At 42.1% G+C, this 144,179-nt stretch overlaps 1 protein-coding gene and 1 long non-coding RNA gene across 2 annotated transcripts; one reads left to right on the top strand and one right to left on the bottom strand.

The window, feature by feature from the left end:
- Nucleotides 1–25,896: 25,896 nt before the first annotated feature.
- On the bottom strand, nt 25,897–85,500 carry KLHL14 (kelch like family member 14). Its single transcript, XM_042029091.1, is given in 9 exon segments — nt 25,897–28,582; nt 29,034–29,191; nt 31,893–32,051; nt 32,216–32,406; nt 38,526–38,604; nt 43,059–43,148; nt 69,747–69,868; nt 84,168–84,430; nt 84,432–85,500. Coding segments are annotated over 9 exon segments (1,878 nt in total). The 5' UTR covers nt 85,107–85,500; the 3' UTR covers nt 25,897–28,441.
- A 607-nt stretch (nt 85,501–86,107) lies between these two features.
- On the top strand, nt 86,108–89,343 carry LOC121665153. Its single transcript, XR_006016254.1, has 3 exons — nt 86,108–87,853; nt 88,751–88,809; nt 88,922–89,343. It is a non-coding gene; the product is annotated as an uncharacterized LOC121665153 (long non-coding RNA).
- The last annotated feature ends 54,836 nt before the right edge of the window (nt 89,344–144,179 follow it).

The raw sequence follows: 144,179 nt of genomic DNA, 5'->3' as shown, positions 1-144,179 counted from the left end.
TAGCGTGGACAGCAGGTTGAAGGAGATGTTTTTTCCCCTCTACTCCACTGTTATGAGACCCCACTTTCAGTACTGCATCCAGGTCTGGGGTCCTCAACACATGAAAGACATGGACCTGTTAAAAGAGGTCCAGAGAAGGGCCACAAAGATGATCAGAGCGATGGAGAACCTCTCCTATGAAGACAGGCTGAGAGAGGTGTCGTTATTTGGCCTGGAGAAGAGAAGGCTTCAGGGAGACCGTCCAGTACCTCAAGGGGCTTTTTGAAAAGGAGAGACAGGGACTTTTTATATGGGCAGATGGTGACAGGACAAGGGGCAATGGTTTTAAACTGCTAGAGAGCTGGTTTAGTATAGACGTTAGGAAGAAAAAGAGAGTAGTGAAGCATTGGAACAGGTTTTCCAGAGAAGTTATGGATGGCCCATGTCTGAAAGTGTTCAAGACCAGGTTGGATTGTTGCCAGGAGCAACCTGGTGTAATGAATGGCATCCCTGCCAGGGAAGGGCTTGGAACAAGATGATCCTTAAGGTCCCTTCCAATCCAAACCATTCTGTGGTTCTGTGACTAACTCTGTTGTCCCAGGTGCGCTACCACCATTGCTGATGGGCTCATCCTTTGCCAGCTGCAGGTCCATTTTGGAGCCAGCTGGCATTGACTCTGTTATACATGAGGGGAAGCTTTTAGCAGCTTCTTACAGAAGCCACCCATGTGGCCCCACTGCCTACAAAAACCTGGGCATACAAAAACAATACAGAAAATATCTTGGTAAACAGCATTCAGAGGAGTTGCCACAGGAATTGCTATTATTTGAAAGAAAACTTGAGGAGCAAAACAAAAGGAACCCTGTAATAGGAAGAGGGGTGAAAAGATATGTTACCATCAAGATACAAGGACTAGGAGGAAGACACTAAGTACATATGCTTATTCTGATTTTTCTTAGCACCTATAATGTCAGGAGCAGTGTGGACTGAGGGAGATGATTGATCTCCATATCAGGGGGATGGAGAGTAGAAAATTAGAGCAGATGTAGAGGTGAAGGACTGAATTCATCCTCGCAGGGGCCTTTAGGTACAATTTACGGGAATGATTTCCTACAGCAGTTTTAGAGGATCTAAATGGAGTATGTAGCTTAGAGAGGTCACAAACTAAAGGCCAAGCAGCCGTGACAGTCAGCTTTGAAGGTAAGCTTTGACATACTCTTCCGATTACTTTTTTACCCAGTAATGGAAACAAATAGGAAACCATGCAAGCAGACTGCTTATGGATGAGCCTGAGAATACACAGGCTACATCTGTATCACCTTCAGTAGAAACATCCATATTTCAGTTCAAGTTCACCAAGTGAGGTTGCTGGAGGAGTAATCCAGTGAAAATGCTCCATCTATCCTGTAGACATTAGCTCATTTTCCCTGGCTGTCACTCACTGGCTTGCTCTTGTGCCACAGCTGGTCCTGATAACTCCCATGCCTCATGCTCCTCTTCTGTGTCCAGACTTGCTACTCCAGCTACGAGGTGGCTGTCAGCCCATCACAGATGGAGTTGAGGCCACAGAGCTGCTGCCTTTGATGGAGCAGTGTTTTTGGAGGAGAGGTGCTGGTAGCTACTGATGGTGGTGTTTAATCCTCTGAAGCTTGCTTAGCAAACTCTAAGGCAGCTGGCAGCTCCCCAGACAAGTCAGCTTTCCAGGGCTGGAGTCTCCATCCATGTCCAAAAGCACCCAGTTATCCCCAAACCCTACAGAAAGAGCAACAGGAACATATATCCTCTCTGTTTTCATCCTGGTGAGGAGCTCTCACATCTGGACTGTACCATTCCCCTGTGAAATTGCCTAATTCCTTTGATCTTCAGATCTGATGGCCCCATCTGCCGTCCTCACTAGTCATGGAGCACAAAACTGGGACTGGGTTGGGTGTACTCAGAGCTGGGGGCTTGCAGAGTCCCTTTTTAAAATGCTTTTAAGATTTGAAGTCACTGTCTCCAATTGGCCTCATGGTTTTGGTTAGTGCTGGTTATCTGAATAACTGTCTGGAGCAGGCAATGGTTTTAAATTTATTTTTCGATGACTGTTTTCTGATTTAAATGGAGGTTGCTGAGTTTATACTTGTTTTCACCAGTTTGACTATGTTTTCCTGTATATCAAAAGCATGTGGAGGTGCAGATAGACCTTTTTATGTATCATATAAATCTATTTAAGTGAATAAATAAATAAACACTTCCAGAATGGGGTAAGAGTGAAAGATTGCATTGATGCTATTAGTTGTAGAAATATTTTGGAAGTACCACTATCAAATCGTCTGTGAAAATGCCACATAGGCATATGCACATACATAACCCACAGAGAGTATGTTTTCCTTGGGATAAATGTGTAAAATTCTGGCATCCATTTTCATTTAAGTATCTGACATATTCTTCAAATGCACTGTGCTTGGCAGATACTAGAGCATCTTCCACCAATTCTAAAAAGATTTAAATTGCACTTTATTTATATTTAGCCTTCTGGAAGCAAAGTAGGGAATAGTAAGATTATATGATGCTTAGATCCTATAGGCTTTTTTTTCTGGAAAAGACTGCTAAAAGAATAAGGCTAAATCAGTAGTACCCCAATCTGTTGTAGATAATCTAATTTATGTTGCTATGTATTATGTTAACGACTCTAAACCAATGTGCACATTATATTTTTTTTTCATTTGCAATTTGGGATTCTCAGAATAGGAGATGCAGAAACAAGTATAACCCATGTTTTCCATGAGAGATTCATGGAAACTGAAAAATAAGGTCTTTTAATATCTTTCATGATAACTGTTTTTCTTGGCTTAAGTGTAGGTTTTAAAAAATGGTGCTCATTGTTTTGCTTGTAGTTCTTTCATGCATGAACAATCATGCTGATGATGCATTTACTTGAAGTGAATTTTCCAATTGAAAAAGTGCTTGTGAGTAGTTTAAGTACTATGAATCACGAAAACCTCATCTAAGTCCCATAAAAGCACTGGCTGCAGAAAGCAGCCTTGGAAAGAAGACATATTGGGATTGTACTGCATGATTCAACTGAATGGAAGTATATTTGGTCACAACAGAAGAAGCTGAGGAACCTGACAGTTCTGTAAAAATGAAATTATAATCTGCTAGACAGACAGAAACTAACTGCTGCAGCCCCCTCTTATATGCCTCACTTGTTCCTCACAGCTTTGAAGCAGTGATTCTAAATGTGAGAACCTCAGCCCTTCAAACACAGGATTTTTGTGGGGCATATTTCATTCCTTATCTCTTTCTTAACTTGTTATCTCACTGTTGTCTTCCTTTCTCCCTAGTTTCCCTTGTGGTCTGACTTGTGGAAGTTCTCTTTTTCCTGGTATCACGGCCTGCAGCATTTGGACGACTAGTGTTTCTGATACAATATTTTCTGAGTATTAACAAATGCAATCTGTTTATTTCTTATATAATAACATTTTGACTGAAACTACTTTGAATCATAAGTATTTGTCAGGGAAACATTAGTGATTTTTCAGTTCTTTTGCAACTTTTATTTAAGGCTACTTTTGAAAGCAGATAAAACTCTTCAGTAAATCACAGTGTTTAAAAACTGTAGACTGTTTAATGATAACTTCAAAATATTCAGCTCTTGCCTTAGAATTTTTTTTTTTAATTTATGATGTAACTTAAGGTTACAAGTTCTTAAGAGTATCTTAAATATGCTGAGAGTTAAAAGAATTTAATGTAGCTTTCTGCATCTTGCATAGTGACGTATTGTCTCAAGTGAGCAACCCAAGTGTGACGATTTCCTTATGCTTGGAATTTCTGTCAGAATCCAAGGCCTTGGGGCCCAGACCTGCTCACAGACTGACGAGCTCTGTGGTGCTGCTATAAAGGCTGAGAGGGTTGCTGTGGTCACAACATCTTTTCTACTTGCTGCTACTTATGCAGATGCAGGTTGCTTGTTGCTGGAGCCTGGGATGGTAGACGGCTTCCATCTTGCCCTGGTGAAAGAAAATATTTTTGCCCACATGAAGCCATGTAAAACATTTACATTTTGATTGTTTTTCTGAGAAAATTTGGATACAGGTTAAGATGCTTAATATGATCTAGGGGAGTTTGCACAGGAAGTCTGGCCAGCAGTGCTGGCAGGCTGACCAACTGATAACCAATGTCAGTTTGTGATTGGCGCTGCTTCTTGGGAATCCAGAACAAGAGTACCTGAAATGCACCTTTAGGGTAGAAGATACCTGAGAAAATTGATGGTTTATCTCATGTTTTATTTTTTGCTGACATCATCAAGTGCACAAGCCTTACTTTGGAGATTAGCATTTTGGTGCTGTTCTTTGAAATAAAACACTTGGTGAAAATGAAATGTAATTAAGTAGCTCACGCCCTCTGATGAGTTATTAGAACAATAACTGTAAAACAAGAAGAATAAATAAATTGCCTTTTGATCTCTACAGCTTCCTAGCAACAAGGATGGTATCTTCCCCTTCCTGTCTAAAAAAGTTAAAAATGCCTTGAGGGAGGTATGGAAGGGAGGGAAGCTATATGAAACATGAATGCTTAATGCCCATTGAAGGGAGAGAAATCAGAAGGTGCAGTTTTGCCACAAAAGGTATGAAATAATCAATTCTCACTTCTAACTCAGCCTAACCTTCTTAAGGGTATGCCTCCCTTAAATAAAAGCTGTGCTTTAAGTCAAGAACATTTTCTTTGATTTACAGTTAAAGCAAACCAAACTTCCATCCAGGTCCCCACACACACACAGAGCTGAAGGAGTGATTGTGCACATCATTTGAAATATTGATCAAGCAGTTGAAAGTTATTTGGAGAGAGAGTAAAAAAAATGTTGATAAAGGCCTGTGTGCCTTGTTTAGCAAAATATACTCCTGCAGTGGGACACACAGATTGTACACCTGGATGACAAGCTCTCTTCCCATTCCAACAGAAAGCAAATTATCAATTTTGCATTTCTGTAATATTTTGTGTTCACGGTTTGCCTGGAAACCTTTAGTATTGCCACAGAACAATTCAACTGTATGAAACTGGTGCTTTCTTGAGAAACACCATTCTGCTCAATTTTATTATTGCTAGCCTTCTCTGGTTATTTGTACACCAGAAATTTTGAAGTCACTGCTAGGATTTCTTTTTAAAGGAGCATGGCTGAGGCAGCTGATGTTGTGCCCAGTGTGCCACACACACACCATTTTCCCCATGTGCTACTCTTGAAAATGAGTAGTTCAGGCCACTAAAAAAAGTCATCACCAAAGGTATTAGCAAAAGCAGGTTTTAATATAAATTTGCAAAAGTGTGGCTTAACAGAGTTCAATGGCAAGGTTCACTCTCTTACTTCACTACATAAACCAAGCATACAAAGGAAAATCAGTTTAGAATCAGTTTAGAATGATTTACACTGAGGCTGAGGATGCAAAAGGGTAAGGGTGCAAAAGGATAAGGGAGACTCTTCTGTTAAGTCACAAAGTTCATAGAGGACTCCCTTGCTTTCTAAGCTCCTGAGAGATCCTAGATGTAGCCGAGTCCAATCTAAGTGCTGTATTTGATCAGTGATTTATGTTTAAAGGGTTTAGCAGCACTTAATCATTGACTAATATTTATAAAGTGATCCAATATGATTTACTACACTCACAACAGCTACTTAATTATAGACGGAGGATGGCAACATTCATATTACACATGTTAGAGGGCATTTGGATCAATTCACAGATGCATACACACAGATGCAGAGGTGTATATATGGGAAAAGGTACCTGTTAAAAATTCCCCTTGAGTTCAGTGAAATACTCCTGTTGAATGTATGAATGCATTTCTCAAAGGATGAGGGCTGAGCATCGGGAGAGTGGAGCATATCAGCCCATGCCCCATCAGCTTTTGGTGATGGTCCTTAACTATCCCAAACTTGAGAGTTTGTGGGCTCTGAGAGGCATCCCACTCAGACAGAGGTACTGGCACAGTCCACTGCAGTCCATCAGAGCTCAAAGGGCCTCACTTAGGTCCCCTGCTTATAGGGTCACAAAATGACTGACTTTAATCATTATGGCCATAATCCTGGCCATAACCCAAGTCGGTAACTACTGAAGTTTTTCAAAAGTCTGATAACAATGGTACCATTCCACTTGGGCTACAGTTCAGCTAAGTAATGTTCCAAGACTGTCAGGGGATAATTGATTATCCCTTGTTCTCCACCTTGGTCAGGAAGTGGATGTCCTGGGTATGAACAGTGCCGCTCCCAGCTTTGCAATTCAAGAGTTCCTGGTATGGACAAGGAGTGCTTCACTGCCCAACTTGTACAGTCAAGGGACGCTTCACTGCCCAGCTGGTATGGTCAAGGCTTAATGGGAATTGCTGAAGTCACAGGGCAGGTCCAAGGGGGCGTAAGGGTGTGGGAAATGCAACACCACAACCCACCCCATGACTTAAAGTCAATTTGTCTTGCTCCACAGAGTGGTCATGCGATCACCTCTTGCCTCAGGGTCTATAAACAGATTAATACCATATTCCAGTTGTAATTTAAAGGGAATTTTTGGTTGTTACATAATTATTTAGGTTTTATTAAACATGATTGAGTAGTATTACATATGTAAGGAGGACCTTGCAACCGTGCTACCCATCTAGCTATTTTCCACACTCTGTTCAATAACAAGCATAATATAACACAAATAAATAAAATTACAATGGGATTCAATTCAGAGCTCCTGTTGATGATGACAGCCACCCAAACAAGGTATCCCAATGGTGATGTTCTCCATCCTCCTTCACTCTTTCTAGGACATTTCTTGTCTGTGTCATAATGAACAGTGCCTAGAGTTCAATGTCCATGGTTTTAGACATGTATGTTCTGGTTCTCGACTCAGGTCATCATTTTGTAGTATTTTCTTCACCAAGGTAAAATTCATGCCAGTGGGGGTAGGGGGTAAATCTTGATATGAGATGCAGTTAGTTTGAAACAATTGGTGGGTTGTGACAGGAGCTGAATGGTTAAAATTGCATCCCAATTTGGCAAAATTACAGACACAGATATTTGACCGATTGCTTGTCTCTACAGTGGTGTTATCTGTAAGTATAGAATCACAAAGAGTTCTCAAAGTACCCCAAATCCATTTCCAACATACACAATTTCAGGGTTTTGTCAGGATGTATTTCAAAATGACAAACATTTTGTTCAGCGTCAAACAAATGTCTTGGGCCATGAGGGTATTACTTTCACAAATAAATCCCTGTTGTTTCTGAACAACACATGCACCAACATCAGCAGGTTTGTGTGCATTTTGTTGGCCCCACAGTCTATGTTCTATCAGATAGAGTATGGTTTCATGCTGATTTAATCCCATCACAATGATTGGCTTTATGGTGTATCCCAAAGTATTGTATTCCACATCATATCAAAATGATGTCTCTTTTAGGTCCATTTAAAGATGGAATTTGTTGGTTTTCCTTTTCATCTGTACTAACCCTTTCCTGCCTACAAAAGGAGATGTTATTGTGTAGTGCTACTGCTGATGTATTTAGCTCAGGCATAGCTACATTTAGAATTACGTATGTATCAACCCATAGACACCCCATTGTACAGAAATTCCACATTTTATGCTTAACAATAATGATATCAAATAATAGTTCTACATCATGTTTACCCAGAGGCAAAATGTGAGTATGGGTTGTGTAAAAGTAAAATTGAACCAGCAATCTGGTTCTGAGAATTTATAGCAAGATTTCTCATTATTTCTTGGTTTGAAACAATCAGTATAGTATATATTCATCTTGATGGGACTTTCTGAGTAGATCCATTGATTGCCCAGCACCCTCTTTTTATTTTTATCTTTTATCTCCTCCCCTAGTATACAATTATTATTATGCTAATTATTTTTCCCTACAGTGTCTCCCATCTTCACTTATCTTCAAGATGTACCTCATTTCACTGTATAAACAAAGTAGCAAGGTTTAAGCTTGCCTTATCTTTTGGCAGGATCTCCAATCTTCCAGTATAATGTAGTGAATGATCCCAAGGCTTTTGTGTTTGATCTGGAGGGATTATATTGTCTCAATCAAGAGGAAAAACAAGACTGTGTTGGGGGTATACAGCTGTTTTCATTGCTATCAATATAGATTCTTTTTCTGCTGTAAAAGAAAAGAAATAAAAGGTTTTGATGGGGAAAGTGGAATGGGTTATCCCTTTTGTGATGCAGGATAAATCCACTGTGCATTGATTCTCTATTTTTCAACACTCCTATCAGTAGCTTCCCAAGCCATAGGGTTTAGTCAGAGTCATAGGCACAGTTCCCATTTGTGGTAAATTTACCATAACGGGTTGTTCTGGCTGTAATGCTATCGATATTTTCTTTCATGGGAAGGTAAAGCATCAAGTTCAGCTTTTGCAAAGAATGCTGCACTCACAGATTGCCAATTACTCAATTGATGAAGCACTTTGGAAAGTCAAGTATCCCACTGAACATTGTGTGTCTTAAGGCTCCTTTTCAATAGTCCCTTAGGTCTTTCTACCATCCCATTTGATTTGGGGTAATTTAGAGTGTGTAATACCCACTGAATTTCTTCTTGCTTGGCCCATCCTTCCACCTCTTAACATGAGAAATATGAGCCAGTATCACTTCAAATGGTATGGGGGGTAAGTAGACTCAAGAACCAAGATTGTAACCCCTGTACTTTCATCCATCAGCCTTTCAGCACTTAGTCACCATAGGTAAGCTAGAAGACTACTGCTACACTCTGTAAGGATAGGTTGGTAACCTACAGCGGATTTGAATGGCCTGATACAGTCAACTTGCCATGTAGCATGTAGACCATAAAGTTTTCCCTTGATTGACGTGTAGGGTGATGCTTTAGCAGGGTGATCTGATTGTAATTTTACGCTGCACTGAGGACATTCTGTAAGAGTAGCTACACAAGTTTTCCAGCCTTTGCTCTGTGCAGCAAAATAATGTGCTGATTTGCCAGTGTGACCTAATTTCTGATGTTGCTATTCTCCCAATTGATACCACTCAGGATTTAAAGAGATCCCTATTTTTATCTCCCTAATTTTAGTCAATTCATCCACCTTTTGATTCCAGTTTGTGGCTGGTTTGTTACCCTTGGCATGAGCCTTCCCCCATGCCATTTTGAATGATGTTTTCCTGTCTATATCAAGAAGTAATTGCCAGTCTTGAGTTCACCAAACTGAAGATCTGCCTACTTCCCAGTTCAGTTATTTCCATTGACTGAACCATTGTGTGATGCCTTTCCACACAGGATAGGACTCCACATAGATCATTTTTCCTCCATTTTGTGCTGTCAAAACAACTGCCCTTAATTTTCCTACTTGTGTACTACCTTCACCTTCTTCTATTATTTGTTTGCCAGTGTTAATGTTTAGTGCAGCAGCCTTACATTGCCATTTACCATTTATCCTTTTTGCTGAAGCATCAGTGAAACAATTTGAAATAGGTTACTGGAAGTACTCTGTTCAGCAAATCCCCATTCTGTTATGACAGGGTCATGGAGGTGTACTGGTCCCAGTGATTGATGGTTTTAATTCCTGTATTAGGGTTTTGACTGCCTCTTCATGTTCCAAATTCCACCTCTGCAGTTTTCCCATTCATGAAAGGGAATATCATGGGCAAGCAGTGGTATAAAATCCAGACACTTGTTTTCTCCTTTATCTTTGAGTTCTCATCAGCTTTTGTAACTCTTCCCAAGACTGGGATGACTGCAGCTATTCTGCTTTTCTTAAGGTGTCTGGAAAAATTACCACACTGCCTGCTATCCACCAAGTACCCAAAATCTTTGCTTCTTCACTTGGCCCTTAACATATTTTTCAGGTGGGATCTCAACTTCTTTATGCAGTGCTTGCACTGTTACTGCTGCTTCCCCATCTTTTCAGGTGAATCTCCTGCAATTAGAATATCATCTATATTAACATAATTTCACATCTTGAGGAAGTGAATCTGTCCGTAAAAGTTCAGCAAGTTCAGCAAGCACAGCATGAGCAATCATGGGTGAATGTTTATACCCCCATGAGAGTCTGCTAAAGGTACATTTTACACCTTCCCAAGTAAAAGCAAATTTCTCTTTATCATCTTCCTGTAAGGGGACCATAAAGATCATATATTTTCTTTCTAGTGCTGCCATCCATGGATGTGTGGCTGCTTGTAGTGTGGCTGCTGGGTTTGCAGCATTGAGTACTGCAGCTGTTGATGGGGCTGTGTTGGCATTTAAGCACCAATACTCCATAGTAAGTCACCATCTCCTGTCTTGTTTTCAAAGTGGCCAAACCAATGAATTACATGAGGAGTGGGTTCTGGAGACAGTCTGTCATTTTTTCAAATCAACTGTAACTTCCTAAATTCTGTTTCATGCTGCAACAGAAATTGGGGGGGGGGTTGGGGGACGTGGGCAGCAGATGAAGGTGGGCTGTGGGTGGAATACACCACCACAGATGTTCCATACAACTCTTCTTCAACCCTGTTTTCACAGCTGCCTCATCCATCATCTTCCACGCCCTCCTGGGTTTTCCACCTTACATATCTCTCCAACCTTGTGCTTCACAAGGCATAGGTAGGACCTGTTGAAGTGGAAAGACCAAAAGGGTGAGAGGAGCCAGGATGGGAGACAAAGGGTCTGGTGAGTTGTTAGAAGATTGAAGCAGACTCTGAAACTTGACTCTTCTGCCCTTTACAAACTACAGTTGTTTGTGCTATACCAGTGGCACGACTTAAATCAGAATCCAAGAAGTGACCTGCCTCAAAGATCACTTTGTTTGAAATTTGGAGTTTGTCATTGTTTAGGCAGAGGAACAAAACTACCTTGGGCTACTGTAGACTGTGGCTAAGCAAAGCAGAGCAGCCAAATTGACTGGTGGTGCTGTGGTTGCGGAGACTAAGGCAACTGTGGCTTTAGTTTATCCACAAGCATGAGCACTGATACCTTCTGTGAAATAAGGATAGTTAGCACTGAGGGAGTGCTCCAAAGCTCTTCTGGAGCCATTGATCATGCACATTACAAAGTGCACAGGAGTGTGTCAGCTTAAAAGAGTGCTGCTTGATGACCGATGAAGTTGACCAAATCTCACCTTCAGAGGAAACTGGAGATGAAAACAAGTAATGAAATGTGTGCCAGATAAGTTACACAGGGTAAGCCTGGAAAATGATAAATGTAAAGCTTATCTTTAGAAAGCAGGGAAAGGAAGAGCCAGAGACTAAAGGAACAAATAATCAAACAAGCTGCAAGGACAAATGGGATTTGTCAAGTACAAATTGTATTAAACCAGCCTAATTTCTTTCTGTGACAGGATAACAGGCCTTGTGGATTAGGGAAGAATGAATAAGAGTCTGTAAATCACAATTTTGGGCAGATTTTTGTCATGGTTACATATATGGAATTCACATGAGCAAGCAAGGAAAATATACTCTGGGTATGTCAGTACTAAACCACTTCAAAAACGAAAGGGAATAATTAGTAGATCCCTGTCACACTGAAGCATGTTTCAAGAGAGAATGTCTCAGAGATCTCTCATGGACCTGGTGTTACTGAGTGTTGAATATTCATTCAGAGTTAAATTTCAGTGAAACACTGCTGATGAAGTAAATAGCATATTGATTAAATTTGCAGAAAACACCAAGCTAAGAGAGCTGCACACCTTCAGAGGAAGCTAAGAGAGCTGCACACAGTTTTCAGGACAGAACTAGGATCTAGACTATTCTTGGTGTCTTGAAAAAGGTGTTAAGAACAAAACACTGGGTGAGTTCATAAGGAAGAACCCTACATTCAGAAAGGAGAACCTGCACTCCAAACCCCACAAACCTGGGAATAGCTGCAACAGCATAAAAGTCATGGAGAAGATCTGGAAGTTACAGTGAATATGAGTTAATGATATGGCAAAAAGGCAAACGTTGTACTGAGATGTATAAAAAAATGCACTTCACCTGCAGTGTAGATGAAGTTTTCTTCCTCTGCTCAGTGCAGGTGTGGTGCTCAGCTGGAGAATGGTGTCTGGTTTTGAACACTTTTGGCGCTTAAAGAAAGATGAAGGTGAAGGAAGTAAGGTGGATCTGGAAATTTTCTTTATTCTCCTCTAAACAAGATTAAAGAGACAAGGCTTTTTTGATCTAAAGGTTGCTTCTTTGAGAGTATTTTGCCAGTTTTGCAGAAGAGTGAGATGCCATTCCTGATAAATGATAAATTCTTTTCTCTCTGTGACTTTCTCAGCAGCCAAAAGTTTAGTGATTCTTTCATTAGTCACCTTTGCCTGAGGAATACAGACATGTCAGAGGACAACCTGAGGATGTATGGAGTCCTTCCCTGTGATCATGTGTTAAAAGCAAACAGGATTGTGAATTGAAGATAGTTCTGTGCACAAATGAGCTAAAGGCCCGTGTGACAATTACTAATTCTACATAAATAAAGGTCCAATTCAGTATTTTTGGTAATGCAACACTAAATGCAATAGAAGAAAAGAATATTTCCTTTCTCAGCTTTTCACAGGTGAGTTAGACTAATCCTGCCTGCGTGCTTAGCTTGACTTCAGCAAGGCTGTTGGCAAGTATGTAAATTAAAGGGGATGGACAAGCATGGGTTTACAAGAGGCACTAAATGGTATCAGTAGAGTAAAACCAATACATTCTTGTGCCATGTGATGTGCTAGCACTCGTTTAACTTCAGTCTCTTTGGATTCCCCCATTTTGGTCAGAGTTGACGATAGGCAGAGGTGCAAGTCTTCATAAGTACAGTATATTTCTTTCTTGAAGACTAAGATCACTGAACATTGAGCACCTCTTGTCATTAAAAGTAGAGGCTTTTCAACTGGGTTCCTTCCTGTCTTCTGGAGCCAGAAACATTGTAGATGTAATGCAATAATATGGAACTCCCTGTGGCAGAAGTACCACAACAAGGAAATGAAAAGCAGATGAACCTTCGTGGTTCCACTGTGTCCCTGGTGGAATCACAAGACAAAAAGTTCAAAACACAAACTGATTTCAGGTTTTTGAAGGACCTATTTGATGATTAGCTGTTTTGGGTCTTCACTGAAGCTTTTGGTAATATTTTTGACATCAAAACTCTCTCAGAAAGATGGATGTATAACATCAGTAAGAGGAATGATGTTTGCATTGCCAACCTGTTGTTTGCAGTCACCTGTTAAAGGTGAAATGCAGATATTTTCTGTCAGTCCATGGCTCTTGAGAAAGTACCTAGCCTCCACTGAGGCACTTGTCTTTGCTGCTGTCCTATCATTAACAGTTATATGCAAACAATATAGGTGCTTCTCTCATGCAAAAAGGAATCCCAGCAGCACATTAAGGCTCTCCAGGCTTCAGTTCCAATCTTCTACCACTTTCTGTGCTGTGTAAATAAATTCTGGTGTCTGTAAATGCCAGGTTGAACATATACAGGTTGCAATTAAAAAATGGTTTGAGGTGCACTTGTGTCTCTTGCACAACATGTCAGCAGGCACGGATCTGCAGCTCACACTGAATGGCACGTGCTAAATTCCATACCATTTTTCCAAACCACAGCTGTGATACCTATCTACAGATTTGACAGACACACTGCACTAAGAAATTACACCTTTTTTTCTTGGAGCAACTGATATAGCTGGGAAAAAATACTCACGTTTTCAGCTACAAATTTCTCTGCAGATAAAAAAAACCTAGGAAGCTTTTCTGTGTTTTTACAACCAAGTAACAGGTCTAACCAAAGATATCATTTCTCCTGACAGATTTGCCCCACTGCAGCCTGGGCAGCAGGACTCATCAGTGCTTGCTGGTGGTCTGTGCTGGGTCTGTGCTGGCAACTGCAGTGGGACCCTCCATGGGGACTGTGGTCCTCCCAGACACAGTGGAAGCAGGACCAGGCAGGGATGTGGCAGCAGCCAGTGAGTGAGGCAATAGAAGGAAAAACCTCACATTTGCCCCCACAAACCCCTTATCTATCCTGCAAACCTCATCAGGCTTTAATTTCCCCTCAGGTGCCCCAGCTTTGTCCCTCGTTTGGACAATGTCCTGCCATCTCTACCCAACCAGGCTTCAGCCCTGTTGCTCTTGTTCCATCTTTCCAGAAAGCCCACTCACCACCCCAGCAGCAGCAGCGGTCACCCAGCAGCCACCTGCTCCATCGTTGCCAACAAGCAGCCATCACTTGCCACAGACACCAAAGATGAGAAAGGAGGAATGCCACAGATCTTCGCTGAGTACAAGTGCAAAGCATTTCTTTCCAGGGAGAGAAGTTATAGCAGAATAAATTATACGACTGCAAGATAGATTCAAAAGTGCTAAGAGAGGCAACACAAAATATGAACATTCCCTCTTAAAGTTAAAATAAGGGATTTAAAATTATGGAAGGGGTCCAAAGAACTGCTTTAAAAAAGGGAAAATATTTTAAGTCACATGCTACTTTTGCAGGCTTGCTGACGTCGCCTTCTGAACACTTTGCTAAAGTCCAGAAGTACTTAATGTTCTGCATTAACTAGACTGTATTTCCACAAAATACAGCCTAAGTACTCTTTTTTTACCTCCTTCATATATTTACTTAGACATGAACTTGTGGTAAATGCAGAAATGGGAAATTTTTGAATGCTGAGTCAAGTTCATAATGAGGAAAACAACAGAAGTGATAAGTGAACTGGTATGTACAGAGAATCTGTTTCACCGTGGAGCTGCTTCCACCTGTCTTTCCCTGTGTACGAGTCTGGGGAAATGGTGTCTGTACAAAAGCATCAATTTCTACAGCAAGCTGGTGTTCAGCGAGTGAGGCATTCCACAGGGTGGTGCTGGAGGCACCAGAGGCTGTACACCCTGGGGGCTGGTTTATGTGGAGCAAGAAGTGTCATCCTGTGCCCAGAGTAAGGGTTTTGCCTTGCAAACAGCAGCTCTGTGCCCTAGCTGGTGCCTCAATCCCTTTGTTCAAGGAAGCCAAAGCAATATTGCCCTCCACTGGTCCTGAAACTAGTTTAACTGCTAATGTGAGTTGGACAAAATCTTTGTTGGTACCATCAGGGGCACTTTGAAACCAAAATTTGACTCAGATTCCTGGGACGTTGGTGTTGTTCCATCTGTGCTAGGAGCTTTTTCTTTTCGGCCGCAGCTGTGGCAGGGACAGTCATTACGAGTGGCACGGCATGGCCGTGCAGCAGAGCTGGGTACAAGCAGCATCACCTCCTGTGAGGGATCTCTGGTCAGGGGATCTGTGGCTCAGCTTTTGCTCAAAACAGATAGAAACTTCACTCGGCATGGCTTCTGGCATTGTCCAGCCTGAGTCTGCCCAAAGATTGGATTTGCTGTTGACAGTGAACAGTGACATTGCCATCAGCTAAAACCTGCAGGTCCACTAAGCATTTCTGATTTCTAAAGTTTGTGATGCTGTGTTGAATACCTGTGTTTTCAATTATTACGTCTGCTGCTTCTCACTGCTGGCTGAGGAGGAGGCGAGGTATGGAGGTTACAAAACCTCAAGGCCTTGCAGGCACCAGAGCTGGCTCCGAGGCACCCAACAAAGCCAGCCTCCCTTCAATAACGCAGCCAAACACCAGCATCCAACAGCTCCACGCTAACAGCAAGGGGGTTTAAATACTTTCACTCGTGATTTGAGGACCATCTGAGCACTGCAAACAGCACAGCAGCCTGCAGGTTTATTCCTTGGGTGTGAAGGTGTGTGGCATTGGTGGGTTTCACCTGCCTGCTGGTGGCACAGAGGAAGTCTGTTAGAGGACAGGGATTTCTGGTGTGGTGAGCAGAAGTGGAAAGATTAACTGTCCTGGCATTTAAGTGACCAAAATTAGGCTTCCCGTGAACAATCCTTTGAAATAAATAATAGAAATTCACACCTATCTGGGTCCTACAGCTTTTCAGACTATTTGGGGCAGGCTGAAATTGGGTGTGTAAATCTCCTTGAGTACCTTGGGCACTCTGCAGTTGTCTTAAGGAGCTCTGGCAGTTGCTGGCTTTGCCTCCCTAGTTCAGTCTTTTAACCCGCTGTTCCTAGCATCACCTCCATGGATAAAAATGTTCCTGGTTTGAAAGGCATGCTTCCCAGAAAATTACTCTTCTAAGCAGCCACAAATCTTACTTCTGTCTTGATATACCTAGAATAGCTGTGGGAAATAAGTCCAAGACTTCTGCGAATGGTCCAAGTATGAAAGATTTTAATATTGATGCATTTACTGTGACTTATCGCACATCAGAAAAACCTATTTAATTTCCACCATTGGTTTCTTTCAATGAAGTTGAAAGAGGTGCATGGGAGCAGCTTGGATGTCAGAGAGGTTTTTTGCAGACTTAAGGACTTAATTTTGGAATAATTTCCAGTAAGTTGCTAGGAAAGATTATGGGCTGAGGGTTTTTGCAGGATATTAAGAATTATATCACCCCTTCCAGAGCTATCTGCAAATCCTGTGCTGGTGTGATAAATAACCCCACACTTGTCAAAAGACAGGGAGCAGCCAATGTCCTTGCAAACTAAAAGAGGTCTGTTTTCCAGACAGTGAGGTAGTGAGAGCTACAGTTGTTGTTCTAATGCTGTTAATGGGTGACTGTATGCTAATTAGTCAGATTAACTAAGCGGGTGAGTCATGCACTAACCCTTCTTGAGAGAAAGTGCCCATTTTGAGATGCTAAATGAGAACATAAATGCAATCAGGTAGAGAATTCTTGAAAGATAAGAAGAAAGCAGACCTGCTTGTTAATGGAGTCAGTGAAATTAATTCTGCTCTGGAAAGGGGTGCACATTTTCATGTTCAGGGTTCATTTTAATGGGGAAGGGTTCAAAACCTTCCGATCTATACAAAGCATTTCACTAAGTAGCTTTAATGACCTAACATAATCAAGGAGATTTCTGATATTCTCTGTTATGTTTGCACCTTCAGAAAGATTTCTTTTTTCTTTTTTTTCTTTTTTTAATTAGAGGCATTCAGATGTTTCAAATGAAGACAAAACTATAATATTGTGAAAAAACACAAAGCCCTCTCATCTGTGATTGATGGGAAAGTATTAAAAATGTTTATTGTGAATGCTCAAGATATTATACAGAAAAACTACAGCTTTGCCACATTTGAGAAGTCGGCATCAATACTGACAGGGACCACAGGTGTGGTTCTGTCGGGCTGTTGGGAGTCACCACTGAGGGTAAGGGAAAGGGGGCTGGGTGCCCTTCTGTAGAGGAGATCTGCATCCTTTTTTTGGTCTGTGTGATCCCTTCCTGTCAGGGTGGCCACCCTGTGTGTTTGTGTTAGCCTATTTTTATGGTTTTTTCTTCATTACTCATAGCAGGCATCAAGGAAGTGTAGCAGTGGTGCTAGCAGCCATCCCACACTGCCTGGGATGCTTTAGGTCCTGAGCTAAACGGGGCTCAGATCGCCAGGAAGCGCCAGTCTCTGCTCTGAAATCCCAGTCAGCTTCCCAAGTGCCTGACACGGCGAGAGGAGGAAGCACCGGACCTGGCTCCCAGCAGCTGTCCAGTGACCAAGCCTGTACGTGGCATTTACTCATGGCAGTCCCCTGTGGGCACCGTGAGGCTTGTGGGGACGTGCTCCACACGGGAGCCAGTGGGGAAGTCAGTCAGTGCTGCAAGGAGGCTGATGCTGGGCAGAAGTTCTGAGGGAATGATGCCCGGGGGGGTTCTGTGGTCCTCCAGACCCCATGAAAAAACACAGGCCCTGTCACACCCCTTGGCTACTGAATTCACCATGAAAATATTTTGCCTGTTGACTCATCATTTGCCAGAAATAGCCTTTTTTCCTAAAGTTTTTTGACGTTTCCAGTCTGATATCAAGGCAGCAGCTTGACAGTAAGACTGCTAGAAGCCCTGGTTCCACAACTCTGCCTTCTTTTCTAATCCAAACTCTTCCTAGTGCCACTGCAAATGGCCACCTGTTTCTAGCCCAGAGGTGGCTGCACTGAGGTGATTGGTGAAGTGATCCTTTTATATATTTTCAATTCTCTGAAGTGCCTTGAGGCTTGCAAAAGGCACTATATAAATCAATTAATAACAGTATCAGAGGTCAGTCAGCCAATAAGAATACAATTTAGTTTAATGAGAGATAAATAAGACAGACAGAGTGAGAGGGAAAGGGAGCTACAAGGCTACAAGCTGGCTCTAAATACTCCAGCTCCCGGCTTTATCACAGTGATCATCAGAAACAGAGGAGATAATTGTGTCATTGCCATTTCTTAGTCCAGTGTAATATCTATTACTGGTTTTGATGTCTCACTCAGCTTTGTACCAGTATGATTTTAGGAAGAGTGTACATTATTTTCATGAAAACAAATATGAGCATGAGGAAGCATTTTTCCCTTGCGTGCAATTCCTACTAAAGAATTTACATTCTTCTAATTTACTGGTTTACTGCACCACTTAGTGCACTCCTGAGATGTGCAGAATGTCCTCGCAGTTAAGAATGTGCAGATGAAATTTACCCTTTTTGCACTGAATCACTCACTCTTCCCTTGGAAGTCACCATGCTCTTTCCTCCCTCTAAATCTCCTTTAACCACTCTAATAAAAGAACAGATTATTCTGCATAGTTACAAAATGGATCCAAAACGGATGGTTGGCAGTTTATTTGGATTTTAAGGTACTTCTATATTTTTGCAACCAGTCTGGTACTAAATAGGTGAAAGGAAAGACTCTGTTTTAAATTTGATTCTTCCATTTATATAGGACTGTGGATGTAGGAATGAAAATTCTCTATTGTAGCCCCAGACAAAAAGCTGGGCTACGCCACCCTTACCAAAGCAGTACTTGTGAAGTTGCCAGAAGATGCACAGGCCATGGAGCAATAACCCGGAGGGGTGCAGGCCTGTGTGGCTAAACAAGGAGGTGTTTCCTGTTTGTGCCGAAGCAGAACACAAGCAGCACAGCCCATTGTCGTGGCTGTGTCCACATGGACCTGCTGGAATGCACTGAACAGTGAGTGCCTCGGGCCCTGCTGCCCTGGATGTGAAGCCTGAAGAGCTGTCAGGGAAGGCAGCAGCTCCTGTCCAGCCCCTGCACGTGCCCTTCCTGTGGGTGCAGAGGGAGCCCGTGCATTGGGACGCATTGGTACACGGAACATTGCTAGGGAATGGTCCAAGGCTCGGTATTATAGACACAGCCATTAGCAGCAGAGCATGAAACATGTATCTAAAGCAGAATTAAGCAGTATGAAGCTGTCATGGTGAACAAGTCCATAGCTGTAGGGCAAGGCTGACTTGGGTTCAGATTTGCCACAGTTTAGTGTAGCATCATTACATGCAGAATTGTGTCACCTGGTAATTCCTAGAATCTTCTTTTTTTTCAGCTGTGTCTGCACTCACTGCCTCTCTCTTTGTCTGGCAGTTGCCTACATCATGCTCCAAGGGGATACTTGTTCACACCTCAATTTGTGGCCGTGGCAAGGGATGCAAAGGAGGAAAACAGACCTTCCTAAAGCTCTTTTACAAGAATCCAAAGCCAAACAGCGCTGACTTCCTGCATATCAGCACTTTCAATGCTGCACCCCCAAAAATCCCACTTACATTTTTGAGTCCTTTCACGTGCCTCAAAACAGCAGCCTGTTCAAATCTGGGGCTGTCTGCTTCACACTTAGGTAATCCATTTTCAGCCACTCAGACCTGGACCTGAAAACCTTTCTTCTGCAAGGGGGACTGCTCTTTGTTCTCTCTCCCCCAAGCCAAAAAAAATCCAGCCCTGAACACTGTGACAAAGGATTAGCTCAAACTGAGGCCAGGCTTTAATGTAAATAGCCAGACAGAGAACAGAATGGCTTCTTTTATCAAACTTAACATCCCAAAGCTCTACTGATTTCATTGTCATTATGGTGGTGATTAATTTGACCCAGAGTACTGCCACCCACTGCTAAAGCCTTCGCTGCATCCCTGTTGATAGCTCTCATGACAGAGATTACAGTCTGCCACTGCGTTGTCCGTAATTAGTACTTGTCAAAATGAGATTTGCCTATGGTAGCCCACTGCTCATGAGAAACCCATTCAAAATTAAACATGCTTTGGAAAATAGGGGACAGTTCATCCTCTAATTGGAACCAATAAGTACAGAATGACAACTCTTTTTCTCATCTGTTAAGTGTTGTTCCAGTTCTTAAAAATGATTTTGTGGGTTCTCGCCATAGCTATCAATAAGTGTCCTCTGGTGAAGTATGAGGGTGTTGATTCTGTTCTGCAGCTGGGTTCTAAAATGTTTATTCAGTTAATTCCCCAAAGCAACACAGTTTAATTACTTCATCTGAAACAGGGACATGGTCAGGGCACAGTGGCAGTCCCTGACACATGGCCAATGCCAGCCCTGCTGCCCATCCGTGAGTGACAGCGGGCCGTGGGGAAGGCCAGGGCTGGGCACAGCCTAGGGAATACCAGGAGTGACACCAGGGAGGGGGCATTTGGAAGAGCTGTTGCACATCTCCAGGGAATGAAGGCAAGAGGAGGGAGAAAATCCTGATGGGCTGGCACGGAAATGTGATGTTTGTAGTGACTGGGGTGTGGCCTAGTCCAAGGCTTCATTCATCAATGTTTTGGGTTGGACTAGGCATGGAGTCTAATACACAATTCACTTTGCAGATCAAGGCTACAGCTCTTTGGGTTTTTTCCCCACTGTAAGAGGAATGGCCAGTGTTACTGCAACCCTGAATGCAAAGACTTAGTTACTAGATCCAGTATCACTAAGGATTGCAACAAAAGGTTTTCTGATTAAACTCTGAAGTACAGGGCCAAGGGTGGAGTAAATATCCATGCTGGAATCAACTGAAGTTGATGTCCAATGACATTTTTTACAGGACAAGCAGGAGAGCTTGTGTTTTTCAGAAGCATGAATACATCCATCTATGAAAATAATTGCCCTGAGCAACTGCCTAAAAAGGCAAGAGGAGGGGATCCAGAGCACGACACCCTTGTGCTAGTCGAAACAGACCTTTGTTGGAGAAATACATCTTTTCAGGTCAGGTACTGGAAGTGCTCAGCAGCTCTTGAAACCAGTGGAATATATAATGGCAAAAGTGAATGCTTGGAGAATAATTCACAAGAGGTGATGATGTGCCAGACATAATTCTTCACCAATATCTTTAATTTTATTCCACTAGAAGAGGCAAAAGAGTTTAAAAGACATTAGTAATTTTTTTTTTCTGAGTGCCCAGCCACTGATTAAAGTGCCACACTTTCCTACAGCTGGTTAATTAATCTTTACACAGTCCTATATGTAAACTCCATTCGCTACAGTTTATTGGACTCCCTACCTGAATCTTGCACAGCCAGATGTCAGCTTTCATCCTTATTTTCAGTGGAAGTGCTGGTAAGAAGTGGATGTTTTGTCTTGAATAGTGCTAAAATATCAGTCTGATCAGTTCTGACTTGGGCAAGTTATAGGGAGGCTTTGTAGGGATGGAAAGACCTCATTGCAAAGCTGCAGTCCAATGCAGCCCTGGGCTGCATTACTGTAAGTTAGACAGAAACCTCCTCGTCACTGGGCAGCTGAAGATGTGGGCCAGGTGGAGATCAGCTAAAAAGGGAAAACCAGAACTGCTGGTAGATGTAAATTCCATAGTCAGGGAGAGACTGAGTCACAGGCGTGGAGAAAAGTGAGGACTGATAGTCTTTGGGTTTGCAAAAAAAGCTGTTGCAAAGAGTGGTAATAAGCAGTTGTCCTTATCCACTGAAAGCAGGAGAAGAAAAAGAAGCTTTGAGGATTCTGTCAGTTGTGAAAGTTAGAGATTATTTAATTGTGGACTTAGATTTTTGGAAAATATTTGTTTTCTATTTTAGGTTTTTCCTGGAATCACCTCTTTAAACTAATGAGACATTTACTCTAGGCATTAGGAAGCATTTTCTGATGATGACGGTGACTCCATCCCGTCACACTTGGCTACAAAGGGGAGGCGAGTCAGCAAATGTCTGCTGGGAGCGCGCCGGACATGGCCGGCCCCGCCGTGCTGGGGGGGAGGCAGGGGATGACCTTGGCAAGCCCCAGCCAGTCCTGTTCCCTCTCACTCCGGCAAGGCTGAAGATTTACTTTCACCCTGAAGGTAATCAGTCAGTCGTGATTTTGACCTACAGTTTAATGTGCTCTCTTGCTATAGTTACAGACATCCTCCTTCTGGTTATGCTCCCTGCTGTGACTAATGGCATCTTTGCAGCTAAAGAGGTGGTTTTTAAAGAAAAACATCCAAGTTTCAGCGCTGTTACTGAGTTAATAGTTTTAGCAAAAACAACGGCACAGCAGTCCTTGCTATGGCCTATGAACTTAACATTTTTTGGGTGCAAATGTGTACATGTATACTTGTACCCCTTTTGCAAAACCCCTACATACACAGGAAGCAACGATTTTTTTCTGTTACTGTTTATGCAAAGGATCATCAGTGTTGGTATTCACTATTCACAGTGAAGTACATTTAAAGTTCAGCCTCCATTCATACAAAATAGTCTCAGTCAAACAAAGTTTTTTGAAAACTGAATTATTTTGCACAAATGGAAAAATAAATGGAAATGAGTTTGCAAAGAATCAGGAGCTGAATACCACACAACATACCGAGATCTTAAGGAAGCTTTAGAAATCTGATCCTGCAAGTCTGATTTTCTGGAAGATTATTAAGAGTGACATGAGAAACCATTTTTTAAAGATAAAACCATAAGGATTTTAATGATATTTTGCAATCTATCTCAACCATTAATAACTCTTCCTTTTTAAAACACTGCAATGATTGAAGGTAATTCTCCAAACTGAAGAACGGGTGTTTAGATTTAACCATGAGACCCCTTTAAATAAATAAAATTAATTTTTTTTGTCTGTGTAGATGCTGACAAAAAATTTGGGAAAATGCTACATTCATTTAAATCTCCTTCCCTTGTTTTCACTTTCTGAAAATGTTCCCTGTATCTGTTCACCTCTAAGCCCAATTAAATTCAAGGGCAGCAGATCACAAAACCTAATGCTACTTGACCAAAATTTCTACTCTGTGTGGCAAGAAAATCAGCAGAAAGTAGCTCAAGTTTTTCTTTTCTTTGCTATGTAAGACGGCAGATGTCATTTGGATACTAATTGGAGTCATTGTACAATCATGTTAGATGCCCTGTTCTCATTCAGCATGTAGCAGGTAACATAGTACCTATGTTCTTCAAGAAAAGATCAATGACAAAAAGGTAGTTTTCTGCTGCAGGGAGAAGACAGACAATTAGAAAATCACTATTTGTATTCAATCTCTGTTTACACTGGTTGACCACATCTCTTGCAAGTGCGCATTTCTCTCCAGCTTCAGAAATACACAAATATATCAGCACCAGAAGTCTCCTCTCGTTTTAGTTTGCAATTCAGGATTGCTTTATTAATCAACGCAAGATGCATTCATTGAACTGGATTAATCCTGCATAAGTAATTTTGAAATTTCCTGCTGAAGTTATTTTTCATTTCTGGGAACAAATCATTTATTTGGATTTTCATATATCAGGATCACAGAGATTTGCCACAGTCAGATTTTAATTTTAGTTACATCTGAGCTGGCTTATATATTAGGGTGCATAGTTTTGCATGAGAGCATCTTCTAAAATCTGTAATTGGTGTGGAACACTGACATGCACAGAATACATCTGACAAGGTCCAGAGAGTTAGGTTCAGTTTCGCTGATCAACATCTATGCTGCAGATTAACTGAATCTTTTATGGCATTACAAGCCCTCCAGAATTCATTAGTGTGCTTTCCCTTCCTGCAAACCACTCTGACCTCCAGGGCTGCCATCACTGCTTCCTTGGACAGGACCCGAGAGGCTGAAACAGTGACTCTTTTCCACTGCTGCACTAAGAAAAGAAATTAGAAATGTGTATCTTAAAACTGCCCTGGAATGTGTGCATTGGCACTTACCTTGGCCTTTTAGCACTGCTTGGGATTTCTATCTCCTTTGTCTGTACCAGAAAGCTCTATTTAAACTGAAATATGGTCTCTCCCTTAAAAGCAAGGGAACTAGAGGACTTTATTGATGAGTGATTATAATACAATAGAAACCAGTATATGTAATGAGGTTTGGCATGGATTTTTCTCCGAAACTGGCTCACAGATGCAGCTAGCAGAGTAAATCATTGTATTAAAAGCAGCAAGGGGGACAAACACATGAGGGAAAGCAATGCCAGGTTTTGGGAGGTGGGCGCACAGTACCTTTGAAGACAGTGCTGTAATTAAGGAAAAGGATATTTTTCAAATGCCCCCTTTGTTATTCTTAAGGGCATGGGTACAGGTTGCAAGTCAACAGCAAGTCAGTGTTCTCACACTTCTCGGCCAGTGGATGGGACCACAGCTCAAGACCAGGGAAGTACCTTCATTCACCGATCTGTTGTTTTCCAGGCCCCACTCTGCAAAAGTACTTAGGCAAGTTTGTCATGCTGAAGGAAAAATGGAGAAGATGAAGGTTTGGCAGGAAGGACAGGAGAGAACTATGGAACAGTCCATGTGTCCAGGTGCCAAACATGACTCTCATCAGAGAATCCCTCCAATGCAGCTGGGACCAGGAATTGTGACTCATCTGCTCTTCTTGTGCTTCCCACCACCAGCATCAGCTCCCCTCCTGCATCACAGGTGCTGGCTGTGGCTAAGTGCTGGCCACAGCCCAGGCCCTGCACAGAGGTGTCACTGGGCATCTCTTTGACAGGTTTTGTTGTGCTGAAGTCTGTGCATTAAAGCTTGAACACTGCAACACCTAAGTACTCTGCTAATTTATCCTTCTGCTTGACAGCTAGACCACTGAAAATTATTAGCTGAATACCACCACCCAAGGGCTTACTTAGTTCTTTTCATGTTTGTCTCATGTTGTCTTCTATTGAATTTTCTTACATTTCTCTTCTGCCCTTTGTACTGCCTTTCCTCTGATTTTTTCCAGCCTTGCTCTGATATATGCTTCTCAGAAACCATCTTTGCTTTCCTCATTAGTCCTGATTTTTTCTGTGCTCTTGGTCCTCAAAAAATTCCCACCTTCTCCTCTCACAGTCTTGTTTTCTATTTTTTCCTTTCATTCTTAACTCTTCTTTCTTACTATGTTCCCTTCCTTTCTAAATCATATCTCTGCCCACTGCTTCCGGTTTCTCCTCTTCATCCTTCTCCCACATTACTTAAAAACAATATGCATAAATTTCCCTTCCTTCTTCTGCTGAAATAAACTCATTAATGAAACAATCCTATTCACTGTGCTATCTTACCATAGTTGCTGCTGGCTCACTTCTCCATTCCTCCAAAGGTCTGAACAGGATTGATTCCCTCCCATCAGAACCCTCTTTCATTGTGCCCACAGCCACCCTCCAGTACAGCCCACACCTGCTGTAAGCACGGGGGCCAGTTTGCTCAGTGCACCCCCCTGGTTTGCATAGGCAGGTTCTGGTCCCTGACAAAGGTTGGTAGGCATGAACAAACAATGCATGAATAGTAACTGGCACTTATAATGCCTCTGCTTCCTGGTAGAACCTCCTGCTTTTACCTTGTCTTCTCAGCCTGGCAATACCTCTTGTCCCAACTCCTCTACTGCATGCCCATGCCAGCACTTTGCCTCCAAGAACTGAAATACCCATAGTTAGAAGGGTCAGTTGCCACAGGAGGAACATTTTTAAGAGGTATGAAGTTGCCACAACAAGCACTAAATTCCCCAGAGCAAGACTGGGCTTAACAAAGCAGTGTCCTTTTCACTTACCTTACCGTGGGACAGAGGAACAGAGGGAGCAGCGCATGGCAGAGGCATTTCACAGGCATGCAGTGGCTTCTCCAGTCACAGCAGGCACAAGGGTGGAGCTTTCCCTGATGGAAAAAGGTGCTGCTTTCCCAGGCAGCACCTTTCCCTTCTTTCGGGGGAAGACCAACTCACTACAGACCCGTGTTTTACTGCGGTCACTGCCCTGACAAGCACTGAGTAGTGACACTTGGAAAACAATGAGGTTCTTATATTACACCACAAAATAAAGGAAGTTCACACATCTACATGATAAAAAAAGTTCCAAAGAATTTAATGTAGATATTATTTATACATACACTTTATAAGTAGGAATATGGCAGACAGTTGAATTAGTACATAAAGTTTTATTTAAAGTTTCCCCCCTACAAGCAAGCTTCATTTACACAGTCTAGTACTGTACAAAATTTACACTCTTTGTGTGACTTATTTAGTTAGCACTTTTTCCCTGGTCATGCCTTCCTGAAAGACAGAAAGATTTAGACAGTCCTCATAAATCTTTGCATTATCTTGATAAAAAAAAGGAACCATTTAAAAGGACAAGAAGTATCCTTTAAAAATGGTACATTTTAGTAGAGACAGGTGACAGTCAGTGTTCAGTGGCAGACCTTTTAAATGTCATACAAGGTTTCTTCATTTAGTATCTTAACAGTTTCCTTCTTTATATATATTTATATTTATATACTTTCAACAGGAAAGGAAAAAAAAGTCATGATTGCACCAAATATATTTTACAAGGGATCCCTTGGATCTGAACAATATAAATAAATACAAAACCAACTAAGATTGCACTATATAGGAGAAATGGATTGAGTTTCAGGATATACACTCCACCTTTATGAGCTCCTTTGTGATGCTCACTGGAAAACTCCCCAAGGGCACATTCAAATATTAGCATCTTCAGATAATTATTTTGTTTAAACATTTTTTCCAGGCGTGCAGCTACCTCATCAACTGGATTATTGCATACGTGTGGTATAAGTCTTTACTGCATTACTCCAATTTTACAAGTTGTGTAATTCTGCTGCAAGCAAGGGAGTTGCGATAAAACTGGACTGATGCCAGAGAGAAGCAGTCCCATGATATTTGCTCTCCTTTATTTATATTGCTCTCAAGCATCAATATATAGTGTAATTTCTGTGTACAGTTACCCTTTTTCTATTTTGCAAAGCAAATAATGAAGTCTTTCTCCCATCTATTGCCTCTGCAGCAGAACCAACCTCCAGCAGCTGCCTGCTCCTTGCTTAATGCACTAGCATTAAGTCCTGTTGTGAAAGGTATGTGCAAGGCTGAAAATGCAGGATCTGAGTGTCCTTTGCCTTTTATCTGGGGCAGCCAGCTACAGCTAGGCAGATTAAAGGCCAGATACTTAGCTGACATAAAGTACATCCATTGGCTTCAATGGAGCGATGTCAGTTTACACCAGTGAAGAGGATGGTCCTGAGAGTAATGGATGCAGCACTAGTAAACCACAGTGGCAGAATTATGCACATACTTTAATGAGCTGCAGATGATTATGTCTGGTAGTGAAGGTAGTGAAGAATCAGGCTCAGATTTTGTCACTGCTTTTGCAAAGCCAGGACAGAAAGACATAAGCTTAACATGTAGACAGTCTGATTTGTGCAAGCAACTATGACTTCATGAAGCAAGCCCTAAGTGCCACTGGTCCCGTATGGGGGCATTCTGAACTCGCTTTGCAAAGTGTAAATAATTACACAGGCTATAAGGCAGTGGAAAGTCTAGCCTTATATTACTTTGGATCAATAGTAAAACTCTCTCAGAGTGCATCTTAAGATTAACCACACAGGACTACTTTAACTACTTACCAGTGTCTCTCCAAAAATGTGCATAAGCATTTCAGAGTCCAAAGCAATAAATTTGTGATTAAATGCAGTCTTCTTGTCTTTGGAAAGAACTAGCACAGATACTGATACCTAACAGGTTAGTGAAAAGGAAGTAAGGTCTCTGGTGCTTCATTAAGTGGTCATAGAAATAACTTACTTTACAAAGCCAGATTTTAAGCTGTAGGATCCAAATTCTGTTATACTAATGCAGAAACAGTCATTCCATGTGATTTCAGTGAAATGACTCTGACTTTACACAACTGTGATTAGAAGAATTTGATCCTAATCCCTAAGCTGCTATTGCAAGAAGTGCTCTGTAAAGCATAGCTTTCATTGTAGTCTGCTTTCTGCTGCACTTGCACATGGGGACTTTGAAGGCAGAGTGTATTAGTTGCCAAGCTGTGCAAAAACTGAATGATATTTCTTTACCTTTTATAATCTTCTGATGCTGTGTTGCTTGCAGAGCATATGAAGTAGTTGTAGGTTAGGATTACAGAGGAGGAGACAATTCTGCAATGCAGTGTGAGCTTTTCACTATCTGAATTCTGAAGCATTCATGAAAACAACATCCTCATGACTTCAACACAGATCACATGCAGGTAGATACAATGCACAATACTGATCTTGTCTCTTCAGGCTGTATTTGAACAGTTAGCCATCATTTTTTTTTTAAGTTAAATTTGACGTGAGGAGTGTCTCTGCAGCAGGAAAAGTTTAAATCAGTCTGAAATGGCAGTCTGTGCTTCGTAAGACACCAGCACCTATCTGAGATGGGACAACACTTGGTTTTTCTTTTCTTTTAGTTTGCTCCTAAAGCATAAACATGGAATGAGGGGTCAATTATGGTAGCTTTGTTTTAACAGGAATTCTGTTCTAATAAAATATTTACGTCACCCGTCATTATTTTCCCAAATGCACTCAGTGTTCGTGTCAGTGCTCCTGGCCCATCACTTGTTGTAGGGAACGCAGGCCGGCAATACCACAGTCGAACAGGCAGGTCCTGCAAGGGGCTCCGCAACGTCTCCTTCCAGTTCTGTCCAAGTCCCTTTCTCAGGACTGTAGCAAATAGTAGAAGATTTGTAGGCTCCCTGTAGTAGAACAAAATGTCATATTAAATGTGGCTTTGGTAAAATCCAAGTCACACGTCAGCTCCAAAGATATTTGAAAACGACCCATGGTGACTCTAACTTAGAAGCTCTTCAAGAGGTTTGGTTCTGTCTTTCAGCACCCAGCCTCTGAAAATCAGACTCCTCATAAGCAGAGCTCTAAGCATACAGTCCCATCAATTACTTTTCCAAAATTCCTTCTGATTTTTAAATTACTCCATATTTGTGAATACAGTCTAATAATAACTTACCTAAATAGAAAGCACAAAGGTGAAAAAACACTCCATGTTCTCCACAAGCTGAAAACCAACCCGAACCTTCCCCTGCAGCTACTTCCCCTCTCATCTCCTCTCCATCCCATCTGCATATTATATGGACTGGCCACAAGAACTCAGAAGGAATAAAAAGTTGGTTGTAGAACGCTGGTACACACCATACTCCAGCTGTAGCCTCCTACAAGGTAAATACTGTCATCCAGGACTGCACAGCCAGGGCCACTGCGACCCTCCAGAATAGGAGTCTGGAGGATATTCCACTGGTCACCTTTTGGATCGTAGCATTCCACAAGCATTACGTCGAGATGGGAGAAACCTGGATGAGGGCATTGAGAAAAGAGAATATGTGTTATGACATATTGTTTTATTACTTGGTTTACTGTTAAATTTATTAAATTACAGTTACAATACTACAATTATAATTGTTAAACATTTTTCTAGACAATATCTTCATATACATCTAACCCAACTTCTGTAACATTAATGCTTCATTACTTCAGATCAAATAAATCTGTTCAAGGCTTTTACCATTAGTCTTCTACAAATCAGGAATCCATAGAAAACCTGACCATATCAGGAAACACTCAGTAATAACTTATCAGTGATGCAAGCAGATTCAAGCAAAATTCTTCCTTGTCTCTCAGTGCTAATACAAGTTTGAACACGTAGGAAGAGACTGTCCTGGCAGTCTTCCTCAAAAGTTGGCAGATCTAATCTATTCAAAAATGAACAGGTTGAATTTTTCTCAGAAATCAATGTCTAACAAGTCCAGGGAGAGCTTAGACAACCGATACCACTTGGTTCTAGAGGGACAAAGTGCTTAGCATGATGGACATGATGTGCAGGACCAGTTGCAATTTTCCAGCTGATTTAAGGTATACCCTAAAGCACACAGCTGGGGTGAAGTCTTTAAGGCAACAAAAAACGTAACCACAAAAACGGTGGTCCCATCCTTCCCTGGTAGGCCAAAAAATGTCCAAGCAACTGCTGCTGTTTGATCACCAAAAGGCAGAGGGGTCTCAGCTCAAGATTCTCAAGCTCTGTCAATGAATATGAATTAAGTGAGCTGAACACAGACATGGAACGCAGGAATCCCGGTTCCTGCTCCAATATTTAGGCAATTCCCTACCTCAATCTACCTTCTCTATCAGAGCACTGCAGTAAAATTGTGACTTTCTTAATAATGTGAGGTGCTTTACTTAACCCTTCTGTCTTCTCTTCAAGGTATGACAGCAAACGGTATTATTTCTGCAAAAAGGGCATTTGATGATATCGGCACTTCACAAGGAAGCTGCTTGCTAGAATATTATTTATGTCTGGAATTAATATGAAATAATATGAAATAATTCATAATAATATGAAATAATTCTTTGCTGCTGTAAGGTTTTCAAGGGGCCATAAAAAGGCCACTGCTGTGCACCCAGAGCCCACCAAAAGCTCTGTAACAAACTGCAGTATGCACATGATTAGCTGTGATGTGGTAAAGGCACTGCTAACACTACTACACAGTTCCAGCTTCACAAAGGAGGGCTTTGCCATGGAGCCCTGCTATTCCCTGCCCCTGGAGAATTTGAAACGTTTCATCCACACTTCAGTCCCCTCCCTCCTCTCTGTCCTTGCAGTTCTTCCTTTTGTTTCACTGTACAGGTGAAACCATTTTTTTCCAAGAAGTCCTTTTACCAGACAGCCTGGATGTTAAACACCTCTCACAACAGTGAGCAGTTCAAACGTTACAAAGGCACCCGGGGCAACAGCTGTAGAGGCAAAAATGCAAGGCTTATTAGAAGTAGGTGAAACTGTGTGAAAAAAAAAAAAAAAAAGGTGGCAGAATAGAAGCAACTCAAGCCTCTGCAAACCAAAGCATGTGCTTTAGCTAGAGGAGAGCTGTGCAAGGTTTTAGTTTTGTAGGAGGAAAAGCCAACACTGTGAAGCACTGAAACCTACAAAATTTTCAGGTGTTCATGTGCAAGCAGCTTTTGCCCTCTTCACCTTACAAGGTCCAGTCCATGAACACCCATCACAGAGGGGGGCAGGGGAGCAGAGGCACAGCAGCCCTGAACCTGCCTGCAGGGGTTTATGCACCAGTACTACTTATCAGGGAAAATCTACAGCTGGGACTTGGTCCCCTGCATGCTCCACAGACACTCAGACCTCCAAAAGCAGCCTGTGGCTTTACAGTAGGCCCTGGGTACCAGAGTCAGACATGACCTGGTCTTACTGGCACTTAACGTATTTTTTCACTTTTTCTTCTCTATTATGATTTTCTCTTTTGTTGTTGGGAGTCTTTTATTTTTTTCATTTTAAACTTTAAAGGAGAAAGAAGAAAAAAAGTTAATATAAACTATTAAATATTATCATGGGACAAAGGAGCAGGAGGTGTGCTTTTTGTCTAAGTGGCTGGATTAAGAAGCATCTTTAACAGCAATGACATATAGGTATTAAGATAAAAATACCAGATGCCTAAGCAATAGTTATTTTAATATGAGACCATTTTGAAAGATGAAAACAAGAGACCTCTAAAAAGAATTGTAATAAACAAGCTACATTTAATACTAAAAAGGGATTTAAAGAGCCTAGTCCTAATATTTAATGGCTGGAAGTTTCCTTTTTTTTTCTCTTCATTAAATCAGGAGCTTGTTTTTGTGTGTTGCTCTGAATAAAGCTCTCTTTAACTGCACATTTTGGAAAATGATTTAAAGAGGAAAATATTGCTGGTACTTTCGGGTCAAAGAATAATCTGTTTGTTTCATTGAATTCTTGGTAATGACAAATTGTCCATGCCTTTGAGTAATGGAAGCTCCCATTTTTATTATCTAATACATTCATTACTCATATATTTAATGTACTGTTATAATTTTAAAATAATTTGCATAAAATGTTTTTAAAATTGCTGGCTCAAGTGTCCTGTTAAATTGTGTTGCTTGGTTTTTAATGTATTTAACAGTGACTGTCTTACAAAAATATTCTTTATCAGAGATGTGGGACACTGGGTACTTTTTTGCTATTAAAAATGTGACCTTTCAGATGGTTTCCTCCAATTGCATACAGTCGGTCATTCATTACAGCCAAAGTGTGGATTGCTCGTTTTGTGTTCATGTCCTGTTTTCGGGCCCAGACGTCCATCACAGGGTCATAGCAGTACAGCCAGGGGACATATTCTCCATTGTGAACACCTCCTGCAAAGTAAATACACATCAGTTAATTAATATCCATAAAGACATTGAGCTGCAGCAGGAATTCAGCTCTCTGGTTTTGGGGTTCTGCGGATTTTTTGGGTTCTTTTATGGTGGTTTTGGGTTGGTTTTCTTGTCATATAACAGGAATTATACAAGACACTGGCCTGAAATATATATCTTGCCATTGTGAACAGCTCCTGCATGGGCTGCCAAGGGCTGTGGTAACGAAGACACGTAACGCCACTCGTTTGTCTCCAGGTTGTAGCACTCAACGCTGGACAAGTAGCCAGTTTCGTTTCTTCCACCGATGACATACAAGTTCTTGTCAAGGCGGCAGGCGTAGAAACTGGCTCTCCTGGGGGACAGGGCAGAACAGAACCCAACAAGTCAACAACAAACCAATTAGCCATGTCAAACATTTTTTTCCCCCTCTCCAGCTGACTCCCTGAACTAAGAGAGCTGCTCCTTCAAATGTTACATCAGAGAGAAGTGTCCAGGAGCTTCACACGCTTACAGCTGTCCTAGAGACTGTGGCTGCTTCACTAATCAAACACATTCCACATCAAAAAATACTTCATTTTTTTGTGTCAAAACAATTAGGCACACATAAAACTGCCAGGAAATACCCCTTTTCAGAGCTGTTTGTTGCTTTTTCACACCCGTGAAAGATAAAAAGGTGCTCATTAATGTTTGGGGCATTACCCTGTAAGGGATATAACAACTCAGTAAGACAAAGTGAAAAATGAGGTAGATAATGTAACAATAATAAATTATCTTGACATTCACTTTCTTTATGGTCCTTCAAGGGTCATTGTTCCCAATTTACTAAGAGAACCACATCATCAAAATTTTTCTTCAATTATCATTTTTTTCTTCCTTCTGCAGTACTGCAAATAGAACAACTTTCCTTACGCTAGCCACAACACTACATCTCCACCCTTTAACTCAAAAGAGGTCTGTCTCCATTCAGCTAACCCTGAGATAACTTTTAGCCACCTGTCTGCTTTTACATGCAACTCAGGTGTGCACTTAAAGAATTAATTTTTCTGGCCAGGACTGTTGGGCATATATTAGTTTGTCTTCCTCGTGACTCCAAAATTATTGCTGAGTGTTTGTTGCTGAAGTAAAAATTGAGCAGTAGACGATTTTGAGAGACCTTGGTTGGTGTAATCCACTCTCAGGGAAAGCTCCCTGGATCATTCAACAGCAGGAAGGTTTTCTGGAGTAGAGACCTTTAATTTTAAGCTGCAATAACATGAGAAAGAAAATTGCAGAAGAGCACAGCTGGGCTAGGATGAAGATCTGTACAAAATACTGAATGACAAGAGTTGCCAGTCCCCAACATAAAGTTTTCTCCTGGGTGAAACCAGAATGACGTGGGAGACCAGAAATAAGCAGGCAGGCCAGGTACAGCAAAGTGTAGCTCTGACAACTCCTGCAAAGCAGGCACTCTGGAGTGTGGCTGTAGCTTGCCAAACCCTGCTCTGTGGCTGATTCAATGCACTCTGGTTCCTGCCCAGGCGCTTTAATTTGAATCTGGGAGCAGCTGCATATCTCAGTCCTGAATCATGCAGTAAATCTTGGGGGCTTGATGGTCACCTGCACCATCAGGGACTTGAACCTGCAGACCACTGTAAAGCATTTGGATGAGCAGTGGTACACACAGAGCTCAGCATCCTCAATGAACAGCTTTGGTATGTCCAACTCCTCCCCAGGCTTCCCGAGAGCCATCCCATGACCAGCTGAACTAGCCAAGTCTGGTGTGCCCTGTCCCTAAACCTGACATCTGGCCAGGCATGTTCAGGAGCATTTCCTTCAGTGAAGGCAGGAATAAGTTCTTGCTCTTTTGCACAGCTACCTATTTTCACGAAGTTTGTAGCATCCTTTAACATTCTGGAGAAATCTCCCTCTTTGTTAAAAGCATCTTGAGACTGGCTGGTGGTTTGTAAGTTGGAAGAGAAGTGAGGCAGACACCAAGAGATACAGCCATGGAAACAGCAGGGCTGGCTGGGTGTTCAGGGAACAGATTTGATGCACCACTGCCTGTTTCTGACCTTACTTTTTGGATTTGGTGCACACCTGACAGGGCTCCTCACCAGCCAGGGTCACTGAGCACCTCCTGTTCACTTTGCTATCACCTTGCCTGCACATGGGCAACTTGGACTGTGTGGGACAGCACCCCTTGCTGAGTGGGGCTGGGACTCCACCACAGGGAAGACTTCTGAAAAAAACCATGGAAACAGGAGGACAGGAATACTGGCAAGTGTCTCCAGATCAACTGATGAATTAGAAAAAAACATTTAATTTTAATATCTGTCAGTGGGCAGATAGAAGCTGATGGCATATTTTGCTCTGCATGGTCGGGCAGCAAATTGTGCATCTATATTTTTAGCCTGATATTCTATGGAAACAGAGCTAATTTGATTACACTGTACATGTACCCATGTCTGCCTACTGTTGTCTCTTAAAAAAAAGCCTGTGACTGATTTCACTCCAATTTGACAGAGGCTATAGGTGTTACAGGCAATCAAGTGCATATAAGCTTTCTGAGAATATGTGATGGGCCTGAGGCAACACAGCCCACAGTTGCCCCAAAAGTAGGAAAAGCTGCAAAGGTCACCTCCTATTAGACATGAGAGAGCCTGCAAAGGCAGGTACACATTTTTCAACCCTCCTGTGTCCAGCAGCCACAAGGCACAAACCCACAGGGTGCCTCTTGTCAGTGCTCCCATATCCACTCGTCTGTCCTTGCGCACCTTCTCTGGTGAACCCATTAACAAACTGCTCTCAGCATGTTTTGCCTTTCTTTTTTTTTAGTTCAGGTTTAATAAACAGAGGTAGACACAACTTGCATGCATTATTCTCTTAACCAGGATTTCACTGACAGTATTCTGTACATGTACTCCTGGTTTCATCCACACAGTGTCACTATAAGGAGCAAAAATGAAAGCATCAGCATACTTCACTCTTCTGCTCGGATGTGAACATGCACTCAGTAGCTTCTGTCAGAAATATTTTAAGCTTTTTGGGTTTTTTTCGTTTTCAGTGATACAGTGAGTAAGGGCATGCTGTTACAGTGTGCAAAGGCATGCTGTCAAGTGATGACTTTTAAACTGCTGTAAAATATGATTCAGATTAAACTATAATACAGCAATCTTTGCATGACAACTTTCTCCTCAATACTGGGAAGACACTATCCATTCTAATTAGATAACTAGAATGTACCTCAGGATCTGAATATGGATAATAATTATTTTGTGATTTTCTTCAGGATTTGAAAATACTCGATGTTCACTGGTCTCTGAAATGCTTTTCCTTCACACCCCTTCACCCAACCATCAACTCAACCAACTTCTTCTTTCAAGTATACACATATAAAAGGGAAGATTTTCCTTGTGATTTTCACACATGATGAATTTATGCCCTGAAACACCAAACAGAACTACCAGTCTGAGGTTTAAAGTTACCAATGCTGTTACTGATTGTCGCAATATCTGGACCTGATTTCAGAGTCACTTATAGAGTGCATGCTTCGCTTTTTAAAAAATAAATAATCTTAAGAGGGGCTGACATTACTATTACTAAAGTCACAGACAAAAATAAAATGTGAAATTGTTTCATCTCTTTTTCTGTGCCTTTTCTCAGCTCACTCAGCCTCAGAGAGTACACTGACCTGCTCACTTCCCACTTCCACTTGCACTTCTTCAGAACCTGGTACAATGCCATGCTTTTTGGTGGTCTTCAAACAAAAACTTTTAACTCCGAATATAAGAAAAAGCAAGTTGTTTTAAATGTTGTTTTGTTCCAAACACCTTGAAAAGCTCTGTGTTGAGCTGGCAAGATGCAACAGTTCTGACTGAGATATCCAGCTGAGGATCAGACCACAAGTTCAAATACAACTGCTACAAAGACTGCTCCTTCAGTAGCCATCATAGTCTAACTGAACTGCTCTCCAAAAACCTTCCTGTTGTTATGGCATCATCAGGCAGATATGTTTTTCCAAAGCTTATGAGTCACTTGCTGGTTCTCTGAACAATAAAATCCTGGAATTGTACATGCTTTTCAAAAGCATCTGTTTTTGAGATGTTCTTCAAATGAAAAGAAACCAAACTTGGCTCTAAAGAAAATACACTGGTGACATTGAATCCATAATGGGATTAGACTTTTCTTTATAGCTCATACAGTAAAATCAATCAGATATGGATTTTGGCATGTGAGATAAAAGTTTACTTATCAAATATTTCATACGGATTTTCGACCTGAGAATATACTGCCTGTGAACGAGTCCCACATTTACCTGGCAGTCATTTCAAAGGAGCTATTATAGTCTATCCAGCCAATTATTCTCAGACTAAAATTCCTAAGTAGGTTTTGACTTGATGGACCATAATGACTCAGAAAAACCCATTAAACAGTCTGTCTTGTCAATGGTGCCTGCATTATGCCAGCAGAGACAGGGCATGACCCTGTACTCCTAGCAGGGGGAAAATAGCCTGTTGACTTTAATGGGAACTTTATCTCACTAAAGGAGCTGGGAAAGAAAACTGCATAAAAGCTCTCTCTTGTTCGTATGATCTTCTACAAACTGGGCCAGTCCATACCTCTGAAAGCTGCAACAACTCTGAGGAAGTCATTAGGACTGAATAAACAAACCATCAAAAACATTTTAGAAAGAGATTTTAAAATCCCTGTTTTCCAACAACAGCCCTAATGCTTAGGAGCCTTTAAAGAAAAACAACGGGCAAGCCCATGAGCTATGTATCCTGAAGAAAAGAGGTGACAATTAACGTTGTCATAGCAGAGCCCCTTACAGAAGAAACTACGTAGGAGTGGACCACTGTATTTCAGTACCTCCGTAAGGAGCTGTGGTGTTCATGCATTACAGTTTATTACGGGCCGGAGCACAAGGCACAGCTGAGTTTCTACCTCTTGGCTGAAGGCAGCAGCTCCCACCGGAGCACAAGGCCAGTCACCTGCCACACAGTTTTCCAGGGAAACACAACTGGCCAATGTGGAGGTGGAAAAATTCCTACTGCCTCCTTTCTCCAACCCTCAGCGGCCTACTTCTGCTTTCTGTAGTTTGTCAGCCAAATAAAGCCAACTGCTCAGCCAGCCGCCAATGCCCCTCAGGAATTTTGCTTGGAGATACCCAGAGGGCCTAATTAAGACTCAGATTAGGCTCCACAGAAGAGGTCCAGGCTCCATACAAACATCAGTCAGTCTCCTAGTCAGTCTCCCAGCTCAGCAAGGATGACTGGCACAGTGATGCCCAATCTGATGCTCACCTCCTGTCTCCCCCATGCCAACACCTAAGATGGCAGCGACTCAGTCTAGGAAGCTGAACCAGAGGGGAAGGTGTCCCTCTGTTTTAAACGATCACAGCCATGAAGGGTATTCGACAGTGCTGGTGGGAATGAGGGAGAAGGCTGGGTGCTGCCAAAGCAGCGACTTAGGTCAATCCAACTGAACCTTGAACAAAGGTCCTTCAAAAATTCTGCAGACTGACATTTTACCCCTGGAAATTTGAAAAGACAGCCGTATTTCCAAGCATCTCATAAGACACACCTTGAATCACAAGGCTGCACTGAATTAAATAAATTTATGACTGCCAGACACCTGAATACTGTAGACAGTCAACAAAAAACTGTAATACTAATATAGAATAAAGAAAGCATTTGAGGGAGACACTGTGAGATCTTTTGTACATGGGATCCATGAGAAGATGGGTGTTGAACTGAAGGATGGACACTGAATATTTTCTTCAAAGAACATTGTAACTTTGGATCTTCTGCCTTTGAGATTCATCTTACGAAACATGCATCATTCAGTTCAGGTTTATGGGATTTTTTTCCTACCAGGGTAGGATTTGGGACCCACACTTAAGTTTACGTCATCTTTACGAGTCATTGCTCAAGTCCACGTCCATCTTTGCTTTTTGGTTCACAGCAAGATTAAAACATGAGCTACTCTAATATGGATTTACTGACAGCAACTTCACTCAAAGACCACCTAGGATTAAGAGTCCTCTGACAAGTGGAGACATGTTCAGGAGAGCTTTTCATAGCTGGTGTGGTGAAACAGGATGGAGTCAACATGTGAAGATTTCAGTTCCCTCTAAGATATCTGACTATAATTACTGCTTGTTTACTGCAAACTCATCATGACACTTCAGTCAGGGAACATGACAGGACACTACGGAGACTTCAGGAAAATCCTTCAGACCGTACTCAGGCAACCAGTAATTGCATGAAGTCCATGGCTATTTTGCATGAATTAGCACTGCAGGACTTGGCATCTGGAGTTCTGAATTTGGAAAGTTTTAAAAATTAGGAGACAAATGGGACACAACTGCATGCTGCAGTTTTATCTGTATTTTAGGTGCTTCTACAGGCCTCCTTACTCCCAGAACCAAGCCAAACCTCAGCTGCTCCTAGGATGAGAAAACAGAAATTGAAAAACATAGCAGGTTTTTACCTCTCTTGCATGGGTGGAAGTTGTATCCAGCTGTTAAACCTGGGATCGTATCGGCTAACAAAGTTTGTACTGTGCTTCCCTGTAAAGATAGATTATTTTGACACTCAGCTGTTTGTTTCATGTATTTAACATCATGATTGTAATATATATTACATATAGTTCACAAGTTGACACCTTTTATGAAGGGATCCCCATTTTACAACAATGTATGATTATGCTATGTGTACAGTAATAATTCAACAAATAGGGCACTGCAAGGTTTGAATTAGCAGTCACTAGCAGTAAAAGCAGATAGCGATTATTCTTGGTCTTTGTAATAAGATCTTGAAAATGTGTATTTAAATTTCCTTATACACGCTGTGGTATTTTCACAGCCACAATAAATCACAGCACTAAATAAAATTACTGCCCAAAAGAGGCATCCCCACGGTATTTTTGTGACTCGAATATTTTGTGTCAGGTAAAAAAATTAAAGGGAGAACACATGTTTTTCTTTCTCCTCACATCATCTCTGTGTGGAACATGGCAAAAACCCTTTGTGCAAATAACCAGGAGCTGCATAAGCCATCAGCATGGGGTATGCAGTGTTTGCACTAGATGGTTTATTCTACCATGTACTTTCAGTGTAAGTTAGAAGGAATTACAGATGTGCATCGAAGGGGGAATACACTCTTAAGAGTTTTATTCCAAGTGTGTTAGCTAAAATATGAAGCATGAGCAACATACACCACCTAACTAGCTTCTCCCTGCTGTCAAGCCCAAGAACTGTGTTCATGTCTTCACAATATTAAGATTTCACCTTATTTTACATGCAGATTGACATCAAAGCAAGAAAACTGAAGCAAGAGAGTGCATGGCAATTTCCTGTAACACCTGAGACTTCAATAGATGAGCATTTTGAAAACAGAAACCTTTGTTTATGTATGTGTGACTAAAAAATTGAATTAGAGGCTTCACAGGCCAGCAGAATAACCTAACTGCGTATGTCACAGTTCTATAAATGGTCACTGGGCATTCTACAAGGTGAATATTTTTGCATCAGACAAGCCTCTGCAGGATTGGCTTGCTTTGCCTGCTTCATTCCACACTTACTTCAGCATGTGTAAATAGACCATCAAGACTGGAGAGAAGAATAACAACACAGCTAGAATTTGTATTTATAATAATTTAAGATCATGTTCTACAAGAAAACAGAGAAAGAAACCATGCTGACCGCTCTGGAAGTAAACTGATTTCCTCGCTATGTTATAAGCACGTTCTATATGAGGAGGGTAAAGCAGAAGACTGATGAGTAATGCAGCATTTCCTTTCTAATCCAGCAGGGTGCCTAACAAGGACCATGCTGAGCATCACTCAAAGACATGACCATCTCAGCACCATCTCCAGACAAAGGGTGAGATCCCCATACTGTAAGGGCAACTGGCCATCCTGCCACTGAGCTTAGTAAAGTGAGGCTTTGCTCTTGGTTCCTATCTGGATTCCTTTAGTCTACACAGACAATTTAGAAAAAGAGGCATCAAGAGCTATAAATTCAGAGAGCAGCAAAACAGTAACAAGCTCTAGGTTTCACCATCTAAGACATGGACTAATCTACTTGTATTTTGAAAAGCAGGAAGTCAAAATAATATAAATATTGATCCTAAGTTTAAACTTCTATTTATTTTTCTTTTTTTTCTAGGTTTTAATGCTGCTGTATTCACTACATCTTTCAGAGCTACTGGCACTTCAGTGCTCATTAGTTATACAGCAGCTTCTTCACTGTTGTCATACAAACCTATAATTTGGGGACCTTGGCTGTCTAGCACAACATGTCATACACATGCTCACTACAAACACCACGTATGTAGAAGACTGTAAAGTGCAGGCTAGAAGAAGGGTTTAGTAAGCCTAGAGTGGGAATGCAGGAAGGATCCAAATCTGGGTCCTTCACAGGAAGGGAGATGAAATCAAACTAGAACAGGCACAGAGAAGAGCTACTATGGCAACAGGAAGAACAAAAAGTTTTACCTTATGGCAGGAGAAAAAGAACTTGACCTGTTGCACCTAGAAATACAAAGGCTGAAAGAGGATAGGAGTGCTGTCTGTAATACTTCAGAGGAACGAATCTCCAGGAGGGGAAAAACTATTAAACTGAAGGCCAGCCTTGGCATGAGAACAAGGTGATTTAGACAGTCAAAGAATAAATTTTACTGGATACCAGAATAAGGCTCCTAGTTATTCAGAGCAATTGGATTCTGTAATAGCTTTCTAACAGGAGTAGTGGGGGCCAAAAATCCAACTGCTTTTCAAATGTAGCTTAGAAAATTTACAAAATGGGACTATATGATTCCTGTGATTGCAGGAAAAGGAACTGATGACCTACTTAATCTGCCTGGTGTAACTGTTTTGACTGCAAATCTGGACTTCAGTTTGAAAGAGAACTCTTATCTACTCCTTCGCTCACCTGTCAGGAGACTGCACATGTTAGGATGCACCTGTCAGAATACAGAACCTGGGACAAGTGAACAAAAATCAGGATTAGCAAATCAGGATGATGGGACAAAAGGAGGCAGATGCTGTTCTCTGCTCTGCAGCCATGCCAAAGGGTGCTGGGCTCTGAAGGTTATGAAGTTGGTCTTAAATCCATGCCTGTGTTGTGCACCCTGCTTTCCTCAGTGTTTACTCATGCAAGAACCCTTGTGACTGGATAGCCATGGGAGGATGTGTAAAAGTGAGAAAAAATGTCTCCCGTACTTTCTGGGCTGTCAGGAAGTCAACGGAGCACAAAGGAGGCATGAGCACTCCTTAGGGTCCACGCAGTTTCTCAAGAGCCAGATGGTCTGATGGCTAAAGCAATGCCTTTCCATTGCCACCATCTCCAAGATAATTCTTCACACTGGAAATTCTCATTTGAAGTAGAAGCTTTGTGAAGCCTTGGCAAGATGGTTCCAGGTAGGTCCATCTGAAGTCCCTCCTGGGCTCTGAGGATAGCAGATGAGAGCCTGAACATAAATTCAAGTGGGTATGTGTGAACTGCCCCCATGTAGCTGCACATTTAGAGCAAATTGGTTTCAAGAAAGAATATGCCCAGCAGTAGCACAGGATATAGTTTATGATTTCAGGTCCACTTTCATTAAGATCAATTTGATAAAGAGGTTAGTATAGCAATGCTCATATCTCTTTTATTTCTATCTTCCCTACAGAAAAAATCCCAGCACTGGTATTCACAGGACAGGGAAGTTGGTAGATGTCTTCAGCAACATCTTCAGCTCAGGAGTTGATCCAGATCTAAGCAATCTCAGAATTTAGGTACTATTCATCTCACAAACAATTGTGTTTGATTCCTGTGTCAAATGCAGGATATGTACCCCTTCTACCATCTCTCCATCACCTTCCAAGTCAGTTTCCACATCTTTAAAATGTGGGTAATTATACTTCTTTTCTTTTACCCTTCGTGTGACATGGCCATTTAATTATAAACTGTCTGGAACAAGGTCTGCCTATCCATATGCCTACCACCAAATACAACAGGGGCCCTCACTGGATGGATGTGGCCAACGATCCTAAAAGAAATTGTCATTAGTGATACTGCGCTGTCTCCTGTTTCAAATAAAGGGCATTCAACAATAGAACTAAAGGGCCCTTCTCCTAAGACATATAGTGATATTCTTAACTACACCAGAAACATGCTTATAGGGTGGCCTGGATTGTTTGTCTCAGTTTTTAGGGAGTGAACAGATGTAACAATTTTCTATAATTTGGTTTAGTGCAGATGCTGAAATGGGGCATTCACAATAAAATATATGCAGTATACGTAATTTCAGCTGGATCCTCTGGTGTTTTAAAGTAAAAATGTGTACCTGCAAGCTGTTTTATGGTTTCTCAGTCATAATTATCTCTGTTACACAGACTGCTACAACTACAACTCTTTCTTCATGTGCAAGCTTTTTAACAATGTCTTGACAATTCTGTGAATTTTGCAAGGCATGGTATTCTCCTTTTGCTTTGCTCAGAAGCCTGTTAAATTGTTTAATTTCTCTTTGCGGTAAATTTATGAAGTAATCAAATCAAAGAAGGTAGCAGCAGATAATCTATATGAGAAGCTCTTGCACAAGACTGAAAAAAGGATCAGTTTAAGAATCTCAAAGTCTAGATAATTAACACATTAACAACTTGAGCTGCGAGTATCTTGTTTGACAATAGAAAAGAAGCATTCATCTACTGCAATTGCATTATTACATTATGACTGGAAGGAGACTGGAAATGAAGGTTAAAATTCTTAACAGCTGCTGCCTGGTGCATGCACTTGAAAGAGTCTGTTCTGCTGCCTGTGGCATTTCTCAAGGGATGTGGGAGCTGATGAATGACAGAGATGCTAATGCTCAAGTACCAGATATTTATTATATCAATACCGAAGAGTAGCCTTTACTCAGGTTCAACAATTAGGCTGAGGGTCCTCAAAATCCCTTGCTAATCACTACATCAGCTGACCTGACAGACAGGAAGGCACAGGAAGGCAGATGCTCCCTCTGCCTTTGAGTATTCTGTACATACCATTAGGGTTCCACTGGTCTTCTCCTCCCAGCACGAACAAGAAGTTTTCCACTTCCACGACACAGTGATGGGCACTGTTGTATGGCATAACTGCAAGCAAAGCAAGAATTCTTTGTCAGCTCAGGATCCTGATTTTATCAAATACTTCCTCTTTACCATGAGAATGAGTCACCCCAAGCAGGTACATCCACTGACTTAGCAGCAGACAAAGCCACTTTCTAGTAAACTTACGCAATTCAGTTTTGAAAATAATAAAGGAAAAAATCAGGAATTCTGGTCCCTCAGTGCCCCCTCACCTGCCCAAGTGCCATACAGGCCACTCTAAAAAGAACTTGTAAAAAGGGGTGAAGTTGCATGATATTTCCCTGAAAATAAGCAGATGCTAGGAATCCTAGTATGCTAGGAAACATTAAAAAAACCTCAGCCCAGCTTTGTTCTGCTGGTAATGTTTCCACAAGAAGAGTCAGTATGTTCAGTAGCTTTCTATTACACAGCAATGAACAAGCTGCATTTCCATACAGTTTTAAGTTTTTAAATTAAGGTCCTGCTGATTTAATGCCTTTTCCAAATGTATACGCTTAATTTCCTGTACAATGTCATTAGCAGCACAATCACACATCTTCTATTCATCTAATCAGGAAGCCCTTTGTTAACAAAGATCAAAACTGTGGCATTAGGTTTGCAGTATCCCTTTTTTGGGGGGGGGAGGTATTGTGATTACTACGGACCAGCTACAGATACAAACATCTATTTCTAAAAATTTACGTTTTCCACTGCAAATGCTAAAATGCAAAAATAAGGATTACATGTACATAACACACACATATTATTGCACTGTGCCATACCCACTGTAATGATATTATATGGAAAATGTAAACTTACACAGCATTAGTTACCATACCACATAGAGTAGTTTTGGCCCAGTGACACCAGTAGGAAAAATTATGTCCTTGTTCAGCTCATCATATGGGCACCTTAAATCTAGGTGAGGACAAATGGGGAGGTGATGTGCATGTACAGGCAGGGAACTTATTGCTTGACACGGATCAACAGAGCACTTAGGAAACCAGTGCAGTGGGAAATCAATATGACTCAGGGCCAGCTCTTACTTTGTGCTCTTTTGCCAATGCCAAAAAAAAAAAAAAAAAAAGAGGCAGCCTATCTCACACTTGGATTATTTTGGGTGATATATCTCTCATTTCATTTGTTTTATTATCTTTTATTTTTCTCGGAATGCAGTTGTGCAGTATAGCATATGCAAATAATAATAAGAAGAAATACGCACAGCTTTGCTATTTAGGACATATTTTCTTAAAGATCAAGTGGGCTCATTTAAGCCTCTTACTGAAGTTTTTGCCCAGGCAATGATGAATAAATAAGGCATGTTTTTAGTTTCTAGTAAAGGTCGAATATCTTTTTCATAGTCTGTGCTCTTACAAGTCACATAAGTGAAGCAGTTCTTAAATTAGGCAGCCAGGTACAGTGAAAGTTCATTAATTAAAGTTATTTGTTACTGGTTCACTTTATATTGACTGGGAACTAATCCTATACTAGACATTGCAAAAGATATTACCTAGAGATTCCTACAGTAGGATGAAAGAATGAAGTTGGTTTTTGGATCTTTTGAGACACCATATCATCATTATCTCACTTTCTAGTCTTAGACACTTCCCTATTTTAAAATCATCTCTCTCAAAACTACAGAACTTTTCTTGATTTTGTGAATTCTTGTAGTAAATAAGGAATTTGGTCTCCCATGAGAAATTTGCTGCCTTCCTTAGATGCTTTTTGGGACCCTTCCTCTTAAGACAAGACTCCCCAGGATCAGTCTGCAAGGGCTTCAATTTTTAACTAATAGAATGCTATATTATGGTTTCCAATTAAGTCCAAGCTGGTGGTTGCAGCCTCAACCTCTTCTGCTGGTCAGTCTGGAGAGCTCCAGCATTTACAGAAAAAACTGTCTGCAGGCAGCACACATGCATATTTTTCACATTGTGTTTTCACTTTTGCAAACATTTGTGTCTATTTATCCACCACATTGACACAAACAGGGTCAGTAGAGGAAGAAATTCTGCTTTAAGCTTTTCTGCTGTTCCCATGCATATAAGGTATGCAGTAAGACTCCCATAATTATTATGATAATTAAACCTTGAAAACTAATGGCTTAATCCTGGCTCCTACTGAAATTGATGGCAACATTCCTACTGATACAGGATTGGGCCCAAATGACCCAAACTACCATCCATAACTCACGGGAAAGCTAAAAGGAAGCTTGCCTTAGAAAGGAGGGTGGTATTTGGCCTTCAGAAAGAAAGGTGACTGCAATAAAACACTGCAGACCTTTACTGTGACCTTTGTTTCTCTCAGAGCTTTGGGGAAAACTCTGTTCTTAGTCTCATGAATCTGCCCATGGGGCTGAAGGGAGCTGGACAAAACAGGGAGGATGAAGCAACACTGTGGACATCTAAGAGGGAAGGGACTCTAACTGAGAAATCAACCACCTCACAGTCTTTCTCCTTGACCCCTCAGAATCATGGGTTGGTTACACACAGAAATCAAAACTATGTGAGTGAATTTTGCCACTATAAAATGTCACTTGAGAGCACAGAAGACTTGCACTGTAAACTGTGATTCTTGTGAACATACACCCAGATAGGACCTAACTTTTCATAGACAACAGTCAAAATTACATGGCAATGAGCATGCTAAATTCTAGTAGAAGCAATCTTGTCAAACTCACTGGGCTTGCCAGGGTGTAACAGGAAGAATTTGCCCCACCACATGGTCTGGCCAGGCTGCCGCTTTCATTAGTTTTACACGAGTCTTTGTCTGCTGTTTTGCTTTAATAGTGTGAAAATCCCATCTTCTCATTTTTCAGTTTCAACTCATTGGAACACCTGCCTGCCCCATGAAAAGGGTATTTGAAGAGAAGTTTGTACGCCACGCTCAAACACAGCCCGGTGTGAGTTTTTAGCGTGTCAGTCAGTGAGTTAGAGGGAAAGGGTAAGGAGAAGCTAATCAGGATGAAATGAGATTAAAGGCTGTCTAATTTTACAGCAACTGTGATCCATCAGCCACTGTGAAAGTGACAGTGGAAATGAATGATGGAGACAGACAGGTGGGGCTGTACATTTCACTGATTTATCCTCAAATGCACTGGGCCTTATTTTATTGAGTGAACATGACCGCATTTATCATGACTGTCATCTAAACCCACTTCCCTCCATTTAAAAAGGTCACTTTACTAGGAGGGAGTAGGATAGAGGCACTTTCAAAACAGATTTAAAATTTAATAACACATGTTTATAAAACCCTGTGCAAGAATTCTTAACTTTATTAAAGACTGATTTAAAAAGAAGGTGAAAACACTATTAAACAGAGGTGAAGATAAAAGCCATGGTCATCTGAGAAGCATGTTTAGATACCAAGGTGATAGGTGCCAGGGAAATATGTGAGATAGACAGATTATAAATAGAGTAGTTGAAAAACCACCTCTTCTAAGTCCCTGCCCCTCACACACATTTCCAAAACCTCAGGACGCCCATGCCCGCCTGGACCAAGAGCACAAACAGGTCCAAACACCCCTGCTGAAGACAGCACTCCCACCAGCCCCCTTCCCATGCATTTGATGTGTGATTGGTAGGACACCCTTGGTAAAGTGGAAGGCAATTTCTCAGGGACAGATATGTAACATGCAAAGCATTCTAGGTGAAAACCAAATGGAAGATTTATACTTGAGAATGATCTGGAAGGCAGTGGACACCAAGACTGCAGTGGTGTTTGCTAAGAAACACTTCACTACACAAAGATCAGTGACATTGTGCAGGAGGTGACACTCAGCTGTTCTTCAGATACAGATGCAGGTGGAAGACACAGCAGCACTGCATATCAGGATAGATATCCCAAGAAGAAATTCCTCACATATACCGAAGCTCAGCTAATAAAAAGTACCAGACAATGTTCTAGGACCTACTTTCAAAATCAGAGACTACAGGTTATAGCCAAATGCTCAGGAAATCAAACACTCTCAACTATGAAGCCTGTGAGGTCAACCAGATGCAATGATGCTTCAAAGGCACCTCCATCATACACCTCACACACCTAACAAGCAACAATGTGTGCTCTTTGTCTTACCCAGTTTTGCTTAGTTTCTGCCAATAACTGCACGTTCAGGAAACAGCATCTGGTTGTGCTCCATACATTAATCAAAGGGTCATCGGCTCCTCCTCCTCCTCCTCCTTACACCTTCCCGTCTATCGTCCCTTCAACACTAACTACCAGGGAAGAAGGGAGAACTGGAATAGCACTTCTCAAGACAGGAGGAGAATGAGCTCTGGTCCCAGGAGATCTGAAATCTGTGATACAGCCTATAGCCATTCCCCTGCTCTGCTAAAAACTCCTTTCAGAAATTGTACTTGATTCCTCTACTCAAAAAAACCCCTCAAACCAACCAGAAAACTCCAAAACTAAACCCCAACAACAACAAAAAACGCAACCCCATAAAATTTTTACTTCCCTGAAGCATTCAGCTGCTTGAGATACAGGAGGTACTATAAGGAAAGCCAAGAAATCTCCTTCTCAACTACTGCACATCTTGAGCATGGCCCCTTCAAGACTCAGTACACACTAAGAAGTCATGCTCAGCATCTCTAATGACCTGTGCAGATGACGCAAGAGTGTGTTTCCAGAACAAGGATGTCATTATCAGAGGACATATGGAGTCAATTATGACCTTCCACAATATTAACAGTCTATCCTATTGACTACATAATATTCAAATACTGCTTCTTGAAAACTGGTTATTTCTGCAGCTCTGAAGAGGGCAGAGCAATGAGAGATGTCTCCTTCCAGTACAGAAGGCACCTATGGACTCACTTAAGGAGACTGTGATTTGGTCGTGGCAGACGCAATATTCATGCAGAGACACAATATTCACTTAATTCCCAACCCTATCGGCAAAATGCTGGGCAGACCACAGCTGGTCCAACTACTTCCTGAGAACAAAGTATCAGATACTGTTCACCTTTCTGTGTTTCATACATCATTTGCAGAAAGACTATGCATTTATTACAGAATGCTACTTGCTATTTCTGACCAAGGAGGTTATATAAATTAATACTGGGATTCCTCTGTGAATTGTTCTGTTCAGTTGTTTGTTATTTAGTAACTGTGGGGAAAGACTGACCACGACAAGTATGAAATTCTAGCCTCAGTGAATGTGGTGGTAGTTCTGCACTGGCTTTAAAGGCATCACATATTCAACCACTGGTATTTTATGCTCAAAGATAATAAAATAAAGTTAAAAGAAGAGAACAATCAACATAGATGGCAAATACCCGCTAACATTCCTGGCCAAACTACATTCTGTCACCTCAAATTCAAGCAAATACATGTGAAATGTTTTTTCTAGTAGCATAGCAGTGCCAGCCTTGAGTCTGAGCTCAATTCATTAGGGGATGCCTGGGACAATCCAACAGCAGTTACCACAAGCAGAAAGTCTTATGATGAAGCACTGTACCTCAAAGTCACCTTTGAGAAGCTGCACCACTGAGCTCAGCTGGAAACTTCACCACCTCTTCCTTCCCATGCCAGTTTTGTGGCAACTTCATTCAAGCCATCACAAGTAGGATGGGCACAGAGTTGCTGAGCTCATCTAGGACACTGTTCATACTTCAGCTGAGGCTACAGGATAACATGAGCACCAAGAAAGAGTTATCTGAGCAGATCAAAAGTCCATTCACAACACAGTGAATGATATTTTGTACTAATTAGGGTATTTCTCACTGTGAAGATGTTTCTTAATAATGAAAAAAAAAAATCTTTTTCATTCAAATGTCAAGAGTTATTCTTTTATACATTCTCTGGAGTAACACCAGCCAGGTTTTTCCAGAGGTCAGGGGGTTTCTTGGTTTAGTTGTTTTAGTGGGCTAAAATTTTCATATGTGAGCATCTAAAATAGGACACTTAAACTCATGCTGAGACACCAACCAGGCAAACATAACATCAGGAATAGCTAGCATGCTCAGCTCCCTCCTGAGATAAATTGCTTTAAAGTTACTTGGATGCAAGTTCTGAGTACAGACCTGTCTGTTTCCATGGGCGAAATTCACCCAATGGCAGAACATTCTATTGAGTTTACAGCAACATATACATTTGGATGTTTGCATGATCAATTTTTATCCATACACTTTCAAAGCCACAAGCACCCATTTGGATTTCATTTGAGTAATAAAGATGCCTACTTGGATCAACAATGTTTAAATAAGGAAGAAAAATACTGCACTCACACCTCAAAAACTGATGTTCCTGTACCAAAACCCTGACACAATCTTCCCCAGGAAGTGCATAGAAAACCCATACACACTCTGCTGTGCTCCCCTGCTGCCTTCCCCATGGGAATGACTCCGTGCAGCTGAGCTGCTGATGCAGCTTTGAGAAGTTCATGCAAGTGAACACACCTAACATCTTGGCACGACTTGGAGCAGAGGATGTAATGCATGGTCCTGTAGAAAGACTCAAAGTGTCAATTTTTCTTGTTTTGCTACTCCCTGTTCACCCACCTACCTGCTAAAGGTTGCCCCTCACCATCCAGATGCCCCAGGGATTTCCACAGACCATTTATCAAGAGACACTTGTCCACCACCATGAGTTATGCAATGTTACCTCAGTGATGGTTGCTCCCCAGTAGAATATCTTGCGTACCTACTCAGGCCTGGGTTTACAATCACTGAAGTAGAGCCCAACATGTATTCCTGGGAAATGACATCTCGTCACATCATAACAGTCTCATGATGTGACATTTTGCACAACAAAAGCTTCTCATGGACGAAATGATGAGTAGTCCCTGATGGGAGAAAACCACTGCAGAGTTGCTAGAGAGCTCTGGAAAGAAATATTGTTTTGTCCCACAGGGGGCTTTCAGATTCTCCAAGATGTCAGCTCAAGGACATGCATTCCCTTTTCCAACAGTGCCACGGGGCAAAAAACCATAACCAGGAATGGTGTGTTAATGCCCAACTGCTTGTGACCAGTTGTATTCATTTATGGCTCAATTTCTACCTGACCTTGAGATGCACACATTCTCCTGGTCTCCTCTGAAGGCAACCTTCCAAGCTCAGGACAATCACAGCCCCTCCTTATGTTTCCCTGGCTGGATCCTGTTGATGCTCCTCGGGAACCCATATCTTTAAAGGCATTAATCACATGCAGCAATATCTTACTTGGCCCCTACCGCCCCAAAACCCAAATCTTTCACAATCTTCTCTCTCAGTCTCACTACTTCCTACTCTGCTCTCAACTCCTGCCTAACATACTATTTTAGAGTTACCAAAAGGTTTTGTTTTCTTTCCCACTAAGTCTGGAAATGATTCCAGAAGAAGAAAATGTGATTTTCCATTTGGAAAACTCTACATAGAGGAGGGGTTTACCCATATTTCACCGTATTAAAAAGGCAGTTTCAATACACCTAAGTTCATTCATAGTAGATAAACTGAATTCACTGCTAAAATTAACTGCTACGGATTTTTCAAGTTTTCCTTTTAAATACTTCAGTATTTGCAAATGAAAGATCTTGTTTACAAGAAAGTCCAGCCCATACCTAAAGAACTAAAGCAGAAGATGATGGAAGGATCTGTCCAATGCCTACCACCTGGAAAAAAATCTTCCTTTCCCACAAGATATATACCTCATATGGGTATCTGAAGAAAAGCCTGGAACTCCAACATGTTTAACTTCCAGCATGCCCAATCACAGCATGCAGAAGCAGAAATGTCCACGTAGGACCTAGACAAATACAAATACAGAAGGAAGCACAGGAATCGATCCACATAAATTAGGTAACACCAAAGACTGGTTTCTCCAACAAAAACCAGGCAGAAATGTTTCTCTCCTAGACCTCTCCCCACAGATGAGCTCCTAAGGAAGGGGAATGGCAGACCCATGGACAATTTTCAAATTCAGGGTAGGAAATTTGACTGGCGCAGCAAAACCACATACTTAAGTAAAATTGGCACAGATTACTTACTTTGTAAATCTATACATAGAAGACAAAATGAGAATGTATAGCTGAAAAAAAATCCATTAATAGATGTGGACTAAATTTATGCTAATTTTCTTCTGCTTTGTATAAAAACAGTACCGTTTAATATTTTCATAAAAAGCAGCTGTGAAAAATGTGTTGTGATGCCTACTCATAACAATCCAAAAAATTCACTCCATAGGAGTACTCATACCAAAAATTTTGTCCTGTGTTCTCAAAAACCTTTTGTGGATTTAGAAAGCAGTCAGGAAACAGACGGAAAACCACGTTTCTCAAAATTGAATACCAAGCTAAGTATCACAGCACAAGTAGCTGCTATTTAAATCAAGAGGTGTCAAAATTCATGGGCTGAACCACATTCACATGGAATCACAAATAATTCACAAATCACACACTAGTGCATGGTCATGGACTGCTGACAAACAGGATGAAAGGTCATATTAATTCAAATCACTGGCCATGCTGGCACTGCAGGATTCAGCATAGAAAGTAGACTAAAGTAAAGCTGTTGTGGTCAATCCCAAATACTTAAAATATACATAACAAAGTATCTTTAACTGGCTTGCATCTTTTGTTGAAGACATTTATTTTGCAAAGAGTATTGTTCAGGGAAGTATAATTTTCACTTAGGGGAAGGAAAGCAAGGATTGAGACACAGAGTCTGCATGAACAAAACTGGCACTCACTGTGCTAGTAAACATGGCTTGGACCAGGTTGTGGTGGAGACTGAACTGAAGAACGGAATGAAACTGAAAATGGCAGGGATGGATCAGGACAGGTCAGAGGGGACCTGGCAAAAGCACTGGAACTGGAGGAAGAGACAGCAAAATCTGCAAACACAGCAGCACATACTGATCCAGAACTCTAAGACTTGCAGTCTTCACATTCCTCTGCTGTCAGCACATCTGGGTGGAACCCAGTCATGTGAACACCTCCTGGTTCCCAGGAGAACCTTTTTGCTGAAGGTCCAGTCCCATGCACACCAGAGGTCTGCGGAAACCGTCACTGCAAAAAGCACTTCAGCCCCTTCTTGTCTCAGGATCCATCATTCTTTGTGATGGCCAATGCACACAGGAAACCAAGAAATAAACAATCAAGAAACCACATTATTTTTTTAAGGTGCATTGAATTTAACCCTGATCTGTTCCCCACTAGGCTTCCCTGCCTGGCCTCATGAATTGGAGTGAGCAGGAGTGCAAGGCCATGAGAAGAAGGGAAGGACTGATGTATTAGCAGCAGCACCAGTTTGGATCAGCTTGTAATGGTTGTGAAACTTCAACCTCAGCACATAATACCAAGCCATTAAAATGGGTTTAACCCAGGGTTGCTGTGGCCCTGCTCCTCTTACAGCCCAGGGAATCCAGGCCAATCCTCATGCTAGCACAGTCTCTCCTCGGAATCCCCCAGTGAGTCTTTTTAAAGCAAGAATCTGGCAGAAAAATGATCCTGAAAAGAAGAAAGTATATTTTCATTTTGGTTTAAGCTGGTTTTTTTTCTACAGCTACCCATTTCTCCTGTTCTGAGAACATTAATTTACCTGTGCTTTATTTTCAGAGCCTGATTTGATCCCTGTGCCTGATATGCAGGAGTGCTCTGTGCTCACTGCTATAACAGAAGCAGGTGGGAGAGGCCATCTGGAAAGCATGGTCTGAGGGGTCTTGAAATAGGCACCCCAAAGTAAAGGTTACCTTTGACTTTAACCACATTGCACCTCTGTTCCTCATCTGCAAAATGGGAACAATGATAGACCGTGCTCCTCACAAAGAGGATGGTACAAAAATACCATAATGAATGCCCATGAAGCAGTTAGCCTCTGTTGTTGTGAAGTCTGTGAAGAAAACCTTGTGAAAAAACTGTCTTCTGAAGATTTCAGAAGCATGTGACAGACAGGATATACCTGCTGAACAACAGAGCATTTCTCAATGCTGTGAGCAGAAATTCAGCGCAGTCCCTTCTGTGCACTGACGTGTGACAAAGAATAGTGTGTGATATCACTGGAGATTTTATCTTAGTGCTTATGCAAACAGAGGCCGAATTAAGGCTGCAGAGGCAGCTTAATTCTCACATTTCTTAACTCCAGAGGGCTTAGTACTGCCGTGCGTCTAACACTCTTCCCAAGCTGGGTGCGAGTCCCTCGTGTGTGATCCACCCCAGGTCTGACAGACAGCTAACACCTTCCTGCTGCTTCAGCATCTCTGAATCACCCACGGAGGTGCCGCGGAGTCCGAAGTCTCCGAAGCCCATGGCCGGACTTGCAGGAGCCCTCCTCCTCCTCCTCCTCCTCCTCCTCCTGCTGCTGCTGCTGCCGCATTTCCTTGCCGCCGGCAGTGTGAGGCTAAGCCGCTAGATGGGGTGCGGTGCGCTCGGCTCCCCCTCCCCGCGGAGAGGCGTTTCAATCATCTTTTGGCTTCAGGTTTTGAAGCCAACCGAAAAACAAAAGAGGTGAAACGCAGCACAGAAAAAGGCATAGCCAGCTTCCTCCCAAGCAGTTAACTTCTGCTTGTTCCCCGTGTTCGGCGTGAAAGGGAAGAAATCAAACGGAGTACACAGACCCCGGGGAATGCTCGGTGCATCAATCCTGGCGGATGCGGAGCTCCCGCTGCCTGCAATGGGCACGGCAGGTGCTCAGGCTTTGGCACGGGTATCAGTCATACCTGCTTTGCCTCGTCTTGTCTCAGCTCCTCGAGCCCAGACTGCGCAAGGATCAGTCAGCGATTTCTCTGGCAGTCCACACACATCTGCTTTTCTACTCCACGCGCCAGTCCCAGTGAAATATAGCAGGCACAGTTCCCGTCCCCACCAATACGCCGCCAAATCTCTCCCTCTCTCTCTTAATAATGATCTGGAAGCTGGGTAAAAACAACATCCTCGCTTTTAACAAAGAGCATGCTTCCTCATTACAGGGGTAAGGAAGAGGAAGGAGGACGTGAGGAAACTGTGACACAAAAAGAGAACTACAGAATTAAAATACTTTCTAAAAGAGTCAGTCCTTTCCAATGGAAAGACAGTGCTTTACTCAGTTATCCCCAACTGAACTGCATAATGGTGGCCAGATTACAGCTCTCTTCTCACCTCTCTAAAGAATGATTTTTTGGGGAAGGCATGATGAAGCTGAAACATGTCTAGTCATCCGCGAAGGGACTTGTATTTACCTGCATTTCCAATGCTGCTGAATTATGCCTTCTCTCACTCTTCCCCAACAGCTCACAAGAACTGTCCCTCTGAAGGCACCATCCATCCCAATAACACTACTTATATTAAACCTGTATATAAAATACAACCAAACACTCCTTCCCAACAACCAGCTTCTTCCAGCTTCCCACAAAAATACCAGCATCCTAGATCCCCTGCACAGTACCCTCTCATGACTTCGCCCAGCCTTGTAAGCTCCTACAGACTCCTTCTCCATGGCCAAGAGAAGGAGACCAAAAAGCCAGGATGATTTTGCAGTCAGTCTTTTCTTTTCCTAGTATGGTATGAATAGGGAAAGTCCTTCTGCTCAGCAGAGGAAAACTACCTGAGAGCAGCTGCTGAGAATGCTCCTAACACAGGGCAGAAGTACTGGCAGGGGTAAGTACACCCTCAGTTCTCCTCTTTACCCCAGACGTGGAATAACTTGCATTTTGCAGCCTGTCACAGACAATATTGTACAGACTGATTTCCCTGCAAGTGTCTCAAAAACCACCCCGAAAGAGCCACATGCAGGGGTATATCCAAGTGGCACTGCAGCACTTGAATTTGGCAGGATTACACTTTAGCTGTGAACTGGGAGAGGAGCACAGGCAGACAGATATGTACCTGCCCAACTGTATGTCCCATCACATACCCTGCAGGTGAAAACTCAATTTAACTTTCATTCCTGATGAATTTGGATTTTCACAAAGAGAAGCAGATGTAAAAAATGTGGCAGAAAAAGAAGAACAAAGGAAATAAAATAAGAAAGTGCATTTGAGCTGTTCTTTCTTTAATTCATGGCAAAAATGCTGATAAAATGCACAGTGCATCACTACTGGACATTAATGCAGACCAATCCTGCCTAAGGAGTTTGCAGTCTTTATATAAATTAATAAAGACAGCATATAATCCCAAGTGCAGAGCATTTGTTCATATATATTAATATGGAGACTGCTGATCCACATCTGGCTAAAATAAATGTGTTTTACACAAATTAGGTTACCACTGATACAAACAGTTTTGATTCATACTACAGAGAACAAACAGATGATCAACATTATTGCTTTGGTGTAGCACTGTGCTCGAGGAAGCCACCACTTATCAGGTGGGCTGGGGTAATTGCTTGTAGTCTCTTAAAATTAGAAGAAGCCACTAGCTTGAACTACCTTAAGCACTGATTACATTGTTTAAATGAGCACATTTTACCTTACATTTGTAACCACTTAGGAACACCAGCACTAGCAGGCATTGTGGCTCAACTAGTGGGTGCTACCTCGGGGAAAAGCAGATCAGCTGGATCCCTTGCAATCCTTTGGCCACAACAGAATTACAAAAGATCCAGACTCAATAAACTTCCACAGGTGGCAAACAAAGAATAGAAGCCAATTCAAATGCAATTTCAATGTAAAATGAGCTGATGAAAGCAACCTACTCTTTATGCCACTGTACCCTATATACACAGTAATAAAACACTGAAATTTCGCACTGACTCTACATATCCCAAGAAGCAGTATGGAATATTTATTACAGAAGTAACTTCATTAAAATTCTGTAGAGTCCCTAAAGTCAAACTTTAGACATTAAGTCTGCAAAGACAGCTCTGTATGATCAGCTGTATGTAGGCTTCCAAATGGTAAGTCCTCCAATTTATTTTGTTTTCTGACAAAAAGTACTCTTTGGTGTTCTGCAATATGTGGAACATCTGAACGACTGCAAAAACCTGTTTGGGACACTTGCTGAGATCCATTTCACTAGATCTTCACATAGAAATTCATTCTTATTGCAGCACCAGGGTGCATAAACAGTTTTGATAAAAATGAATACCAAGCAAGTTTGCAAAAATCTTGTCTTCAAATCATATTACCTTGAAGGCTTAGTTATTTGTTCTCTGGTCTACAGTATAAGTGCCGATAGCCCAAAACACTTTCAAAAATTACAAGCCAGACCACTATATCCAAGACACTACATACGCTCGATGACCCTTCAATTGACTTTCCTCAATTTACTTTCAATTGACTTTTAATTTTCAACCGTAAGATCAAAACATCCCATTTGAAAAACAATCAGTTGAATCACAAAGCTTTGTCTTAATATACTAAATGTGCAAGATCAGAGATAAAGTTGTTGGCAACACAGCTAATGTAGCTCTGCAGCAAGTTCCCTGAAGTAATCAGAATTAGGTACTCAGTCACGCTTTATTTGGGCACATGACAAAGGGCAGTATTATTGTTGTGCTCTGAGGGGACAGTCCCAGGGTAGAACTGTGAGTACCAAAATTGTTATGGTGTGGCGTAGTGGTAACTGAACTGACTTCATGTTACTGACCTAGCCCCAACTGGTGTGCTCTCAAGTTCTCCTTTGTTTTAAAGGTCCCAGTTGGTCAAGGGCCTGAGTTCAGCAGGTTCTGTATCCACCAGTGGCAGGAAACAATGTATTAAAAAGGTGTATATAAATGATCAAAAATTGGTAAATTGAATATTTCTTCCCAGTCCCAGTTTTTAGTATCTGTCTGTGGGTTGCTCTACTGGACAACCCCAAATCATTTATAAGCAGAACAGACATTAAATTCTTAGTACAATTCACCTACAGATTTCACAGAGTGATATGAATTTGGTCCACACCATTCTCTTTTCTTACCTCTAATAGCCCAGACTCTCCTTTGCTTGTGTGGGATATTTTTCCTGCTACACTTGCCTGACATTTTTGCACCAGCCTCTGGAGGCCACGCAAGATGGATTCAAGCTGTGGACTCATGAACAGCTCTGGTGTCTGCCCCTCATTGTCCAACCCAACCAACCAAAACCGGCTACTCCTCAACCCCACCTGCACCCTCTGTGGGGCTCCTGACACCCAAAATTGGTGTGCAATCATTCGCTTCCCACTTTAGTGCTATTTTTGAAGCCTTGCTTCTGTAAAGAGGAAGAGGATCCCCACCCCCGGCTTTGCACCCCTGGGCCACTCCAGCAGCCACTGAAGACTAACCCTGCAGCATCCTGCAAAGCCTCTGAGCCTCAGGGGAAACACAGAGCCCTCAAGAACATTTTTTGCACAATGCAAAAAGGTAGTTAGGGACTTCAAGAAAGAAGAGGTAAAAAAACATGATATCAAGAGGTAGATTCATTCCCACTGAACAGCACTGCTTTGTGCCATGTAAAGCCAGCACACTTTTCCCTCATTATTTTCTCTGATGACAATGAATTATTTTCCAATACTGAAAGTTTCAAATGAAAGCCCTGAAGTGACTGCAACTACTTCAGGTGGGCACCAATGCTTTACCTGGGGGGGGGAACCCCTTTCCACGGCAGCCCTGCCTCTCTGAGGAGAAGCCAGGCTGCTAAAATAAAGCTGCTGGAGTGAAGCCAACTCATGGCTTCAGGAAAAAGGATGCTATGTCAGGGCTTTATTGATGTTGTAAATCTTTGCAGTTAAGAAAAATCAAATTTCTGAGTGCTGAAGTGATCATTTCTTGGAGCAGTGCTAGAGACAGCCTGGGAGCTGACAGGACAGTGGCTCCAGTCTTGCTGGGTGAAATATGCCCCGGTGCAGAAAGCCCCTGAAACATCCTGCACATTAACAGGACTTAAGTTGGAAGCCTGAGTACTGTATAAACCCTAACATGGGACATCTCGGCCCTGAACATCGTTTTCTTTCCTGGAGCTGAAGTTAATGGGAGCCAGTAAATGCCCAGCTGATTCCAGCAGTCGTGATTCTGCTGAATAAAACAAAGTTAAAACGAGCTTGTGCACACATTAGTGGTAATGCAGCTGGGAGACAAGGGCTGCATGGGGACTAGCCAGAAGGCTGGGATTTGGACACCACAGATCATCCAGCTCTGTGCTACTGGCTGCCACGGTACTTAAAATAATTGCAGTCCTCTGGAGAGAGTATATAGATAAACTCTGTACTATGTTAATGCACCATCATATAGAGTTGTTTACAGGCAGTACTTAGTAAAGTACTTAAGCGTGTATTTAAACAGGCTGCTGAACATCAGTGTGATTAATATTTTCCTGAATTAGAGATATAATATGAATACATTTTTCTGCTGTTGCAGTTTTTCATTATATACACTTATAAGCTGGACATAAGGATTTTCTTTCCGTTTTGCATCCAGCAAATGAGTTAATTTGGGAGTCAAATTCTGCCTTAGTTATGCCTGCACAATGTCTTTCATATGCATGAGGGCAGAAGACTTCTCTTTAATTGGACTTATTTTTTTGTTAGTCTATAATCAAGAAAAAAAACCAATCTGGTTCTTTCTTTCTGATCCTGCAGCTCTTTGACATTCCTTTCATGTAATTTGAATCAGAAAAGTATCTTTTACATATGGTGTGTATGTTTGTTAAGGCTGTGCACATACAGCAGCTGCAATTCTTGACCAGCAAGCAAGCAGCTGCTGTTGGGTACCGACTGGAGCCACACACTTTGTTATTCTGCATGTAAAATTGGGGGGGGGGGAGGGAGGAGAAGAGAAGAAACATGGCTCTTACATCACTCATCATGGTAATTCTATTTAAATATATTTTAATGATTTCTAACAACATAATTTGCCAAGCCTCCCCACCTCAAAGTGATGCAAGCACATCTCTCTCTCAATTTTTCCTTTGCTGCTTAGCCTAGGAGGAACATTTACCATCTTCTAGTTCAAGTTTTGGAGTCAAACCTTGTTTTTAAACCTTTTATATATATATATATATTTTTTTTTTTTTAAATAATCAGAACTCAAAGCTTGGCCTACTTGTATACATTAATGTCATCACTGCAGAACCATCACTTTACTTGCATTTACTTGCAGTTTCTGCTCACAAGGAAATAAGCTTGATTTAATAGTTTTAGCTACAGCCATCTCAAGAGTTGAAGACTTGGGGGGGGGGGGCCCAATTAAAGGTAAATCGTGTGCATTAAATACATTATCTACTTGTAATAAAATGGGAATATTTAAAATGATTCAGTCACAGATAATTTGTTGCTGCAAACGACAGGCTCGCATCAGCCACTGGCCGCTCAGGGTGTTTGCTGAGCTCAGGGAACACTCGGGTAGGCTTACCCACCCCATGGAAAACAGATGTTCACACTGTGGAAAAGATTCCTATTCCCTTTCCTGGTCTTAAGGATCCTGAGTGGGATCTCTTATGCCCAGCAGCTGGGGTGCTGGTCTTGCTCACACACCTAAGCCCTCACATGCAGGTTAGTCCAGGGCACTGCAGCTGGAAACCAGCCGCTCCTCCATGCCAAAAAGACAGCCCAGTTTATTTCACAGTTGGCCTCCAAGAAGCCAGCAGAGTGATTCTCCAGAACAGCTCTGGAGGGGCTCAAAGGCACCCCTTTTTTTCAGCCCTGGTGGTGATCTCTTCACAAGCAGAGGCAGCACAGCCATGGGGCAAGGTAGGGCAGCTCATACTACAGCTGCCGTTGTTGCTCCTGCCTGGCAAATACCAGAAGACACCACTTGTCTAGACTGATGGGAAGGCATGTGTTAAAGCAATTAATTAATTTGCCCTAAAAGATTGAGGCCAGGCCAGGATTTGTCCCTTTCCTAGTGATCAGTCTGATCTTAAGCAATGGGATTTCCACTATTTCCCATGGGAGATTATTCCACAACCTAATAGATCTCAATGTCAGGAAGTTTTTTCCTGATATCCAGCCATAATTCATATCCATGAATTATGAGCTACTGTCGACATCACATCCATTGAGGCATTCCTAGAGCCTGCTTCATTTAAAATTATATGCTCTAGTTATGCAGGGTTTCTGTGTACTAGGGCAAAATGCTTTTTCTGCAGGTTAATTCATTACTATTCAATTTGTTAACACTTTTTTTCTCAGTGTGAAGTCATTCTGCAGTTGCATACCCTGTATAGTAGCACAATCCCCATTTGGGAGTAGAATCACAATATATAAATATGACAAAACAACATACCAGAACCCATCCCTGTAAAGACGTATTAGTCTGTTGCTGCAGATAGTCCAGCATTCGGTTAAATCAAAGCAGTAGCTCATACAACACCTGGTATGAGACAGAAAGCTTAGAAAAAACCCTCCTCAAGTATGTAATAAATTTCATTTCTGTCTTAAACAGAGGGGAGGTAGGGAAGTAGGGGGGCCAGTATAGGGAAGGGGAAAGGGATGGGGAAGGGAAGGGAGAAAGTAATTTAAGCTGTGAGAAAATAGAGGAAAACTGAAAGTAGGATGACTTCCTATAAACAATAAGCCTCTACAACACAGTAAGAACATACAACAGTAAATGAAGTCGAGGATGCAAAATGTTTACTTCTCACCACTAAAGCACTAAGAAAAATAGAGAAAGCTAAGGCAGGCTTCAGAAACCTGTATTGCAAATAATTGTGTACAAAACACTTCTAAGAAGGAAACTGCCTTTTAAGAACATTTGAGAGGAGAAAATTCATAAAACTTACCAATTTCTCAAAGAAATCTGAGGATTTCAATGGGTTTTTTATTGTTACACTTTACCCAGCTAGCAGTGTTCTGCCATCCTGTTTGCAACCCATTTGTACATAAATGCCACATTTGCCACTGGAAAAGGGAATGCTTCCCAAAGTAAGAAACTAGAAACACACCTGAGTTCATTTTCATCTTCATGTGGCTAGCTCCCATTAATGCTACATAAATCCCAGAGCAAGTAGGTAAGAATAAACACACAAATTTTACCTGGAAGCATCTGAAAAGAAGAAAGCGATGTTTGCGAGGAGCACTGAACTTGCACAGTAACATATAATTTTGTGTTAAAGTTATTCCAGATGGCTGATTTTTTTAGAGACAGTGGCCAAATAGTATTGAGGGACCTACACAAACAGATCTGCTGAGAACATTTTGGTGATACTTCCATTCACTAGAAATTATGTGAATTTATTGAAATCTGTATCCAGCCAGGTGGGACACTTTCTTTGGACAGAAGACAGGACAACACAGCTCCCAGTTCCTACTGGACCAGACGTGTGTACATAGCAGACAGACAATGCCCATAGGCTGAGATGGACTCAAAATGTTGCAGAGCCTCCAGGTCAGCATTATGCCCATGTATCTGTATTCTGGTGATCACCTGGTGAAGTCATAGCAACTTGTCATTTGTAGGTAGGCAATTTCTGGTTTGCAGTTAGCCTTGCACAGCTTGACAAAACTTTCTTTGGTGGAGCTGTAAAATACCCATTGGAACATATATGAAGAATTCACAAGCTAAAAAATTGTGCTCTAACAGCAACCCTCTTCCACAAGAGATGTTGAGAAGGGGCATTCTGATATGACTATTATTTTGCCAAAACATTTGAAATAATTTTTTTTCATTTTGCTTTGGAACTAAGAAGTAGAGGTTGCTGCAAAATTGAACTGTCATCCTCAAGACATCTGTAAAGATATGTAACTCAAGTTGAAAGATGACTTGGAAAAAGGTAAGCTCTGTGAGCCAGAAGGAAGGCTTTGAGTCAAAGGTTCTGATGCACTGGCAAGGATACAGCAAGGAGTGGAATCTCCAGGAGCCAGCACCTTTCTTTGTAAGGTGTCCCCACAGAAGCCTAACATCAGCATCTGCTGTGAAAATGGCACCAGTCACAGGGTAACTCATCTGTCTTCCACCTGCTGCCTTCTTACTCAGCTCTCCACTGCCTCAGTGCCCTGCCTGGGGAAGGTGCGCTCCTCAGTGTTTTGGAAGGAGGTTGTGTCCTGTTCTCTCATCCCACTCAGGTTTCCAACCACAAAGGGTCCTTGGCTGAGCACATGCAGGGAACAGGACATTTAGGTAACACTTCTGGACTCTCCCTGGAAGTAACTGTTTGAATGGCGTTTCTGAGGATGAAGATGAGTAGGCAAATTCAGACATCTTTGTACATGCAAGAGGAAATGAACAGCCTGGTTTCCACAGAGGTGGGTGTTCACAAGTTCATAACAAAGGGCAGAAAGTAGCCAAGAGAAGCTGAAAGACTGTTGAGGGCTTTAGTCCAAACAGACAGTGCAGTGATAAGAGTCGTTGTTTCAAAGATACACCATAGCAAGATGTGTAGGGACCAGGAACACTGGAATAGAAAGCTATTCAGAATCGACAACACACCACATTTACAAGTAAGGCACAGGGAAAAGAGGAAACAATCAAGTAACACTTGTGTAAAAGGAGAAGCTGACAAGATTGCAATCAAAAATAAAAATGTGCACAAAGAAGGCTGACATTTCTTGAAAGTTATCTCAAATGGCAGTGCAGAAGAAAATAGAATTTAACACATAAATAAAGCAATCATTGTGAGAACCCGCTACGTTTTCACCCGCTATGTTTCACTCATTCTCAGACTTCTGTCTTGCTCTTAGACACGCAGGCGTGCGCCATTAATGGCACTTGCACAGTTGAACTCCCACGCATCATCCTCAGAACGGGAGCTGTGGTTAACCTCTGGTATGTCACAGGTAAAAAAATACTCTTCACTGTATTTCTGTTTCTCACTTATATATTCTTAGTTCCTTGTAGGTGTAAAACATGTGGCTTGTTGGCAGCGTGTATGACCACCTTGAATTAACCTCCTAAATCCAGGCTTAAAGCTGGATAGTGATACCAATCAGTCAAGTTTTCTGTGCGTGAATCTTTTCTTCCTTTGTGACCGTATTTTCCTGCTTTTGAACCCTTTAAAAGTGTCTAAGTATAAGGATGGAAAACATAGATGGAATTTATGTTTAAAATTAGTTTTCAGTGCAATCCATGTGTTTCTTTAAGGAGGATACATATAAGCATGTGCATATGTGTACATGTACAACTTCTACATACATGTACCACATTTATTAAATCTGTCTAGTGGGTAATATAAAGACTACTGGCTTAGCAATATGCTAATGCTTGCTCAAGCTTTTCAGTGCAGTGCTGAAACCATCCTTGACACAGCACTGAAGCAGAAGCTGCATCATCCCCAACTGCTGGATAAATGGAGTAAGAGAGATGAAATTTATCAGGGCTGCCAAGAACTGCTCATCAAGACACATTCTTTGACTACCTTAAGTGTGCACTATTCTCACAAGTACAAAAAAATAAAAAAGGAGGAGGAGGAAGAAATTAGAACAAGCATTTATCAAGACAACCTGCCCATCTGATTTGACACATTTTTTTTGCAAACATCACTTCTTTTATTCAGTTACAATTGATTTGGGGCAAATTGAAAGGAGGAAACCTTTGCTTCTAATGCACTATCATTCTCCAAAAAAGTAAAAGCTTTACAGTGAATGAATGTATTTATTTGAAAGACACCTAATTTCCAAAGGGACAATGTGTGCTAGGCATCTAGTAGTACTCAAGCTGACACTTAAGTCTTTGAAAATTTCTTCCAAGAACCTCTGATGTGAGCTATAATCATACTGTTAGTCTTATAAGTAGCCAACCTGGAAAATAGAAAACTAGATAAAACACTCCAACACATGAAGGATTGAGAAGTTCTCAGAGACTCCAAAGACATTTCAGAAAAAGTGAAACATGGGGTTTGTTATTAATTTTCTCAGGAAGGACAAAGTATCATTCAGTGTAGGAAAGGCTGATACAACTGAGCACCACAGAACTGCCAAAGAAAACATGGATGGAAGAAAGAAATATAACCTATTCCAGCAGAAACAATGCAGGCTGGGGAGTGAAGTGACCTGGGTTCTCTGATGCTGACTTTGAAGCAAACCACTCTACCTTCCTTTTACTTGACTTCCCTTTGGATAAAATACATAAATAATGATGTTCAAAGGGTTTTGTGAACCATCAGTATGCCTAAATGCAGGCTGACATTCAAAATATTGTTACTGAAGATGGAGGACTGCTGCACTGTCACAGAACATATTCAAGGGAAATTTAAAAAGTCAAAATGACAGAAATAAAACATGTTGTATGCAGACTGGAATACCTGCAGGAGACTGCTTCATGTAGAAATGAAAGCACAGCCAACCTGGGGAAGGAAGGAAAAGGTGGACTGCCTTTATCAGAGCATCTAGGATGGAAAGGTTTCTGGCTGCTCGTCATGATCAGGGAGTCAGAGGAAGATGAGTAAATGACAACTCTTTAACACTGTGTGATTGCTGCTGGCAGGAAGGAGAGGGATTGGGAAGGAAATCAAAGTGCCTGATTCATCGTTTGTCTTTACACATTGACCAAACACAGCAGACTTAAATACACCTAGCAAAGGGCAGGAAGGCCAAGATAAACAGAAAAAAAGACTAAGGATTAGGAAGTAACCCGAGGAGAAAAAGTAACCTGAAAAGAGATGCTGGTCACCCTGAATAAACTCTCCACTCTGGCAACTTTCTGGACATTTCCCTGTCTTTCCTATACAAATATGAGACAGTTCTCATTGGACAACGGTGTTGGCTTTTACGCTGGATTAAAATCCAAACCTAGTGCAATCCCTAAGCATAAATGCATTATGCCCCATACATATATTTCCCATTATTGTGATGTTCACTGAATTCTCTCTGTGGTTCACCCATATGATGTGATGAACTAGGGAGGTTAAGGAATGTTAACTATTAACATCTTATTGAATAACAAAGTACTGATATGAAAACTGTATCTGCTGCAGCTGCAGCTTCACATGGATGAAAGATGCCATGTAAGACTTCAATAATGCTTCCTACATTTTACATTTCGTGCTTTATAGAAAAGGGTATTTTAGATTGAAACAAGGAATTGTTGTATATCTAGAAACCCATAAGACACAATTTCTCTTCTAGTCATCACTTCTAATCAGACAGATGGATAAATTGGTATGGAAAAAACCACAAAAAATCCTCACCTAAAACAATGACTGCATCATTTTTATTTATTTCTTGCATTCTCTGTTCACATAGCAAAAAATTTAATTCCAGTTAGATCATTCTCTTGTGATACTTTTTTCTTTCATTTAATATATTTTTAAATGCTTAGAAGCATTATGACAGAAAGGCATGTATTTTTTTGCCCTGGTTTATACCCATCATCCTCACCATTACAACAAGACAAAAGCATTAAAGTAAAATTAATCATGTCAAAAGATTTTAGCAAAAAACAAGGGAGACCATGCATAAAGCATCGCTTTGTCTACTATGAAGTCACGCTCTGATTAAAAACATATAATGAAAGTGAAAGTAATACATCATTGCCTTAGCAGTAGGGTTTTTGGGAAAGCTACGCAATTCTGAACACAAAAAATCTTTATAGGCTCTGGATTTTGCAATGATTATAAAATAATTCTAACAAATAAAACATTGTTTCACTTCCTTAAAGTTTAATTAATCTTAAACGTTGCAGTTAAAACAACAAACCAAAGGAGTTCTAGAATTAAACACAGACTCCTGGCAGGACCACAACTGGTAATTAAAACCCAAGCAGCAGTGCCTGGTTCTGAGCAGCGAGGCATGAGGGGGTGACACAGAAATCCCCTCACTGCCCCACATCCAGCAAGTAGTTATGAAGACTGCAAAATATCATAGAATAATGAAACCCCATTAACTGAGCAGAACTTTTGCAGTTACTGAGGACTGTCATACACCCGTCAGCTGTTCCATTTCTGTCACTGGGCAGTGGTAGCCTGTTGCTGCTACGTGACCTATGTAGTACCCAGTTAAAAAGTGAACTGGTGTTTGTGCACACGTAGGCAAACCTGAAAAGAAACCATGCAGTGAGGATATTCGCTGTACTTTGCCATAAGCCTAGAAAAGCCTCTACTTTGCTCAGGCACAACTGTGCAATAAGTGATTCAAATTAAACACCAACGTGCACATTATGGTGTGCATATTATTATTTATAATCTCAGATTAGGATTGTGCCTGTATGAAGCAAAATTATGTGGTAAAAATGTTTGTAGAATGACCCTTACTTTCTCCTTTTTTTTCCTCTTTATTCTGCCTCTATGTTGTCAACATAGAAACAATAACTCTCTGAAATACCAGATAGAAAAAATACACAGTAATACTAGACTGTGAAAAATCTACCGATCCCCTGAGCCATAGCATTCTTGCCTATAGATGATGACATTAAAAAATTGGAAATGGGTGCATGCTTCCCCTCCTCTCCTGGGTCTATGAACAAGGCAAGTTGTTTTCCTGATACCTTTAGAATTACTCCCATTAGTACTGATGCATTTGGTGCTTTGGCTATCCAGGCAGAGAGAGGTGGGCAGGATCCCCTGCCAATAGATCTAGTCTTGTCTAGGGAACAAAATGAGATTGCTCCTCTGTTGAGCTGTCATACTTGATAGCTTGTGCTGTTCCACCTGCACCTGTCCTCGCAGCTCCAGCTGCAGTGCCACGGCTTGCATGGAGTCAGCAGCTCCTGATGGTTGATCTTCTCCTGTTCCTTATGCATCACACAAGGCAGGACACAGAGCCCTAAGCTACTGACTGCTGAGAAGTGAGCCACTCTCTGTGCTGAGGAGGAAACAGGAAACAGGCAAGCAGCTCCCTCTCAAATGGGTCCGCAGGCCCCAATGAGTAAATTCTGGGGCTACTCTCAGTGGAGAATGACAAGAGGAGATTCAGGCTCCTCTCATCCACCTCCTCTTCAATGGCCCTGCCACTGCACCCAGGATTAAGTGTTTCCAAGCTTCTTTCCCAGCCTCCCTATCCCCAAATGCCACTGGCACAGAGAGCAGAAAACGAGGAATGTAAACGGGTTTGGAAGAAGGGAGGTGGAATTTCTGTGCACATTTACATTGGATCAGTAAGCCTCTAAGTGCAAAATGTGGCATTTTGTTGGTGTGTGGGGGAGCCTATTGGCGAGCAGAAGGTTAAAGAAAAAATCTTTGTAATAGGAGGAAATCAAAAACACCTAAGGCGATAATAAAATAGAACATCTTACAATATCAGACTACAAGAAGTGAAATTCTTCCCATCACAGAACCTCATGAGCAGGACATAGCTTTTACTCTGTCCCTACTCACTTAGGAGCAAACTCCTCATTTGCACTGACAAGTTGAGAGTGAACTGCAACCTAAGGACTGACAGCACTATCTATAAGTAAGTGAAAAAAAAAAACCAAAAAACAAACCCAAACAAAAAACCTCCCAAAAAATCTTCTGCCTTTGCTGCTGATTGTGTATCTCTGATAAGACAACTGTGGATTGAGAGAGAGGTAAATGGGTAAAGAAAGAAAACTTCTTCCTAAATCGCAAAAAGTACATGATAAATAAAGATAGAACTATGCTCTTAAATTCACACACCCCCTAAATGTCACAGTATGTTATTACCACACCATGGCTGCACTGAACTACCACTATGCTGTAAGCTTGCACAGTTTGTTGTCTTCCTTAAGACTTCTCAGTCATAGTTCTTCAAGTCCCTGCACTCCTATGCTGTAGAGTTCTCCAGTGTTTCATGGAAAGGACAGAAGTTCTACTTGGACTTGTCTCCCATTCCCTCTTAAGGTAGAAAAAAAAAGGGGACACTTGAAACTCTTATTTCAATTGGGTTTTTTTAAAAATAGTTATTGCTACCATTTTGTGAGTAGTAAAATATTTACTAAGAAATAATGCTTGTTAACATTTTGTCTTTTTCAGTGCGAAAAGACAGGCATTCTCCTCTGCGTTCTTCAAACTTTAGCCCAGGCCAAGAGGGCACTCTTTTCTGGCAGGATTTGCAAGAACAGGATTACCCATGCCAAGAGAGGGCTGTGTATTTGACAGCTGTTGTCTCAGCTGGCACTGAGACAGATCCTGGGACCTTCAGGACTTCCAGTGCTGAGCAGTGAGCGCTTGAACCCGAGCTAGTCAGGACCGTAACAAATGCTTTGTTTTTTAACCACAGCATAGAATGTTATGTGCACTAACTATAACAGAAAGATAACTTTTCTTCTCTATTTCTTAGAGGTAACATAGAAAAGACAAAATTCTCTACATAAAATTGTTCTGAAACGTCTCTCAACACCACCACAGACAGTGGTGTTACTCCAACACTAGAGATGGACATTTAACCAGAGCATTTAGCTATCCCGCCTCGGGATAGTTTCCCACAGTCTTGGAGACAGCAACACAATATAAACAACCAAGAGCTGAGTAAATTCCATTCTTACAAAATCTGACAATCCGCAGCTAGTTGAGATTCAGTTAAAAGCTTTCTACTTTAATTCAGTTGACAGTTCAGATCTTGAAGCAAGAGATCCATTCCTCCTGCCTCTCCTGTTGAGCCACTGGATTATACACAGAAAACAAAAAAAAACACCTAGACAATTCTGCCTTAGACAGTATCATTGATTTTTCACTGACTTACCATCTTCAGTATTTTCTTAGAAGTAGTGTATCGTAACTCATTATTCTGAAAAATGTGAAGCGTAATATGTTCCCTAGCACAGATGCTGTAGACTTTTATAATGTACCATTCATACAACCTTTTGTGATTGTCATTCTTACACAACACCCTCAACTAGGCCCAGGTCATCTATAACTAAACAGTCTTTATGTGGCACCACTTTGTGAAAGGCTCCTAAATCTTCCATGGGAAAAAAACAATCTGCAAAGGCATTATTTCAAGTCCTGCATCATAGCAATTTTTAAATTTTTTTCATCCTAACCTGTGCATGTAATATTAACGCGGAGGTACACCATTACAGGGCTTTGGATAAGGGAGAAGAACAGAATTCTGTAAAATGTATTTTACTAGGGGGAAAAAAAAATCAGGTCTAATAGGAAATCCAGGTTTTACCAGTTGTCCAGTTTTAGAAGTATGGCTTTGATTTATGGATCAAAATTGCTCATTTATTATTTTATCTATACTGCTTTGGGCAATTTTGACAGTTAAAATTTAGTTTTATTGACCAATGCAGCCAGTTTAGCCACAAGGGGACTAATGCACACAGCCTGCTGCACTCAAGAAGCTATGATTTGATTCCATGACCAAGTCAGACTGGGAATCGCAACCAACATAACAGTAAGTTCCAAATCTCGATGCTCGAGGCAAAATACTTACTCTAAAACACAATCCACTATTAAAAGAAGGTGGGAAAGAATTTTGTGATAGCAGCCTCCATGCACTGTTTATTGTAGCTGATATATTCCACCAATGCTTCTGTCAGCAATGGACGCAGGGTAGTACAGAGGAAACCTTTCTTTAATGATTGTGGACAACAGATAAAGCTGGAAGAAGGAAATGAAAATGCAAAAGAGAATCAAAGGTGTGCTCTAGTACTATGGCTTACCAGGGATCTGACTCTGAAAAAAAAGTCTTGAAAAAACTGCCTTCCTTTTTTCCTAAACCAGATTTTATTCATATATACATAAATATGCATGGGTTCATGTTGCAGCTTGAAAGACTTACAAGTTTACTTAAAAAAAACTTACTGGAATGATTTTAAGCCAATGTTAATTTAGGTCTATCCTATTATAAAATTAGCATCTTCTGCAATCTCAATTTATTGCTCCATTGTGAAGCCCCTTGTGATACATAAACAAATCTCTGAAGAGAAACAAATCAATAAAGTGTCTAATTTGATTAACCATGTTTTTAAATTCATCAAGACAACTGTACAAAAATAAACCACTTACTTGTCAGTATTTTCCACGTCTTCTTTTCATCATCATAATACTGAACCAAATTGCTGGGTAGCCGGTCAGGTCCGGGAGGCAATCCTCCAACCAATAACAGCATTTTCTTATTGGAACGAATTCTTCACCCAAAACAAGAGGAAAGATGAACAACCACATTACTGAGGAGTATTTTTAGTGGCAACAAAATCATAACCATCAAAAGAATGTTCACTGCTTGCAGTTTTCTATTTCATTTTTTGTGTTTCTTTTCCCAATCATGTCTCAACAATCTCTTGAACCAAGCAGAAAAATGATCAGAAAAGCTGTGTATCTCTCTACTCATGGAATAATAAGCTTCCTTTATGCAATTTGTTAGAGGTTCATTCTAGAACGACCTTTTTCTTATATTATCCCTTTAAATCATCACTCTTTACAGCTGAATACACATGAAATGCTCTGGAGTTGTACTAAGGTTAAGCATTAAAGTTGCATGTCAAAAATCGTATTAGTCAAAATCATTATTATAAGCCATTCTACACTCAAAGAACCTTGAAAAAATTAAGGTTATGCAGAGAGTTTGTGAGCCAACTCTTTAATCACACACTGAACTTCAGATATATAGTTTAGTACAATTAGCAGCACTGGGCTAATGGTTATGGGTTAAATGCTACTTACAAGCACTTTTGTTTGTTTAATTTAGTCCAGACTCTTGCTTTCATTCTCCCCCTCAGCTCCCCCCTTCTCTTTGCTCTCCCCCTGTGCACCACTGGCTATAGCAACACCAATTGGTAAAAATGAGACTGTGATGTTGTTGTGAGCCTCCCCAGAGTGGAGCCCTGCCAATGCTTGCCACTGATCCAGCGGCATGAACCTGCTCAACTGTGCAAAGTCACTCTAATTCCCTCCCTCTGTTTTTCTACCTTCTCCCCCAGGGGGCAACCACTGAAAGGAGTGACTACCCACCCATCAAGAGCTGGCAATTCGCTGCTATTAACCGTGACCGTGATTCCCAATCTGCCTGGCAGTTCTTAAGAACAGGACTGCAATGTCTCATCTGCAGTAAAAGTGGTTATCTGCACCCTGGCCTCCAATGCTCCACCTGATGAACGTACAATTTCTCTGCAGCATTAAGGGATTTAGCACAATTGCAAGTGAAAACTGGAGGGGAGGCCCAGACCCCCAGACAAGCCCTGATGCTTTAATAGTCACTTCGCATATAATTGAACTTTCACCAGTTATACTTAGCTTGGGTGAGATAACACTGAAATAAAGGTCTAGGCTCAAAATGTTAAGTAGGAAGGTGACATAGCCTGGAAAACATCCATCCATATGAATGACTGTGCAGAGGGACCATGCATTTGATAGAAAGCACCCTGGTCAAACACCATTTTTACAGGCACGACAACACCCGTGTAGTGCTCTGTGTGTCAGTCTGCAGCAAACAGCCCTGGCCAAGAAAGGCACAGAACACCACGAACCAAAGCCTACCACCAGAGCTGCACATGGAGGGGTCAAAGCACCACCCAGGAGCTTCAACCTCAGCAGTGCACTCTGGCAGTGGGAGATCTATGACTGAGGCACATACCCATGGCTGCTCCAGCTGCTACATAGAATGTGTGTTGGTGACCCAAGGATTTACATTTGTAGCAGGACTGCATCCTCTCTTGAGAAGAATGGACAAAATGAACTAGGTTGTGCTGTAGGCATGCACCAACCACGAGGAACATCCTTCCAGAAGGGAACACACAGCTAAGGCTTGATCCACACAATGCTCCAGAATAAAATTTGTCAAATGGCTGTCCAAAAGGCAACTACAGACTACAGATTCATCTATGACAAGGACAGCCAGGGAACTACCTGGCATATAGCCTTGTCTGTTTTCGAAACAGATTTAGGGCTCAGGGAAGGTCATGAATTGAGAGTGGATTAAACGAAACCCTCAGTGCAGGAGCAGGAGTTAAGCCATGGGGGCAGTGACACTGTCCCATGCTGTCCTACCCCTTGACTCTCTCCCAACTTGGGGAGAGCCCCTGCAGTCCACCAGTCTTTCTGACAAGTCAGCCTTTGATGCCTGCACTGCACCTGCAATGTGCTGTCAAATGATGACTGTTACCTGCCCAGCAGACTGTGGCTGTGTAGGATATCAGGAACTGTCTCATGATCACTGTCGGCACAGACTCCGTTAGCGAGAGGAAGCTCTGGGGAAAGCTTACTAAAGCACTGCCAGCATCTTTTAACATTCAGTCTCCCCAGTAAAGTTTTTAATGAGAGAACATTTGATAAAAACTATGCAACATGGGAGTATGATAAACTGGTTTTGGTATGAGTTAGGGATGACTGCACACGTAACAAGTGGCAGAGCAAACCAGAGCCATAAGTCAGTTATGCATGGCCATCCCTAACGATAGAGAATAAATTGTTTATTTCAACCCTCCTGTGTTGTATGTTATATCACAATCAACTCCCTGTGTATTGTAAAATTCAGAATGCCCTTGCAGGTTTACTTGATAAAGGAGTTTATTTTGATTTTCATCTTTCATCTGTAAAACTCCCTTCTAACTCCAAAGCACTGTGAAAATCCAATGAATGGCCAAGGCTCAATAGTTAAGGTGAAGAATGAAATGTCAGATATAACTCTGAGTTTCCAGACTTTGGCAGTTGCAACTATCCTTAACATTACTTTTTCAGCTAAACTGTCTGAGAAGCTGCTGTTTCTTGAGAAGGAGCAGTGCTGCTATATTAGTATGCTTAAAAAATACTAATTTTTTTAATATGTTTAAAATGGGAAGTAGCAAGAACAGAGACTTTTAGTAGAAGTTTAATGAGAACTTAATAGTCAGCAAAATCTCTGCCAAAAGCACAGGGAAATCTCATGTGGCAAAGAAGATATGGATACTTATACTCAAAATATCTAATTCATCTATATTGAGAGCTCTCCCAATGAACCAAGTAAAGATAATACAGTGGCTAAAGATAAGCAGGTTTTAAACTGGTAAGTTTCCTTGGAGCCAGTTCTGGTTTTTAAGCTTTGATGTGAAATGCTGGAATTTAGGTTTTGAAAAATTATTTTCTTTATTATTTCATATTTATGTTTCATGTTGCACTAAGCAGTACTGTTAGAATCTTACAATATATTCTATAATATGAAAAACATGTAAGTGACCACTGCTTATACACAGAAGATTTTCCCAAATACTAATAAAAATGTAATTCAGTGAAACCCTGTGATGAAGACAGGATTTAAAAATATATGTAATACATTGAGCAAGATAAAGCTTTCTCCTTTCTTGTATTATTATATGTTTGCTATTTGGATAACTCAAGATTATAATGTGAAATGTTCTACATTATATCTGACACACTCTTATTTTTTCACAGTCCTTATTTCACAGTGTAATATACTATTCAGTTATATGCTGGGGTTCACAGAGTCCCCAGCAAGGATTTTATGATCGTCTTGTGTTCCAATTAACAGCAGTGTGTCTTGGTCAGGGAAGGCTAAACCCTGGACAGGCAGGCTGATGTCATGGCAAAAAAGTTAAGATAAATTTATCCACATGTTATCTTGAAAGCATTACTTAGATGCCAAAACTCTAGTTCTCACTGATGAACATGCACATGTTGTTATTATTCTGCACACACTTTGCAGTTTCTGTTCTGCTAAGATTTTAAAACACTTAATTCACCTTAATTAAGTTCCTGGGTACCTCATGTGGTGTGAAATTTATTTTGTCTACTTACAGGACTGGAAACCAAAGTGTATTTCAAAGGCAACATTTTCAAACTTGTGTAGCTTCCCTCAGGCACATAAACCCAGGAATTTGAGTGCTCACAGAAGTGGCTTCATTTTCAGAGATACCCATCAACAAAACTAAATCCTACTCACTTCAAAGGTAGCAGCAGATGCCCATCAGCTCAAAAACTCAGATTGCTAGCCCATGGTCTAAACTAACCATGAATATTCATGGAAAGAGGCTGAGCCCAAGAGAGTTTATAAACTCACAAGAAATCAGCAGAAAAGGCTGTAAGAGACCTCAATACTCCTGACAACCACTCCTACTCTTTTGCAACCTTGATAGCCTCATGTTAATAGAAAGTGCATGAATGGGAAATACTCTTCTTGTACATTGTTTTTCTTTATTAACATATCCATCAATCTTCTACTGGTGGGTTTTCCTTATCTGGGCAATTAGTAGAAGTTCATTCTACAAAAGCTGGCAAGAAAACAAGCCTCAACAACAGGTTTGCTCCAGACTCTTCCAGTTCTTAAACAATGCACTAAGGCTCTGCTCTCTGCATTAGGGAACGCAAAGAAAAGAATACAAGCATGAAGTGGCAATCCTGTGGTTCTTAATGCATCCAGTGTAGTGTTACACATCAGAAAGAAAAATGCAGAGACATACAGGTGATCACGGTAATCAGTGAAAAAAATAAGAAAAAGAGTATTCAACTATATTTTATTCTTAACTTAGGGCTATAGTAAACCCAGAATTCTGGATCATTAATTATCTTTTCATATAGGCTATTACCATGGCTTTGAGTATGGAGAGAGCCGTGTAGCTCTTCAGAGCAGGGACTTGACAGCTATGATGGCATCCTTGCTCCTGCTTCAGTGGTGAACTTAAACACAGCAGAGCCAAACTGAACTTCAGGTGCTTGCCCACTGAACTCAGGCACAAACAAAACCAACCATAAGACCAGCACAGACCCAGCAAGGGCAGGTGAATGCATGGTGAGTTTTACTTACATCCTCATATCTCATAACATCAAAGGATTCGAGAAACTGGAGTCTGACAGTGATACTGTCAAAGCAAGTAGCAAGAATCTCAGAAAAGGGGGCTGTTTTAACCTGCAGCAGAAACAAATTATTTCAGAGAGGTTTAGATACCAACCTCAAGGCAGTAGACAAAGAGATATGCACTATCCCAATCAGCATTTCAGTTGCAGACCTTTTGTTTGTTAGCACCGAAAACTTAATTTCATCTTCAGAAACCAGGATGGTCTTTAGCAACCCGTTTCTTCTCAAAAGGCATCTGAAAGGGTGCTGTGTGCAACAAAAACATAGTGGACAATCTAGCTGCAGCCTGCAAAACTGAACAAACGGTGCAAGCATCCATTAGCCCATGACTGAAAAAAATGTTTTGCCATTGAGAACATGGGATGTGATCTTCAACAATTACCTTCCCAGCTCCTGGATGGGCATTTCAGTGCAACAAAAGTGTCGTATGAAAACTGCTTATTTCAATGGATTTTGGCTTCCATAGTTGACTGCAAAGATAGCCATGATTAGTAACACATGTTTAATAGAGAGGAAATCTAATTATCCAGGATTTTAACTATGAACTCAATGAAAGCCATAAGGTACAATGTAAAATTTATTTTGGACAAAGGAATTGTATCAAGTTTTGTTATCACATAAAACAAATTAACAAACATCATAACCTATAGGTGAATAGGCATCCAGAATCTCTTCCTAACCCTACAGCACTGCTAGAGGAAGGACCTGAGTTCTCACAGTCAACAGACCAAGTCCTGCAAAATGTCTTTCTCCTTATGCATAAAGTACAGACAAAGAATATCTTGATTTTGTCAAAACCTAAAACACAATAAAGTCTCTTGCAAATTATGAACAATAAATTACTTTGTTCTTCAGTTCAAAGAATGTTCAAAAATTTGCTGAATGTCTGAAAGTTGCTTTATGAATGGATTTTTTTTGCCTCTTCTAATTTGCACCTATTGCCCCAGGCACACGTGAAAGAATGTGAAAGAACTTTCTAGAAATACTAAAAACCCAGAAACCAGTCTTATCATGAAGATTTTGGTTTTCATCTTTTAATTCTCAATGTAGGCATGCTTGGCAGAAGGCCTCAGTTTTCACTGCAGCAGGGCTCACAGTAATGTTCACTGAAGATGATGCTCATTTAATACATGTTGCTGACCACTGACAGAATGAAGTTTAGGAACATAAATCCTAAGCTGAGAAGGATTTGCTGCAGACATTGATTGTTGTTTTTGTCCTCTGAATCTACTAGATTTTTTTTTTAATTTTGTCCAATACTTTAAAAAAAGAAAAAAGCATAGAAAAAAATTAGTTAATGTTTGCTTTAACAATAATCGTTCCTTTTCCTTCTAAAAGCAGAAGTCTAAGGGTAAGTGAATGTTTTATCTGACAGGCCACACTTAACTGTTACAAAGTTACCTTATAAGTCAAAGGTTCCTTTATTTCTAAAGCTGTCAGGCAATTTTCCATCCCCTGCATTACAGTAACTTAGAATCTGCTTGAAGCTCTGAAAATCCAATTTTTCTTTATGAATCCAATCCCACTACTATTAGTCTCTAAGTAAATCTTTAAGAGTTAGCTTCCAGCTTTTAGCTGGAAGATTTTTTAAAGTTAATGTCCCTTCCTTTTGGGGCAAAAGCCTCTGACGTAATAGGTAGCTTAGGGGTGGGCAGCTATCCTGAAGGAGTGACATCTATCAGCAGTGCTCCTTGGGGAAGAACACAGAGGAGAGTCCTTCTCATCTGTGCCTCCTTGTATTACCAGACACGAATGCTAAAGATATCCTTACTAGCCCCACACTGAGTATCTGGAGCATTGTAAGGGATGTGAATTCAAAGGAATGTTAGTAGCAAGGCAAATTGGTGAGTGAGACACAAAACCTCCTGTGGCATGAATCTTATTGGCAAAACTATGCAGATAACTGATATTCCTCACTGATGGAAACTCTAAAAAACCTTTAACTAATTCCCATTTTTTGGGGTTTTTTGTTTTGATTTTTCCAACAGAGGCTGTAAAATGGAAATGCTTTATAGAATGCCTCAAAGTGGTCAAATCCTCTTTTATTTCCTTTCCCTAGGAAATTTCAACCAACTCTTGTTTTTTGATTTTCAGACTGCAGAAAGTCAAGAAAGTCCTTTTTCGTTTGATTCTGTATCTGATGTCCATGTCAACAGAAGGTGTCTTCATCAGAGGCTGTGTTCTCTCCAGCTGAGACTCCTTTTCCTTAGGAAGCCAAAGGAAAGAAACACACCTTGCTGCCAGCTCACCCAAGGTATGACTTGTTACCTTTTCCACTGGTTTGTTTGTTTGTTTTTCCTGAAAGAAGGCATCAGTTGGGGAATGCAGGAAGAACCAACTGTGGCATCAACTTCTATTTACTTCCAGCTTCACTGCAAACCGTCTGCTTGCATTGAACTTGGCAGCTGACAATATTTGCTCAGTTTATTGTCTGCTTTCCAAGAATACAGCAAGTGTTGACTACCAAGTACTAGGCATGACAGTCTTTAAAGAAAACTTCAGGGAGGCAGCAAATATGAAAAATTATGCCAGGAAGGATCTACTAATAGTTTTCAACTTTCCATCTTCTTCAATTTCTTTAGATGGTCCTTTGGTAAAGCTGTAATACCAGATAGAATCTGTTTCAAAAAAACCAACATAAGAGATGTTTACAGAGCAGGGGAGTCCAGCTCAAACCCTTCTTTTAGGATTCCTATTAACTTCCCTGCTCAATCTTTTCAGGCCATGCTGAGCAAAGGATAATAACAAACCTTGCTCTGACTTACAACACAGCTTGGATTTTTAAAATACAGTAGTTGTTTGAAAAGATGAAACAGTGTTTTTACAGATTATATGGATTTTTTCATAACATGAGTTTAACAGAACCAAAGCTTTCTCCTGGCAAACTATTTTCTGTTGATTTTGTGTTCTACGTTAGCTTTCCTCACTCCCCTTGCCCCCAAGGCTCACTGTGCTTTATCTTCAAGTACAAATCCAAACAATTACACCATCACAGCTCTGTTCCATTTACTGCTCAGCAGTTACAGACTCAGAACCTCCATATTCTTCTGCTATAAAGAAAAAGCTATAGTGACCCCAGGCCACAACATGCCCCCTAAGACCCTCTCCTTTCTATCTCCTCTCTCCACATGAAGGGGATGCACATCAGGCAAAGAGTGAATAGAAAAGTCTCAGACCAGTAGCTAAGACAGATATGTCTGATGCTCACTATCATCCTACAGCACTTTGTTCGTAAAAGGTATACCCTAAGTATAAATCATTCCAGGAGGATTTTGTCCGAAATGGGACTTCCTTGTCTAGGAGGCTCTGCACCACTCATGAGCTACGTACTTCCCAACAGGACAGAGGAGGATTGTGTTGCCAAAGGACGAGCAAGAACAGCGCAGGAACTCATGGAGGACAGCTCTGCTTCTAGGGACTTGCATGACTCGCAAAGCTGCTGCATAGACTGTTGCAGGTGGTGGAAAGGTGCATTTTTGCTACAGCATTTGAGGAAGAAGTACCCATTTTCATAATAGGTACTTTATCATCAGTTTGAGTGGCTTTGTAAGATTACTTGTTTTTAAGCTTAGTTTAATTTTCCCTCTAGAACAAGGCATTTTGAAACCCACTGAAAGATTTCCCCTTGGAAAAAGAGTTTGGAGATGCAGATGCAGATATTTGACGCTGCTTCAAGTGCCTAAAAGGGGCAGGGTGACAAAGCCAAGGAGGAGCACAGTTCAGCGAACTGCAGCAGCCTCTAGAGATCCAAGCAGAGAGGTCTGGAGCAGTGGGGATTGGGGTGTGTGAGGTCAGGAGCCTGGTGGGAGGGGCACTCGGGAGTCCGCGTAACAGCGGATTCAAGAGAGGGGACAGACGGAGGTAAAGTTCAGTAGATTGGATCTGGGGAAGAGCCCTGTCCTCTAAGGACATAAATCAGGAGGGACTGCCAGTTCACAAAGGACACTACTCCAAGTCGTGCCTCTGACTGGGAAACTGGAAGGGCAAGTACCTGCACAAGGCACCTGGCAACCCTTCTTCAACCCTGCAGCTGTTGGAAAGATGGTTGTCCATAAAAAAGGCCATTAAATGCTCTTCATAAATTATGTTTCTCCTAACAAATACTATAACTGAGCCAAAAAAAAAGGCTATCACCTGTGCCTATGCAGCTCTCAAGAGTTTTACCAGCCAGGACATACATGTCTTCAAAAAGGCTCCCAAGGGCTTTCCTGACCCACAGCAGTCTTTTTAGGACAACGGTGCTGCCTCTGTCCATAATGTGAGCTCCAGGCCTCCCATCCTTTTGGAAACTCCACATCTCTCCACTTAGGCTTCAGCACGAGTTTGTCTCCAATGGCAAATGAATGCACATGATGCAAGTAAGGAAAGCAGGTGAGACTACCTAGGATTTAACTGACTACAGGTCTGTGGTTCACCATCCCACAGCCTCTAATGTGTCAGTCTCCCTTCTGCCTCCCTTCTCTTCTCAGCTGAGAGTGTCCTGGCACACACACAATTTCCTGATGTTAATTCAGGCACATAAAAACTGATCCAAAGCCCACTAAAATAAACCAGAGCCTCACATCCACCTCCTCCATATTGTAATGCAAAACTTAATAATTCACATACATTTTAAGATACATTTTTCTTATCAGGATGTTAATTTGGGATCTGTAGTATTTCTCAATTGCAATTAATCATGAATAATATTAGTTAAAAATTCAAATGTTGGTGTTATGATCACAAAGGGACAGGTAGGTGGTTGTAACAAGAACACAGAGTGCATTTCAATGAAAAAACACACACATTTTTTTACAACCGCCAAACATGTCCTACCGAGATTCTACAAAAATCTCAGTAGAAAAAGAAGTCAAATTGAACTGCGGTCTGTGAAATTTGGAGACAAATAGTGTATGCAAGAAGGAAATTATTTAATTGCCAAGGGATGTAACTGGTTTCTTCAAATTTTTGATCTCCTCTGTAGAAAGTAAAACAGACCAGGTATATATGTCTTCCACATAAATGCCACTGTCTCATGCTGTTCAACACCTTACATTTTTCCTTCTTCATCAACACTTATCATCTTCCTACTGTTTCATTACAGAATGAAAACTGTTCATATCATCTTCCTCACCTGCCATTGTTTAATTTGCTATCACTTTCACTAATATTGCCTAACACCAAACAGTCTGGATGACACCCTCTCTCCACTGAAATGAAAAAAAACCCAACAAAACAAACAGCAAACGAAACCACCTCTACAATAAGTTTTAGCAGATCAGAATTTGCACTTCTAATCTCCCTCAGGTCTAGCAGTCCAGGGAACAAAAGTATAAAAAAACCAGCTGGGTCTGTACATGCTGGGACTTTGCTGAACCTATAAAACAGCATGGGCAGGCTTAGCCTCCTTATCTCTTTGTCTCCTTATTTCCCTCTTTTCTCTTGTGCTCTTTAATTCTGTATTTTCTGCCTACGACTATTCCTATCTCATGTCAGTTGGTTGATCCCCATCCATTTTCCCCCAAATCTGAAAGAGCTTTTCCAAAAACTGGAATACTCAGCTGTTACTGACAACAGATGCTGTTTCTGTCAAGAATTAGTTTCCCCCCTTTTGCTTCATTCCTTATCTTCTTTTTATCTGCCAGGGTCTTTTTTTTTGTTTTGCTAGTTTCCTTTCCTGTCTAGTGTTCTATTCTTACATTTTTCTCCCTTCAAAACTATCCTTCTCTCACCTCTTCCCTCATTTCTACTTTCCTGCTTCCGCTACATATATCCCATTTCTCCCCTGGGGTATCTCAACTCTTTTTATTTTTCTGCATTTCCATCTCTCTCCCAGTTTTACTTCCCTCACTCCCCTCTGCCTTCAGGTATGCAGCTGTATTTGCTGCTCTGCCGGCAGATCCTGGGAGGGGCGGACCAGCCCAAACGCCCATTGCTGGCCAGAGGAGCTGCAGGTGTCCTGCAGCCCACAAACAACTCCCAGGCCATCAGGGGCTGCCCCTTCCCACCCAGCCCACCTTCTCCTGCCTGTATGGAACGAAGGGCATTGTAAATAGTTACAGGCGAGTGAAACCATAAAATCATGGCAGTGCTCTATAAAAAGGCTGCAATCTTTAGGTAAAACACTTAATAAGCCAAATAAATTAATTATTTTTTTCTATAATGCTCTGTTGTCTGTCTACAGCTGTATTGTGCAGTAGCACAAACAAAATTGGAGTTAAAAGCTAGGTGATGTGTTTTTTAACCATTTTCATTGTTGAAAGTAGACACGGAAGCAATAGTAATTCTCAATAGCTCACTCATCTTTAAAAGTGGATTTCTTCCCAGAAACATGGTAATGCTCTACCCCTGAACTTTTTAAAAATTGAAAATACATACCATGTATTATATAAAATATATTATATTACACAATAAAGCAGAGACACATTTTAATCAACTCAATACTCAGGTGAAGATCCGAGAGTCAAATAAATGTCTGGAATATGAACTTTCCTCTACCTAAATGCATTTTCTTCCCAGAACTACAGAAAGCATGATACAGCACAGAGCTACGTGTCTCTTTCAGGGACAGACAAACATAATTTAAGCCTAATGTTCAGGGTCACTCACCCCACTCCAAGTCGAAATCAACTACGATTTTTCCTAGTGACATCAAAACTGACTGTGCCTCCAGAGGCTTTAACAGCAGCTTGTATGCTGAGGCCCTGGTGAAGATCACTGAGCCAACAGAATTACTAACTTTGCTTAGAGTTGAGCACCTGATTAAATGTCAAATCAAACCCAAAACACCCATCCCCTGTGGTGAAGTCCTAAACCTCAGAGTACACAACAAGGCTCACAAGTCAGGAACATAACTCCTCAACTTTTTAAATTCTGATCATTTAGTTGTTGTAACTTGAAAATTAATTTTACAAAAATACATCAGGACATTCAAGCATCACCTTCTCTTACAAAATTTCGTGGGAAAAAAACCCCTACTCTCTCTGCAGGTAAACAGTGTTTTTCACTGCAGCACAAAAGACAACTCAGGTATGTACTAGCCCCAGCATCACTCTCACTGCAGGATCTGCATTTGTGGCACAAACTTCATAACTACCTCTGCTCACAGAGCACAGACTGGCTCTTATGAGCCCAAATCTCTTTCCCCCAGCCCTGACCTCAAGACTAACTTTATAGTTTCATTTCAGAGGAGAGTCAGCATATTTTGAGCTTCCCGTTACATTCATTTCCATTAAGAAATATAAGTGGCCCTGAGGCCAATGTACTCCAAAGTGTGCATATGGATATGTATGTAACATAGATGCTTTTTTAAAAATAGCTCGTTACGAAAAAAAAAGGTTTTTTTTAAAAATGCAGAAAAGTTACTGGCAAGTTGTAATACTGAGTGCAATCCTCATCTCTTCAGCATGCTGGAAGCAGGTGGCTATGGCACTGGGCTGCTTGCTTTTCTCACCAACCTGTACTGTACTGTGCAGGAGCTATTACACTGCACAAGAGGAACTGTTAATCTCTTTCTAAAGACATGTGAATCTTTGGCGAATGACCTTTCATTAAATTCCAAATTACCAAAGTCACCATTACTCACAGAAGAAAGTAATCAGAGTTTTGAACTCTTTTTCTGTGTAATAATTTTTATGTATTTGCACATGTACTTCACTGTTAGTTTTTCAAGATTTCCTTCTGCAAATTAATCACTTAAGGAACTCTTTGCAGATTTTCTTCCTTCAAATAAAATTCTACTGAATGAATGTTAACCTGTTAAAATTGCTACTTTAGAAAAACTGTGAGTAAAAAAAAGGACAAATCTGGAAATCTCTGTAGTCTTGAATGTTTCTTTTTTTTCCTCATTCATGTTTAAGCAGGCTTTTGTACACTTAGGCAGTCTGACAAAATCTTGAAGTGATTAAGATTCAAAGATGGGCCTTCATGACCTTTATGAATTTCCAGGAATATCGTCCAAGACCAAAAATGAAAATATAACAATTGCATTCGGCACTACTAAGCATTTCAGCATCTCCAACACTTTAACATTTGGAGTAAGTTCTAATGCCTGCTTATAAATAAATCTGAATGGTTTTGCTCCCATTTCATTGCCACTAAAGAACCCAATCAAGAGAAGCTAGTTAGTAGGCTGTTATTAGGCACACATTAAAGTTGGGAAGGTGACAGCATGTTTTCATCCACTGTGGTTAAGGGTCTCTGAAATACCACTGTCTGCACAGACATGCAGACCTATTACAAATAAAAAAAGTATTTATGGTATTTCTTCTGTAAGTCCTTAAGTGGAACTTAGACTCTCATCTAGGGCTGTTTAAAGCGCAATCCCTTTGTGTACGCTCCCATTTACGGGGAAAGCCAGCTCCCAGCACCAGCAGTATCAGATTCTTGCAGCATCCATGATACTTGTAAGCATTCACTGGTCAGAACACCACTACATATCCTTCAAATGACATGGACCACTGAAGCTGGAAAGGTATCTTCACTGAACCAAGCCAGCTGGTATCTCAGCAATCCACCAGGACACGAGCATCAGCTTGCCCCCGGTGGTGTGCAGAATCTCGCCTGAGGAGTTGGTGGGGTTTGCATTTTTGAAAGTCATCACTTTTGAGTATTGAAATGCAAAGGGTAGGCACCAACTTATAACAGTGGCTTCTCAAATATACTTTACACTGCAAAATACTTGTATTCGATTTTTTTGATTTCAGAGTGAGAATCAGTTAGACAACAAGGTGATAAGCGTGAGAGAACACTAACATAGTGAGCTAGCCAGAAATAATAAAAGAGGGCACACCATCTCCAAAGTTAAACCATCTGAGTACCCACTGCATAGAGATATAAAGAATCCTCTGCATTAATGCTAATAGAGTGTACTACCTAAAATATTTATTAATGTACTAGTTTTTTTCTTGCTGCTGTCAATTCATTAGTAATATGCACCTGTTAGTTAAAAAGCTTATAATAAGCTGAATAATACAAAGTGTGGTTTGATTTCTGTGCTACCACGCCACTGTATTATACCAGCACTAGAAGAGGGTATTATCTTTCCATTTGTGAATGAATTACAAACATATTTTAAAAGAAGATAAATAAGTTTTGGATATGTTTACTGCTTGTTAAACTGCGAGCTGTGCGTTCAGTTCCTAACACCAACCTCGTATTGTCAATCTTTGACATCATGATTCATCACCTTATTAAATGAAAATAACTGACATGTCACAGCTGTAAGGACTATGAAGTCACAAGTTTCCACTAACAAACAGGGGCATCACCCCACCATCAGCAACATCAGGGTGTGCACAGATGATGCAGTTATTTATGAAAATAACAGATTTAGGACTTGGCTATTACAGCTTAAAACGCCCTGAAGACGCAACTCCTTGTTAAGGAGAAACATTGCGGGAGAAAAAGAAAAAAAATTAATTATGGCCTGAAAAAAACCCCAACCAAATCCCCAAAGCGCGCGCGGCCAGAGGGCCGAGGGGAGGGGACGAAAAGTTTGGTGGTGCAGGGGGCGGGCGGCTCGGCCCCGCCGCCGCCCCCCTCCAGCCGCTCCGGCCGCCGCGCCGCCCCCGGCCCCGGCCCGCGGGGTCTGTGCCCGCCGGGACTGCCCGCTCCCGCAGCCCCCGCGGGGAGGGCAGCCCCCCCGCCCCGCCGCCCCTCACCTGCTGGCCAGGCTCTGCCGGCAGTGCTGCCTGAAGGGCATCAGGTGGTAGTTCATGGCGTCCAGCAGCAGCTTCTGGCAGACGGGGTCGGTGCGCATGAAATCCACCGACTGGACCCGCTCCACCAGCTCCGGCGCCGGGATGAGGGCGAAGCGGAGGCGCTTCATCAGGTCTGGGGCGTACTGCATGCGGGTCTCCCGGTCGTGCTCCAGCCAGAGCACGGACATCTGGAAAAGAGCCAGCTCCGACTCGACGGGGGGGGGGCAGCGAGTCGAGGAGGGCGCGCATCTCCTCGAAGTTGAGCAGCAGCACGTCCTCCACCAGGTACTTGTTGGCCAGCTTCTTGGTCTCCTCCAGGCCGTGCAGGGCGGCGATCTTGCACACCTGCTTGTAGTTCTGCACCGAGATCTGGTCGTTGAGGAACTGCACACACAGCTTGGTGACCTGCGGGATGTGCAGGATCTTGCTGACCGACAGCACCTCCTCCACCGTGTCCAGCGAGAGGGTCACGTTGGCCGTGTACAGGTACTCCAGCACCAGCCGCAGCCCGATGGACGAGCAGCCCTGCAGCACCAGGTTGTTGATGGCCCGCGGGCTGGCCAGCAGCTTGTCCTCCGGGGAGGAGGATGGGGTGCCGGGCTCCTCCTGCGTCTGCGGCGGCGGCGGCTCCTTCGGCGGACCTCCCAGCCCGTCCTGGGCGCCGGGCCCCAGCCCCAGGGCGTGGGGGTGCCCGCCGCTCCCGCCGCCGCTGGAGAACAGGGATCGGAAGTACTGGGAGCAGGAGGCCAGCACGGCCTTGTGGCAGTGGAACTGCTGGCCCTGGGCCGTCAGGGTCACGTCGCAGAAGAGCTGCTTCCTCCACAGCAGGTTGAGGCCGTGCAGCAGGTTGTCGCTGTGGCTGGGGTCGAAGGTGGAGGTCCTGTCCCCGGATCTGGACATGGCGAGCGGCCTCCGGCACACCTGCCTTTTAAACCCTCCTCCAACCTGGGCAGAGGGGTGGGGAGGAGAGCGGGGTGGGGGGACACACGGGACGACACAACAATAAACACAGAGCTTTAGAGGCCCGGAGGGCGCATCCCGGCTGTGTGCGCAAGGGTGGCGGGGGGCGCAGCCGGGGGACGGGCTCCCCTCTGCCCGCTGAGCCGAGCCGCCCCCCCGCCCTGGACACGGACGGGCTCGCTCGAAGGGGCTGCAACTTGGGAGGGCTGGTGGAGATGTATTTTTTTTTGCCTCTCTCCTCTTCACCCCCGCCCGCCTTTCTCCTCCCTCCTCGGTGCAAACCGGGCAGTTCTCCAGGGGAGGAGCAAGGAAGCTGGGGACGTTTTCAAAGCTGAGCCACCCCCCCCAGCCCCCCCTCCCAAACACCCAAGCAATCAAACACACCCCAGATAACACCCCCCCGCCCCCCAACTCCGCGATACCCAGAGAAACTACCAAGTGACTGAAACTCTGCCGGGCAGGCGAGCAGCCCTGCCCGTCCCGCTCGCCGTCAGCCCCCTGTCCCCGCCGGCCGCTTTGGCAACTCGGCGGCGCCAGGAGCCGCTTCCTCCCCGGGGGGGCGGCGTGCCCGGAGCCGGGGCCCCGGCGCTGGCCGGCACCGAAGTTGAGCCCTACTCCTCAGCCCAGCGCGGGGATTGCAATACTTCGCACCCCGGCGCGGGGACAGGGGGGGATGGAAGCGGCAGCCCCGGGCCCGGCGAGGGGCCGCCCAGCGCTGTCCTGCCCGGCTCGCTTCTCCTCGCAGCAAACGGCGCCGCGGCCGTAACTCCGGTAACTACGTGAAGTTCAAGTTGGGGGAAGGACGGGGGAGGCGGGAGTGGGCGGTGGGGAGCAGGGCCATGCCCGGCGGCCCCCCAGTCCGGCCGGACCCCGCCACGCCCCCCAGCCCTGGCCCCGTGCCCGGCCCGGGGAGGGGGTTCGGCGAGGCTGCCCCGAGCTGCGGCCGCACCTGCGGAGGCTGCGCAGCCACCGACCCGCGCTGACCGCATCCCGCCCCGCGGAGCGCCGCCGCCGCTCTTCCTCCTCCTCCTCCTCAGCGGGATCCCGCCGAGACCTGCTCCTGCCATTGCAGCGCGCTCAGTCGCTTCTCGCCAATACTGGGCTTCCTCTGCCTCCCTTCACCCCCGCCTCGCCCCATTTATCGGCACAGCGAGGGGCTCCCTCCAGCCGCTTCCCCTGCCCCGGCGCCGCTCAGCCCCGCTCCGCGCCCCGCCGGCGGCTACAGAAACCTCCCGGAGCCTCTCCCTTTAAGTGGACCCGGTCAATCCCCCCCTCCCCACCGCACACACACACACACGCATACATACATGCACACACATACACAGACACACACACACTCCTCCTCTTCTCCCTCCCCTTCTTTCTTTCTCGTTTTGCCCATTTCTTGCAATCGGAGTTTATTCTGCAAACGCGTTCGTTACACAACTGACCCCCCCACCCCCGCACACACAAACACCCCTTTCCTCTCCCCCAGCAACAAACAAATCAGGAGGCACTAGAAAATGCACGGAGACGGTTAGACACAAGGCCAGAAACTTACCTGCTCCACAACCAGCTGCCAAAGTAAAGGTTCACTTAAGCTCCCCCCCAAAAAAATCAATTGTCCTTCCTTTTTAAAGGTTTGCTCGCTCCTTCCAAAAAAAAAAAAAAAAAAAAGGAGAGAAGAGAAAGAAAGAAAAAAAAAAAACCTTCTGGTTCCCAACTCGGAGCAGTCACTCTTTACAATTTATTTTGTCGTACATCATTTGATCACCGTGAATTAGCAACAGCAAGAAAATGTACGAGAGAGAGAGAAGGAGAAAGAGAGAGAGAGAGAGAGCGCAGAGCTTTCTGCAAGAGAAGAAGAAGAAAAAATGTACGTGTGACAAATTATGCTACCAAGAAACAACACATCATTATCCTTGGGCCTGGGGCTCAGTGAGTCGTAACGAGAGTAATAGGAAATCCACGGTTGGGGAGAGAAACGGTCGTGCATGGCCAGTGGAGAGAGACCATACAGGGGGATGGATGCTGGAGAGACTCGCAAAATTATGGCTCAAGGCTATTGTAAAAATTGTCGAGCGTAAATGACTGCGATTTCAAACATCTTTGGAAGAAAGAAGGGGAAAAAAGCAAGCCCCCCCCCCGCCTCCCTCCCTCTCGCTCTCCCTCTCTCTTCTCTCTCTCTATAAAGAACCGTCAAGTTTTAGTGCGCATTGCTAATTAGTCAATTTCTCTCTGCCTTCACAGGCTGGCGACTTTGCTGCTGAGCTGAAACTGCTAATTTCTGTGACCAGCTTTTTTCTTAGCTGTGATCTGGATGAATGAGTAGCTGTCTCACAGAGATGACAAAAATAAACTCTAATCCCCCCAAAAATTTCCACTACGTCTTTCTCATGCATAGATTTATGATCTTCAAGGGCCTTGTGCAATATGCAAACTTTTTGTGTGTGTGTATTGCTGGGGGCCGGGGGGGGTTAAGTCTGTTGTATTCAGGGTGCACAGTATTTGTTTTGTATTTCTGCTCTCCCCCCACACCCCAGGAGTGATGGAAATAATGTCTGGTTTCAGTAGCCAATATATTGTCACCCCCCATCCTCTTGTATTCATATTATTGTCTTGACAGGATACATCCTCCTTCCTTGCAAGTATGATGAGGCTGGAGGGGTGGAAGGGAGAGAAAGTGAGGCTACTAAATGGTGTTAGTGGTAAGACGTTCCTTTTCCATTTGTTCCCCTGCACTGTTCAAGATTTATGATCTTGTTTGAAGGCATATTTTCTCTATCGTTTTTTCTGGTTAGACAACCGTCTCTGAACTTCACTGTCAGCTCTTCAACAGATAAGGGTTCAGAAGTCACATTTTTTTATTGGAAGATTAGCATATTGTCAGATTTGTCTTTCGGTTTCGAGACTTTGCAAAGCAGAAGCCTGAATCAAATGGCAGGAAAGCAGCTGCTATTTCACAAACATAACCTTTCAACTTTCTGCCAGAGCTGATACCCTAGAAACGTGCATAGCACAGCCCATGGGCTGGGGCTTTGTTTTGGTTTTTGCTCCTTTACAGTTGTAAGAAGCAGAGGGAATTCTTATTCTAGGCATTTTGGGCTTTTTCTTTCCACCAAGGGGCATTTTGGTAGAGGACATGTTCTCCACACTTTATCTCATGATATATTGCACCCTCACATTTATAGCTCTGTTCTTCTGTTGTCAAACCTCCAATTGTGGGAAAAAAAAAAAAGCAAGAAAAGGAAAAAAAGGTGGAATGTATGCCCTTGAATGAAATGCACATGAAAGGAGACTGGAACAAGCACTCACAGAAAGTTTTACCTGGTGTGAAAGCCACGAGCCCCATCCCCTTTCACAGATGATGCTCAGGCTCCCGTTAATTAAAACACACACCAGGAGTGGGACTTTGAATGCCAGGTCTCATGGTCTTTCTCTTTGACTTGGCCAAGGATGCCAATGCATTTACAGAGCTGGAGTCAGATTGCTCAGGAATGCAAAGGACTGGAACTGAAAGGCATCAAGGCAGTTTTTGCTTTTATTTATTTTCTGGTGACCTTAATAAAGAAGTTCTGCCATACCTTTCTCTTTTTGCTTGCCAGATAGGTCCCTTCCCCCTCCCTTGGATGTCAATTATTTCTGCAAAGAATTTCCAAGAGAGGTAAGGCAGCCGGTGTTGTGGGGCATGGAATTCTTCCCAAAATCATGGAATTCTTCCCAAAATCACACCATCCTATGCTGTTTCTAAAACCATATTCTTTGATTTGCTCTAGCTGTGGTTCCCTCACTGGTGTATCCTGTCGGCCACAGAGATTTTGACCCTGTTGAGATGAAGAGAAATGTGAATTACAAAATGCCTCCATTTTGATAGTATCTGGTGTCTTCAGTGATGTGAGTTGTCTCCCAACTGTAGTAGATGGGAAGAACAATTTTTATATCATGCTTGTAGTGCTGAACTTTACTGTTGTAGTGGCTGTAAATAATCTCCGTGGGGTTTTGTATCAGTTTGCACTGACTGATGTGTCACACACGCTTATACCATTGTAAGCTGCCAAAATACATCCTGGTAGCAACTTTCTTGGAGTAGCATATTGGTATGTTTTGCTCTTTAGTGAAAAGGGTGAAAAGACCTGGTTAATTTTTATTTAACTTTGCTACACTAACTTGGGTTGAAATAAAGTTCAGTCTTAACTTACATGTATGTTTTGCGGTCACTTATCAATTGCATTGAACAAATATTTCCAAAAGTCCTGGGTATGGTATTTTCTAAATGGTCTTGAATGTTTTGAAGTGAAACTTCAAAGTTTCTAAGTTGGGTGCTTGATTTCAAAGTGGAAAATTAAAGTCCATCTCTTACAGATGGCAGCTGCTAGCAGAAAATACTATGTGCTTGCTTGTTTCTTCTGTTACTCCCAGACCTGCACCATGTAAAATTATCCATTATTTTTCTTTGGAGCTAAAGTGGATGTACTTGACGCTTGGTTTAAGCAGGGACTTCATATCTCTAATCGATATACCTAAAAGAACCACAGTCTTCAGGGAAACCACTGGGAGCAAAGACTGTCTCCCCTGAGGCACTGAATACATAAGAACTCAGAAGCCTTCCCTATCATAGCTGTGGGCTCTATCCCTAAACAGGATTTCCAAAGAGCAGTGGGCAGTGGCCCATGCTTTCATCTTTTCAAAGCCAGGGGTTTGGAGGTATTGTCCTTTTAATCATCATCCTTTCGCTCAGCTCTTTCCATCCCTGCAGATTCCTCAGCTTATCAAAGTGATTGCAGAGGCTTCTTGTGGGGAGGTCAATACTACAAGCTCCAAATCACATCTTGAAATTCGAGGAAGAGGTCCTGGTGCAGAAGAGGCTTTTATCAAGACAGGATGAGACACGGTCATTAAAATCCCATGGAACAAACTCAGTAAATAAACAAGGTAAATACATTTCAGTAAGATTTATTTTATAAAAAAGAGAAATTTCGAATGTCTTTATTATCTGTGCTTGTAATATAAAATATATCTCTGCACAATGGATATTTTATGGGAGATTTTTTGCAGATTTTATTGCAACATATACAGGTATCCTGGCACATCTCAGAAATCAAGTTACATGCCCAGTATCTTTATTATAAGATTATATTATTATTGTTATTATTATAAAATAAGTGTCAATTCTGAATGCCTGCCCTTTTGTCATTGAGATTGCTGTCAGAAACAGCTTCAGCTGCCTCCCCTCTCTGGGGTACAGAATTTGCCTTTTGTGCAAGTCATCTGGCCTGCTGAACTCTCTCAACAGTCTGCATTTCAAATGGTAGAACAGAGGTGATGGCACTCTCAGAGCCACCTGGATGTGCGTGGGATCTGCCACCACAAGAAAAGAAAGTTCTTTCGAGGGGCCATGAAACAGGTGGGCTGGATTGTTTTTGTTGGGCAGCATCCCATGCTAATTGATTGGACAGATCTGAGCACACAAGTCCATTTTGGGGTACAAGTGCTGTACAAGCAGATGAACAAGAGCAGTACTGGCTGTTACCAATGACATTGCTACTCTTGCTGAACGTTGTTGTATAATCCACTCTGAAGCTTCTGACGTGGAAGTCTGTAAGCTCACACCTCTGAAGGAAGACCTGGTATCCCAGTGCACTGTTCCTGGAGTACAGATTAACTACTCACTTCATCACTGGTAGTGTCAGTCTAGGATAGGGCAGGAGTGGAAGATTTCAGGAGGCTGTGGTAGTGGTTGTTAAACCCAGGAGTCTGGATATCTGGATTCCCACCACTGGCACACAGTGATTGTACCTACGTGGGCTTGTACACTTTGGTTTAGCACCTGGGAACCACCCAAAGCTCCTAAGTGCCTTGTTGTTCTATGAGGAAACCCTTTCCCTGGAAACCAAGGAGATGTGAGGCATTGCAAGGAGCTGGGAGGGCAAGAGAACAAAAAGTAGTCTTGGGTCTAGTAATATAGATGTTAACAACCTTGACCCAGGTGTGTTCTTTAATTTCTCTGTGCTTAGTTAACAAATGCTAAAAAGGGTTTTCATTAGTGCAGTCCGAGGCTCTCCCGGCTTGTGATCTCTTGGCCCTGCTGAGCACATCTGCCCAGCTTCACACCCAGCTGGGTATTTCTGAATGTTTACTATTAGGATTGTAGCCGGTGGGTACATTGTGACTGTAATGACTGGCACAACTGGGCCCCGAGGTGTCGCAGGTATCCTGATTGCATGTGTGGTGTTCTGGTTAATCCATGCTTGCCTAGTGCTTTGAGATTCCTCCAGGAGTACTGACTGGTTTTATTTACACTCACAGATATATTGTGAACTATTGTTTCTGTGCCTGAATGTATACAAAACAGAAATTATACTGTAAAAAAGAGTCATAATAACCATTAAGTGTTCATACTTTTGCCCTGTTTACCCAAAACTGTGATGGGGGTGGACTGGGTGCTGCTACATAGGACCCTAAATGAGTGATCCTAAGAGCACTGAAAGGCAAGTTGTTCCTCCTTTCACAGTCCACAAAAAGGCAATAGAGTAAACTACATTAAAAAAAAAGTCATTTAATGCAATGCTGTGCAATCAAGATGACATGAATAAAGTTTGTAGAAAACCAGTAGCTTCTGAAATATCAAAATATAAGGTATTTCCTCTGAAAGAGTTATTAAAATAACTTAGGGGGGAGGCAGAACTCAGAACTGTTAAAAGAAGCAGCTAAGCTTGGGGAAATTGTAATCTAAAAGCAAGGTGGATTAAGCAAATCCTTCTGTACAGAACCATGCTACAACTAGGAACCCTCTAACCATCACTCGGAAAAGCTTACGCTCTGGGACTCGATTTTCAGGCACATAATACGAGCTTTAGTGATTGTGTCGGCACTGTACTCCCAATTAAGGGATACTCTCTTGTGCTTAAGTCCATTTCTGTTCAGGAAAGCATTTAAGCATTTCTTAAACCATATTCTTAAGTACTCTCTTGAAAGGGAATGCCTTCCTGTTGTGGGATATGTGTCTGCATTTGCCAGTCAGTTTGGCTGAGTTTTCCCAGCCTGGTGCACACAGGACTCATTGCAAAACTAAGAGGAGGATACATTGGTGGCAAGTGACATTGTGATTGCTCTAAAGTCACAGTCAGGCTTTGTAAGGAGCCATCCCCATGTGGGACAGTGTTCCATCCCAGTTACCTGGTTTCTTCAGGCAGCATTTTGAGACACAGGGGGGAAAGGGTAAGGTTCAGAGCAACAGGAACTGACTGGATTGCAGTCGCTAGAGTACATTTTTGTACTGAAGAAATATATAATCCATAGGTTTAATGTGGCTCTCATAAACCCCAAGAGAGCACTTTCAGTTTTTAAGGGAGAGAGGAGTTGCAATTTTTTAAAATCCCTTTCAAGCAAAATCTGCTGACAAAGAGTTTTGTTCTCCATCAGTCTAAGTGCTCTGGGGACAGAAATCTTTCCCAAAGGGCTCCATTTTAACTGCCCCAGGATTGTCTTCTCCCTTTGGATGTGGCAGAGAGGACTCACTGGACGTCCAGTCCCTTGTGAGGAAATAACGATGTAAAATAAAATGTGCCGTTATTGTTGACTACCAAGATGCTTATTCATTAGCAGTTTTGGGGGTATATGTATAAAAAAGCAAGGGAAATGTGAGTTAAGATTTATGGTTTCCACTTGCTTTACTCCATCTTTCTAAGACAACACAGAGTACCTTCTGACCTGGCTGCTTGAAGACTAGGGCTGTACTTAAATTGTACAGTCTTGTTCTGCTGCAGAGGGGAAGAAGGTGATCTCTTGATATCTCTGTGGAGATCAGGTATCATTGCGTTCTCAGTAGCCAGGCTTAATCACCATTGTGAACCAGTAAATGTGCTGCTTCTCCCCTTTTCCAAACTGTATTTTTAAAGTCAGGACCTCAGAATTCGAATTAGGTAGTTTGCTGAGAGAAAAAACACAAACACAAAACACAGAGACAGGGCTTCATGAGATTAAAACCAGGTAATCTTTAACTTTATGTAGTCAGCAAAGGTCAGGCATTATTCCCTAGCTGCTCTTGACCCTCACTAGTCGGTGAGGGTGATTTTGGTGAAATCCAGCTGTGGCTCCAACTTAACCCAACTAACTATCCAGATAAACAAGTCCTCTGTCTTGTTTCTACCAAAATATACCAACCCGAGGTTGGTATAGCATTGTAAAAATACCACTTTTTTTTTTTTTTTTTTTTTTGGTCAAGGATTATATAAATTTGTTAGCAGATAATCTGGGTAGAAAATATGAGAAAGAAAAGAATCTCTTGCCTTTGCTGAATTGTTTCTCTGCTTCTCCACAAAGTGGGAAGTTGTGTCCAGCTTTCTGGTTCAAATCTTGCCCAGGCAGTAGAAACAAAAAAGAAGTCATCATTGAAAGGTTGGCCGGGCTCTGTGTGTCACCAGCCAGCTGTTTCAGCCCAGCATCTAGTTCACATAGTGAAAATATCCTTGTATTTGGCTCTGAGTGACATTGCCTTGGAATACAAGCAGATCATCTATGGTCTGCTTTTTCAGGAAGGATATGCCAGCCATTCACAGCTGGAAATGGTTCCCCTGCACCTTTTCAAAGATTCCCATAGTGTCAAATGGGAAAAGTGAGGAAATCAATAGTAGCTCTATTTCCGTTGTACCAAAGGATTAAGAGGAGACTTTAGTTTTCTCAGATACCAACAAGATCATTCATGATCCCAGTATCGAAGGTAAAAGAAGCGTGTGTGAAGGTAGATACCATTAATTCTTAAAAATGGTGATGAAATAGAATAAAGTAATACTTGATGTTGGAGCCCAGTCACGAGAATTGAATCTCTTTTTTTTTTCCTAAGGCACAAGTTGCCTGGGTGATTTTCAGGTACCTATTGCTCACAAGATAACATCTTTCTGTCTGCCCAATGCCTCATATTCATTTACACCAAGATATAAACATCCGAGTATTCTAGAGGTGAGAAATAACACTGGAGAAAAATGAAAAAAGGCTTCCATTTTAACTTCATTTGGATACAGCTCATCAGATCATTGCTGATATAAAGGGACAGTCCTAGTGGGCCCAGAGACTGCTCACACAAGCTGTGAATCTGGCCCACTAGTATTTTAGTGATGATAAAACTGGGAGACAGGCAAAATGAAGAACATCCCTCTGCTGAGATTTTTTTTTTTCCAAATTAGACATATTTTAGTTTCAAAAGATTGCAAAATTGTTCAAAACAATAGAAACTTAGGATTTCTGTTGTGCTTGTCTCAAGAATAGCCATGATGATTAAAAAAGAATAAGATTAAAAGGAAATTTATATATTTCTCATTGGCTTTGGTTTCAGACCTGGATGGATTTTAACTGCTGAGTGACGAACCCTTTAAAATGGGGTTAACAATGGAAATTCTGTCTTTTTTAAGCCACTATGGCACTATTATAACATCCAGGCTTTTTCACAGCCTCAGGTCCACTGTCAAGAACTCCCGGTGACAGACACCCAGACTAAAACTAGGGCAGTGACCCGAGTTATTTTGGAAGTTACAGCTCAACATACAAGATTTCATGCAGTAGCTCCGATGACAAAAATGAATTTACCACATGGAATCTCACAACATATTGTGCGGTAACTCAGAAAATAACTTGGGTTACCATTGCAGATATATATATAATGCACATTAACAGCATTTATAGACACTGATCTATTAAGTCATTTTCCTACACTACCTTCAGACCTTTTGTCTGAAGCAGAAAACCCATCATTAAAGCTATGGTTTGCCAGACAATTACTTTGTCAAATCTCAAGAAATTGCATAATAAATTGTATACATGCATCAAACATGAACAGCAGAGGGGTATAACAAGCTGTGTATTTCCAGTCCACTTGTTCTTTCATCTAAACAGTAGCTGTTGTTTTGAAGAGTAATCCTATGTTCTTTTCAAGGCACAAAATGTACATATACATTTATCTATCAAACTAAGTAGAAATAATTGAAACACTTAATATGCACAGTAATAAAGAAATGCATGAACAACTTCATTATTAATGTCTATTGATTATTTATGTTTTCAAATAGGCAAATGTAGCTACTAATATTTTATCATGTTAGTCTATATGTGCATTTTGGCTTTACCTGTTTATTGGCAAGTTTACTATCCACATTATGGGTATTTTTATTGCTGTACTCTCATTTGCTATGCGCATAACTGAGGTCAGTTTACGAACTGACTAGTGTTTACTTAATTTGATTACTATGTAACATTGCTGAGACTATTCTCCCTTTGGAAAATTAGCTGTACAAGGAAGCCCACTAAATCTTTACTTAAAAATTCCAAACTTTAGATTGATTTCAGCAGTGGGTCTGTATTGATCTAAAAAGCTTTGCGTTCCTAACTAAAAACTAATCTTTATTTCACCCTTTAGTGACTGCAGCCATAAATATGTTCACTCATACTGGAGTTTAGTGGATTAATGGTTATTGGAGATTGTGGCTTCCAACTGGGGTTGGTAAACCTTAACCTTTGGAGGACAACATGAAGGCATTTACCCCTTGTCATCTCTAATACCTGGGTCCGTTTCTGACAGTTACCTGGGTGTAAAAGAGGAGGCAGAGCAGTGGATAGGAAATAAAGTACTAGTGGCTCACTTTATCTATCCAATTACTTGTTATACTGACCACTGTATCCAGACCTGGCTCTTTTTCCGATGCAAAGGCATTGAAATGAAACAATTTATTTCATCTGTGATAACAGAACTCCGAAATTTCCAAGCACCAGAATTAGTTGTTCCTCAAAATTAATAGACGGAAGTCTTGTGTCTCCTTTCATTTCACCACATTTGTGGGAGATGTTTTGTGTGACTCAGGACAGATCTTTCTCACCGTCTCTAACAGAAGATTTTCAAAGGCAGCTGGTAGGAGACATTGCCTTACATTCCACTGCAATGACTTATTAGTTACTATCTCAAACATAATTACACTAATTGTTATAAAAACTGTAATTGCAATAATGTCTTAAAGTAGGGTTTATTCCAGAATCTCATGTTCTGAAATAGATGTCAATTAGCACTTAAGTTATGAACAAGCCATCCCTACAAAACTTTAATTCACTCAAGTCAGTTTAAGTAACTCAAGAAAGGAATGTGAGGGTAAAAATTATTCCCACATGTAAGGACTGAAAGAGCTGCCCTAACTTTTCATTAAAGAGAATAATGATTATTGAGAACATAAAAAAATTATTTCATTAGCAATACAGAGAAGGTTTCACTGGAACACGAAATATACAAAATGGTAGATGTCAAGTGATTATATTAACAGACACAATTCAATATCCATTGTTCCAGAAAATATACTGAGCTTAAAAGAGAGATTTCTTCTGCAGGAAATATTGACTCGAGCCTGCCTAAATTCAAGGGAGAGATTTATTTTTCATAAGCAGGTACCATCTTCTGACAGTCATTTCTATAATTATTCCCATCTGAGAGCATAAGGGATACTTGTGTCAAAAAGGGTGCCTGGTTTTTGGAAACTGATCTTATTTTAAAACCTTTCTTTCTATTTCTATTAATTCTTCTATTTTTGCAAATCAAATTCCCAGGAAGGGAGATTGCTTTTGTAATAACATAGAATTGCAGTTGCTGGCAGCTGTTGCAAACGATTCCAGGCAATTTACGTCCCTTGAGACATTTTCCCAACATCAAGGTAATCAGGGCCAGTGGGATATAATCTGGGAACAACTCTAACAACAAGTTTCCCATCCTGGACGAAAAAACCACAGTCCCAGTGGAGATTGCCTCTTGTGCCTTGACATACACTCCTAACACTTAGCGGCAGATTTTGCATCTGTTTTGTTTATTAAACTAAGAGTGTTGATTCAAACATTTAAACAAAGGTAACAAGACTGTGGGAACACCAGACATCTGCTAGGCAGAATGTTGCCCTTACTCTAACATTTCATTTGTCTTGCCTTTTCCATCTTCCTTCAGTATTCTCTGACCTGTCTCCCAGCTTCAGACTGCTTCAGATTTCACTCAAGAAGGTCAAAACACCCAGGGGTGCATTGGATGGGACCCCACTTTTTGCTGTCCTCATATCAGATGGAAACAGGATTTCTGGGCGTCTTTTACAAGCTTTGGCTATCAGCAACAACCATTGGGGCTTTATACAGATAATCTCAGTTTTAATAACAAAGCATTGGCTTTCTGAAGTGTGTAGGTTTCTAGAAATCTTTGATGATCTGGGCTGAAGTTTGTTATCCCTTTGTTGGCAAAACAAGCCTTAAACTGGAGACAGTGGAAGGAACAGAGTCCATCTGCTGCAGGAGGCTGAGGATGGAAACAGGAAGCAATGGTCAAATGCTAAAGCTGATCTCTCTGGTTTACACTGAAAGCCTCCTCTGAATGCACATGTATTTGATGCCACGAAGACAACAGCAGCAAGAAGAATGAAATTGGTCTTTTTGGCCCAGCATGAGGCAAGAAAAGCACGTAGTGCTGTGCACCAGCTAGAAGAGATTGTCCCTTCTTTCCGCACCAGCTGTAGAGATTTTTCAGCATGTGGGAGATACCTTCATCTGCCTGCCTGGGAAGAACAGAAGGAAAATGGGTGTGCCTCTTGACTGCCTATTCCTCTGGTAGTGCAGACCCAGTGGTTGTCTGAGCCACTGCTGTAGAGTCAGTGTTGGCAGGAGCACTAAGTGCCCCAGGGAGCAGTGGTGACAGGAGACCACCAAGCTCATTTCTACTGAATCAGTTTCACAAAACAGTTGCAGGGCAAGGAGACCAGCTCTAAGTGCTACCAGGCTACTCGGGTGAACAAGGCTGGTGGATCAGTGGGATAATGGCACAAAACAAGGGAAATGAGAGTAGACAGTTGATGTTTTCTGGCTGGGAAAGGAGTATATGGAGTGGGCGTGGTTTGTTTTTTTTTTTTTGTGGGGAGGACATGCTCACAGAACATCACAGGCATCATCAAGTGAGGGGGAAAGTATTTCTAGGAATCTTTGTTAAACCTATGGGAGCTCATCGTTAATGGTCATCTAGCTGAGATCGAAGTAGGGCCACCTGGAGTAAGACTGCTGTTCTCCTCCGTGAATGCCAAGCTGCTTAGAATATTATAGGAAAAAGCAAAGAAATTAAAAATGACCACATCATTTCACACAGCAGTAAATATGTCATAAGGGTTTTTTATCACATGGACTTGATGCACATTGGGCAGTAAGAAAATAGATTTGATCAAGAGGAATAACTGCTCTACAGCTAATATGATCTACTGAGTCACAAATCCTCTTTTTCATAATACTTAAATACGGATTTACATGATGGACTACAACAACTCCAAATGCACCGTTTATATTTATCATGTAAATAATGATGAGCTTTCAAATTAGAATGCAGATCAAAATAGCACACTAGTTATTCAAATGGCTTCTTGGTTCAGAAACTCACTTTTTTGAATAGTTCAAAAGTACCAACTAGACTGTGAGTATGCATTACTGAAACTGTGTGAGTAATGTGTACATGAAAGTGTCCTGCTGAACTCGGTAGGTTTACTCAGCTATTTAAAGTTGCTTATGGCTGAATTTACCTCCAGAAGAGACGTCAAAGTCACTGAGGATACTTTATTTTTTCTTGTCAACTTCCAAAGATTCTGTGAGCTGAGCACAAAGACCATGTTAGCACTCACTGTTTGCTGCCAGGGGAATAATTTCTGTGTCCAAAGCATATATGATCACTAGTTTTCTAGTTTTTCTACCCTTTTATTCTTCCACAATTCAGTACTTTAAGAAATGCAAGAAACTTTGCCAGGCTCCTCTTTATGTGCATGCACCTTCAGAAATCCTGTGCTACCCTCTCTCAACCTGCCTTTGCACCCATCAGCTGCATATGAGCCCTTCAGCTTGTGTGTGCCTACACATACGTGGGGATCTATGGGAGTAGTGTAGGTCCTGCGTTTGGTGTTTAAATCTTTAGTAGTTAAGCAGTAAATTGGTCTCCAGACTGTCCAGTGTTGCGGGAAAACAGACACATTTTCCCCTTTGATACTAAGATCTCAGCCAGGGGTGGCTTCTGTACTTCTCCAACACTAAAAACTAGTCTTGTGCAAAAGGCCAGTACAAAGGTCTTACAAGTCAAGTTATTCGAGTCCTCCCTCAGCCCTGAAAATCAGTCCTGATTGCTGCACTTTGCAGCGGACAACAGGCTTTTGGCTGCCTCTCAGTAGAAAGGTGAGGTCTAAAAATAGTCAAGGTTCAGGGGATACTAGAAAGCACAAAGGTTATTTGGCATTATCTTTTCCCAATCTGTGCCCATCTCCCCCTAAACAGACAGAGTCCATCCCCTTCTACTTTCTCTGAGTTAATTATAACTTGCATTGAGTAGTGTCATGGAGAGAGACATAAAAAGCAGCAACACTAATAGTACTCAAGGGGAATTTAGCAGCTCTACAGCAGAACAAAATCTCCCAGCAAAGAGTTGTGGCAATAAATGAGCCAGTTTGATACCAGTCAAAGTCCACATGCAGATAGATTTATTTGCTCTATATTGCCCATGCTTTTCCAATTTCACGAGACAGGGATATTTCTGCAGGAAGGATTCCCTGTTTAGTTTGAGAGGCAGCATGTCCCTGCAAAATAAAGCATTCACTGGCCATTGCACCAACACAGGGACATTGGAGTTCAAATGAGCTTTTGCAAATCCCCAAGAGGGGAAGAAAACAAAGACTTGGCACCTTCTTGAAAAGAAATAGCTGAAATTACATTTCAGCACAGTTGAGGGAGGGTAGATGGGGGTGTCTTGCTACCTCTGTGCCTTCTTGAGACAAATCAGAGACAGCCAGAGGTTATGAGCCATGCTGTGTAGGGGCTTCCCCAGCCTAGATGCTCCTGAGCTGTGTGGTTGATCTCAGATCATGGGCAAAGGACAGCACGGAGGTGATGGTGGGAGCAATACAAAACAGACCTGTGGTACCAACATTTAGCTTATTGATTCTGTTGAATGTGTGTGTGCTGTTTCAGATATCAGGCAATTTCTCAAGGTCACTAGTATATTACCCAAGTCAGCAGCTAGAGGGGACAATATTAAGATACTCATAGCTGGAATCCCAGCCAGCCCATCTACTTCCTTCCTTTTCGTTACTACCAGCTTATCCAAAGTATCATATTCTTCCACCTGAAATTCGGCTGCAGCCCTTCCTTGCTTCTCCTTCTCCCTCTCTGGTGACCTCTCTTTGTCTCTTCTCAGCAAGTAGTTATCAGGCTTTTCATTAATGGTCTGACCATCCTTTTGCTTTTCTGGCAGATTCCCCCTTGTAGGAGGAAAATGGGCATTTTTCATTAAGAGGGTCAACAAAGTAGCAGAGATATAGCAAGAATTCACTGGGTTCATTTAACTATATTTTGCCGCAGAATTTTCCCTTGTGATGGCCAAATTCCTACTTGCAAAGTGTGCTGACAACAATGCTCCTTGGTAAAATGTGAACAGAAGGAAGTTAGTGTTGTGAACACCATCCCAGGTCAGAACTCATATCTCTGAGCTATCTACTTCCTATGAAATATCTTCACATAGTGGATGGCTTGAATTCATGCTGTGAACTCGTGCCCAAGGCTTGGATCAGACACAACTGACAAAAGCAAAAAAAGTGTTTCTGAACCTGTGCATAGTTGTCCCCAACACTAAAACAGTCTTTAATATTTAATTCTTGAAAGTCTGAAAACATAAGAATGATCTCTAAGGTCTGGAATTTGTAGCTTATATTTGTTTTTCAGGCTGCCTGTTTTTGAGACATGCTGCCTATGCAATGTAGTTAATGGGGGAGTGTTATCTGTCTGAAGAAGCTGTGAATCTTTTCCTTTGACTAGGGCAAAGGCAGCAGAGAGCTTTGTGAGCCATGGATCTGTGGGGAGCCTGACTTCATTTGTACTTGTTTCCCTTCTTTGCAGAAAGATAAAGATTTTCTCTTGGTGCTTCTTGCCAATTTCTACAGCAGTGAAGACATCCAAATGGCTCCTCCAAGTCTTCTAGGCACTCCATAGACTTTTCTCCAGATGGAAAAGACCAATAAAGTGCTGAAAACTCTGATGGAGAGGAGAAAATGTAAGGAGAAAAAAAAGTCCTAAATGCTGATTAAGCACAGAAGAGTACAAGCATTTACCATGAGTTCCTGTCCCAGTGTTCAAGTCAAACCGAGTCTGTTGACTACCACTTGGTCTTCTTCTAAGGTTTATGGAAAATAAACAGTCCTCCTGTGAAATTACATTGGACAAACACCAGATACAGGGCTCCCTTCCCCCATCACCTTTCTGCACTGTTTCAAAGCCTTACTTAATGATTTACATTGTTCACAGAGTCACTCAAGCAGGCAAATGGAATTCCACCTGATTGGTAACATTGGGTACTTCCTATCTGAGCTGGAGTGCGAGCTGTTTGTCAGCTCCCCTAATGTGCCGAGAGCTATATGGGAACTGCGGAGGTGACTATAGATTATAAGGGCAAAAGTCTGCTTTTTTTTTGCAATGGCACAAAAAAAAACCCCATAGAGAATGTCATTAGGAGCGGGGGCAAAGTGAACGTATGCGCATCAACACATTATCCAGCCTCAATAGCACATGGTACATTGTCTCCATTATCAGACAAAAAAACCTCACAAGAGACAGAGATCAAAGGGTTAGCTTTTCAGTGATCTTGTCATGCGGCTTCTTAAATGATAATGTAAAGGTTTTAAAAAACATTTACCGTAATTTCTGCTAAGTGTCACAGCCTAGTGAACCATTAAAAGTGAAGCAGCTCACTGAACCGCGCGGAAGTGAACAGATGGAATTCCACCCTCCCTCTGCTCCAGAGCCTCCTCGAACAATGCAAAGTCTTCTTTCAAATCTCCTCCTCTGAGCTCATTACCCAGGGCAAATATGTGGCAGGTTCTACTGCCACAAAGGCTGGGGCTTGCTCTTCTTCGTGGCCAGGCTGTGTGGTAGAATTTTTTAAAAATAAAAATAAAAATTTCGTCTGGTTTCAGTAGTTATGCAATCCTTTCTTTGTTCCTCATTTATACGGTTGCTTTGAGAAAAGGAGAACATCCTTATTTGAGCTTTCCAGGGTCTCATGGATCACTGCCAGTCTTGTTTTCTCCGGACTTTACTTATAAAAAAAGGTATCCATTTTTTTGAGGGAACAGTTGTTTGCACCTCCATAGTTCTGAATTTTCTAGAGAGAGAAATGTAGCCCTGCTGTTGCACTTACCTCCTCCTTTTACATCCTCCTCTCTGCTTCCCTGACTAGGTGACAAGTAATTCTGCACAGGTATGCATGATCTTACACTCTCCCTGCTAATTTTTTAGAATGCTTTATGGGCTCATGGAAATTTGGATCATTATCTCAGGGCTGAAATTTCCACTGAGTTTTGTGGGTTTTGTGAGCACAGTGTGAACCATCTCCTTAGGCCAGCTTAGAGTAGAGGCTAGTAGGGGTCCTGCAAGCTCCAGTGAGGCATTTGAATCAGTGGTGCAGCAGCTGCAGGGAGAGGAGGCTGTGGGGAGAGGTGGGGGATGCTCAATGCTTGATAGGTGCCAAGGGGCTTCGGGGGAGAGGATTCATGCAATAAACTCTAGTTCCACACTGTGCCATCCTCTCTCTCCAAAGAGATGGGTGAAGGATATCACACGAAGGAGTGATCTTTGCTCATATCTGGACACATTTAACACCCCAACACAAAACTAAAAGGTCCCCGTCTACTTGGGGACTTGGTAAGCTTAATTTGTGCTGGGTTCATTACCACAACATGTAGCTGGACAAAATCAACAACTTTTCATCTTTATCTTTGAAACAACATGACAGTCTTTTGTTCTGAAGGTACTTGGAGAGCCTGGAGGTCAAAACTTGTAGGTGAAGGGAAAACCCCACAATTAAATTGGTCTTTTTTTAGATTCTTAGTCTGTTTGATAGTCATCAGTGCAGCAGAGGAAAAGTCACCATTTTGTCCTCAGCTTAAGCACGCTGTAAAATCGGAAGAGTTGCTTGGAGCTTGGGTGCTAGCCATGAGGCCTGCTTTGAAATCTGGGATATAATATGGACCCTGGCATCTTGAGCTCTCTACTTTTCAAGTTTGAACTAAGTAATTCCAGCCTTTCTGGATCCTGGAGGAGGTTGGATTTCAACTTCATGGTGTAGCTGGCTGGTGATGTGTGCTGAGAAATGTGGCTGAGAAATGTGGGCTGAGATGTGGACTGTGGGGAAGGAAGAAAGAAGGCTCTGGTATCTCCTTCCCAGGGAGAAGCAGCAGCCTCTGTCACAGGCTGTGTATAGCAGCAGGAGATGCTGCCAGCTGAACAACACATCTCTACAGGGGCACGAAGTGCTGCTTAGCCAGGCATGACCAGCCTGGGCTCTGCCTGGCCAGGCTCTCTGCTGACTGCAGCACGCTCTCACCAAGGGCACTCTGTTTCTCCTCGGGAAGACTCAAAGTACCTCCCTCAGCACATTCCCCTTCACCCACCACACAGCCTTCTGTTTTCACAAGTGCCTGCTCTCTGTCCATCTCTCTGCTGTGTCTCTTATCAGGCAGTACCTTCCTGGTCCTTCCCAGATTAAGATTTAGCCAGATGGCTCTGGCCCTCCCACCACTAGTTGAGCAGAAGGAAAAGGGACCTCTCTGAGAAACTGTGGTGTTCAGAAGAAGATCCAGTTTGCTCAGAAATGGCAGCTGAAAGCATAGGTAAATTGGAAAGGGCTGAGTTGGATTACTGGGAAATGTTACAGCACCCGCCATCTGGATGCAGCAGCCACCCAAGGAGAGGCAGAGTACCTGGCTGTGTCTCTGTGAAATGAAATGTGTGTGCTTGAACCACATCTCTGATCATATGATCATTCAGAGTAATTTGTATGGATCAAGATACACTTCTTCCTCTTGAATCTTCCATGTTGTCATGGCAAGTGAGAATAGCCCCCATTTTGCCAGGGTAGACCCTGTGCCAGCTCTTATGCATCCAATTCTAAGTGGTCTTGAGCACCACAAGAGTGGGATCAGACCCTTCTGTATGAAAGTAGTTATCCTGGTTTCCCACTGCCAGCAGCTTCCTTAAGGGTGCACTCCCTAAATAGCCCCATCTCCTGTCCTTGCTCTGCCGTAGCCACAGGAGCTGCTCTCAGAATAAAAGGCTGAGCGCTGGTCCTTTTATTTGTGGAAATAGATACAAATGAGTGCTCCATGTTTCACTATCATCTTTCTTTTTTTTCTTCTTCTTCTTTGCCATTTACATTGCATGCATACACTTGAGCAACTTGGCTTCAGTCTTGATTGAAATATTTAATGGATATTATTCATTGTTGGTATTCTCTCAATGTTGTTCTCATTCATTTTAAAACTGCCAAACCTTCCCATTTTTCAAGGATGCCTGGCCTTTTAAATAAGAAAAGCATTTTGATACCTTTATTACATTTTTTTAGGCCACATTAGCTTGTTTTTGCTATCATTTTGACTTTGATTTTAATAAACTGAATAGAAATAGCAGTCTCTCCATTTCTTAAATACTGCATGCTTTTCCATTATTGTCCACAAACAGTTGATTCCAATCAACTTTCTACAACTCATTCTGTCCTCAGAATTATTGTACTTTTATAACCATTCACAAATATTTTCAGAAGTGCTTCCAATGTGATAATATTATTACCTAGCCCTAAGGGTTTATTATCTTCCATATTATTCATTTCACCTAGTCTCATTTCCTTGGACTAAGTCCAAAATAGCCTCTGGTCTTGTTGATTGCTCCTCAAACCGAAAAAACTGTTTGGTACTGCACTCAGAAACACACATCCATCCTTAATGACTCCGCTACTGCTATGCCCATCAATGTCAGTATAATTGAAATTCCACTGTAGTCACTGCCTCTGCCTTTTTACAGCTTACCCCTTATCTATGTAACTGTTTCCTGATCTACTACTTTGTTTTAACCACTTCTCATGTGTATGCCAGTTTTCTTTCTGGATTGTGTCATACCTTTAAGAGGTCCTTATTCGTGCTTCAGATTTGTCAATTATTTGACAAGCTGAATGGAAAAGAAATACCATTATAAGGAGCACATTACCTATTTTTGGATTTCCCCTCAATGTGGGAATAGGGCTTGTCTTAGAGAATTTGCCAACTATGGTTACTCAGGTGCAAAAGAAAGTTGTGAATGTAAATAGAGGAAAAGCACTTCCATGTTAAAGCCACATATATTCTTTTCGACAGGCAGTTTTTCTTGGAAAATTCTGGCGGTAAAATAAAGCAGAACATTTAGGATGCTTCAAATAATACAACCCTCCTCCTGGTGAGCAAACCATGAGGGGGCTTCCTGACCCTAGCAGTGTTGCAGTGCCAGCAGAGAGAAACCACTCTTCCATTGCTTAGGCATACACTCAGCCTTTGAGAGCCTAATTTGGCTTTTTATATAAGCAGATCTTCCTTAAACAGAATTTCAAGTTAGCAATCAGCCCTTTACACTGTAATTCTGAGAAAGAGAGAGCCTCTCCCCTCATTTATTAAAAAAAAGTAAGTTTTACTCTTACATGGCATGCTGAGATCTTAGATTATTGAGGTGGGTGGGTAGAATAGTTTACTTCCAAAACTGCATAATCTCACTGCTGATATTGCTAAACTGGGTGAGATTTTAGATGGAACCTGGTGCTGCTGAGACTCACTAAAATGAAACCTTCACAGGTCTCGAGGTCCCCTGAGCAGTGGCCTTACTGGGGGGGCCTAAGGGGCCTGTGCTTAGTTGAGCCTCGCTGGTGAGGATACTGGTAAAATAAAACCAAATAAAGCTTAAGGGCTTGAGAACCCTTGCTACCAGTTACTGCCTGTGAGCAGAAAGACTCTGGTGTATTGCTAAGATGCCCAGCTGATTGCCATGCTAACATCCTAACACATCCAACCCGCAGCCATGGAGGAACTCATCCGTATTTCCGAACGAGGATCCTGCTTCCTCCAGGGGCTAAATCTGCCAAGTCCCTCACTCAGTCCCTTCAACGTGGAGCCAGCAGCGGCTTGCAGGGCCAAGCTGACACAGATAATGGCATTCCTTTTGTCCAGGCACCCCTACTCACACAGGGATGCTGCACCTGACGGGTGTTTCCAGTGAGCAGCTCACACCAGGGTGCTGCCTTCTCACTGTCTCAGTACCTCGGGAAGTTGTTGGTGAAAGGATTACAGTGTCCCTTCATTTTTCATATGCCTGCCAGTGTAATATTGTGCCTAACCTCACATTTGGGCATCGCCCATTCTGCAGTACATGTCTAGTGTTTATTTCAGTGTCTGTCAGAGACCCAGGGTTAAAACTATTGGAGGTCCAGATGACATCTGGCTTCTCAGCTCCTCCAGAATATTGGCTGCAGTGTTTATCAGTGCATTATTCATCAAAACTGATGATGCAAAGTACAACATGCTGTCTGCAGCTCAGCATAAGAGTGGAAAGAAGTTGGCAGAAATGCCTAGTGTTCTGTGAGCAGCATGTAATCAATAGTCTGGGTGCTTGTTCACTTTATGTTGATGACTATTCCCTCTGGTACATCTTTGTATATTTTTGGGTTCTCTGTATTACCAGCTGTGCGATTTTTCTCTCTCTTTTCTTGATACCAGCTTAGATAGAACAGAAGGGGCAACCTTTTGTGCAGTAGGTGTCAAATCAAATAAACTATTTGCACAAAGCCTGGAAATGAGAGTCAGAGAAAAAAAAATTTAGTTGAGATTTTCCATGACAGATGGGTATTTTTTCCTTCTTACTTTTTTTTCTTTTTTTTAAGGAAAAGGGGAGAATGAAATGTGGTAGAGATGAAATGGTTTAACCGTCATAAAAATTTTGGAACTGAATTCTGCTTTTTGGGTAAGGCACCTCTTGCAAGACTCGAGTCTTCAGTGAAGTTACTCCCATTTACACCAGTGTAACAGAGCAGAGTGTGAATGCTTATCTTTAATGCAAGAACTTGCAAAACAATAATCAGATTCTCAGCTGGGGTAAGTTGGCAAGTTTCCATTAAAGTCAATGGACCTAGGCTGATTTACACCAGCTGACGATCTGCCCCAGTATCTGCTGCACTGCACACAGCACACGCACACACAAGCCACTGCTTATTTGTTTTCAGTGTTAGACCTGCATGTAAATTTGGCACTACAACAACCAAAGAACAGTAGTAGGTGAGTCTTTTTAAAAAGCCCTATCGCAGATAAGGACAGCATTATTCTTCTTACAGATTTCTCCTTAGCATGTGGGTATCAGTATGCAAAGTCTTACTATTCCTGTCCAGTGCAAAAATTGTAAAGACGGGTGGAACTAAAAATGGCTGTTTCACTTGTGACCCAAAGCAGAATAGCAATCTTCAAAATTCTGAAATGGAGACTTAGCACTAATTCTCCTAAGCAAAACATAAGAGAAGCAAAGCAAAACAAGATCCTGTTATGTCATTTAATGGATCTTCTTAGAAGGGCTGTGTAATTTTTGTTTTTCCAAAGGGGTTCACAAATCTGTTAACCAGCAGTACATGGATCAGTATGCACCACAACAGAGGGGGGCCGCTATTCATCAGTTCTTTACCATTTTCCCAAAGCCCCACAAGGCCAGACCATGCACGGAATGGATATGACTGCTGCTAGGTGTGAACAGTGGGTCAGTCCCAGAGCACCGGTTAGCCAATATGATGTATTTTTTATATTTGAACAGGACTACTGATAAACAGTAAGCGTTATATGGTTGTCTAGGTAAGACGAGCTCAGATTAGAAAACATGGGAGTGTAAATCAGCAGTTTATTTGCTCTTTCAACAGAGATCTTCTGTTGTGCTTTCAAGACTGAGAAATGTGCCACAGGGTGATTAAGAAAAAAAATAGAGAGAAGAACGATGAGTTTCAGGCTTGAGAATGTTTGTCTAGGTAATGTTACTGGGATTGAAGTTGAAATGATGTTCATGAAGCTCTACAGACTGAATAGGTGCCGTCTGCAGCTCTTCTGTCACAGCATGTGCTCTTCCTGCCTCAGACAGGGAAGTAATAACTTCAGTTCTATTGCCATAGCTAAGTAACCTTCTAAGACTCAGTAGGGTCACAAATGCAGGCTTTCTGGGCTCACATGGAGAACTGAGGAATATCAGAGGGCCTGTCTTGTACCTACTTTGTCTTAGGCACTTGGAGACATTTTTTTAGTAGCTGCAGAGTCCCCAGTGTTGGGACCAGAGAAAAGGATGGGATGAGAAACACTCCCCCACTGAGAAGGAAGGGAAGATATTTTATACTTCTAAAGGTTTGTAGTGTTAGGTCAAAAGACAAACTGTCCTTGAGGATGCGCAAGACTGAGGGAACGTGGGTTATGCTGTGGTTGGTATCTCTGCCTTGGCACTATTCCACATGCTTTCTGCAATATGTGGAGTATGTCCTGGAAGCATAATCTTTCCTAGAGGAGAGTTCTGATTAGCTCGTCAGACTGACCTGCTCATCTTATTTGTCTCAGTTCAGTAGGCATGCTGCTAAGCTCAGGCTTTTTGGATCTCTCTGAGTCATGGGGTGCTCTGGCACAGCAGATCTTCTAGGCTGGGAGTTAAAGAAGTGACAATGCTAGAGGCAAGTGATTTTTGAGAACCACAGAGGAGAGGAGAAAATAAAGAGTGAAAGTGGGTCACCACTGCTATACACTGGTGTTAGATCTGATTTTGATCACAGCCTGTTGCCAAATCATGGCACATTTAGCCTTGTCCCTCAGGGGACTGTGGTACCAGAAGATCTTGCTGTGGGCAAGAGGAAGAAAACAATGTTGTTGTGGTTACCCATAAAACATCCAGCAAGACAGAATTTTATTGCAAGGACTGTTTTGCCTGGATGCAGACTGCAGGATTTGGACTGGAACAGTAAAAGAATTTGCTTACAGTTGTGTAACAGGTCAGGAGTTGGGGTCAGACCAAGGACCAAGAACATGTGATGTGGTGGTACTGCCCTGTAATCGTTAAACCAGTCATCACCCACTGCTCCTGTACTTTTCAGGCTTTCAAAGGCTGAGCACATCTTCAACAAAATCAGACGGCAGGACCCCGTCATGAATGTTGCAGCCTGTAACTAATGGTGTATGTTTGTATAGTCCTGTGGCTCTCTCCTCTCCGCAGTGTTGTCTGCCCTTCAGTGAGCCCCTAGATCTGTGTGATGTGATACTTCCTCTTCATACCCACTCCTCTTCCTAAGAACACATACATGATGGAAATATTAAGAATAAAAACATCTGAAATATCTTTGTTTGCCTCCTTACATATTTCAGAATATTACAGATTTCAGAATATTACATATTTCAGAATATTACAGATTTCAGAATATTTCTTATTACAAATAAAAACGAAAATTTCCAAACGGGTGCTGGCTGGGGTGTAGGATTGTTGTTTCATTTCACACAGAAGAAAAATTTGTTAAAAATTCTGGTTTAGCAAAGTGATTTGCCAATGTTTTGCTTGGTAGACTGAGGGAACGTGGGCAAATGGGTAGCTTTGGGAGGATCTGGGTTCACACATTCGGAAAATAAAGTGGGAAAGCTAGTGAAGACCCCTGGGACAATTTTTGTAGGAAGATATCAAGTCATGGAAGTAATATATTCCAGTGGAAACCTTTTCTGGCATATGTTCTGGTCAGGTTTATTTCAATATAACTGTTTTCAGGGCTCTTCAGGGGAGGAATAAGACTCTAGCTGACTGGAACATCCTACTCCAGTGTTAAGTTGACTGGATAGCCACACCAGCCCAATGTGGAGAGCCAAGATTTATTTTCATTCTCTTTTTGTGTGTGTCTTGAGTAGCTCACCAGTGCAACACCTTATGCCTGGCATTGCTCTCTCACTCAGTGGGATGCTGGAGCCTCCTCAGCATCACAGAACACCACGGTTTCCCAAGTCATCTTGCATCCCAGCATGGATGCCCTGGTATGCACTGGTATGCCCTGCTTGGCTGCTGAGCCTGATTGATTGGTAGGAGAAAAAGACACCACACTGAAGCCTGCATGGACTATTTGCACCTCCCAGCAGCTGCTCCAGCCTGCTTCATTGAAGGCTTTACTTTGCAAGAGTACAAGTAGACACCCACTTAAATTACTGGAAACATGCTCGTAAGGACAACAGAAACATCTGTCTTCATACCTGTGACATCCTGCCTAAACCTTTCTACTTCCCAAAAGGCTCTCTCTGCACCATGCCCAACGAAGTATTTCCTCTACTTCACAGATTTCAGAATCTGTCAGCTTAGAAATCTTGGGCTCATGCTTTGTTCTAGGGATGGGAGTACAGATTATCTCACATACCTTCTCTCACAGATGCACGTTTTTATGGACACGCAGATCCTCCAAGTCAGTAATATCTGGAATGACTAGTAGGGTCATAGCCATTGTTGTATCAGGATTAGTGAATGGTAGTCAGAAAATGCATATTCCTTTTCATACAGGTCTGGTTTCTAATCAAATCTGAGATAAATTTAGAGTAAAGACCAGAGGAAAGGAAATGTTTAGCTTTCTGGGACTCTTACTGTCAACTTCCATCTCAGATTCCCCAACAGAGATAGCTTTTACTGTAGCATATCACTTAAGCAAAATCCCAGTGTTGGCATTTCCCAATTTTCACTTGTTGTCCCTTGCAGTGGGACTCCATTTCACACTGTGCTTTATCCAAAGCTGTTCCCCACCTCCCTAGTAATTCCTGCCACTTGCTAGGAAATGCTGCTCCACCTGACATCTGTCCTGCAGGTGAAGGACCCCCTTCTCCCCTCACAAAGCTGAGCACCACACAGCAACAGAGGTGCACAGCACCACCCACAGCCACATCCCTTTCCTGTCACACGTGGCACTTTCCACCACGCCTGGCCCAGAAGTGCACACCTGCAGCTTGCAGTCTGGACCAGGCTTTCTGCTCAGGTGGGAACTCCAGCAGCTCCCCAGCAGCTCTCCCACCCCATCCCTGCCCTCCCAGCCTCCACAACATAAACCCCTCCGTGCCATCTTGGCTCCCCTTGTTGTGTTTTATGACAGCTGGGCCACCTCCAGATTGAAAATGTCTGAATTAAAATGAAAGGGAAAAGTCATTTGGTTCTTTTACACCTGTAAAATCATATATGATGTCCAGTTTTGAAGTTCAGAGCATCCCCCGCGTGGTATAATCCAATTGCTTTGCCACTAAAAATAGACCCCAATCCAGTTCCAGGTGAGCTGAGAATTGGTTTCCAAAGGTGTCTTTATCACATGTGCTCTAAAAAGAAAATGTGGCTAGTATTCTTGCTAGACATAAACAAGATATTTAACATTATAACCAGGAGTCACTCACGGGACAAATATTCACAAGGACTTTATTTGTGAGAATAAAGCTGGCAAAATTTTTCATCAGTATTGTGGCATCCACGACCTTAGGTCAAATCCTGTGGTGCTGTAGGTAAAGAGACTCCCATTAACTTCAAAGTGGGAATGTGACTTAATGAATTGAACATACATGAAACAAGGCCCTTAGAAATCGACCTATTTGGATATTCTGTGTCTAATTATTTTCTAATTATCTAAAAGATCATCTAAGCTTCTTTTTAAGCTTCTTATAAAGCAACCAAAGTTCATGATGCTACTATTAGCATTAGTATGACTTACTCTAAATAATAACATGAATATTTTGGAGCGTAAAGTAAACTCATCTATCTTGGTGATATATTAAAAATAACCTCAGGGAACCGAGGTCATACAGAGCATTTTGCTGCAGGACCAATATTTTTGAGGGGAATACTGATTTTGAGTGACATAGGTTTAAAAATTTCAGGGCACATTTCAGTTAAAATATTGACTAATTTAAGACTAACTAACCTAATTATTACTTAGTCCAGAAAATATTAGTCTATTTCTCACAAGAAGGGAGGACATAGATTCCACACCTACCTTTTCAGGAACTTTCTCTATGATTAAATAGTCTTATAAGAATATTTCTTATGTAGGAGTGAAATTGTGTAAAAACAATTCACTCAACCAAAACAAGCAAACAAACAAGACCCCAAAGCCATTTGAAAGGCTTCTGTTCTTAGTGGCATAGCTATGGAATGAATCAGCATGAAAAACAAAGAAAACTGAGCTTCTTTCCTTTTTTTTCCTTTGTAAACCATTCAGTTTGGATAATCCACTTTTTTAAAAAAAGCATCTGCCCATCAATTACCCAAGCACTTTAGAATGCCATAATCTCATTTTGTGACCAGGATGTGAAATTCAAATGTCATCCAATTCTATCAAGTAAATGACATTTTGGTGTCTTGTGCTAGATATTGCACTATATCAAAAACTCACCAGCTTTTTTGGCTGTTTTAAACACAAAAATATGTAAGAGAAAACAGGTATAATATTTATTTTGTGGATTCATCAGACAGATAGGTATGATTGGTTTTATCAGAGACTGGGTACAGACAAAGGGATTTTTGATTCACTTTATGAATCCACAGTATAAACTCAGTGCTGGGCTGTAAGTGTTGCAGGTGTAATATTTCCCATGTACATTTTTGACACGTGCACTCAGATATTTCACCAGCACATCTGTAGACACAGTTCTGTATGGGCAAAAATGGAGTCTACTAAAGGCATGGTAGAAAATTTATCCCTAAAATATTGATTACTTTCCTGGTTGTTAAATCATTATTAGAGCAGGTTGGAAACTCATTTGCAGTCTCTTCTAATACTACTACTGTCACAAATGACATCACTTTTTTAACAAGATGGATGCTTTCAATGCTGGGCTCAGAAATGCCAAGCAGAATTAAGCAACTTTAAAAAAACCCCACATTTCACTGTTTATTCATGGTGACAAGTGCTTCTCCACTGTACCTCCACATTGTTGGCCCCCATAATACGGCTGCAGTTTTGTTTTAACTCAGCAGCACAGGGCAGCTCCAAGGAGGCAAGGCAGGAGAAAGCTTGGCAGGGCACAGCCTGGTGATGCGTGCGGGGGGCTGCATTCCGCCCTCCCCATCGCTCCAGTCCAGTGAGCTGCGTCCTTCTGAATGCTCCCTATGCTGTGGCCACCAGAATTACAATAAAAATATTTGCAAAGTATTCTTGAGTTGTCTGAAGAAAGGGACTTCATGCAGAGAAAATGTCGAGCATAAAACTTAAAGCCTTTAAAATATATTGGTGTGGGGCAGACATGCACATTCAGAAGCATCTTTTCTGCTGCTGAGAAAGGAACAACAAACAGACACAAGCTTTGCATAGAAGATGATTTCTTGAAATGGAATTAGGTGGTCATACGACCCTTTCAGACACTGGAATGAAGTGGTGAGCTGTAATTCCCCAGCTCTAGTGTGCTACCACTGCTGTCGCCACATTTCTGTCTTTTCTGGCATGGGCAAAGTGATTCCTTTGGAAAATACTTAAGAACCTTTTCAAATCCTTTATCCCTTTCTCAGGACCAAAGTTGTCAGCAATGCATTGTCTGTTTCATTTTTAGCATCATTATTGTCTCTCATCACAATAAGTGAGATGGCCACAGCTCCAAAGAGGGGGATTTTCCTCTTAGCCATGCCTGGACCTGTGCTTGTTTTGTCCTGCCTGCTCCATAAGTAACCAGCAAGAGGTGCAGGCAATAATGTGTCCTCTCAATTTACAAGTGTAAGGGATATGAAATTCCAATTGCTTGCCCTTGATTTAAGAAGTCAAGAGGGACAGGGAAGAGCCTCTGAGGAACTGGTTAAAAATATACACCACCGCATGCACATGAGATACTGCTGTATGATTAAAGCACTGTGAAATTCTGAGGAATACTGTGTCACGTGAAATATAAAAGGATCCTTTGGGAATTATTCTGCGTTCAGGACTCCAATGATCTCTCCATGCTGACTGTTGGTCTGACTCTCCTTAGCCAGCACTGCCCTTAAAATGCCTTCCAACATGCTTCCAGCAGGAGAAGTGTTTGTAGGACATGGCAACCAGCTGCTAGGCAGACATCTCTCCTGCAGACTCCCGTGCTGCCCCTGAAATGAACAAGGTTTTATAGGTCTACCTTGAAGTCATGTTTTCTCCTTCATCTGACCCTTAGCTTTTATTGTCCTGGGAAGTAACTGCAAGTCTGTTTAGTGTTCTGTGGTTTATCTAAGGTCTTGGGGAAAAAAATCATAGGAAAATGCAATGAAAATGTTAAAAAATATAAAAGAGCAGAAGGCAGATGAATGCAAGTAAAGTGCTTTTAAAAGGGACTCTTTCTCATGGCTGAGGACAAAGAGGTGTGAGATGATGCCTCGGAGCATGTATTGTTGCTCTTTATGTGTTGCAGTGGGAAATCAAATTTACCAGAACAGTAGGAAGGGTGGAAACAGTGAAACCCCAAGCAACATTAGTATATACAGCTGAGCCACAGCACCCAAGAGAACAGAATCTGGGTCACAGTCTTGTCTTACCTTACAACATGATGAAATGGCCTCCAAAGAGCACAACCAATGACCAGAAAGCAAGGAGAGAAGAGTTTGGCTACTTTAAAACCTCAGGAACAGGACTGCAGTTTCTGTCTCTATAAGGAGCATTTGAAACCTAAACCAAATTCCTAAAAGAGGAAAACTGTGCCAGGAAGCAAACATTCAGAGCCCTCCTGCTATTTTTCTTTCTTCTCACTGTTTTTGGGCTTTTCAGAGTGTCTTGCATCAGGTATGAAGTTTTATGCCTTATCTTACTTGTCTGTGTGTAAAAGGTACCTGCATTTTGCCAAAGCATGAGCTGAGACACAGGCCATAGTAAGTCTGTCTTTGGTGGTTATGTTTAATTCAGCTTGCATTTCAGAATCAAGAGCCATAGGGCAGTTGTGTTCGAGCAGCATTTTAAGGACGGAGCTCATGCGGTGTGTACGATACAATATAATTTTCAAAGCAGCTGAATGTCTGCACCTGCCTCAAACTTCCAGAAGAACTAGAATTGCTCAGCACATCAGGAAGAGGAAAGGTGTTGCTGCTGTAATAAAAATCTCTGAAAGAGACAGGTTACTAGCTCTGACTAAGTACGTTTTCCTCATTAATACTTTCCTCCCTTACCAGTGCAGGCAGATTCTCAGGCACAGCTAGCACTCCTGTTTGCCCCAAACAAAGCCAACAAGAAAGCAACAAAGTCTGTAATCCTTTGTGTATTGCTGTGCACATAAGCTCAAAGCTGACCTGTTCATTCAGTTTACCTTTACAGCTATTTTGGTTAGCAACAATAAAACATTAAGTTTGCACAAGGTTTTCTGCCTCCCAGTTTGCCAGCTTTCCTTTGCCTCTGTTATTTCCTGACCTCAGGGTGACACAAACTACTTCTACTGCAGTATGGGAGAGGCTCTGTGATTTTCCAGTGCAGTTTCCAGATGAAGCTCTTGCCAGAGCTCCATGTCCATCTCTAGCAAGAGGTGTGAGACAGCAGAGGAATCTTTCCTCAGCATGCCTGGGCTGCTGCCATCTCCATGTTCTTCCCCATCATAGACACCTACAGTGTCTTCTCTGCTCTCCCAGGCCAAGGAAAGGAGTAGTTCTACCCTTTTACCCACTCTAACACTCCTAAAATCCACTTATTTTCTTGTGGGTTTTTTCTCCTGCTGTTGCCATTACAAAAAGTTCTCATCTGCCTCATTACTCCAAAATTCATTTTGCTTTTTGCCTCTCCTGCCTCCCTCTGTGTTTGGACCTCACTTTGGGCACCATTGTACCTGTCACCTGCTGTTTCCCCTTGCAGAGATGCCTTCAGCTCTCTCCACTTAGACATCTCCACTGTCTCTTACAACTGGATCTTCAGGTCCCATTTCCTCCAAGGCCTTTTGACATGCTTCTTTGAAGGGGAAGTGTTAGTGCTTTACTACCACTTATATATTCCTCCCATCTTGCCACTTGCTGGCTCACTCAGCTCTGGCTACCCACTCCCTGCTCCTGCATATCCCCTGCTTCAGGACTTTTTCAGTCATGGTAGTGATATGATATGCACTGTAGACCTAATGCTCAACACAGTCAGGACCTTTAACAGAAGGATCCAATTTCCTTCTTTTTTGCTGTCTGCCTTTATGTCCCTAGACCACCACCCGTGCTGTTAATGAGCATTCAGAGGGTTAAATGGCAAAATATATCTCAAGTTTTGCACTTAAACTTTGTCCAGCTTTGTATCACACCTAACGTGTCCTATAGAAGCTGAGAGACCTGGACACCATGTATGTAATGGCAAAGATCATCTTGGAAGACAACTGTGATTTTGGTTCAAACTCACATAAAGGAAATCTGCACAAATTGTTACATTGCCCTCATCAGGTGTGTCTGGAAAACTCTGCCCAGGACAACTCAAAAGAAACTCATACCTTGTTCAGTTTGTCACACAGAGCATGGCCAGCTTCACATGGTCTCTGCTGACCCTCCACATGGGCCTTTGGCAATTCTTCCATACCACCTTCCTTCTTTTCTGCCAGCCTGATTCTTACAGAAGGAAACAACAGCTTTGTTTTACCCTGAGAGCAGTGCTGGAAAGGGTTAATTTTGCACTGTCTGACTTCTGTGTAAACACTGCTGACATTTCATCACTGGGATTTGTCACTAGCCAAAATAAGATCACATTCACCAGTTTAAAGGCACTGAAGAAGTGTCACTGGCATCTCTGTGCTTAGGGCTGCATTACTGTCTCTGCTGCAGATCTTGTTTTCACAGATTAAGAACATCCACGGAAAGTTCTGTATGCACGGCTGAAGCTATTTAAGAACTGTGTTTTAGAGGAAATGTGAGGGCAGACAGGAAAATGCAAAGCAACACATGAGACAGAAGAACAACACTCAGAAGGAATACATTAATTGAAGTACTCTCCTAAAAAAAGGAATGGTCTTCCTTAGGCTTAGATGGGAACTCAGAAAAACCTATTGCCAAAGACAAGGTGGAGCTTTTTGTTCCCTTATCTACTTTTGCATCACTGCACCCAAATAGAAGTCAAGGATTTGGGGTGGGGGTAAATGAAAGGAAATGCATATTTCTAAGGCACTTTGCCTGGTTTGGTACCTGGGTTTACAAAGTGAAATCTTGTCCAGAAGTGAAACAGCTCCAGGCTGTGTTACAGCTCTCTGGACACTCTCTCTGACTTCTATGGCATGACTAAAATGAGATGAGGACAACTGTGAAGCAGCTTCTCTTATGAGCTGCTGGGGAGAGGGGCTGTAAACTGAGGGCAAACCTTGCCCTAATAATTTTAATGGGTGACATTTAAAGCACAATATAAATTTAAGGCAAACAATATGAGCTAAACCAATACAATATAATCTATGATTTGTAAGTGCTGTTGCTAGTTACTCTTTTTGTGCAAGTACTGTAAAATGACAGCCAGCCCAGGATAAGTTAATGCCAAAAGATGGGTTTGTGCTCCGAGCTCTGCTATGCCTGAGCTAATCTTCGGGGTAGGAAAAGCATAAAAATTACAAGTATCCAAGAATAAGTAACGCTTGTAAGTTTTCGGCAAGGAGATAATGAGACAAGTTCACCAGTTGGCTCAGCCTTACTGATCCAGACACAGTGATGACTCCTGGCAGGCACAAGGATGAGATATAAGAAGCAGGTCACAACTTTTAATCTAATAGGTCAGAAAAGTGGGATTCAAGGTGGAAAAGTCCGGGGTTTGGGTATTCAACCATCTGCCCCAAAATAATGTAGGCTGTCCTGAGCCACAGGGAGGACTTGGCTCCCATTCTGAGTATCCCCAGGCCTCCCCCTGCAGGCAGTACTACCACTGGAGAGGAGAGGTTATTCTGGAAAGTCATTAGATTTTTTTCTTCCTGTGATGGACATTAGGAACACCACTTGATCTTTGCTTTTGGGAAGAAAGCCTGAGGCCTGTAATCCTCACAAGGCAACAGTCACAGTCTGTGGTGATCTATATAGATGCCTATAAGCTGTTAAAATGAGAGGTTTAAGTCTGTATTCTGCTTAAATAGTCCCAGGAGGGAGACACTTCAGGATCAGACATTTTTAGCTCCAAGGGGAAGAATTTTGTCTTGGTGCCCAAAGTGAACCAGTCTGCAACACCCTAAAACAGCAACCCCTGTTCTCCATGAGGTGTACAAGGCAGTCTGTGACCACATGGGTAGATGGAGCAGCTCATTGTGGGGCCAGGAGGCACCAGCACATCCAGCAAGGCTGTCGGTGGAAGGGGCAGGAGGGGCCTCTGTGTAGCCAAACACCACACAGAGGCACCCACCTGAAAGGGAGCACAGAGACACACTGGCACTGGCCACGATGGCGTCCACATCCACGCTGGGGGCTGGAGGAGGAGGGAGGCAGCTGCACATCTCCCTCATGCCCACCTTGGCTGTTTGCCATGCTTCCTTGTCCTCCCAGCTTCCATGCACAGTGCTTCCCTCGCCTGTAGATCCTGGTGCAGATGGGCTAACTGCACACTGCATGCAACCCCAGCACTAGAGGTGCAGCACACATCGTTTTGCCCAGGAGGGAGCTCACCTTCTTCTACCAGGAGAGAGGCAGTGGGTAACACCGTGCCCAGAAGTCCTGTGTGCCTTGTGAAAGCAGCAGAGTCTTCACACAGCTGCAGCATAGCAAGGAAGACCTTGCAGGAGAGGATGCTGTGGGAAGGAGGAAGTCTGTGGAGGCTTGGGCTGGCAAGTACAAGACAGGAGCTTGGAGAATTTAATGTCTCAAAGAGCCAGTTCAGGGCTTGGGGCATTGAAAAGATCATAGAATCATAGAACCATGAAGGTTGGAAAAGATCTCCAACTTTGATTAAACACAACCATGCCAACTAAACCACAGCACTAAGAGCCACATCCAGTCATTTCTTAACAGCTTCCAGGGATGGTGACTCCAACTTCCTACACTGCCCATTCCAGAGCTTAACTACCTTTTCCTGATGTCCAACCTGATCCCACCTGGTCCAGTGTGAGGCTATGTCCTTTCATCCTGTTGCTGGTTGTCAGTGGAAAGACACCAACCCCCACCTGGATACCTGGATGCCACCTTTCAGGCAGTTGTAGATAGTGATAAGGTCTCCCCTGAGCCTCCTTTTCTCCAGACTAAACAACCCCATCTCTCTTACATGGTGCTCTCTAGACCCTTCCCCAGCTCCACTGCCCTCCTCTGGACACGCTCCAGCACCTCAATGTCTTTCCTGTAGTGAGTGCCCAGATCTGGACAGAGCCCTCAAGCTGCAACCTCATCAATGTCCAGGTGTGGCCTCACCAGTGCTTCCGGCACTTCTTCTAGATGTGTTGGAAGACAGAAAAGGAGATAGAGCCTTTCCTCTCTGGTCCCTGAGTTCACACCTGGCCCATGGTGGCAAACACTAATTGCTATTTCTGCATGGTGGGTGTTTGCAACACCCATATTTCTCCATGGGGGGTTCAGGATGGCCCAAACAGCCAGAAATCTGCAGTGACACAAAACTGCCAATAAAACTGCTGGGGGCTGGCAGAGTCCCTGCTAGGTTGTTGGGTGGAGACACGCCCTTGGTCCTGATTTAGCCCTGCTAGGTGGATGTGAGAGGTCCTTGCAGGGCTTTGCTGTGGCTCACATAACATTCACAGCAGCCAGAGCAGCATATCCCTGTACAAAATGAGATGAGATGTTTGCCCTTCCATCAATTTAGTAAATGCCACCAGTACAGCAACCAACCAGTGCCCCACCCTCTAGGAAAACACCCCCATTCTAACAGCTAAACAGGCGCCTCCTTTTCATGGATCTCAATGGCACTCAGAGACTGAAATGGTGGTGAGGGAAGGAAGACACTGCAGAAATTAAGTACTTGGCTGCTGTGGGGCACATCTGCTAGGCAGATGAATAGGAAAGCATGGTCAAGTCTTTAAGATTACACTCTTCAGGTAGAACAGAAGGAGCTGCCTCCTGTTTCAGGTCACGCCAAGCTACAGCTGATAATAACATGGGTTAACATATATGTTCCTAGTCAGCCTTGTAATTTGGGCGGAAAGAATGAGTGTTGGTTAATTTTTATTCTCGATTTTTTATTGGGACATAGTAACAAAGAGGACACAATAGGCTAGTGTGAGATGTCACCCTTTAAATTCACATGGCTTTGTCCTTAAACAGTAAAGATTTTTTTTTTATCACTTCTGACACCTCAATATATAGCAAAGGACACCCTGAAATGGTCATTGCTATTTCAAATGAATGAGCATCAGTACACCACATTGTCAAAAGGAATTATTCACAAAACCAGGGCATTTGAAAGCTTAACTTACACATAGTTATGGGATTTTATGCAGCTGAGAAACTGGTAGCAATAGGAAATAACTCCATGCATTGTTTTACATGGGCATGTTTGAATTACACATACAACAAGAGCCTTCCATTGTTCACTCTGCTAGTGTGAGTACATAATTTTCCTGCTGTCTTTTCCCCCCTTTTGTTCTTTTCATCTATTTTGTGATTAACACCGTCTGGGGAAGAATTTCAGTATTTTCTCTGGTTTAGCAGGATGTGAGTGAGGTGGTGCTGCTGCATGAATCTTTTAAAAGCAGCCTAAGAAATATTTAAGACCTTAGTCTAGGAGGAACAGCTCTCCCAGGCATAATTTTTGGTGCTGGTTGCAGCAGGGAGCGTATGCTGTGAGGAAAGTATTATTTTTCTAAATGGAAGGTGTCAGATGGTCACGCAATGTGACTGCATGTTCGAGATCACTGCCTCCCATCTGCAATTTGTGACGTGTGAAAGATTCTGCCCAAATGTGCTCACCAACTGGAAACCCTCGGCACTTTTTTTTTCTTATCAGGAGAGACCAAGATAACCAATGGTTTTACAGATCAGGGATCCTATCAAATTAATATCATTCTAGGATAAAATCTGCTTTAAATACAACCACTAAACTCCAGCAAAGTTAACTAGTACATACAAGTTCATTCAACTGATTAAAAATCCCTACTAGTAAAACAAGAAAATATACATGGAATTTTTTTCAAGAAAAGTACTCTGTTCCTATCTTTAAGCCAAAGATTTGGTATAAAACATGACAGTCTTTTCCAGCACTAATTAATGCCACCTAATTATAACACTTACTAGGCTCAAGCGAAGCATTAATATGCTGTGAATAGTTTCTCCTTGTCCAGCTTCCCGCTGGATCACACAAGATGATTGCTATTTGCCTCTCTCTATTGGTTAAATGGATGCCACTGTGGCTAGGGCAGAGGCTTAACAAAGATTATTTGCCTTCAGCAGAGAACATGCATCCTACTAAGAGGGGAAGGTGCTCTAGACCAGGGTGGTTGGCAGTGCCTGCCCCACCCTCTGCCCAGTGAGGGCAGCCCATCAAAGGGCTTATGAGCCAGCGAGTCAAACCCCACCTGTGCTGGTGGTGGGGGCCAGGGGATGGCTGTCCCTGGACTCCAGGGTGCCTGCTACAAGGTTCAGGGGCTGCATGGAGCCATGTAGCCAGGAGAGCCTGCTGGCAATTGTCCCAGCTGAGACAGGACAGAAAATGGTTCTGTGAGGCAGGAGTCAGGCTACCCCAGCATCCCATCTGGTCAGTGTATGGTGACAAACCTGTGTGATCTTTGCCTGCCACAAGGTTATGGTGTGGCTCACCTAGCATTAGTAAATCCCAAACAGGAGTACTTGCTGAATTCAGGGGATGGATACAAACCTCACCCAGCCACTGGAGCATCCTCCAGTGCTTTATAGTCTGAGCTGACAGCTACCAGAGGAGAACTCCTCTCATGTGAGTTGCTATTTTTGATGATCAGTAAGTTTTTGCATTTTATTTCCTTTCTTGGTTCACCCAGGAGGTAAGGTACCTGTGACAGCTCTCTGGAAAGCAGCCGGTGTGCTCATGACTCAGCACTGGGTGCCTCTGAGGAAGGGCTGCTGACCAAGTCTGTGTGATGAACAGGGCCATTACAGATGTGGCTGCAGCCACCTGCATGCAGCAGAGCTGTCTGTAACCCAACTGGTGTATGCACACAGAGAAACAGAAGAAGGAGGCACTTGTACAAGTTGGTTAAAACCTTTCCAGGAAGATAGGGAATGTGCCCACATGCCAAGGACGCTGTTATCACCACTGTTATTGGTGCTGTGGTTAATAGATTACAGGTACCCCTACTGTCCCCCATTACCACACAGAGAGGCTTCAGGGATCTGTTCTTAAAGAAAAGTCAGTGAAAAAGGTGCAGGTGAAAAGAATTTGAGTAACAGGCCTTCATTTGCTAAATGGCTATAGCAAAGGTAGATGAGAGACCTGGCTGCACTGCCTTGGGAGAGGGCCATCACACCAACCTGGAAAAGAGGAAAGATTTTGTCTCTATTCATAGATGTCTCTCCTAGGATAAATACTAAGTGCTAGTTACAGGTGCAGGCACCTTTACCTGAGAAATGACCCCATGGTCAGGGAGCCCCTCCTTATGTGAGCTTCCTTATGTGAAGCCATGCCAGATATACCCTCTGAGCTCTGCTTGGTCTGGCTTACCCCAATTTAGCAGGAAGGTAGTGAGCCTTCTTCAAATGTTTCAGAGCCACCTTCTAGTTGAGTAGAAGCCTCCTATTCAGCCTATACCCAAGTGTGCTTCTGCCTACGCTATCCTGTAGACTCTTCTCCATCGCTGTGTTTATCTTTTTACTTGCCTTATGGATGCACACATTTAGATGGGAAGTATCTCTTCAGAGCCTTTGTTTTTTACAAAAAATGAATACTGTTTGGTCTCACATACAAAAAGATCTTCATTCCCCCACCCAGCCTTACAGCCCTTCTCTGTGCCTGCCCAGACCATGCTATTTTTCTTGCATTTTAGTCACCTTTCTATTACAGATGATGCCTTTTCCTTGCACAGTGGGTGAGTATTTCCCTATTCATGCCACAGCTATGTGATCTGATACAGTCCAGGCTGAATGGCTTCAGCAGGCTGTTTTTTCTTAGTTCCCTTTTGATGTACTAGTATGGGTCCTTCTTCTCCCAAGTGTCACAGTTTAACCCCAACTGGCAACTAAGTACTCAAGGTAAGCACTACTTAGCAACAACTAAAACATCAGCGTGTTATCAACATTATTCTCATTCTGAATTCAAAACAGAGCACTGTACCAGCTGCTGAGAAAAAAGAAAGTCTATCCCAGGCAAAATCAGGACACCAAAATCTGTTCAATCAACCCTTAGTTTACTAAAAAAGAAACAAACACTGAGACTCTATTACTTTTCTAAGCAGGAGGAGTGGGGAGCTTGCTACAGGCACTTCAAAATGAATCTGAAATGGAGATCGTTTTCCAAGGTGTTCAGGCATGGTGGAAGATTTATACCCTACAGTACTTCTGAGCACATCTTCCTGCGCTTAGCTTGAAGCCCACCTCACTCAGGCTTGCTTATTGCTGTCAGTCCATGAGCACCAGAGCCCTGGACAGTTTGCTCTTTAGGAGAACATACAATACTGCAGCTCCAGGAATAGGTCTCTGCCATGCTCAGCACTGATTTAGCAAATCAGTACCTTACCCTAAGCCTTCCATCCATCACCCTTCTCTGCTCTTGCCCCATAGAAAGTGATAGCAGCCTTCTGATTGTATTTATTTCTTACTTTTTCCAAAATTACTTCCTTACCTCTCATTTCCCTGGTGCAGCAGCCAGCTCACAGGTAGTACTGGTGTTTTCTGTTTGGTGGCCACAGGGCCACCATGTCCTTTAGAGCTGCTGAGCAAGGGGCTTGCTGTAAATCACAAAAGTGCAGTATGTTTTGTCAGCATTCAGTGATAGGAAACTCAAATGAAAAAAAGGGAAAATAGCCACTGCATTTCAGGGACCAGAGCCTGGTGAGACATTTTCCAACAAAGACCATACTATAGGATCCTTTCTAAAACTTTGGCTTTTTTGTTTCAGGCTTTAAAAAACAAACAGAATCTCTAATGAAAAAACCCAAACAATAGGCCAATAAATTGTCACCTACTCTATCCCAAAACATGGTGAGCTGAACTGACAAGCGACCAAAACATACAAAAATATTATGTGCTTGAGGCAGGAAGTTTGGGGGAGACAGATTTGAAGGAAGATTTTGTATTGTTCAGAGAGTCACCCAAGCATAGCGAGGCTGGAATTCCATCTGTTCAGCTCTGCTCAATGAACTGGGTCACTTTCAATGGTTCACTAAGTTCTGACTATCTAAAAAGTAGAGTTATTATGCTTTTAAAATCTTAGCTGCAAGGCAAGTTCACCTTACTGTTTTTCACCATCATCCATGAGTTTAGCATCTCTGAAAGAGGGTTAAAATGTAGTTCACAACCTAGACGATGAGTCGTGTGTCATACACAACACCTGGGTTTCTGGAAAAGAGATGTGAGCAAATTTACTCACATAATAAACACACTTGTGTCAGAGAAATCCTTGACAGGAGTTTGCTTCCTGAAGAACTAATCTCTAACATTGGGAAAAGCTGACTTCCAAGACCGATCTTTTTGGTTTAGACCTCATGAAGGTCTCTGCACTCTTGAGGCTGATCTCTGGATGCAATGAAAGACAGCAAGCATTTGGATGGCCCTTTTTGCACTGTTGTTCCTGCTTATTGTAACAACAGCTACAAAAGCACAGTCAGAAGACATGGAAAGATAATGTCTTTGGGGGCAAAAAACCCCAACTTGCTCAAGGGTGGAAAGAAGGATGAGAGAAAGAAATATATCTACCTTTTGCAAAATATGGCATACCAGGTCTAAAGAAGGTGATCTTTACTTCAAAATATGGAATTCAGTTCTCATTTCTATATTTAGTTATATGTTAGCCCTACAGAGATTGCACTGGGGCAGATGTATATTACATTTTTTAGTGTCATAACTTGTTTTTCCTCTGTACAAAGCAGTTAGCAGTATTTAGCCTCATTCCAAAGGTGACTTATAGCGTTATAAAGAATATAATGTCAACAAAACCAAGAGAGTTAAAGAATGAGTACAGTTCACCAACAAAACTATATGGACCTCTAAACAGAATCCACTGAAATCAGCACTTTGGAATTTAATGTGAAGAACACATTATGGAGCCTGCAATTAAAGACTTTTTCCCCCTAGATGGTCACATAAATAAATGAACCATTCAGAGTGAATCAGTTCACTGAGGAGCAGGAAAGTGCACAGCATCAGCTTTCTGATCACCTCTTGACATGAATACTATAACTTCCACACCCTGACCTCCTCCATGCCCAAGTTCCTCCTCTTTAGTCCATCTGGGTCACTGGTGGATAAGTACCCAGGATGAAATTCCTTATGGGGATATTTAAGCTGCTGAGCACTAAATGTACCTATTGAGTCACTGCAGATGCTGTATATTTAATCTTCTTCCTACCTGGCAGACAAAACTGAGGTTCAGTTTTGGTGCAAAGCAGCAGCTCAAAATAGTGGTACCTCCCACCCAGGCATGGGCAGCTTGGTGGAGAAGCTGTGGTCTCACATGTTTGTCAGGAAGAGGAGGTCTCTCTGAAGCTGAGAGAGTCCTGCTGTTGAGGTGCAGTGGACAGACGGTGAAGTGAGATGGTTTGGGTTTTTCGACACAGGAAAAAATCTGCCATTTATGTTTTGAGGAAAGAATGCAGGCTGCAAACTGCTTGAGTTCTTGCAGGTTTGGGGGTTTTTTTTTAGTAAAAAAGGGTGTCAAAGGCAGTAAAATATTCACCAACGGCAGTTATTCAGTTTAGAAATTAAAGTGATTGTAAGCATTATTGGCTGATTCTCATGCGATTCTCTTTGAAATCTTCATTTCCATTTTGTGACTAATTGCATTCAGTTTTGCCTCTTACTTTCTTGCATACATTTCTTCAGTCTCTGACCCACATAATCAAGAAAACAAAAAGAAAGAGCTTTTCAGTTGTTTTGAAGTTTACCTCCAAAACGAACCTTCAGATACACCTCAAGAAGTGACCACTACCTCTGTTTGTTGATACTATTCTGTTTTCTCTCGAGAGAAAACAGAATCTGATCTTGTATCACTGCCCTGCCATTTCATTGTTTTTCCTCATTCTCTACTTCTGCTGTGGTTTCTGGTGAGGTGATGAGCCCTGTGGCGCAGCATACTGCATCAGCCCATCAACCTGCTCGTTAGCCTCTCATTAAGCAAAACTGTAGTAGGGATGCAAGTCTCAGATCGGGGTAGTGAGCAAGTGTCACAAATTTGTTCTAACCCAAGGTATGATGCCTTGCAGAGTAATTTCTCCAACCCTTATTTAAAGATATGTGCATTATTTCTCTGATTGAAGAGGTGCAGGTTATTTGCCTTTGCCCATACAGTCAACCAGGTCATTATGCTGCCCTACCCCTACTATCTGCTTAGCTGTGGGGATTTTTGAAAATCCTGAGGCTGCCCAGCTGAACTCCAAGATTCAGGCAACTAGAAAGGCGGCAGAGGAAGGAGAGATTTTCTTCAGAGCTGCACTAAGAAACAAACATAACTCATTTGCAAGGTAAGGGGAAGCAAACAAACCAATGAACAAAAAGTAATATTTGACAATAGGTCAGTGTCTACAAGATGCTAAGTTTTGTCAGTGCTCCTGACCCTCACAGCAGGCAACACAGTACATTTTCCAGAAGGTGCCACTGGAGCTGCAGGAGTATGTCCCACAATGGTATTTTTACAGCACGTGTCCCATAGGATGTCAGAGCCCTCACAGAATTCTCTCTCCGCACCCACTATTCTCACCACTTTCATAGAAGCAGGTGTGTTGAGGTGTAGGGAAGGAAATAGCCACACTAGCAAAACCAGCCTCTAATTTGGGCTCATGAGTAGGGACTGGAGGTGCAGCCCACATGGCCAATGCTTGACTTCTACCTCAGAGGCACCTAAGGCTGAGAGAGGAGGGAGTGGATTCCAGCCTAAGAGATCTTCGTAAGTTACAGTGGGAATGGGATGTGCAGTGCCTCTGATAGTGCAGATGCTCTCATACTGCTCAGATGCCGGGGGCTGAGACACTTGGAGAGGGAGCCACCTTTGAAAACAACAGTGTGTGTAATTTACCCTCATTTTAGCCTGATTCTGCACTGTCTTGCATTTTGCTATTGTTTATGTCTTTCTGCACTGAGATGAAAGCACATGTTGGACAGTCCTCCTGGTCTGGGAATGTCAAGTCTATAAGTAATGCTATGTAGGAAATGTTTCTGTGAATTAGTATAGCAACTGTGATTTTCAAACCCAGTCCCCTTACCAAATAACTTGTTTCACTGAATGATTATTATGAAATAGAAAGAATTTCATGCCTTGTATGTTAAGGTTTGTTTGCAGGTTTTTTTGTTTGAGTTTTTTGGGGTATTTTTAGTGGGGTTTTTGTTGACTGGTTGGGGTTTTTGTTTGTTTTTTTGTTTAGGAAGAGCCAGATGAGCAAAGGAACAGGAATAAAAGCACTCTGCATCTACTACACCAGTACTTGCTTCTGAGTCACTGGCAGCTCTGAAGGAAATGATCTCAAATGTTTCTGAGAAAGAAATAAGATGAAGTGACAATTGGCAACTTCTCTGGACTACTAAATCACACAAGAGAATGGGATGGTCATTCCTTTAGACATCTTTCTTCATATAAGATGTAGGATGAAAAAAGCTATATTGCATGAACAGATTTCAGTGTGATTGACGTGTGCGGGAAGTATCTGGCTGGTAGAACTAAAATGGCCTTATAATTTTTCAAAAGCATGGATGACAGCTTCATGACTTTCTAAACAACAAAAAAGCTCATATTGGTTGTATCCAACATGGTGAAAGTTATACAGGAATTCATCTAATAGAAGAAGAGAAATTTATGTCTGAAATAAAATCTGACAACTGCTCAGGATTGTAAATTGGCCGTGTTTGTTATGTGAAAACAGAATACAGCCCAACCCCCCCAATACATCTGTTTGTTGCTTTAGAAAAGGTGTATTTTACACAGCCTAAAATATCTGAGCTGTGTAATTAAAGCAGAAAAATATGAATGATTGCTGCAAACTGTTTGAGAAATTGTTATCTCACCAAATTCACGTAAGTCCAGAAAAAAAGGCTATATGAGTTAAGAAAGCATGGAAATATAAGCACTATTAATACTGAAACAAAAAGGAAAAAGTTAGAAAATGAGATGCCAATAGTAATGAACATACATTAAGCAGAAAATAAAAAAAAACCCTGAATCCAAGCCAGTGAACAAGAGGAAATTTATGGATAAAAGAGTTAAAAGAAAAATAAAAGAATAATCTTTCTAGACTTAAAAGAATAAAAAGAATTTGATTTGCAGGGTGTTTATAAAGAAGAAGATGAAGCTCTTAGAATAAAAATTTATAATACAAAATGGTGGAAGCATTCAAAAGTTGTCTTTTTTTCATTTAGGGGAAAAAATGTAGATCTATATCCAAATGATAGGAAACTGTTGCTGAACAGTTTCTCAGCATTCCCAGCAATATGTAATGCTGATGATAGACAGCCATTGCGAAAGCTAAATATTTAAAATCATAGGGTGTTTCATGTAGATCATTTAGATGTTTTATTTAGATTTGTTTCTTTGGATTGATTTTCAGTAGTTTTTGAAGCAAGCAGGGTGTTGCAGAGGAGAAACAGAAAGGCAGCATTGTGCCAGTGGTTAAAGCAGAGAAAATACTGTGGTCCCATTAGCTCCAAGCCTCTCAGTCTGAAGTTAGTCCTGAGCCCTGAGATGGGACTATTGACAGAGAATTTGATTGATAGATAACGTAGTTTAACTAGTGACAATTAACATGGTTTTAGAGAAAACAGTTCTTGTAAAACTAACTTTCCAAGATGTTTATGAGATTGCTAATTTAACTGATAATTATATTGAGGTAGTATACATAGGTTTTGTAAAGTATTCTACTTGGTTATTCAAAATATTTTGATTAACACAGTACAGCAATAGAAAATCAGTGTTGCTTATGTTAAATGCATTAAAACTGGTTAGAAGATATGTCTTGAGATGTAGTTATAAGGAACAATCCCCACTGCCTGTGTTTGTGGTTGCTATAAGGGTTCTGCAGGTATTGGTTCTTGGCTGTCTATCATTCAACATTATCAGTGACATGGAAGAAAAGATAAAATCATTACGAAAGAGTTTGCAGATGGCGTGACATTTGTGGCCATGTTAAATAATGACCTGCAGAGATCTCTGCTGCAGGAGGGTCTGATTGATGGGGCAATGGGTGCAAAACCCCAGTAATTTCAGCAAAGCCATATGTGCAGTATCTGGGGGGAAAATTCTTAAAAGAGAGGGAACATCTTCATAACAGAGCCAGGGAAAAAGTTGGGAACTGTGATGACTGGTCAGCTGGGGCTGATCCTGATCCCCATGTGGTGTCTGAGTGTATAAACGGGGAACTGCAGTGTCAGCCATAAGGCTGTCAGTGTCCTTTGTCCTGTCTATGTGCCCACAACTCACACAGGTTGAGGCCAAGCTGTGGGTGGAACGAGGAAGAGTGTCAAAGATAATTACATCAGAATTATATGAGAAAACTTCTACTTACCTTGTCAGGATGGAGGATAAAGATGTTTCTGAATGATGGAACATTGATGCTAAATGGGTCTTCAGATTTCTAGTCAGAAATGCAACAGCTGCCGGGGCCGAAGCAGGAACCTTAACATTCATGAAGCTAAACTGTGAATGAATGACTTTGCACTAATGAGCAAATGATCAGTCTGTCCCAAATTAAACCCACCTTTTTCTGTCTTCCTGATGTTGAATGCTGTTGATTTTGCTGTTTAGAACAAGAGAATCATTGGAAAGCTAGGTCCAGAGCTAAAGGTAGAATGTTCAGGAATTGAAAGTTTAACAAGTGCTACTAATAAGTCCATTATTTCCATTTCCTAAGCAGGGTACTGTAGATCTTACTCTGCCTGGGAGCTGGGTAAAAACAGCCAGTTAATGTACTAAAGGTCAGAATTTCAGAAGTGCTCTACAAATGCATTACAACCAACTACTAATAATTCTCTCCTTTTTTTTTAAGGGGTCTGGTCATGTCCAAGGGAATGCCAGCTACATTTTTCTTAATGTATGAGCACAAGTTACACACAACAACCTAACAACACAATACTGCCTCTTTAATGCTAATCTATTCCTTGCAATCTACTAGATACATGTAGAATCATTGGTGTGTATCAAGAGAGCAAAATCAGATTCTGAAAATATCTGAAAGGATGCACTAGAGTGTACATAATAATGTATTTTAATCTGCCAGGCCTTAAAATTAATCATGAATTCCCACAGAGATTTTAATAATTTTGAGATGATGGTTTTTTTTCATATAGTGATACTCTTGGACAGAGTTCTTGAAATGCTACATGGAAATGGGTGGGGGAGGGAAAAATGGGGGCCATTTTTCAATTACCAGGTTAGCTAAGATACAGATACAAGAACTACTGTTTAATTGGTTGTTTTATTCTTTTTCTTCCACCTAATAGATAATCAGTAAGGTACCTCAAACACAAACTTTTATCACATCATAAAGTTGGCATACAGCATAAAGTTTATCTCTTTGGGCATATACTTACGGGAACAATTCTCGTCAGCAAATGCCATAGTGAGTGACTTGAAACTTCCTGGGGAAGATTGCAGTTTTTAGGATCTCATCTGTGTTTCGTCCCAAACATTTTGTCTCTTTATGGAAAACAGTATGTCGTGGTTCCTCACGGCTTCAAGCCACACAGGGCCATAATTTTTGTCCAAATATCTGCAGCTCCCACCACTAAGTATATTTTACTGGAGTGATTTTGTACAGTTACAACAGAGGCATTATAACTACCTCAAATCCAAGCTATCTTATTTCTTTTGTTAAATGCTCTGTCTTTGATGTGTGACCATGCATGTTGTGCAGTAAACAGCACCAGTATTGCTGAAGGTATATGATTTTCAGGGCCAAAACAAAGGTATTGTTCCAAAAATTACTGCTGAATCCACCAAACAAAAGTATTTTTAATACACATGGAATTAAACCAAGAGGTAAGTAATTGTTGTGCATCCTGTTACTGGTCCCTGTGAGACAATAATGTCAAAAGGGATCAAGCACAATAAGCGAAATGCATTTAACTCATTGAAAAAAAAACCTTGTAATTTTTTTTAATTAAAGAGTATTACTTATGTTCCACCACTTATATGAATTTTGCACAGCTGCTTGCACTAATATGTGTTAAAATGGGTAATTACCATAGCAATCATTGTGTGATACAACACTCTTGCTCCATTTTAAATATATAGCCCTGCTTTTATCTCTCTGTTGCCCACAGACACACCTGATTTTATGCTATTTGCTTGCTTGTTTCTTCCTTCCTACTAGTTGGAGCCAAGAAATATTTCAGACACCAAATATTTGACACATTTCTGGATCTTATGTTAACAGCCTATGGGCTGTGGTTTTGGTTCCCTGTTTTAATGGTTAGAAGAAGCAAGAGGCAAACAGAATGGTGATGTTTATGATGAGAGGGTAGATGAAGGGGTGAGGAAAGCTGGGAATAGCTGAAGTGTGTCTGACACAGCAGTTTCTCTTCTGTATCACTATTTTATTTTTATGAGGCTGCAGCAAATTGATAGCTTCTGATACCATAGTCAATAAAACGTTGTGTAAATTCCAGCGATGGGCTGGAAAAAGATTGAATTAAAAGGGAGGTATTGGGTCACATCCATATTTCAAGTCATTTGTGTGCTGCCTTATCTCAGTACCTGAGGGAAACAGTTTCTTCACAACTAACCACCCAATTAGTACCTGCTGAGCACCCGATGTTTGATTTTCTTCTAGCCATCCCCCTCTTTCGATGCAAACCAATTTTCTAACAGTTTCTTTTTCATCCCATAGGAAAACTTTTTCTCTTAGCAAGTTTGGACAAATTGCAAAAAGGGATTTTAGAAAGAAAATTATTCAGAAACCTTCCCAATCCCAGAAAACATTTTTTTGTAAACATGATGTGGCAGTCTGTTTAGCCGTAATTATTGATGCAGTTGAGTTACTGCTTCTGCCAGGAAGATCTCTATAGAGTCATAGGATAATTCAGGTTAGAAGGGACCTCAGCATGGTCCTCACCCAACTGTCTTCAAGCAGGATCAGCCACGAGCTCCGATCAGCTGGTTGGGGATTTCTCTTGTCGAGTCTTGCAGAGCTCCAGGGATGGGCACTGCACAAGCCTCCTGGCGCTGCCTCCGTGTGCTCCTGGGGAAATTTTCCTCCTTGTATCAGTGTGACGATATCGTATTTTCAGCTTGTCCCTGTCGTCTCCTGTCCTCTCACCATGAAGTAGAGACCAGCTCCATCTTCTTCATGAATGGATGATGAGGTCTTTTTTTCTCCAAATCTCACAGATTTGAATACATCCAATTTACAAACCCCACCCTCCTCCCCCAAACCCAACACCACGTCTCCACCTTTGAAAATTGTACTGAAGAATTCCTGAGGTGACTTTTTCTGCCATTAACCTGGCCAGAGTGTAAACCTAGTACTGCTACCTGTCTTTTCATACTTCGTAAGGAAAAGAACAAGAGCAACAAAAATCTTAGAGAAAGATCTTAGGGAGACTAAGATGGGGCTTTTTGGACTATCTCTGCATATGGATTTATTCCATTCTCTATGAATTTGAGAAAAAAAATTACATCCTTCAGCTGATTTCTGAAAGGCCTTAATGTTCATCATTACATTAATTTGATAGGCTACAACGAGTGTGAAATATATTTAGAGCTTCCCCTGCAAGTGATGGTGCTCATAATACTAAAATATAGTTTACACTTTATGCAGCACCTTTTATGGAGAAGGACTTCCAACATTTACAAAAAAAAAGAAACACAAACCAATATGACTCTGCTTACCACTGAAATGCAACCTGGAGCTGGAGGTAAGTATTCAGCAGTGCAGAACAGAAGAGGAGTTTATGACAGAACATAAAGAAAAATTTTGCACCTACCAGAAACTGCAAGGGGAATTTAGCTAAGCGAGATAAAATTCCCTAACTCAGCATCTAGAAAGGACATCCTGCTTATGTACTTTTCCTCCTGGAAAAATGTCTCATTTCTGGCTCTTCGCACTCAACCTTTTAGACCATGCTGACTCACCATGAGCAGTGGAACTTGGAGAAGATAATAGGGGTGAAACCAATGGGATTCAAAGAAATTGCGCTGAATAACAGATGGGATTTACTACAGAATTATTTAAATTTTGGAGAACTGAAGAGCTAACCTATTGAACCAAGCAGCATTTATAGCTCACACTTCTAGGATGTCATAGGGTGATGTAAACACCCTGTGGAAAGAGGCATCACTATGTCAGATTTTTCCAGAAGACCAGCATTAAGAAACCCATACATAAGTGCCTCACTCTCATGATGATGCCACTGTAGCACCTTCGGGATCCTCTCCTCACCTGCAGGCGTTACCACTGCTCACAACAGCAGCTCCACACAGCACTGCTGGGAGCACTGGGAGTGTGGCTGGTGCGCTCGGAAGGGTCCTGCAGGCAGCCTGGGGAATGCTGCAGGCAGCACGGCAGTGCCAAGGTGTAAATGGCAGCCAGAGTGCAGGGGCTGCTGTACCCCAGATGCTGCAGTGTGATGGCTGCTGATGAACAGGGAAGCTGCTGCAAAATAAGACAAACTGGAACCACTGCATAATCATTCATAAGAGCTAAGCAATCTCTAAAATAACGACTATGAGTGCAATTTATGAATCTTTCATTAGTGCACATTTAGTAATTACACTATTTTAAATTGATGTGATATTTACTGAATTGCTAACATTTTGTCCTTTTAATTAAACAACTCCTTAACCAAAGCAAGGTTGGATCCAACATATCCAAATGAAGCACATAGCACTGCACAGCTCAAAAAATCTCAGATGTTTATTAGTGAGCATTGGTATCTAAAGCTGGGAGACTGTTTTGCTTTTGCACCTTGTATGGATGATGTGTCACTATTGCCGAGAAAAAGACAAGTATAAATGACATCAGAATAAAAGCAGATAGAGCAATGGTGAAAGAAGAAGAAATTTTAACAGAGATCTCCAAGTGATTCTCTTTCTGGCCCCAACTACGTGCACCGAAGTAATCCATGAACAGAGGTGATGTCAGACAGAGTATTTTATATAGCCACTTTACAACTTAATACTTTATGTATTGCTTGTTTAAAATTGCTTGCTCACCTGCCCTTTTGCATTCACACCTTCAGTGTCACATTCATGTAGTTTTGTGTACTGTCCTTTTTAATAGACAATACCGGTTATCCTTCTCCATTTCATGCCTGTTTTTTTCCCCCAAACTTTACCCCTTTCTCACAGGGGACGTTAGCATCCGCCTATGGAAAGCTAGGATGGCATATTGCTGAGGGAGATGGAGGCAGCCATCATGGCCATCTCATCATTGAAAGCCATGGATAAAAGCAGGATAGTAAATGTCAGGGTAGGATAGGACATCTGCCTGGCAGGCACTGCAAGGGACATTGCCATGGGGTTGGCATTGCTGCGGAGCAGACAGGACAGGCATTTTCAGTGCTGCTGGGGGCAGTGCTTTCCTGGAGGGGGGACAGTGCCACGGCTTCTGTTGTACTTGGTGGCCCCCATGGCATTTGTGCATCCTGTGCGATTTTGTGCAGTGATTGTGATGGAAAGGCAGAGTCCTGCAGACAAGCTGGTGAGCTGGGAGGTGCTGGCAGACCCACTCCCCACTGGCAGACAGCTCATGGAAGGACGTGGGCTCTACCAAATCCTGTGCAAGACATCGTGTTATTTCACTCTTTCAGCCTTGTAAGTACATGGAGGATCTTTGCCTGCGGTTCTACTGAGTCCAGAGGGGAACCTGAGATGCTGCACCCTCCAAGGGATGCCTTTTCCTGGTCTTAAAATCAAGAGCCAAACACGGTTAGAAGGGAAAAAGGGATTTTACCTTGGTATTTATTTTAAGGATCCTTAGGTGCACCATGTCCAGGTCGAATGCACCTCAATGCACACCGCAGTGCACATCCCCAAAAGATCTGGTATAACATTATAGGTCTTACTAATTAGCATATCTATCAAAGATTCCCCAATGAGAGGCTCGAGTGAGTCCCCCCTCCCCGAGGAACCTTCCCCTGGATGGTTCTGTCTTAGTTTACAAAATGTGTTCTGGAGAGGACTTTGGGGTCTGGGGCACACTGATCCCTAACTATGAAGCTTCTAAAATATTTGACAAACAAATCCAAGAATGTAGGCAAAAAAACCCCCCTAAGAATATAAAAGCTATAAAAAGGTATAAAAGGGGTATAAAAGAAAAGGCAAAAAATATCACAGCATCACAAGTAGTACCTGAGACTTATGAGAGCAAAGTCATTTGTGGCCAGAACAAGAGCATTTGCTGCTAAGGTGGTACAGAAGCAAATATGGTCTTTGTTTGGTATTTTACATGGGTAGATCAACTGGGCAGGGCAGTATCCCCTCCTGCCTGACAGTGGTGGAAAGTCCCAGAGTACCTGTGGGGCAGAGAAGGGCCCTAGAGAAAGGGCATTTTCTCCCTCTCACCCCAGCTCTTTCCTGCGGTGAGGTAATCAGGGGAGCAGATGATCAGCTTAGTATGGTTTCCAGTCTAATTGTCAGGAAAGTGAAGAGCTCAGCCCAAGCTACTCTGCAGCAGATTCAGCGTGTCCTGCTGCCACCATCCGTGCTGCACAAAGAGGAGGGCAGCAGTCAGTCCTTCTAACTCCTTAGCCTGAGTGACATGCTTAACACCGTTCAAGGCAAAGGGCTGTGGCATTTTTGCCTGATGGGAGCATCCTGGAACTGCAGGAGAGTAGTGAGGTGCTTTGGTGCCATGAGACTTCTGTGCCTTGAGGCTCTGAGAGACTAATAGCATAGTCTGTTCGTGTGCTTTCTAAAGCTCAGCACAGGCACAGGCACACACACCTCAGTGCACCAACAGAGATACATCCTGAAACTCAAGGCAATGCACATTGTCTTTTGCCTGGTGCCCTTGGCTGCCTGGGAGCTGAGGCTGAGCAGAACGGAGCAGTTCCCCAGCAAAAGCAGTTCCCCAGCAGCTGCCCATCCTTAATGTGCAGAGAACAACACTGCCCATGTGCTCTCATCTCCCAGACCTGAGGAGGTTAGGAGAGATCTGGCTCCTTGCTTCTTGCTGTGGTGGTGTCCCTCCTTGCTGGCAAGGGTTTCACCTGCATTTGAAACCAGAGAAGTAAAAAGCAGCAGAAACACAAGTTCTTGCAGCTTCTTGTGTGTGCTGGCAGACACTTTCTCTGGATTGAAACCTCTGAGTTATATCCCAAGCCCTGCATAAGCCAGCCTTTAGATCAACAGTTCTTTAACCTTTCTAGCAATTTTCCAATCCCAGGGTATACATTTTCTGAGGAGTCACTGAGCCCCCTCCAAGGATAATCAGGGCTGTTTTCAGGTACATCCCTGCTGTTCTCCAGGATTTTATTTTCCCCTGTGGAGTTTAACTCTCATATCCTCATGCTGGGAGCAAGGGATCTGTACCTCATCTAATCTTGTAAGCATTTGTAGCATCTGTCACAAAATTATGAATTGAACAAATTTCACCAGCATTAAGAACCCAGGATTCTCGAGAAATTCAAAATTTCAGATCAGATTTTAACAAAAGACAATAAATAGATCATTCAGCTAGTGCAATTTCATTATAGAACTGTAGTCTTCACTCAAACAGCAACAGAATGGGTTTTTAATAACTTTTTAATAACTTCTCTCAGCAACACCCCTAAATAGTCTGAATATTTCTTAACTAAAACCATGGAATGGGCAAAATAATGCAGATTTCAAAGTCAAACACTTTGCTAATTTGAGGTTATAACCTAATAATATTTGTGTCTTGGTCAAACCAGTCTTTACTAATATATTTATTTTCAAAAATTTTTACTGTAATTTGAAACTGCTATGAAACAATATTTAAAATCTCTAGTAGATAATATTTATAAAAATATTTTAGGGGTACAAATACTTTGTAAGTTATTTTTGCATACACTATCCTGGATATAACAATATGGTCTGTCAAGACAGTATCGCCACTAAAATAATTTTGGTGTAGCCATAAACCAGTTACTTACTTCTAAAGGTAGTGAATGTCAATGACTTTTCAGCACTTCTAGTTTTAAGGACTACCTATGACCTGAGATAACTGAATTCCAGGACTGAAATTAGAGGATTTTAATGGAACAACATGGTTAATACCACATCCTGACTCTGCAAAACTGTAAGTACATGCTCAGCTGTAAATCCACAAGTGTCATTGTCTTTAATGGGACCATTTGTGTGTCTAAAAATCAATCATGTATACACATGCAGAATTGGAATCACAATAACAGAAAACAGAGGCAATGATTAATTATCCAATTGGAAGTTGTTCACTAATGCCGTGTCTGACAACTCTATAAATCCATTTAAATCTGTGTTAACAATAAATGATCAAAGCCTAATACTAAGGGTATAACCTAATTAGTAGGACGGGAAATGCTAAATTCAACAGGTATTAACGAAGATGACATTTTGATGTTGGGGAAAATCTTTCTGGAAACAAGAGCAGTGAAATGTGGTTGCAAAATGTTCAAGTGAATTATGGAGTTGCCACCACTGAGGAATTTTAAAGAAGAGGTCAGGAAAATTTTCCAGTGGTTTTTTTTTCTGGTTTTACTCCTCTGTCTTGTGGCAGAGGAGCAGGCAAGGTGATCTCTGGAGATGTGCTCCTACAGACCTGGTCTGTGTGTAGAAGAGGATTAGACCTTGATCTAGCAGATTGGGAGGGAGCTGGACATCATCAGCACAAGGATAGCACCAGAGCCTGAGGGGGACTGTGCAGCCTTCTGCTGCTGATGCGGTACTCACCTAGTATATACCCAGTATATATATTTACCCAATATATACTAGGAAAAGTACTTCTAGCCTGTGAGGCCAAGACCCCCAGCATGCCTAAATCCTGCACAAGTGAAAAGATCTGAGCGCTTTGTCTTAGGCCTTCAGTTAGGCTAGAAAAGAAACACGCTGTCCTTTCTGCATGTTGCTTCTAAAGATCTGCATGGAGTAACAAAGGTCTCATGCTGTGTTTTTAATATGTTTATGTAAGACTTTGCTGGACTGTTGGATTTCTATCCTTGGGAATCAGTGCAGATGGTGGAAATTGGTTTTTTCTGTATCTTCATCCCATGCAAAGCCATTCTATATGGCAGAATGCAAGATATGGGCCTTGGTGAGGAAGCTTGCAAGACAATGAGAGGGGACATTGAAAGGGTGGTTGGCTAAGCAGGAGCACACTGGAGCAACTTCAGACACACCTGGAAATGGCACATTCAGTCTGCTGTGTATTTATATTGCTTACTCTTCTCTTGTGCAATCTAGTCTTACTGACAGCTGCTGAAAGAACTTGATTAATCCGCTAAAGGCCTGTTCTTTCCCCACTCTTTTGCTCTCTAGCCCCACACCTCACCCTAATGAATCGGCATAGCCCAGGTGCCATGGTGAGGGCAGCAGGAGTGCACAAAGAGTAAAAGCTCACACCGTTTTCCAGCCAGCATGACAGTCTTTTGGAAGTGGGGACAGAAGACTATTTTGGCTAAGGAGTAACTAGATTTCGGGCCCAGTTTCTGGCACTGTCAATGGCAGCAGTTTTAACTGCACTATCCCAAAATCTCCTGCAGCTCCTCTGCTTTCATTGCAGTCTCCTTTGCCTTTGACCTCTTTCTTCTTCTTTCAGATATCCTCTAAAAGTTCCTTGTCTCCCTCAGATGATCTCTTGTTCATCTTTCCTGGCCAAACAAATTTGTCTTTCAGTCCTTCACATGTTTCTAAGACAGATCCTTCATACTGTCTGCTTTTCTGGTATCTCCTTAAGGATAACTAGCCAGCAGTTCAAGGCTCAGATGACAAAATCAGAGATCTTATTTTTTCCTTCAAATGTCTCCCTGCTTGCTCTGGTTTTTATCTACACCATCATCATGATGTTGGTCACTGTGGCCTGGGCCAGCTTTGACATTTCTCTTTTTACATGGGCCAATGCCATCTCTAAACCTGTATCCATGTAATTTTCTCAAAATTTCTGCCTTCCAAACAAATCCATGATGTCCTGTATGTCCTTGGCCCTGTGAGATGTTGACTGCTCCCTGGCCCATCCAATGAGCTCCCACACACCCAGCTGCCACATCCAAGCAAGCACTACCTCATTTTCTCTATTGCTATCTTCAGGTGTGGGAAGAGCACTACACAAACGTCAGCAGATTCACTTCTTCATTTTCTTTAAGTTGTTCTGGTTTTTTTTCCTCTCAGGTACCTATAAAAATTGGCACAGGTTCTACAGCTGCTGTGCCGAGTGCTCTGCCTTGCCTTCACCTGGAAGTCCCCCTCCATGCACCCTCCAGCCATGTGCTGCCTCTCTCTTCCCAGCTTGCAGGTTCTCTGGGCTGTGATTCACTCAGCTCTGTGTTGGGGCAGCATCTAACACAGTGTATTCAGGACATTTGTAGCCTGTAGGGCTGCCAGCACTGCAAAGATCTGATGGAAGTGTACGAAGTAAGTAGCAATGTGTGCTTCTGCAGTGTAATGTCTCCGACACTACCATCTGGATCATCTTAAGGTTTATATAAGCTGTGTTAAGTGCCTTGTAACAGCTACTTGTAGCAAAACCAAAAATTCTTTAGTGCCCTGTGTTAGGGATTAAAACCAGTGAAGAGGGTGTTCAACAGATACTGTTACTACCTTCTTTTACATTGGTTTTGTTCTCTTACCAGAGAAATCCTGAAGTCATGGAAGAACTGAGGACATCACCATGCAGGTTCGTATGAGGTTTCTGACAGTGCTGTGCATGATATTTCTTCTGTAACAGTGCCATTGTTTGCTGATACAGAGTTTTGGATATCCCTGTCTGCACAGGGATTTCACAGTCAAATTACCCCAGGAGACAGAAATGTGTGTGAACAGGAATGTGACCTCTAAAGTTTTTGCAACTAAAGTTTATGGATGGTCTTCAAATCTTTAATAATTTTGTAAGGAGGAAGCAGAAAGCATTTTTCTCACTAGTCGGAAATGTGCCAGATTGCTGTTTATCCATGATCTTCCCAGCAATCTATGAAATTTGAAGCCTGGATTGATGCATATTTAGGTCTTGGAATCAGAAATTTCAGTTTGACGCCACTTTCTCATCAAGTGTAGAGTATGGTGTACATCTCCAGATGGCCTATACAAATGCTCTGCCGTACTTCACTCACTTTTTGAATGTCAAGCATCTCTGGGATTCAGCACATCACCAATTAGCATCTTATATCCATTTGACAGAAATGATTCCTCATTATTTCATACATTTCTCCTTTAATAATATTTGCACACTGAATTCCCCTTCTGTTAAGAGAAAGGAAGATAACTCTAAGGTCAGGGACTGTTTGTAAAATACATTTCTTCTGTGCTGTCCTGAGTTTTCACTTGTTTAAGCTGGTGTCCATCTCTGTGTTGAAGCTCCCTTAGTGAAGGACAGTCATACTTTGGTCTTACACAGTACTGAGCAAACACTCAGCACTTTTTATTTCATTATTAACATAGGACATTCTTAACGGTATTCTACATCCAGAGCCTCTCACCCAAGAAGCAAAGAAGTGCAGGGTAACAAGAAACTGCCTTTCCACTTAAAACTGCCCCAAACTGTCACCGATTGCTTCTCTGAAATCCACATTTACCCACAGCCTCTGAAACACCTAGAGCTGCTGTTGCTATCCAGGCTGTTCTGAAATACACCTTTGTACATGTTTGAAGAGATGCTTTTACCAGCCTGCTTTGCCCACATTATACGCTTGGCTTCCACCTGCACTTGCACCCCTCCACATGATGCCTGATAAAACAACCACAACTACAGACACAACTAAGCAGATCTGACTCTTAATACTGCAGTGCCAGAGCCTCTCAGCTACATGTTCTCAAACCACAGATGCATGTGACAGAAACCAGCTTTTGTTTAGAAGCCCAAACTGCTCACATCACCACCCAAATCCGGGAACGAGTGCTTTCAGGGAAAATCTATGAGTAAGATTTGCCACAGAGCTGGCAATGTTGGTGACATTGCAGTCCAAATCCTCGCTATGCAGGCAAGCTATATTTAGCCTCAAAACTACATCCATCTCCATGGATGAATAGGGGTAATTAATAAGGTGTGCTCTTCTACAGATTGCACTACTTAGTTCTTCATGCACGTGTGTGTGAATGTCAGAGCTCTGTAAAGGTGTCAAGGAGGAAGCCAAAGAGGGCTGCAAGGGTGAGAGGGAGGAATGCTTCCTGGGGACAAAGAGTGCCTGAAAGTCCCCAGGAATTCTCAGAGTTAAGTCAGTCATGTTCTGCATTAGTCTGGTGAGAGTATGGGGACACCTATGCATGCAGATACAGGTGGGAAAGGGAATGAGGCTGCTTGCTTGTATTTCTAATATGTAAATATTTGCATGGTGGTGATAAAGCAAAGGTAGCTTTTCCAAAATACAAATATGTGTCTTTTCTCTTTACCCCTTCTTTCCACTCAGTGTGTCATGGTGAGGATGGCTGAACTTTTGTGTCTTCTGCTCTCAACACAAAAAACAGGTCAGGCAGGCCAGCAGGTGCAGGGGAGAAATGCAACATGTTCAGTGCCTCCCACAAGCAGTGTCTGCAAAACTGAGGGGAAACCGCCAGTGGCCCTGTGCTCAAACCCAGACCCCAGCCTAGAGAAACTTGTGGCATCCCAAAATCAGCTCCCCAGATGAAGCTGCCTCTGTGCCATGAATGCAGGGTCACAGCAGCATTTGCTCTGTCTGCAAAACAAAGAGGTATGATCTCATTTGAGAGAGAGATGTATCTACCAGGATTTTACAGCTGAGGTCCCCTCCCTCTCACCCTCTCCCTGTGCAGCTCAGGTGGCCTGTGAGTGCTGTGGCACCTCAACACCCTCTGCTTTCTGTGCACGTGTACGTAGGTGCATGCAGCACACGCAGCTCACCCTGGGCATGTGCGGCTGGTGGCACAGCCCTCAGCTGCAGTGGTGTAAAACAGCAGAGGCTCAGTGATGCTCTGCTGAGATGCTCACTCCTCACACCTGCTCAAACAGCAAAGGTACCCTGCTCACTCCTCACACCTGCTCAAACAGCAAAGGTACCCACAGGGACGTGGAGCAAAAGCTGCTGGAGAGAGGTGCAAAGGGAATGGGGACACTGGAGGTGGCACTATGAGGCAACAGACCCCAGTCTTCATCAGCTTTTCCACTTAGTTTTGTTTTGAAACAAACATGTCATGGGCAGACACAGAAAATAAAATACGTCCCTGCATTCAGCTTCTCAGGTAAAAATGTAAAATGTATGCAAGCAGTTTTTTAAAATGCATTTTATGTTTCTGATAGACCAGAACTGCTGGAGCAGATCAGATCTCTCAGTTAAATATGCATTCATACATTTTTTAAAAATGTATAATATTGACTACATCAGATGTAATGGCTCCTGTAGAGTCATTACGGTGCACAGTGCAGGCTCTTTATTTGGTATTGTATCAATTTGTAGGGTGGACTGTCATGGTGCTAATACAGATGTATGTTAATAACAGTATGGAAGCAGAGAAAATGCTGCAGGCCAGCTGCTGGATTTTAATTCCAACATTTTAGCCTGTTAAAATTATATGCAAGCTTAAATCCTCCCTTCCCCTCTGCCTGGTGAGCAGGGTCTGAAGCACGGTCCTGTGTTGGTGTTACGTGTGGGTCACCAGCTCACAGCTGGGGGCAGCTGCACACTGGATGTACAACAGGGAGCTGCAGTGCAGGGTGGAAGAGAGGGAATTTGGCCTGAAAGATCAGATGGTTCGTGTCTTCATTGGCAAATGAAACTGCTTTGAGGTTACAACACAGGATGTGTGAAAAGATCAGAAAATGGTTTGATTTGTGTTTGCTTTGACATGAGATAAAAATGTCTAATATAATTTCAGTTAAAGTATGAAAGGAAAAATACATTTGCTGAGCTGGGATACAATATTGCATGTCTTGAGCATGTGAACAATTTTTACAATCAATTTATAAATACTTTAAAAAACTGGTTTTCTGTAGAAAAACAAACAGCTAAAGAGAAATAAACAGCATCCCTGCAATAATTCTGCAACTTCATACTGATGTAACCCAACAGCTCACAGAAGAAGCCCTCCACGTAAAGGAAACCAGAGAAACTATAATGATTTTCAGATACAGTTGACAAGAGACCATTTAGTAAACTTTTATTTTTTTTAACTAACAGTATGCAGGGATGTTGTATTCTAGGCTGCTACTAATAATCTCATCAGAATGCAAAAGCAGTGACTGTGTTATAAAATCAATGATCTGTTATATTCTGCAAGAATTTACAAAAGCCTAATGTCATTTACTACACCATGAGAACCATACTTGGATTAAAAAAACAAAAAACCCCAACAAAAAACAGAATTAAAAAAAAATTATTACAGCTGATGAAAAAAACCCCTGTTTGCTAATGCCAAGTTTTAAAGATATGATGCTTCTTAGGGTTAAAAAAGCATATATTCTGAGTGCAGGAAAGGGAAAGGCATTCATGTTTGGGAAAGTGTCAGACAACAAGTCCATCTCAACCACATTCACATCACAGCTTTGCTGTGGCTGGTCAGTCTCCATCACCCTGCAGTGGCAACTGGATTTGTGCCATAGACTCAAGCTCTGGGGAGCTTTGCAGAAGAAGATTTTTTTTGGGGGGGGGGGGGGGGGATTTGTCCCCTAACAGTTCTCACTGAAGAATGAATGCACCATTGCTAGAAATAGGTTTTCGAATAGTTGCAAAGGAAGGACTTTTTTTTAAATTTTATTTTTTTAAATCTTATTTTATACAGAATAAATGAAGCAAAACCTAGACAGACCCAAGACCCTGCCATGCACTGAACACATCATCATCATCATAATGGTTATTTCTTTTCACCAGCAATAAGATGTGTTTTGCAAACATAAACTAATTAAGCCCCACAACCTTGGAAATGAGTCTGTAATTTCCTATAAAAGGGGAAACTTAAGCGAAGGCCAGATTGTGACACACTTACTAAGTGCAAGCGCTCCACAAGTAGCTCCATTGACTTCCTCGAGCCCCTTTTTGGTGTAATGTGTAGTGCAATGAGAGGTATCACAGCCTGGTGTTAAATGTCTTGCCTGGAGGTGCACAGTGAGTCAAAGCGGGGTGGCACCAGGCTCTGGGACC

The sequence above is a fragment of the Corvus kubaryi genome, unplaced genomic scaffold (assembly GCF_017639235.1).
Source record: "Corvus kubaryi isolate FWS band 111438036 unplaced genomic scaffold, C.kubaryi_AGA036_p1.0 37312, whole genome shotgun sequence".
Classification (NCBI taxonomy): domain Eukaryota; kingdom Metazoa; phylum Chordata; class Aves; order Passeriformes; family Corvidae; genus Corvus; species Corvus kubaryi.
This window is presented reverse-complemented; position numbering and strand designations above follow the sequence as displayed.